Here is a 134,931-nt window from a genome sequence, read left to right on the forward strand (position 1 = left end):
ATCCATTGAATACATAAATCCACGAGGATCTGAATTTGAATTTTTTTGTTTAGATCCATAAGAATTTGGGTCTAACTAAATTTAATGAGTTTAGATCTGAATCAAAAGCATCCAATCCAAACCCTAGCCATTGACATGCTTACTTACCATCAAACCCTTCCCAAAAAGGATTACCTTAAACATAAGGCATACTACATTAGGTAAGTTCCTCCGGATGCCCTCCGAAAATATACATCTTTGACAGGGACCGCGACTTCTCATGCATTTGCTCGCTAAAGTTATATGGCGAGTGGCGACATATGGCTTCTTAGATCAACTGTGAAAAAGCACTACCCCTAGGGTAGATTTATCTTCACAAAATAATGAACAGTATGAATTAATCATTGCATCTATAAAGATTCAAGAATTATAGGTTTCCGTTCTGAAGTCACCCAGCCTGCACCAGAAAAAGTATGGGGAGTGGGGGTTAGAAAAAAGAAAAGAAGATTCCTGTAAGTTTTGCTGTGTAAGATCTAAAGGACTAATAATTTATGGCTGCTGTGACGTGGTCACATACAATGGAGCTGAAGATTTGGAGGATGCATTGATATGAAAGATCTACATGTACAACTGGAAAACTGAAAAGTTCAAAAACTTCTGCATTTTAAACAAAACCCTGATGAAAGATTGAGATTAAAGAATCATCAATATCAAAATTCAGTGGATCGGATCATTCATGTTACCAATCTGACAGATGATTTTCTAACACTGCAGTAAATAGAAATTCATGACATAGCTAAGGATTCCAGAAATAAGTGTTTGGACTAGAGAGATTTGAAATAAAAAAATTTACTTCACAAATTTCAATCACCTTTTTATCTCACGTACATCACATCACAAAAAATATTATAGTAATTATTTCAAATAAATCATCCAAATAAATTCCTATCCAAACATTAATTATTGCGCGTAAAGGTTTCTAATGCATTCTCAAAATGTTAATGCTAACCTTTTTTTTTTCTCAGAAAATGGGAAAAAAAAAGAGAAAGAAAATACTTGCACCACCTACTCATAATCTTCGATGTGACACACAATTTCTTTCTTAATCATTACCTAGTACGCAGAGGCTACCTCAAAACAAGTCATTACTCAAATCCAAATCGACCGACAACTTTCATGATATTATTGCATGTGATATGATGTGTCCAAACCTAGAGAGTATAAACATCACCAACGGAAGAAAGATACTTTGAAATAAAATATAGGATTTGATTAACGCTATAAAATTTATTAAAATATTAGTTTTTAATTAAAAAAATCATTATGGTAAAAAAGTGTTCGCATTGAAGGAGTATAATACATGTGAGTGTCTGTATAAGTATAATAAAACAACGTGTATCGAATAATATTCGTTTAGAAAAATCCTAAAATGTAACTAAAAGGGTACTACTAGAACTTTAGTTAATTAATTAATTAATTAACTAGTGATTAGTAGATGATCGTATGGTTTTATCACTTATTTTGCTCAAGGCGTCTGTCCCTTTAAAAGGGGCACGTGTGTAATATGAGCGAGGGGAAAGAACCTTCGGAATCTTTTTTGACCTTTTATCACTCGATACTCAGTAAGTACTTGATAACCTCACCCCAAGTCGCCTGGGACTCCTCTCACCGTCTCCAACTTGACTCCCATTAGTTCTTTCAGATCCAAATCCCAGAAACCTCTCTGGAGAACTCTTGAAATTGTTCATAGAAATCAATGCTATGTAGATAAATAGTAGGGAGTTTTAAGCACACATTGTTAGGATGTAAGGAGGATAGAACTGGTTCATAGATTTGGATTTGATGATTGTGGACAAGATGCTTGATTCAATGCCGAAAAGGGTTCCAAAAAGGGTCTGGCTTGGGTTCCAAATGTCAATGGGATTACTCGTGGGTGGAAATCACACCTCTTCCAGGTTTTGTACTCGCTAAGTATTTTATTTTTACATTTCTGTTGGCTTCAATTTCAATATTACTGATTTTGTGAACTGCAACTCCAAAATCACAACTTTAGCTGCACGCACTTTGATTCCTGATTGATTTATCTAGATCTGAGGTAGAAAACTCTGAAAGGCCTTGTCTTTGGGATAATTGGGACAAAAGAAAAGATGGATTTGACGGTCTTGAAATGGCAAATGCTACGTGGGACTTTAATGAAACGTATGTTTGTTAAGGCATTTGCGTTAGGGTCTGCTCTGCTTGTGCTTTCCATTATACAGATGACCCATGATGCTCGAAAAATGGAGCCAATTTTGCTGAACTTGGATGCATGCCCACTGAACTTTGGCTCTAGCGAGTATTACAATGTCAGCAAGTTTTCAAATCCCCTTTCGGTTCTTAGGTTTTCTCTTTATGGGGGTTTTAAGATGCTTAGCAAAGAGACTGAAAACTTGGCTAATAATGTTTTCAAGGAGCTTATGGGGAAGAATTTGCTGGATCCTAATTCGAAAACTTTGTGTGTTGGGGAGGGTTCTGCCTCTGCTGTATCAGCTCTGCGAGAGCTGGGTTTCCGACATGCTGTTGCTGTTGGTAGCCACCCATCTTTCTCACTTCTAAAACGGAGATTTGTTTGTGAGCTCGACTTTGCGGATAATTCCTTCGATTTTTTGTTCTCGAGAGCTCTTGATGGGGTATCTGTGCCAGCTCTTCTCGTGCTTGAGATTGAGCGTGTTTTACGTCCAGGTGGCATTGGTGCTATGCTTGTTGGTGCCCATGACTTCTACTCTGGAAGCCTGATTAGGTCTGCCACACCAGTTTCATTATATTTAAAGAGTTCTGAAATCATACATGTGTGTGGTGTTGGCTCAAATGCTCTAGTCATCTTTAAGAAAAGATTTGAAAATGCTGCTTTCTTTGAGCAATTTCAACTTCCAAATGAATGCCCTGCCATCACAAATAACAAACCATTTATGAAGTTCATTGAGCCCCTAACGGATGAAAAATCACTACATACCAAGAGGGAAGTTTCTTATCTGCCCAAGTTTTTGAATACTTCAACAAGGAACAGACTCATTTACATCAATGTTGGTGCAGACGAATCCACAAACCTGAGTATTTATGAGCTGTTTAAACCTTATAGTTCATTTGGTAAACGAGCATTCAGTGTATTTTTGATGGATCATAACACTTCTGTCCTGTCTTCTCACATCAAAACTCCTGGTATCACTTTTATTTACCATCCAGGCCTCGCAGGAGAAAATGCTGCTCCGGAACTGGACTCTGATGAGTACTTGAGTGCTCCAATGGATACAGAAGGGTTTGACTTTGCTCGCTGGTTTAAAGAAACAGTGGAAGATGATGATTTTGTGGTCCTTAGGATTAACACAAGAACACTGAAGTTGAACATTCTTGGTGAATTGTTCAAAACTGGAGTAATATGCCGCGTTGATGAACTTTTCCTCAAGTGCTCAGAGTCGCTAGACTGCAAAGGTGCCATTTGTGAAGACTGCATGAGTCTTTTCAGAAGTCTCAGAAATTCTGGTGTGTTTGTTCATCAGTGGTTGGGGGACTGAAGCTCATGAAACATTTGCTCATTTCCATATATCATTTCAAAGTTACTATGTAAAATAAATCGAGGAAAGTTTGTGGATTAGATTTCTGATCTACAACTCTTTCCTTTGAACTGTTATTTACTAGTGTTTCAAGTGTGAGATCTTATCCTCTAGGTTATGGAGGATCTTTAATTTATTGAATGTAAAATAAATTGAGGAGAGTGTGTGGGTTGATAATCAGCCACTCTCTTCCATGTCACTGTTTTGTATGTCTTTGGGAGTTTTCATGTATCAGTACTAGACTCCTTTATGTTATGAAGGGTATTTAATTTATCTTCGTCTGCCAACTGGTTAAGATATGGCAGAGTTGACTTTGAGGCGTGATTTTTTTGAATGGCTACCGGAACATGAATCCTGTGAGGATAACATAATGGTCTGCCTTATTATCGATAGCTGCGGAGTAATGTAAATACATAAATTTGCATTGGCTTTTAACGCCATCTGCGGGCTTGTGGTGGTAACGCGAGTTGCTGGAAGTGACTGTACTCAAGCCTAAGGCTTCATTTGGAGTAACGTGAGTTGATTTTCCTTTGTCTTTGTCTGTGAGTTTTTAGTAAGAAAGAAATGAAAGGAAATCGGACGATGAATCTTAGGCAAAATTTTTCCTCCCAAATTGGAGAGAAATTTGGAGGAGGCCTGTGAAATTTTTTTAAAATACCTATTTTATCCTTAAAAAGGTTTTGAACAAATATTTAATGACTTTATATCCAAAATTATTTCACTAATTTTCAAAACTCCCAAACAACATAACAATCCCTTCTATTCTCTTTTCTTCTCTCATAACTAAAGTTTTCCCTTCTTCTCTTTTCTATCCTAAACTCCCAAACTAAGCCTTAGTACTGCTATTTTCTGCATCTTTCTGCATGTTGTATTCCGGCTGTTTCATTGTTGTAAATTCCTACTGGATCTGGTTTGGCTAATTATCAAGGCCGTATCATTTGTAGAATGGTAGCATGTTTGCCAGGACAAAACATTTTATGGTATCAATATATATGGGGAGTTCCATAGTACCTTTGGGACGCGTACTAATGAGTATCAATTCACTGTTGAATGTTTGACAGCATTTAATTGACAAGAAATAACCCTGTGGGGCAGCAACACCTCTTAGATCTGCTCCAATGAGGCTCCTAAGTGGGGGAATCAGCAGCATTCAAACGTGTTCAACAGCATCTATAGCACTTATTGAATCAAGAAAAGAGTTTGTAATTACTACTATGCATCTTTGGCATGAACTTGCTTCCATCCTATGCAGGCAAATGGAACGGGTGAATCCTGCTGTCAAGAAAAATGAGGCTGCAATATATGACGCTGACTGACATCCTGGTGAACTGAAATTCATCTGCTCCTTGCGAACAAATTAAATTTCTCTCTTCTATCTGTGCAACTTCTTGAGCAAAGTGGCTACAGTTTCCTTCAATATCCGGTTGCTCTATCTTCCATCAGATCATTATAACTGGCCCTTCAGATATTACCGCTTTATTTTAGTCAAAAATTAAGATAGAAAGCCTTGGTACAGCAATTCATTATTAGCTCATCTAGTATATGTACATTTTGCATTTTCTGTTAGGAAACTCTCTGATGCGCCAAAGCGCAAAAAGAGAAATCCTCATTGCTTCCAATTTCGTGCCTTGGACTGCACGCAAAAGACCATCCATTATTATCTGCTGTTGAACAACCAACAAATGTTCTTGGATCTTGCCAAGTTCATGTATGGCCGAAGATGAGCGAAAAAAATGCATAGAAATCCAACATATACTCTTTGATGATCAACGTAGAAGACCGTCTTCATCCTCAGATGCAGGGCCCTCAAATTGATCTTCCTCACGTGATGAAAAAGTCAACGGCCCAAAAGGCCCAAAACTTATCAGCGGCAGTGGTTTTTTTTTTTTTTTTTTTTAGTTGATACGATAGACCTACAATTATTCTATGTTACGGAGAGGGGAGGACCTGAAGAGGTCAAGGAAAAATCGGAGGGGACTGAACTACTTACCGGCCCAGACGAGTGCACCAAGCACTCGTCTAATAGGGCACTTGTCTGGAAGCCACTTGAAGTGGCTTGCCACATTTTGTGGCCAATGGTGGGAGGCAGTGTTTGATCCCCTGACTTTCCACTCCACCAACTTTGGTGGTAGCGTGTCTCAAAACAACATAAATCTTTTGCTTCAACTTTTAGGTTATCTACGTGTATACCTGGGCTTAATCACGCTTTCCAATGCAAACATGACATGTCTTTAAAGTTTTGATGTGGAACTCAGTAACTTTATTACTGGCATTATTTTTTAAATGCACGATCAAAGGCGTCAAGTTTCTGCTGTATCGAACCGAGCTGCTCGTAATAAAAAAATTTGACTTGGACTCGGTTGATCGAGTTCGAGTCGAATTCAAATAGCTCGATAAGTTGAGCAAATCGTATTCGAGTATCCAAATGGAATGTTCAAAAGTTTGTCAAGTTTTATCTAGTTTTTTAAATTTTAATTCTCTAATATATTATTATTATGAAATTATCCTTATGCTTAAAAGAGTGGTTGAAGTTACGAAATATTTCAGGTCGTATGAAATTTTTTAAAGGGCAATAATGTCTTTTAGCTCAAAATTTGTAAAAAAAAAATGAAAATTTCTGACTTGAACTCGATAAGGCTCGCATTGACTCAAACCAATGCGAGTCGAGCACGAGTTCTGTGCGCAATCATCGAGTTCGAGTTCGTGTATGACGATACTCGATCTCGATTCAATTCGATTGCATCCCTAATCGGAATCCCGCTTTTTCAAATGGCATCCTTAGCTCCAAATACGGATTATAATACTCCTATCCATGACTTGTTTTTCCGTAAAATTTCGATAACGTGAGGGAACCAATCGTAAAGGCCTAATTGTGGATTTGTTTGACAAAACTGAAGAGAATAGGCGCTGTTGCGAATGACTACCGAGTGCATCTAACTGATCACGTTTTTAGTTTTCAGGTAGGTAGTCTTATGAAGGTGCTTCGATTCGTGCTTAGTTTTCGAGTAGATGTTAGTTAATTTTTTTTTCCGTCCATTGTCAGATCTAAATTTTAAGCTCAGATCAAATGAAAATATAAAAAAGAAAAAACTGGATTTTCAAAATTATGATACAAAAAATTACTCGAAATAACAAGAGGAGAACGGCTATAAATACTAGGATTAATCTATCCTACACTGACAGTGTATACACTATCAGCATTGGATGAATAACAACTAGATAAAATTTGAATTTGAAATTCAACTTTTACACACATATCTTGAATTAAATGGTGATAGTGTATACAGTGTTAGTATATATAAGATTTACTCTAAATATTATAGAAAGTCAAACCCCTTAAAGAGAAATAAATTCTCGAGTCAGGTTCAACTCCAGAAAATACTTAGGATTAATCTTATATACACTATCACCATTAGATATATGATACACGTGCAAAATTTGTTCATGTATTATCCATCCAACCATAATAGTGTATATAAAATTTACTCAAATACTTAATGGATGGCTATTTATCTTTCAATTGGGCTTCACTCATAAAAGTAACAAAAAAGTGTACCTAGATCATAAATAAACAACACAATGATGGAGTCAGCAGGTGCGAGTTATGGATTTCCAACAGCCTCTGAAAGAAAGATGAAAAGTAGCAGCGGTGGAAACACTCCTCCTCTTCCAGGAGGCTTTGTCCATAAAGGGTAAGATGACCCGGCTAAACACCAAAGATTTGCCATAACAAGTATATGCCATATGGGCCTATGGGGCCTCTGGGAGAGAGTACTAAAGTGTGGCGGAGTAAAAGTCAGATCCCACATGCAGTCCAAGAACAATTATTCAATAACGAACGAACAAAGCCCCTCCTATTCATTCATGAAAGGTTCTAGATCCAGTACACAAACAAAATCACTACTCAAAAGCCGTGCGAAAAGGACCATACCCCAACTCATCATGCATCCATAGTGTTCAAGAATTCTGTATCATCAGGTTATACATATTTATTTAAATATTTACCCCCACTTCAGAGTTGAAGGGAGAAAGGAAAGAAGAAGCAAAATCAAGTAACGAGAGAAGAAGCCCCCACGGGTTTAATCACATGGTAGCAGGGTTTAATCACATGGTAGCAGGGTTTAATCACATGGTAGCAGCGTTTCCTTGGGACCTTTAGGTCCCGGGTTCGAAACTGCGCTATGGGGACGCCTGTGCACTTATCGTGCATTGGTTGGGTTGGGGCGCCGGGCTCGGGCCGCAGGGGATTAGTCGGGCCCCGTAAGGATTGACTCGGACACTCCTGTGTCGACAAAAAAAAAAAAAAAGTAACGAGAGAAGAAGATAGCATACAAAGAAAAAGTTACAGTTTTATATTTTGGCACCGTAACGAATTTTTTATAGTATTAATAATTATGAATATATGTCACATGTGCATGATTTAACAGCAGTATATATATTTCTTGTATGATTGTTTTTTTTTTTTTTATGCATTGTTAGCGTTAAAATGTCAGGAGTCTCACATTCTTCTCCACGTTTATTCCAACTCATGGAAGAAACGAAAGAAGTTTTTAGAGATGAACTCGTTTATTATTCTCTTTCCTTCTAAAGCTCACAATTGAAAGGAATGTTTGGTTTTTTTTTTTTTTTTTTTTTGTTGGTTCCAAGCCACTATTGTCTTGACTTCCAGATTTTTACCATCCAACCAAAGGGTTGGTGCATAATGATTCAACCTCAAAATGTATGAATGTTATGATTGACTCTGCTAGCTAAGTGTTTCCTGGGATTGAAAAGTCAAAAGAGTTACACGTATACTCCCATTCTGAACTTGTCCGAAGCCAATCTTAGACTAAAATCCTCAGCAATTCCAGAGCTCAAGCATATAGAAACGGAACGGGACTAGTAATCAAAGCCAAATCCATCGATTCAGTGACCAATAATCAAGACTGACTACGACTGAGAAGGCTACTTGATTGACAAAAAAAATGACCATGTGAGTTTGTACTTTGTACTGCCAGGGCCAGCAGGTGAAGGGAGGATAATGGGGTACTGATTGCCACATCCCCAGTAAAAGCGTTGAATTGCAGTGAAGCAATAAAAAACATGAAAAAACAAAACTAAAAAAGAAAAACCTGCTAAAGAAAGTGTGGTGGGGGTTGGGTGACAGAGGTTTCATTGCTGCACAGGCTACTACTCCCCATGTAAATTTAAGTCCATGACTCTCACTCCATTATTTCTGCTTTGAGCCAGTGACAGTGTGCAACTCAGAGATATAACTTCACTGGTCTATAATGCGGACAAACATGACTGGTGCGCTGGAAATATGATTGGCAAATCTGAAAGTTTCCACACGCATAAGAAAAGAACCGGAAGGAGTCTTATATTGCAGCAAGCTGTGCGGCAAAAATCAACAAATACTTTAAATGAATAGAGCCAGTTTTAATTCATCCGAGGACAAGAACAAAGTACAAAAGATGCAGGCACAAGAGAAAGCTAACTCAGATCCCATCAATTCTGCATTATTTTGCCATTCTCCAGTTAACGATAGATAAATCCAAAAAAAAAAAAAAAGCAACTTTCTACTGTTCCAAGAATAAGGAAAAGATGAAAGACGGGATCTTAGATGAAACCCTTGAAAATAGAAGGCCACAGAATTATGAGCACCAGGAGGCACATTTAGTTACAGGAATGTTTACAAAATTGTAAAACTAGTCCCCCTCTCGAGATATGAGGTACGGAGATCCAGATGATAACAAATTTTTGGTCAATCAAAAAATGTCTGAAGAAACAACCTAAACCAAGGCCACATATCAGAGATCCATAGGTTTTGAGTAATCAATGGAGAAAATTCTCTCAACAACCCATGACAGCACAGTTGTAAACAAAGACCCCAGCATGCTCCTTCACACCAAGGACCTTCCAATCCAAAGTGCCATTCTTGGCCCCCGATGTTGGACTCCAAGAATTCAGCACAATTGCTTCACCTTCTGGGCCCCTTTGACCACCCACAACAAGAAGTTCTTTCCCACAGGCCTTGAAAGCTAGACCCCAACCGTTTGAAGAATCAGCCCTGACTGGGAGTCTTCCTAACACATCCCAAGAGTTCTTTTCCTTGTCATATTTCTTTACCATATTGGTTAGATACTCAACCGCATAAAGCTGGTTGTTAACAACTGCAACAAGAGGTGGTGCCTGGGCAGCTCTATTAACAGTTGGATACATGCCTTCTATTTCCTTCCACTTCCTAGTCTTAAGATCAAACTCCTCCCCACAAGTCAAGGAGTCAGTTGGACTAGTCATCCCACCAATCACGTAGAATTTTCCATCCATGAAAAAACCAGAGCAAAGCCGTCGTGGGCAGTGCATGTTTGGCAACATCTCCCACCTGCCGGTGGCAGAATTATAAAGCTCTGCAGATTTCAGTATGTTACCGTTCTTATCGCTCCCCCCTGCAACAATAGCGATCGAACCAAGACTACTAGATCCAAATAAACACCGAGGATGGTTCATCCCTTCACACTTCACCCAGTCACGATGAACCAAACTATACTTCCAAATAGCAAATTCAAACAACTCACGACCGAAAACCAGCAATTCACTCCCCACAGCTAATGACTCCTTATCGGCATAATTAAAACAGTCATCACAGGGAATTTTAGGCAACCTCATCCATCTGTTTTTAAAGGGATCGAATGCTTCCCATCCCCTTGGATCACATACCAAATACACCCAATGCTCCACAATGCCCAACTGCCTCCGCAGCTCATATAGGTCTCCACTTTTAATTAGCTTATTAAACCTCGCATTTAGGCAAGACAATGAGGAATAATCTGATCTGCATGCCCAAGCAAGACATGTCAATGCAACATCATCATGTAGACCAGGTAGAAAAGAATCATTTGATCCAAAGTTACCCTGATCATCATCACCTACTCCTGACCTCACTGCCACTTCTCCTCCTTTTAATCCCCCCACCAAACAATCAGAATTCAACTTATTCATCTTATATGAAGAAGTCAGCAATTTCTTCAACTTCTGTGTTTCTAAAACCATGATATCCTATCCCGGACAAATTAGAAAAGCAATGAAAAAGAAATCTTGAATCCGCAACTTTGTCAAACAGTCATATTTTTAACCACTTTTCTCTATCTTTCCATCCTGTCCATCAATTCAAGAAACTCAAAAACTGAAGACCCGTACGGAAAATCCACACCCCTTGTTGATATAACGCCTATATGCCAACTTTATCAGCTGAATAGTGAAATACCAAATCAGCTACTCCATTAATTGCTCGAATTTTCACCAGTTTTCACTTCCTTGAAATCGTATCCATCAATTAAACAACCTCAAAAACTGAACACCTCATATGAAAAGTCCGCACCCCCTCTTCAAGTAACACCTATATTTCAACTTTATTATACAAAAATACCAATCCCAAATAAACAAAAGCACCAATTTAAGCCAAAAAAATCCAATAAAAATTTAATCTTTAACCAACACTTCCACAATTTTCATTATTTTCTCAGATGTTTTCCTCAGAAAGATAACTTGCAACGACTTTGATGGCAAGTTACCAGACAAATAAATACCAGAAAGAGAAAAGTAAATAAATTTGGATTCGAACCGGGTTTCAGAGGAGATGTTCGGATCTCGCCGGAAAGTTGAAGCATCTACGCCGGAGAAAAGTCAGAGCCTGAGGAAGGAGATTTCACTGCCCAAGAAAAATCGTAATAAATGTTTTTCTGAGGTTGGAAAGGCCGGTAGTTGATTCCCGGTGAACATTTTACCAGAGACACTTTCTGGTGCGTGTCTATGTGTTAGAGAGGGATAGAAAAAGCGGAAGCGGTTATTTGACAGAGAGAGAGAGTGAGTGAGGGCAGGCGAGAAGTGGAGTTTAGTGAATGAGAGACCCAAAGAGAAAAGTATATCTCTCTTTGCGATGCTAGTCCCTGATTAATTAGATAGTTTTTTTTTCTGCCCGGAAATTCACATATTATTCTACATTTTTCCAGTTCAAGTTCCCCACTTTTGGTTGTACTTTGTCGAGTACATTTATTAGATTTTGTTCATCATTAATGAAGTTATTTGCTAGCTCTCTTTTATTTGAAGTGAAACAAGAATTCTAAAATCTAGCAAAGCATGGGGGGCTTTGACTATTTGCTTGTGAAATTTCTCATTATTGTTTGTTCTATCTCATCTGTACAATATATTAATTATTACTTGCTGCCGTGTCTTCTTCAACAAAACATATATATGACAGAACGAATTAGCAATTGATTTCAATTCAAAAATTAACGTATGGTTTATGGCTTTGTAACTAATTTTTAAGGGTAATCTAACTTTTTAGGTTATGGATTTACATATACCAATGGAAAATATGGAGGTTCTTATCATGTTAAAATGATGATTAGTGGACAGATCTCATATGCTTGGCTTTTGAAGCGGTTTTTTTCCCTTCAAAGTGGAAATATTTTTACAATGTTTGACCAATTCGAATTACTTAGTAAATAGATTAGAAGAAAGAAGAAGCAACATTTTTTAGCCTCACTTTCGGAAAAAATTAATAATAGATGAGGTGATCAGTAAACAAGTTTGACCCTTGTTGCCTTTTCTCACCATGTGATGTGGGTTGGACAAAGGCAAAGTGTCAAAGGCAAATCAATCTCTGAGAAGAGTAAACATGGGCTAAGCATATTGATGATTAGAATTAGAACTGGTCAAACACGGTGGCTAAGCATATACTTAGTTTTATATATATATATATATATATATATATATATAATATGATTAAAGCAATCATATTCATGCTACTCCAACTAATTTGCCAGTTAACATTTGTCAACATTTGTCTTCTACTAGTTGTTCACAGTTTTGATTACTCTGACAATTTCCAACTGATGAACATATTTGCCATCAGCAAGAGGTTTTGGCCCACAGAAGAAAACCCAAAAAAAAAAAAAGAAAAAATTATGAGGTTTTTGTTTAAAATTCCATTCCAATAATGAATTAATCTTTGGATGGCATGAGTTTGTAGTGCACTAACGTACAGGTCTTATGAGTAGCTTAGGTGTCTGTCATTGTAATAATTTTTGTATCAAAAAAATAAAAAATAAATGGTCAATTTGAATTCTTCCCTGAAAGAAATATATCCAATTCAAGCATTTAAATTATGTAATAATTTGCTTGAAAACAAATTTACGTACAATAATAATAATAATGTCAATCCATACGGCAAAGTGAATGGCAAAAAAAAAAAAAAAAAAAGAGAGAAAGAAAGAAATATACGTGGCTGGCTGATGTTGAGCGTCCTTATTAATTTCCTGGCTGGATCAAACAGTAGAAGTACAAGTCCTGCAGCAGCAATCAACTTCGGTTTGGCATCTACCTGTCTGCGTCTGGTTTTCCTTGCTTTTCAGGTCAGATTTTTTTTATTCACATTCACCAATTAAGATCTTGGCAAAAAGAAAAAAATAAAAACAATTACTGGATGGATATTTACGCTGTTACTATTTATTTTATCGTATAATTTAATAAATAAAAATTATAAAATTAAAATGATAGCGGAAATGTAATTAACAAAAATGAAAATACGAACTGCTTTCCCTTACGGAATAACGTGAAGAGTACTACTATGGTAAATCCACAAGACGGGCTACATAATGTGTTCATTAAGTTTTTTTTTAAAATAAAATAAAATAAAATAAAATCTCATAATCGATAAGTATATTGTAGGAATAGGTAAAACAATCAAAACTTGTTGATGGTTCAATGGGTTAAAATATTCGTAGATCCCCTTCCAATCAAAGTAATACAACACACGTACGTACAATTCCATTCATTGCTTTCACCTTTCTCCTTTGATGTTTTTATTCTCTTTTATGAATTACGAGAAAAGTGGCCCTTTGTACTTAGCCCAGAAAGCATCAAGAATTCGTTGCTACCTAATCACATCAAGAAAAAGAAAGAAAGAAAGAAAGAAAGAAAGAAAGAAAGAAAGAAAGAAAGAAAGAAAGAAAGAAAGAAACACAATCACCACTAAGAGATAATATAAAGTACTTGAAAGGAAGAAGAAAAAACTTTGGTTACTTGTCCCTGTCAGCACATGTTTATGCTCCAAAATAAAAACAGAAGTATAATGCAAGCTTCCATAATAGCTCAGGCTACCTTGTCAACTCATCAATAATAATATCAACTTATCCTCCATGTCCTCATAAGCCGTACTTGTTGGAATATAGTAATAGGCTTTTAACATGAAAAAAGATGGTTAATTTAGTAAGATTATTATTGACTTGAACAATGAATAAATGTCGACATTGCATTTTCTATCGTAATCATATTAGGAAAACAAATGATACGAGGGCTCAATTAATATTAATAGGTGGGAGCAATAGATAATCGCATCTGATGCAAAATTTAAGGGTAAAACAACAAGACTGATAAATTTCACCATCTATCTTAGAATTTTGATTGTGACCCAAAAAACCAAATGAGGTGATAATTTTTTTTTCTTTTTGGGTTTAGATATTGTAACCAACACTTGTTGGATGATTAGACTATTCAAATGAGGTGATGCCATTGCTTATGAAAGACATGCAGGCTGATAACGTCTCGAGTCAAAAATTCCTGTGGAAGATGAGAACAAAATCCTTGCGACAGCATATTAATGGCAAAGCTGGCTCGCCTCATGCTCCTGCTGCAACCGCAAAACACGCGGTTGATGAGAATGCCGTAATTGTTTGTTTCTTTATTTGTTTTGTTAGGCCTTCTGTCATTGGCGCAAGCACTCATTGTGTGCAAGCAAGATCCTTCCGGATGAGCCTGAGGTCCGATGTGATCGAGACTAGAGTTGCAAATGAATCGAGTCGGGTTCAGCTTTGGCCTAATCGAGTCGAGTCTTGACTTAGTTTTATTGAATTCGAACTCGAGTTCGAACTCGATGAACTGACAATTTTAAAGCTCGAGCTCGAAAAAATAAAATAATTATTTTTTTAAAAAATAAATAAAATAATATTTTTTCTTAATAAATAATAAAATATTAAGGACATATATGTAATTTTACTATTAAAATAAAAAATAAATATATATACTTGAGCTCGCGAGTTAACAAGATTAATATTTTGAACTCGAATTCGAACTTGAATTTGACTCGGCCAGCTCGAGCTCGATATTGATCGAGCTCAAGCCGAGTTTGACTACGCGAGCAGCTCGATTCATTTTAAGCACTAATCAAGACTCGTCTGCAACACAAGAAAAAACAGAGGTCGGGGTTTTGTGCTCCGAGTTCACTCCGATACTTAAATCAGTTGTTATTTAGATTAAAATGAGGCCAGTAAGGCTGGATAGCATTGCATGCCTACAAGTTGATGAGTGATCGGCATTGATATTGGCGGGACTAAGAGACCAAATGATGAGAGTCTTACCTCATAGAGTAGAATAGAGTAGGGCGGCAGTGTTAAGGAGTAGATCTGAATCATAGGGTGACAAATTGTCACATCAATCATATCATATACTAGCGTTAAGTCGAGATTTGTGTCACCTCGTATGTATGGAACTGGTCGAGATGAAATTGAAACTCATCTGAACTGGCCGAGTGTCCACACGTTACAAATATAATAATCTTCATGTAAAAGTGCAATTAGTGATGAGAGCTTGATCTAGTGATCGCAATTGTGATTTTAGATATTAAAAGCATTAAAATTTTTTTGAACACGATATAATTTCTATCATTAATAATGAAATTGTGATATTCTATTAAAAAAAATAATATCAAAGGTATTGAGTGAGTTGAAGTCTAGTGTGAGTTCTCATGTGAAATTTTTTTAAGCTTGTACTTTGACTGTATTGCTACCACTACTGTGAGTTCCTTATAATCGTTTATTAAAAATAACACAAAAAGAAAATGCAATTTGTCCTCCATCACTTGATGTTGATCCACTAATCAGTTTTATGCACGCTACATTACCTTTCATGCATTCGCAATTATTCTTGTTTTCATTTTGTATGGAAAGACTAAAATATCCACCATAAGTTCTGGCACCTTTGTTAACAAAATGGCTGATACAACGTTCAAAATAGTAGTTTCTTTTTTCCAGAGACAAAAATATAGTAGTTGTAAGGTGCAGGATCCATGCATAAAACTGTCAATTATAAAAAAAAAAAAAAATCTGGTTATGGAAATGATGGACAGCGTTGACAAAACTCACTAAATATTAGTAGTTGTTCTATCCAATATATATTTATAGTGCTAGCGAGGGTATACAATTAAGTACTTACCATACACAATTTAGCTGATTTCATTAAGAACCTTATAATAATTAGAAGACATTTATGTCCCTTTTTTTTGCCCGGTATAACGGAATAAATAAGGGGTCAATTGGACGCAATTAATTTAGGTTACAATTACGGGCAAAGGAGCGAAGTGGGTTTTACCTCAGAATCAATGAAGACAAGGCATGGAATGGAACAAACTTAAAAGAGGGATGGGACAGGTTCATGGCGGCTATAAAAAACTACATGTGGTGCTTTCGAAGTCCCGAGCCAAAATCTTTTACCAGCTGTTTGGTAAGGGAGAATCACCACTATGGAATGGGTTTCAAGCTCGACACGCCCATACATACATGATGATTGGTTGACATCTATCACTATGGAAGACCCAAAAGTGCTCAATGGCCATTCCAGACCAAGTTGGACACTTTTGGGTCCATTCCCGAATTTCTCAACATGAAAAAATTTAATGAAAACATGACAAAGCCCAGCTCTTGCTGATTTAAAAAAAACTCCCATCATTCTCTCTGTCTGCAACCCTCATTTATACCTCCTCTCCTCTCTCGTCTTCTCTTTTTCCCTTCCCATAAGCCACAGAAAGTGGCCCTCATTTACTGGGTTTTTGTCAATTTTGTTGTAAAATTATGAAATCAGAAGAAAAATTAGAGGAAGAGAAATGGAGGTTGGTAAGATTCCTATGCAGATACAGCTACTACTGGTCTACCAAGCATCAGTTTTTTGGCAAAGGGAACCCCCCATAAAACCATAACTATTGATGGGTCATAGACATTGCCATTGCTGAGTCTGAACCAAGCGGGTGGTTAGTACCATTAACTATTTTCCTAAAGTGGGAATACTTGTGCTTGCATGGCATTCACTTCTCTGTCAAACTTCCCCTACTATCAGACTTGACTTGCTAGCTTACTGGGCAGATGGTGCTTGAAAAGCAGCAGTTGAAGGCACTTGATGTGAATGAAAAGCAGCATTAGATGTGGGACGTTGAAACATCCACCGGTCACGTTGTAAACAGCAAGTCAACTCACTAAGACACTAAGCTCCTAATAGCATTTCTATTGTACTTGCATAGCTAATAATACGGCAGGAAGATTGGGAGCTGATGAACGCAAGGAATTATCAGAAAAGAAAAAGATGTTATAAACGTGATAGCTCTCTACAAAACAAAGCAAGTCTAAAAGAGACTCTCACTGCCTCTCATCTCTATACTGCGATGCCTCGCATACATAAAACTGCATTCATTCATTCAGTTTTCGCAAGTCACCTCCTTGACTGGAGAAAGGGACCAAAAACTCTACTGCTATACAAAAATGGAAAGCCTCATCAAGCGAGAAGATCCACTGCGCTCCCATTAGAGACTTCTTCTTTTGATCTGCTGCTCCTTTTGCACCAACATAAATACCGAGGAATAGGCCCTCCTTCACCAATCACCCATGCATGCTCAGAAACAGCCTCTAGTGTCATCCTCCGTTCGGGGTCTGCAGAGACAATTTCTATAAGAAAGAATACAAGGGCCAAGAATTTCGTGTACAGGCTGAGAATGAAGAGAGAGCACAAGAAGGGAATGGCAGTATGTGTGCGGAAATCAACTTCTGAGCATCATCAGCTAATCAAAGACGTGAGACAAACCTTTGCAGAGAAGCCCCTCAATTAAGTCCTTCAGCAGGGGATTCATTCCATCAGGGAGATACAAGGGGTTATTAACGATCTGCGAAAAGAGTACAAGTCCCCAATTACAAACAGCTACAGAAACCAGCAAACGAACAAGGCATAAAAAGAATAACAAGCATTCCTGTTCTTTACAGGACATTTATACATAAGTGAGGAGGCAGTGGGACTACTGAATACCTTATCATACGTGTCCTGAAGGGTGTCCCCAAGAAATGGATACCTTCCCAACACCATGCAATATAATGTAACCCCAACTGCCCACGTGTCAGCAGCTTTGCCATGATAGGTTGAACCTGATAATTATATATATATAAAAAAAAATGACGTGACTATATTGGGCAAAGTACTTCTGTAAATATACAGAAGTGAAGTCTCAGGTCTAGCATACTTTCAACATCAGTCATACAACTACCTAAACAGCACTCTGGTGCGGTAAAAACAGGAGTCCCAGGAGAGCGGCGAAGTTCATCGTTATCATCCTAAGAGTAAAAGCAGAATAAGAGAACATCACCTACCAAAATTAGGAGGCAAAGCTATAAAATAAAACAACAATCACAGTCATAAAAACAAACCCGTTACAAAGTGCACACCGAATTGCTCACCAGGAGATCCTCACAATCCAACAAAATGGAGGCTTATTTCTAACAAAGGAAAGGTAACGCGCATGTGCCATAACAAAAGAGGAAGACTATTTCTTGCTTTAGTGTTTGGTGATTTCTTGGTTGAACGAAAAATTCTTGATCTATTTAATCTTTCTTAAGTTCCTTACTAAAAGGAATCTTTCTTCTATCAAGTAAGGATCAACCTTAAGGTAACAATATCAGGAAAACAGCAGTGCATTACCTCAACAACCTGACTAACACTGAAATCACCAATCTTCACAGTCCCAGAAGCAGTGACCAAGAGATTATCAGGTTTAATATCACCATGCACTACATTCTGTGGAATTGGAATGAAATTAGTCCAAAACATTAGAACATTTTAATGTTGAGCAAACAAAATATAAAGACAGAAGCTTAGGTAAGCTGTGCATGAGTAAGACATCATAGGAGGAAAAAAATGGCCATTTTCTTCGGCAAAGTTATAGGCTCATAACTAGGTGAGATGATTTGGGAGAGCAATCAAGTTTAGAGGTTTCAATCTTACCAGAATCTTAGATGCAGGTAAGAATACCATAAACCATCCACAACCAGACAATACCTAAATGATCCAACTTGCAAGATTACGTAGGAGGTAATCTATAAGCCTAAGTAGCATCCGTCAGAGGGGAAGAACTTATATTGTCTTCTAAGCAATGCAATAAATGAAGCAGAACACAGGCTGTAAAACCAGGTAAAAGCCACAATAGGCAGGGGTAGTATCAGCACAAGCTAGGACACTACCGAGATAAAATTTTTTTGTGATTATATCTCTAACAGACCTCATTCATGCAGCTACAATGGCTAATAGAACGCAAAAATGAAAATCCTGTCCCTTACAATGCTTGGTAGCCAAAAAAAACTGAAAGACGAGCACCATCACTAAGAAGCTCTATTTCGGATGGCTTTGAGCTTAAATTACCACAGAAAAGATTAAGACCCACTTCAAGCACAATGGATTGGCAATGAAACATATTCACAAAGCACGTCAGAAAACAAATTATAAAAGATTCAGTTTTAGTGAAGAAGCCTTGGGTTAGCCCCCCAAAAAATAAAAAGTATTGCCACAAATCAGCAGTTGGGATTAGCAGTTGACCAAGTAATTTGTGCAACAGCAAGCATCACGGAAAAACTTTAACAAAAGAAAAAAAATTACTTCAACACAAGGGAAACATAACATTTTAGTGGATTGGACCAGTTAGCTTAGAGTAAAGAAAGTGTGCATATAAGATGAGTCAAAAATGGACAATCCTTCTCTTACATGTGCATGAAGATACATCAAACCACAAATTATATCTCGGAAATACTTCCGTGAGGTACTTTCTCCAAGACCACCAGGTGGGCCAGCACCTTCAAAGACCCATTTGCCTTCCACATACTCCAGAACTGAACAAGAAATAGATAGAAGTGGTCAACTAAACTACCCACACACTAAATGTTTGGAAATTCATAAAGGTAAAGCAAGATGAAGAGCAAGTGCTTTATTTCAGGAACATTGATCTGTTTTTTCTGTTTTCTTCCTTTTATTTCTTTTGTCCCTTTAAAAGGAGAGGCTTGGAGTGGCGTGGGGGGCAATATTGAAGAATACCCATGTAGAAGTGATCTGTGGTTGGGTCATCAATCACCTCAACAAGATTCACTATATTTGGATGGTTCAAGGTTTTCATTATCAAAACCTGCAAGGCATAAGAATTGAAAGCATTAATTCATAATCCCAATAATCCGAAAATAGTGAACTAATTGATATTCACTACTTCTTCAAGAAAGCAATATAAACATTAAAGCCACCAATGCACAATAAAAAGCAGACTCACAAATGCTCTATTCTATAGTTGACCGCAATTGCAAACTTCCACGTATGATACAAAACATAAGAAAGACTACCAACCTTCAGAAAGCTCATCATAATAGAATATAAATCAGAAATGCAATAGAAATCATCCAAACTTCTCACTGTGACACTACAAAGTTAACCACAGAATTCAATAAAAGTACCTCGCGAAGGACATCACTCATAGCAGTCTCAAAAGGTCCAACCCTCAGCTTTAACAAATGAGACTTGTGAAAAGCCTGTGTTCAAAAGGAAAGAAAATTACTTATCTCCAGTATACCAGCTAAATTGTACCCATTCACCATTCCATCATTCATTTGATGTTACCATAACATTCAACAGATACCTAAAAGGACCATGCCTACTTTCTCTGTCTACATGGTTTGACATGAAACCCAAATGAACTAATTAGGTTCTGATTCTGGCTAAAACAAATTTTCAACGTTCAACCAACAGTAGAAGGCTCATCATACGAAGAATCGTCAAATCAATAGGCCTATCAAACATACCAAAGGCCTTTTGACAAATTAATGAAGTAAATGATTGAAAAAAATAAGCTACAAATTTGGCATAACATGCCAGTTCATTCAGAACATATTGCAAGAAACTACAAAAAAGTCTCCAAATTGTCCGAACAGTTCAGAAAACACAGCAGCAGGCATTACCTTTATCGCGTAATATTTCCCATCAACACTGCTATGATAAAGAACCTGTGACATTTTGTTAGGCATAAGACCACAGAATCACTGATTAAATGCCTATGGGCATAGATGAGCAGTAGATATCAAGAAAAGTACGCTCACCACTTTGCCATAGCTTCCAGAACCAATCTTATATTCACGAACATATTCATTAATCATCTTGTTCCCATTTTCATCCTTAGAAGAACCAACCATAGGATCAATTTATACTCGTAATATAGCAAAGATGAGTGCTAAATGCATTGACATCCAAACCGTCATTTAGCTACTTACTTCAGACCGCACAAGTTTGTGGGTTTCCTTCACTGGAACTTCCCTGCAAATCAATGAATTTTGAAGTCTATAATTGAGAATCTCCTCAGATCGTCTGACCGGACTTTGCAAGTCACTATCATCCCCATTTCCAGTATCATCACCATTATCAAACTCACCATCCTCCACTTCCATCTCTTGATCCAACAAGGATTCCTCTGAAGTGTAATTCCCAAAAACTCTAGGTCGCACAACTTTTTTCGGCTTTTTAGCAAAAGAAAAACCAAAACAACCACAGCAACCCATTTCCGTTGCTTCTGCAAGAGGATCTCTCTTGATGAACATGGCTAAGTTATTTCCGCCCAATAATCTACAGCAAAACAAGTTTTCTGATCCAAACACCTGAAAAATGCCACATTGACAGATGAAGATCTTAACCTATCAATCAAGAACCACACAACCTATACCCACACACACAAATTACTGCTACTAATTATGAAAGAAAGGGAAGGTGTTGATATTAACCTTATCAGCAAGTGATGTAATCTGGGCTTTGAAAGGCCCAAAGGCAGACTGCTATAATAAAGGATGCCATTCAGAGAAATGATAGAAGCAATTGATCAAACTGATGCCATTCACATTCCACCCTGACATCTCAAACAGGAGATTGCAGCCCAAAATACTTCCTAAATCTCCTGTATTCAATAAAAAGTAACAAATTTTACTTTTTTGCTAGACATTAACAATGTTAGATAGATGCAAATCAACCACGACAAGTTCAAAGACAGCAACATACTATTAGATAATCCAATTCCAATTTCTCAATAATTGCAATCAGCAAGCAAAGCAAATTGTATTTTCCAAAAAGGTTTTTTATACTTTATTCTCCAGCAAAAGGACAAGTCCCATCTAGAGTCGCAGACGATGGTGTCAAATACAGATAAAAAAGTGCAGTTCGAGGGGGGGGGGGGGAATAAACCATATGAAGATCGAAATTTTACATACCGATTACCACAATGAATGAAGCATCTCAGCAAAACCCTCGCTCCGAATTGAAGAAACAACCCAGCCGTTTACAATCCCGGAAGTTGAATTGTAACTGCCCTCGCAATTCAACAAATAAGAATATATGCTCCTGGCCACCGACTCGAAACTAATTAAATTATTGTATGAGTGAATCAAATAAGGAAATGAAAAAGATTCGATTTTGATAAATTATTGAGAAATTGCAGTTGATTTTGGAAAACCCTAAGAAATAGGAGGTAGAGAGGAGATTTAGGAGGGAAGGAAGAGGGATGCACGGCGAGGATTTATCTAAGGCGAATTTCAAATCCCTTTGTCTTATATGGAAATAGGAGGCCAGGGAAGAGATCCGGACTTGGGAGCTTTGAAAGAATTGGAGTTGGTATTTGGGGGATGGAATGGGGAGGGAAAGTATTCAACTTTCCATTCACATAAATAAGCCTCGACTGAAAATTTGGTTGTTACGTGGCTGCTCCCCGGCGAGGTTTGGTATGAGTTTGGTTTTGGGTTTAGACTTTGGAGTTCGGAAAATGGAAGAGATTGGAATGAAAGTGAGGGAAAGCTGAAAAAAGAGTACCGTAAATAGAGAATCAGATTCTTGCATTTAGAGTCTGTGAAATGTTCATCAACTCACCGCTTTGCTTAAGAGCGCTAAGTACAAAATGTGTGGAATATAGGTAGGAGACCTTGTCAAAGATGCTGGCATTTGTCAAAGGCTGGTTTTAGATTCCTGATGCTTCATGTGGTTCCAAAACAGCTGGAGTACCTTTTTTACAAAGGCAAGTTTGGCCGAGAAGAGAGATTTAAGATCCTTCGTGACTATAGATTGAATGTTCAATAGCATTGCTTGTAGTATTGAAAATTTCAAACACGTGTCAATGCAGCCTTTCTAGCTAAGATGGAGGGTGAGAAGTAGGGATGGCAATGGGGGCGGGTGCCCGCGGGTGCCCGCCGCGCGGGGGGCTCACGGGGCGGGGGTTGGGGCGGGGGGGAATTTTTTCCCCCCCGCTTAGAAACGGGGCGGGGGTATACTCCCCCGCCCCATCCCCCGCCCCGCCACCCGCAAAAAAAAAATTATATATATATATATAAATGACTATATATTATATGTAAGTTAATTAGTTATAAACTTATGATAATGATATTATTAGTTAGATGTATTATATAATGTATATTAGTTTATGTAATATAATTGATATTATCAATTATATGAATAATTATACATGTTACTAATAGAATTTATTAATTAGTTATACTAAATTTACTAATACATTTATACTAAATTTCTAATTACACTTAATAGAATAACACTTTTTTCTCAAAAAAAAGCACAAACACAATGATGAATTAGTGATTGCATTTGTACTAAAAGTGAAAATTTGACTATTTTAGTTATATTTATTTCATCATATTGGATTGTATTCAAATAACTTCTGTTTGATTGTTTTTATGAGTTTCAATTGTAAAATTACAATGAATAATAATTTGGTGATGTGTTGATATTTTAGTACTTGATTATTTATTAAAATTTAATTATAATAAAATTATATAATAAAATTTTATTAACCCCGCGGGTGCCCCCGCGGGGGAAGCGGGGCAAGGCGGGGCGGGCGGGGCGGGGGGAGCGGGAGGCGGGGGACGGGGCGGGGGACGGGGGGAACTAATAGGCAATGGGGCGGGGGACGGGGGAGGGGTCCCCCGCCCCAACCCCGCCCCGTTGCCATCCCTAGTGAGACGCGAGAAATATGCTGGGAAAAAGAAAGTAGGGCTCTCGGAGGGATTCAGATTTCAGGGTCGAAAAGAGGAAAGTACTAGTTGTAGGGACCATAAAAAAAGGGTGAGAATATATTTTGTTCACTTCTATGTGGACAATATTGGTATTTTAACAAAATTTGCCATGGCATATAGAGCTACAAACGAATCGAACTACTGACTCAATCAAAATTTCACTTAAACTCGGCCAATATCAAGTCGACCAAATCAAGTTATTAAAATCGAGCTGAGTATAAAGAAACTCAATTCGTTAGTTCATGAGTCAACTAATATTGAAATCGAGCTGAGTACGAAGAAACTCAACTTATTAACTTGTGAGTCGGTTCAATTATATATGTGTGTGTTTTTTTTTTTTTTTTTTTGTTGACGGAGTGGGGTGTCAGGGTCAAGTCCGTAAAGGCGGCCCGACTAATCCCCACTTCGGCCCGGCCCAGCGCCCCAACACACATATATGTGTGTGTTTGTATAGTGATAAAATTGAGTTGAATTTGATAAAATTGAGACAGACTCTAACTCAATTAAACCAAAGATGGACTTGATTTGTTTACGGACCTTATCATTATAACCTGCCTTAATGTGTGGGGGGCTCATTGGTTCAAATCAATTTGGAGAGCTTAATGCAAATACTAGTAGTATTAGAAAGGTTAGGACAATGAACCACCAGCCCAATGCATTAAATTTTGGTGGGGTTCCCATCAATTTGTGATATTAAAATTACTCTGTTCAAAAAATTCAAACGGATGCATAATATATTCGTTTAATACTCGTCTGATCCGGTGATAGTTCAGTCCCTTCGAGTTACTCTAGGATCTCTTCATGTCCTTCCCCCAGTGGAGGATAATGGGTCCCCAAATCGTAGTCCCTCAGAACGTGTGGCGGTGAAAGTGCAGATTTCCACTGAAAAACAAGTGTACAATACATGCGGCACGCTAGCAGTTCCATGATTCCAAATGTCACTGATCGAATTCCATCGTCTCTTTTTAATCTACTTTGCCTACGCAAGTGAAGCATAGTTGGACACGCCTCTTTCAGCCCCTGCTTCTTTCTTCTTTTAATAAAATTTGTAGCCGCCCACTTCCGACTCCCCACGCTTGCAACTAGGCAAAACATGGTCGTGGGCGTTCTGGCTTTACAGGGATCTTTCAACGAACACATCTCGGGTAATTTTCCATCCCCCCGCCGTTACCAAATTTCCATGCTCTTTTTTATTCTTGATATCTGATGAAAAATGTGATGTGATGATATGGGGAAGCCCTGAGAAGACTGGGAGTGAAGGGAGTAGAGATAAGGAAACCAGAACAGCTGCAGGATGTCACCTCTCTCATCATTCCCGGCGGCGAGAGTACCACCATGGCCAAGTTAGCCGAGTACCACAACCTGGTCTCATCTCCTCTCGCCCCTTTTCTACCTTTCTTATTTCTGTTTCTTTTCTCTCTTTCCATATGCGCACACACGTATAGCTTTCCGTGTTTGCATGTAATATTTTGTATTTCTGCATACTAAATGTTTATGTTGGTTTGTTGTAGATTAGACCATTAAATGGAATTGAGTCACTCTTTTGATATTCCTATTGAGTTTGACAAAGCACTTCTGGTTTCTTTGGTGACTTGTGGCAGAAAATGAAGAGTCTTTATTACTTGTATAATGTGTCAATGAAATTTTTCTGCCCCTCTTTTCACGTGGGGTTAATGTTAGTTAGACTGTCTGATAATGAATGTGTATTTTTGGTTTGTTTTCTTTGGGTTCAGGTCTTCTGGGAGGAACCAAGTTTGAATATGTCTCATTTCATTTTAGCTTTATATTTTGTGAAATTCTTTAGTTAAAGGATTATCATAATTTCTAGTTAGCTATCGTCAGCATTACCATGGTTGTTGTTGCTGTCACTGCTTCTTTTTGCTGATGTCGGCATGCTTCTAAGAGGCTAGGAGCTTACTTCATGTTGTCATTGCAGTTTCCTGCTTTGCGCGAGTTTGTTCAAATGGGAAAGCCAGTTTGGGGGACGTGTGCTGGCCTAATCTTTTTGGCAAACAAAGCCACTGGTGATTATCACTTTCATTTTGTGAATTGAAATTCTATGCTTTTCATGGTTATGAGGACTGCAATTGGCAATCTAGTGTGAATTGTATCACAATACAATCATTGCAGGGCAAAAAACTGGTGGGCAGGAACTTGTTGGAGGTCTTGATTGTACAGTCCACAGGAACTTCTTTGGCAGTCAGGTACTCTCTACTATCTTGAATTACGTTATAACCCAAAAAGGATCTATGGACTAAACTGTTTCATAGTCTATCAATAGCTTCATCTTTTTGCTGAGGCAACACAATTCTTGGTTTGGGCCTTTATTGGTTATATGTTATCCCCATCTGCTGAGCAAATTTGCCTTCAGTTGAATACTGAAATGTTTTTGTCACATGCTTAGTGAACAACTATACACGAACTAGCCCAAAAAAAAAAAGAAAAAGCAAAAAAAAAAATGCTGATTCTTGAATCATCATAGTGGATCATCTTGTTCTATCCTGATTCTATCATATGAGTAGTTGCTGACTGCTTGAATCTGGTGCTCTTTTTTTGTACCCTAAATTCTGTAGATTCAAAGCTTTGAGGCTGAGCTTTCAATTCCGGAAATTGCAGCCAAAGAAGGTGGTCCCCCAATTTTTCGAGGTGTTTTTATTCGTGCTCCTGGAATTCTTGATGTGGGACCTGGAGTAGAAGTTCTGGCTGATATTCCTGTCCCGTTTGACAAAGCTTCTAGTTCGGACCTTGGCATTCAGAGCCCAGAGGTCTGTTTATGTTTCCTAATTTTGTTTGGGTTTTCTCACCAACATTCATGTGGAGAAAAAAATTCTATTATGCAGTATCTGATGTGTGTATGAGAAGCTGTAAACTTGGTTGGGTATTGGCCTCATTTTGGGTTTGGATGCTTAGCTCCTGTTTACTGCTTCACAATCTTTTTTTTTTTTAATAATTTTAATCGATGAATGCATTGATTCTTAAGAGCCACATTTTTAGTTACCTGTTTATAAGTACATTGATTGTATTTTGTTGCACCAGCTTCACAATTAGAAACAGTGCAATCTGAGTGTGTGACTTGTGGCAGTTCTTGCTGATACTTATACCAAACTTTTGCAGAAAACACTTAATTGATATAAGGGTGAAACTTGATTCAGTTGTCAGTCGTAGGTTTGCTATGTGCCTATATGCTAACACCACTAGGATGCTTCTTTCATAGTTTCATGTAGTCCTAATTTCATGGTGTTTTATGAAGGCTGGTAATGCATTTAAGCATACAATTTTCTGTTTAGCATCTTGTGACTTATATCGTCTCTATTCCTCTCTTTGTTTGAATTTTAGGTAATTACTAGCGTACTTCATAATTGTACCAATTAATAGCACTTTATCAGCTTGAGTGTTTCCATGAAGCATATGAACTTTGGCCCTATGACCTCTTCTTGCTCATCTGACCTTGCAGGAACTCTTTGATATTTTGAGAGACTTAGACACTAGCAATTGTTTAATCGATACAGTAACAAAATTTTACTCTGGTTTAAAAGACGTCAACAAGATACGCGTGTGTTACCCATTTTGTGTGTCTGTGTTTATATTAAGTTTCGGATAGTCATAGATGCATGTATGCTAGTCTTCTGCTCATGGGCAGACCTAGAGGTACTGGGAACAAGATCCAATAATGTACGTTTAATCTTACAAGACTAAAATGTTCTCAACGAAGTCCTTTTAGTTAAAAACTACCTCCACAAATTTGTAAAAATTCAAATGCTACAGTGTTATTTATACGACTGCGGGAACTTTACCCTTCTGCATTCCTATTTGGTTCTGCTTGAATATACTAATGTCATGGAACAATGCCACTCTGTGCTTCTATTTGCACTGCACCATTCTCCTCCTTGTGGCTGGTAAGATACCCAATGTTCTCTGTGTGGGGATGTGTGTTCTGGGGCTGGTTTACATTATAGGAATTCTTGAGCTGCTATCTTTGAGTTTGATACATGGTGGATAGCTAATGCATTTCTAAGTATTTTTTGTAAGATCCACAACATTATGCATGTTTAATTGGTCATTTAATGGTTGCCATACTTGTCTTTTCTTATTTCAGGAGAATACACATTCAGAAAAGAAAGTGATTGTTGCGGTGAGGCAGGGGAACTTGTTAGCAACTGCTTTTCACCCTGAACTGACTGCTGATGGTAGATGGTGAGTATCTTCTGTTAATGAAATAACTATTTGCCTAATGTAATGGGTATAGGTTCTGAAGGTGATCTTTACAGGCATGCATACTTCTTGAAGATGGCGGGTGAGATTGGAGAAGGGGCACTGTGCTGCCGCTCCACATATGTGGAGGATCCAAGCTTCTCTGAGCGAGATAAAAGTGATCTTCCAATCTTTCAATAGCAAAAGAAGTAAAAAGTGGTAGGACTTTTTCTAAAAGAGAGGAAAAGTCAAATAGTTTCTTTGTGACTCTTTGTTCTCTTCTTAATCTGTGTTTTCATTTGTGGTTGTCTTGAACTTTCTAAGTTAATTCAGATAGACTTTTCAATAGAACTTCCAAAGTTAATTCAGATAGAACTTCCAAAGAGGGCCCTTAGTCCATACAAACTCTTCGCCTTGACAAAGAGAACTGATTTCTTATGGCTGCACACAAGATCATGTACATAATTACTTGAATTTGTTTGTTAAGCAAACTTGCAAGTTTTGCTTATGCAATTAGAATTTCAATTGTTATGGTGCATGGTATGTCTGATAGTTAATTGGATGCTGTTGTGTTCTCTGGTTGACAAAATTTGATTGCCGGATATCCAAAGCTTGTAGTTTTAGTGACAATGTAGTGGTCTGAGTTTTCATTTCTCCGCTCTGTTGTATCACTCGAACTTGCATCAAGGAGAAAAGCATCTCATTAAGAGCTGAATTAGTTTCTGTTTGTTTGTTTTTAAGGGTTCCAATTGTGAAATAACAGTGGATTCTTCTATTGGCAATGTCCTGTGCATCTCATGGTCTTTCAAAACTCAATTTCTTGGCTGTATTTGTCATGTCATTAGGATTTTTTGCCTCAACATAGACTAATTTGGAATTAAGTTCAGGATAAAAAGAGCTCTTGCCATAGGATTCTTAACTTCTACTGCTCGTTCCCCTGGAATAAATACTAATTCAGGCGTCACACACGTATCAGGTGAATTGGTTATGAAGGTCAGTACCCATCATTTGAAATTGTAGGTTATGGTGAATGGGGACACTCGTTTCCAAATAGGCAGAGTTGCACCGTATTTGAGCATTTTAAGTGGTTTACCTCCTAAACTCATCGTATCTTGCTGCTAAATTACAAAAAGATTAGTGTGTCAAATATCACTAAGGGAAAAAAATGGGTTCCTTCATTGTCTGCCAAGGTTCGTTTTCTCTGAGTTGTTCTTTTGATCTGAGTTTTGGAGGAAAGAGCGGACAAAAGCATTTTAAAGCTATTAAGATGGCTAAGCAAAACAAGGACAGAGCTACCAGCTGCAGTAGTCAGGTTGTTTAGATCAGCTGTTTGTAACACTAATATGTCGCCTTAGTTTATCTAATTCTCCAAGCTGGATCTCAATTACAGTTGTGCTTATGGCTTGATCTTAGGACAAGAAAAATTATAAAGTGATCCAATATCTGGTAATGCTGAACCAAAAGAAGTGCAGAATAACATTATACTAGCAATAACCTGTTTGAGATTCGACTGATTTGCTGAAGAAACATTTTTGGAGATAGAAGCAATTTTAAAGTGTTTGGTAATTTTAATTCTATAAACTTAGAAGTAGAGCTTTTAGTCTCAAAAGCACTACTATTATTAGAAGTTCAAAATTGGTGCTTTTAAAGGTACTTTCACGTTAAAAAAATTACTTTCATGTTAAAATAAAATTAACTTTGATTATTTTATCATAGATTTTGAATCAAAATTTTATTTTCATTGTACACAAAAAGCACTTATGTAATTTTGCACCCAAATAACATATAGGCTCTGTTTGGATTCCTCAATTTTTGAAAAATAAGTTTTTCGTATATAATGTTACATTAATACACAAACAAAAACAACTCTAAAATATTCATACAATATATCAAAAACAACTCCAAATATCCAAAAAAAAAAAAAGCCCCCTCCCATCACTCTTCACCACCACCGGCACACCCACAACCCTCCCTCCTCCTCCTTTTCCTTCTCCTCTCTCTTCTCCTTCCTTCCTTTTCCCTTCCCTTTCCCACCCCCAATCCCCCCTCCCTTCCACTGACCACAACCTTCCTGGTCAAGACCAAATTTGATCGCAACCAGAAAGGTCACGGCCAAAAGCAGCGACTCATGGCTTCTGGTCGTGACCTTTCTGGTAGCGACCTAAAAGGTTGCGGCTAGAGTCGCAGCCACCACCTGCAAGTGGGAGAGGAGATTGGGGTTGGGGGAAAGGAGGGGAGGGGGGAGAAGGGGGAGGAAAGAGAGGGGAGGGGGAGGAAAGAGAGGGGAGGAGGAGGAGGGAAGGGATGGTGGTGGTGGGTGATGTAAAATTTAAAAAAAAATACCTCAAAAAAGTTGTAAATTATAAAAATAACCCAAAATATATTTTAAAAATATCTCTAAAAACAATTCAAAAAACATTTATAGTAAAAGTTTTTTATACACAGCTATAGTACAATTTTTGAAAAACACTCCAAAAAACAGTTAATTCAAATAGAGTCATAATTAAATACTAACTAAAAACTTTTTATTGAAAACACTATTGAGTAGTAAGCGACCCAATCTCAAATGAGACGAAAAGTATTGCCATATCTTACCAATGCAACAACAATAATTAAGGAACAGTGCAATAGTACAAAGTATACATTGTAAAGCAAGCCTTTCTTCTAGCTGTCTTATGTTTAAGATGATTTATTGTTGAAGATAACAAGAAATTAAACAACACTGTGTTTGGATTTGGATAGAGTATTAGTACTCAAAATATTATTTAGAATAATTATTGTAACATTTTTATTGATTTGATATATACAAAATAAAAAAGATGGTTAACATATGTCACCTGCAAAAAGCAAGCGACTGCAACACAGGAATCCCTAAAATTAAAGAGATAAATTATCATTTAGTTTGTATCTGGGTTGTACGTCTCATCGAGTAGGATTTTCTTTTGAAACACTACTTGTATCCAACATGTTAAATTGTTAATACTACAGCAAATTAAGGAAACGCGTTTCTTGATTCTGTTTTTCGAGGAAGGCCGGCCATGCACTTTTGCCGGATCTGGGGTTGAGGCATACGGGATATTAGTACAGCTGATCTAGGTTTGAGGCACGATGAATGTTCCGGGACAACATACAGGTTGCTGTACTTTTCTCTCATGAAGTTTTGCTTGCTTGCGATTTTCATAGACGTACTTGGCATAAATGGAACAATAGCTCATCCCAATAACTAATGCACGTCCCATCAGAACAGTATTTGATTGTTTTCGGGAGTCACTCGTATAGAAATCTTGCAAACCAAGTCAAAGAACTGCAAAGCTAAGTTGCTTGATCCATGGTACCTTCTGTTCTCCCCAGCTTTCTGTACGTGGGTTTGAATAGTCGTTAATTTCAATTATTCCCATGTTAGGTTCTGGCAGTACCATGAACTTTTACTTGAGAATTAGCAAAGTCATCCACGTACGCATACATTCTCTGTTGCCTTAAGAACGTAGTTGAAGTCAACGAATCTTGCTTCTGATTGACTCAAAGGACTCATAATTCTACCCCAGTTTCTGGAGTCGCTTTAATCAAACTCCCAAAACTGCAGTTCTACGAAAATCAAGTGGAAAGAGCTGTACCTCTAAGTTTTAGTTCTGAAGAAGCAAAACTATTGGCATATATTTAAGCAGAACTTAATGCCCTGCTGAGCAAACTGCAACTATAAATACACTTCCACTTCCACCCCCTGCAGTGCTATCACACACTACAAACACTTCAAACACATAGAAGTACGTATAGAAGTAAACGGACAGGCATAGGACTGCATGCTAGTAGAAAGTAAAGATGGGTGGTAGAAGATGGTTGTGGTGCATCCTAGTTGTTTCCCTCCTGCTATTCATCTCTTTAGAAGCTGCCATTGCTGAAGGCGAAGGTGGCAAAGGCAATAATGGAGGCGATCATGGCGATGGGGGCAAGGGCAGCAATGATCAGGGCCAAAACACCAATGATCAGGGCCAGAACAACAATGATCAAGGCGAGAACAATAATGGCCAGGGGCAGAACCACAACAACAATAATGGCAACAATAACGATCACAATGGCAAAAATGGTGGGGATGGCAATGATAACAGTGGAAAAAATGGTGGCCAGGGAAGTGATAACAGTGGAAGAGGTGGTGGCAGAAATGGTGACAAAAACAAGGGGCCACCACCTCCACCGTCATACCCGCCTCCATCTCTAACTCCGCCATCAAAATTGCCTCCATCCCAACCTCCGTCATTACCTCTACCTCCATCACAGACGCCTCCATCAATACCCCCACCATCCAATTCCCCTCCATCTCTTCCTCCCCCATCACAATCCCCTCCATCTACTTCTCCACCTTCAACAGGCGATTCCACTGACTACTATGAGGTGTCACCCACGGAAAGGACAGGACAAGAACGATTCTTCTGCACAGCAACGAGTGCATGCTTTTGGAAGATCCTCACTTGCCCATCTGAGTGCCCTTCTAGGAAGCCCAAGGACAATAAGAATAAAGGATGCTTCGTTGATTGCAGCAGCAAGTGCGAGGCCAGTTGCAAGTGTAAGTTAGCTGACTATCACAACTTTTTTACTATTTCTTCTCGATTTTCAAGCCTTCATTCATATCTCTATGGAGTGGCTTCAGTTGCAAATTTGAATGCGATGGCTAAATTTCTTCTTACTCTTTGGCAGGGAGAAAACCTCAATGTGATGGGTTTGGCTCTTTATGCTATGATCCTCGGTTTGTTGGGGGTGATGGTATGATGTTTTACTTCCATGGATCAAAAGGAAGCGATTTCACCATTGTCTCAGATGACGACCTCCAAATCAATGCTCACTTCATTGGAACTCGACCAGAGGGTAGGACCCGCGACTTCACTTGGGTTCAAGCTCTCTCAATAATGTTCGACACCCACACACTTGTCCTAGCTGCTAAGAGAGTCTCCAGATGGGATGACAAGGTTGATGCTCTGATTGCGAAGTGGGACAATGAGATGATTAACATCCCAACAGATGGAGAAGCTGAGTGGAAAATCAACACTGGAAATAGGGTTGTGGTTGTCGAAAGAACCGATGATCATAACACAGTCAGGGCCACAGTCTCGGGACTGGTGCAGGTGGATGTCAGGGTGACCCCAATTGGTGAACAAGAAAACAAGGTTCACAATTACCAGATACCATCTGATGATGCATTTGCTCATTTGGAGACACAATTCAAGTTCTTCAAGCTTTCTGATTCTGTGGAGGGAGTTCTTGGGAAGAGTTACCAGCCAGGATTTGTAGGCCCAGCCAAGATGGGAGTGGCCATGCCACTGATGGGTGGGGAGGATAAATACCAGACTCCATCACTTACTTCACCGCTATGCAAATTATGCAGGTTCCAGAGGCCCTCCATCTCCATGGTTACTGCAATCTGATAATCTAAAATTTTTATACTGTTAGTGCTTTGAAAAAATATGTCTAAAATTCTCTGATTATTTTTGTGACCAATAATTGATATCGTCACCGTTGTTGTCTAAGCAGCGGATCTTTTGTATTGGTTAATTTGGACTGGTTACGTTATGTGACTAGAAATGTGAATAAGGGCAGTAAAATTTTGCTGCCCATGTCTATCAATTCCTACTTTTGGTCCGCTGTCCTTATCTCGAGTATCACACTACATGGTTGCTTGTGCACGAACATCTCTTCAGAAGTATTAGATTTGGAAGTTTTCGATATCGGTTCCAAAATCGGAGCCGGCTCCATTTGGATTAGCTATTTTTGGGAGTATTTTTTGAAAAATTTTACTATAGTAAAGTTTTTAGAGTATATTTTGGAATATTTTTAGAATATATTTTGGGATGTTTAAGAGTAGTAGAGTTTTTAGAATATATTTTGGGATATTTTTTAAATATTAAAAAAAAATTAGACTACTTTTTAGAGTATTTTTAAAAATAATTTATAATTTTTAAAAAATAATTTTTAAAAAACTGATAAATCCAAACAGCGCTATTATATCGAAATGGGATATCGGTTCCGCTCCTAGGTAGGATTGCCATTTGAGTTTTTGGAAGTCATAAAAAATGTTGAGTTTCCATTCCAAGAAAATGTACCCTTGACTATTAGTTTACGTTGCTATTTGTGAATTGTGATCAATAATGTCATTCAATGTCATATCAGTACAACATTACCCAAAAAAAAAAAAAAAGGGTCATATCAGTACAAACTCTTGGTTTTAACTGAATTTGTTAGTTTAAAAAAGTCACATTTAGCATAAACGTTTGTATTCAATTAAATTTGGTTTTTTAAATTCACATTTAGTACAAAATATGAAATTTAAATGAATTTGATTTCTAGAAATTGACATTCTATAGAGACTCTTAATTTTAACGGAATGTGTTTTTCTAATAGTAACATTTAATACATATTTGTAATTTTACCTTTCATGACATTGAACCAGCAGAACGACAAAACACTAAGGTTCAAAATGGATTTGTTAATGGATTTTAATTATTATCCTACTTTTTCTTACATTTATACACTTTCCTTAATTAATCCTCTTCATTTATATACTTTTCTTAATTAATCTTATATAGATCACCCGTTAGATAAATTGTTTGACAAATGCTGGCAAATCCATAATTAACTAACTATATGTGTCAGAGAATAAACAAGGGAAACTTTCCACCTAATATTATCCAATCTCAAAGCTTACAAGATTTGGTATAACTAATAGTGGGAGCTGAGAATTGAAAAGTTAATAAAGAGGGCATGAACATGAAGTAGATTAATTATGCTTTTTTCTTTGGAAAATGTTATTTATCCTCCCCTTTTTGTTATTTGCACTCCCACCATCATTTTTATTATATAATCTTCATTTATTAAACTATATGATATAACAAATGATGGGAGTGCAAATAACATTTCCCGTTTCGTTTGATTTTTCTAACTGGACACTCGTTAATGTACCTAAATCCCACACAATATGCATATACTAATAATTAATACCCTCTCTTATATTTTTATACTTTTTCAAATTAATTTTACCTTTCCAAAAACTAATACCCGAAATACATCTTAACAAGTGCATGGACAGCTGACCCTTCTTTCATGCGAAAGTCTTGACATGGATATGCCAATCCCTGAGGTAGTATAATCTGTTGATTTGGAATATAATCGATCGTTAGCTATATAATGATGTTGTTCTCTCCTAAAAAATTTCTGCTTCATCCAATATTTTCTTGTACTAGTATTTTTCTATGGATTCTTCATCAGCCTATCAGATCACTCGAGTTAGTCATTCAACAAAAACGACAATTTCAAAAGATTTGCGCGAAATTGTGACGGAAGGAGATCAGGCTGCCTCCGATCACGCACCGTCAACGAGCAATTCATAATTCATTCTCCACTTACTACAACGATAATATACTGTCAAGTATTTCTGGTCATTGATTTATGAAGCCTTGGTTGCATTGCCTGAATTGATTTTTCTTTCTTCTATGTGACCTAAAAGCCTCTGGAAAAAGGGGAAAAAAAAAAAGGCAGACCGTTTGTGATCAAGGAGAGAAGTTGCAATACGGAATTGCAAGGCCCTTTTTCTTAAGCTACTTTATGCTAGAGATTCGCTTTATTTGCTGACCGTATACGAGTTATCCCGCTAACGCAGGGACAATGCTTTTGCTTTTGTCCCAAATAGCCAATGCTGTTAGGTGCAGGACCCTATCATGTACAAGAAGCTTCTACAGCTAAAGTCTTTGTAATGCCTAGACAAGGGTCACCAAATGTAGCAATTGAGACACCAATGTTGCATTTTCTTGACCCAACGCAAGCCTGGACGAACAAATATTGCCGAATCAGTGAAATGGCATATCTTCATCAGAAACATGTTAGCTGCATTCGATGAATAATCATGATTGATACTTGAGGAAAGATTTACCTTCTGTATGATGGATATAGCATTCTTGCTGCTGCATTTACCATGGCTAAAACTACCACACGTTCCCCCTGGAGTTCCAAAACTAGCAAACTTGATTGAAGAAATGACCTGATTAGCAGAAGGGCACTCCAGCAACATTGTTGGTCCTGCTTTTTTGGCTGCCTCTTGGTCTGAAGTCCATATGTCTATTGGAACTGGATGAGACTCTGAAACTCGTGAGCATAGACTTCCTATCTGTCTCGTTGCAAAAGATATCTGTGTTGGATCCCCTCCCATTTCCTCAAACAGCACCAGAACGTTTCCACTCGGTTTTAGCCAATCTCGAGGTACATGGTAGCTGCACTTAATGGATCAGAGAACATTCTAACCATACACAGGTATTAGAATAACTTAAGATACTTACAGAAGCTGGGATGGTTTTCCACAATCCTTGAGACATTTGTTAGAATTAAAAGATCCTCTATAGTTGCAAGAGCTTACACAACCTCCATTTGGAGCATTATTGGTTGGCCAATAACGGCCAATGCTTTGTCCATTCACCCATGCCTCACCCTTTCCCAAGCTGGAGAGGTCCAAAGCAAGAGGCTCATTGCCCCCAGCAGCATCAAAGTTTGTCTAGGCCAAAAACATGGATTTACAAGTTAAAGATGTAGTCTACTACAGCATTGGAGGGGGAAGGGACGGGGGCCGATTTCTTATTGTTGGTGTAGTTATAATTACATATATTCAGTGATTTCCATTGAATGTGAACCAAGTAATGAAGCTCTCTCGAGGAACATAGAATAATCATGTTTCTTTTCTTTTTAACTGAAAACATTAAGCATGTATAACTGTAGAAAATGCATGACTATCTCAAACTTATTTTACTTCAGTTTAGGAGAAATTATGTGTCAGGGGATATAACACAGCGAACCAGATTCTACTGGGAAAAAAAATGCTCTGTTTCAGAAATAATGCCTCATCATCTTATGGTGAAGACTTAAAATAAAAATTACTCTGTGAGCGAATCTTCATCTTCCTATTTATTAGCAGGTTTAGAATGGAAATGAGCACTTCATTGCTTACAAAGTGCCAATGATAGAACTTCTAATCTAATTAACTGAGTACCATGGCTTTTGAAGGCATTCCATTACTATTGTATAAGCCTGACAATAGATCCTTTTATGATCATAAAAACCTTCAAAGATACATTGAGATATGCAATATTTACCTTATACCATATCAATGGCTGGTTCTTAGGCAAAGCAGGCTGTGATACCCACAGTGAAGAGCCTCCGTTTGATAACCCTATCTCTTCCCCTTTCAAACCAATCTGCATTGAAGGACTTCAATATGAGACGTTGATCCTCAAAAGAAATTAGTTTACTTTGCGGAGAGCAATCACGTTGTGTTCAATAATCAACAGAAGGAAATCTTGTTTGTCCAACTTAAGTTGCGTAATTTGACAAGATAACAATCTAGAAGCACAGATATTGTTATTTCCTGTAAGAAGTTGAAAAGATAACTGCAATTCTCTTAAATTGAGTCGGAATCCCAAAGAGTAAACAAAAATAACCTGATAAGTCCACTGCTGTGAGGAGAGATCAGTGGTAGAGCCATTTGTTAAACCTTTTAACTGCACTGGGCCAGTAACCCCAGCTCCTTTTAGATCAAAGAATGCCCCATAGTTCTGAAAGTCATTAGAGGTTTGTGTCAGAAAAAAGTGTGCACGCTAATATGTTACTTCCCAAGCAGAGATGAATACAGAAAAGTTCAGTGACTACAGAAGAACCAAACTCTGCATAGCATGTAGTGCCAAGTAGCATTATCCTTGTTTCTAGATAAACTTTAACACATGGAGAAGAAAGTTGTACCTGAAGTCCCACTGTCAAACTCAAGAGATCAATTGTGTTTTTTCCTGTTACGAGGGAGATGGGGACTTCCAGTGCAACTTTAGCATTGCCACTGCTGCCTTTCACACTTCCTACAAGATAGTCAATCATCTTACGGTTAAATTCCGAGCACTATTGCTACTAATCTCACCATTGTGTTCAAGGACATAGAAATATGTTTTTACTGGCAATTTGAGTTGAAACCTGGTCCCCTTAGAACCCAAGTTACCAGGGAACAATAACAGGCTTACAAAGTGGTAATTGGTATAGTAATTCCAAACTGTGGTAGATTACCAATTTCAATGCTAATTTGATTAATCCAAAATTCTGATTACTTCTTTTGGCTGGAGTAAATGTCAAATAATATTTCTGAAACATTTTGGCAATGCTCTCCTTTTGGATCTAAGTTTCAACGCTTCAAATAAAATAAGTTGCTATACCCCAGAGTGGTCTACATTTCTACTAGGAAACTATTATTTCATATACATTAGTTCTGGATTCTAAAGATATCTACTCTGGTATACATGATGTATGCTACATAACATCCAGCATTACTATTCTGGTATACGTGCTGTTAATGCATCAATACAAATTTTCCACAACATATAGATTAGGAGTAAATGAAAATTTTTTCCAATAGCATCATGGAATTGACCTTCCACCAGAAGAAGCTATTGAGTGGTACAATCCACTTTGAGGGTGGGTTCTATAATGGAGTTTGAGAGGGTAGTTAAGAAAGAATGATCGAAAAGAAACATCAAGAAAGCAAAGATTTTTTCCTCATCTATTTGTTCTCTTTCTTGTACTGCATCACCTTGGTTTAAATTCTTAGGTGTCTTATATCGTCTATAATTATTTCAATCCGAATCTTCCAAAGATCATCAGAATCAATCAAGGGAGGATAGAGACAACGTCATGTAAGCCTTTTCATCCAGCTTGTGACTAATCCTTAATTTTAATGAAAACAGGCAGCTAGTAACTAGAAGCTTGTTCGTGGCAATTAGAATTCTAATCATCTCCATTTAACTAAGGAGGAGGATTGAGTAAAGCAGAAGGCTGACTGAAGCACAATGCAAAAACAAGAAAGCATTGCACAAAGATTTTTCTTCATTAATTTCCCATCACCTGCAAGCTTTTTGTTGATAAAAGCGTAAAGAGCATGCCCGAGTGATTGAACATGTAAAACTGTCTGGGACCCATCTTGAAAGAAAGGCTCATTTCCTTTAATCTCGATACTGCAGAAAATGGATCAAGAGATTCGTTGGTTATTACCAAAACGTTATAGAAGTCTACTAAAAGCAATTACAGATTTACTAAGTTACGGACCTTGCAGAATACCAGAGATAGTCACTTTTATCACCAGTGGTATTTATTTGCTCTGCTAAACCAAGCTTCATGAATGCATTCTGACTTGAGATACCCACAGGTTCATTAACCCAACTCCAACCTGAGAAAGATGCCACATCTTCTGAAGACTGACTAATAAATCTTGAAAGCGTCCTCATAGAATTAATCTGTCATGACAGGTGATGAAACGATGTTAAACAAACCCTGTAGTATGAAACCCATATTTAGTTGCCCCTGCACCCTTCCAAACAAGTGTAAGACAGGTAATAGTGCAATTCGTGGGCGAACCTTTGCAGTGTTGAAAACCACATTCTTGCAGTCTGGTAAGATGCTCACAGACCATGCAGGCAATTTATAGGAATTTCCATTGAAGTTGACAGTAGCATCAGATTGGGTACCCACATTGGCAAGAAAAGCAGAACATAGCCCTGATCCTGTTCTGTAAACACCGGCCTAAAGAAAGAAAACAGTTGTGGAAAGACCTCATCAGTGAAAAGGTAGAGATAACAGATTGTTGTTCAAAGATCTTGAACAATTCATACAAAAATTGCTCCGTTCAGATGGATACAAGCAGCTCTTTCAATTCAGCAGAAATGTTTTCACTGGTCCATAGACTTTATCCACTGTAATTGTTCAATATTCACCTCTAAATTTGGGCCAAGAGAAGTAATAGTTGGATCAGTTGCTATCATTGCCTCTTCACAAAGCTTTATGGCCTTATGTAAATCTTTCAAGTGCCCCCATTTTGGCTGTCTTATGAGACCTGCAAATAATAAGGATTTGATGTATTGATGCATAACTCCTAAGAGAAGCACAACTCTTCATCACCACTATGATCAATTAGGATATGGACATCAATAACCTAAAATCTCTCTTTGCCTCAAAAATATAATATTGGCTAAAAGGCATCCATGACTCTTAACAGCATGCATACATCATTTACAGTAGGCTGCTTCTTGCACAATGAGTAGCAGATGACTGATTGTCCATGCTTACATGGAGGATTGCCTCATTGAGGCATCTTTACCAAGATAATCTTACTGACGAGAAGAACTGTGAATTTTTAATTAATGCAAGAAGCATACCATATTCATCTATTGGAGCATCATAATCATAGCTTGTTGCAATAAATGGTCCACCACTGGTCCGGCCAAAGTTAGTTCCACCATGATACTGGAAATAGTCAACAAGATTATAACTTAATAACATCAGGCTGAAATCAATAAAGGGAATGAAATGGATTACTTCTCAAGTCACAATTAGTCATAATTACGTTAATCATATAATACCATATAATAGTTCTGGAAGGTTCCACCTCGCTGGAAAAATCTTGCCACAGCAAAAGCAACATCCTCTACAGGTCTGGTGGGCACAGCCCCTCCAAATGAAAGGAACCTGATGTACCGAACCACAAAAATTTTCCCAGAGACGAAAACGTCACATTATAATTAGTAATATGATATCAGCATGCAATTCAAGCAACAAATGCATGTCAAACGAAACAGATAATAAGTCATACCATCCAGTCCAATTCTCGGTCCACATTTTTGGTTTTTTGTCAGAATTTGGAGTAAATTGGTCACAGTAGAATCCATTGCACGTGTTAATCTGCATTTATATGGAGACCAAATACGAGTCACAATTTTCAGCCATGTACTCCATTAAAAGGGCTCATAAAATTTTTCAAATTTCTATCCTTTCAATTGAACCACCATAGGTAAGTGGAAGAATGGTCCTCACAATCGGATCAGGAGCATCCTTCTGTTGGCACATGTTCCAGGGTACCCCCGTATTCAGAGATGTTGCCATTCCTGCAGCCCAATCAACATAAGGTTTGGCACGGTTCCCATAGTATGGTTCAATATCTCCATTGCCATATTCATTCTCAATCTGAGAAATTGCATCATTTTCAGTCAAGTAAAAAAGGAAAAAAAAGTTTTTGCTGCTTAAAACTTGAAAGAAAAATCAACCTGAGAGAAGATTATTGGACCGCCTTCGGAAGCAAATAGAGATTCTTGTTTCATCAAGTCCACAATCTTGGTTGTAAATCGCTGCATTTCCACCTGAAACAGAGACAACGCTTAATAACAAAATTCAAAGCAGTGCAGTAAAATTGAAGTAATGAATAAGCAAGAGTGTGCACCTTAAATGGCTCATTATCGGTTCTGAACTCAATCCCAGGTATAAAATGCAACCAAAGTGGAAATCCTCTGTTCCAATTTCCCAAAACAGGATCGAAATTTTAATCCAAATAAATAGGAAAAAAAAAAAAACTTAAAGCATCTTTCTCTTGAATCCAAGTGAATATTCAAAGAAAAGGAAGAGAGAATCTTTAGTTACCCGTAATTCCACTCAGCACAGACATAAGGACCAATTCTCAGAACAACGTAGAGACCAGCTTGCTTCACCAATTTAATAAAGCTAACCAAATCTTTCCTTCCTTCGAAGTCATACTGCATGGAAAAAGGAAAAATTTTTCCCTTAAATGCTAGGACTCCTTTATTTTTCACTTTCCCGGAATGATATGCTAATTCCCGTCAAGATTAAGATATCTTTCCACATTCCAAGGCTTCATCATTTTTTATTGTCAAACTTAGTTTATGATGTTTCTTCCTACATAAGAGGAGGGGGGGAAAAAGAAAACTACAAACATAATATACACAAAAATCGTAGAAATGTAAAATATTTGTCTGCCATTGTTGTTTGCTCCTTTCCTCTCTCGGGCGTACTAACTCGCTCTAAGTAACCAAAAAAGGATAATAACTGAAGCAAAGCATAATTAGAAAGAAAGTAAAGAAGAACAGACCTGGCCTCGAACCGGTTCGTGCAAATTCCAAAAGACGTATGTTTCGATGGCATCCAAACCTCCATCTTTCGACTTCTGAATCAGGTCCGGCCACATCTGCGTTTACATATTTCCCATAAATTTCCAGAGACTTAACGTGAATGGTTTGCAAAAAGCATGTAAATGCGTGTTAATTGGCGGTACTAATATACACTATATATCTAGAACTGAACTCCGGGAGAGGAGAGTTGTACGGACTTGTGGAGTGCTGCGAGGATAATGAATGGCACCGGAAATCAAAACTTTCCGTTTGCCGTCGATCACTAAGGCGCGGTGATCGTACGTAACAGTGGCGGCGAACGACGTCGTAACGGCGGAAAGAAAGACAATCATGAACAGGAACAACACCATTGTTCCTCTCATTTTCTCTGCAATTTTAGCTGCTTCGTCCTGTTTTCTTTCTTTCTTTCTTTTTTGTTTAAAGAAACAAATGCTAGTAGTAGTTTTATTCGGAGAATATCAAATGCTAAGCAATGGTAGTTCTAATAAATGGGAATATTCTGGCGGGGTTAAATTTCAGCAGCAGAAGCAGACGGTTTTATTTGAAGAAGTAGGGAATCGGGAGGAAACAGAGGAGTGACGGAAGATAGCTATGACGAGGAGAGGAGGGCACGACACGCCATCGGTTGTCTTTTCTTTATTGTTTAGATGATTGAGCTGATTTGGATAACTGGGTTTTGCTTGTGGGTTGACGAATCACGTGAAGACGGCGTCGTCGTCTTCTTCTTCTTCTTCTTCTTCACAAAGCAGTATTGCTGCACTGTTATTGGCGCATTGTGTAACCGCAGGTGAAGGGTGAAATCAGCTAAGTGAAGCTTATTATTATTATACCGCGTTTTGCGTAGGTGGTGGAGGAGGAAGATGAAGCCATTTTTCGGTGATTTTATATAGTGGCAGAACAAACGAATGGATGAATGAATGATGATGAATGGTGGGCTCCAAGAAGGAGATGGCGACAGGTGTTTCTTCATCGAGTCCTGGAAACCACTATCTCAGGCCTACAAATGTTGGAAGTTCTGGACAACTGTAAATCTAAATGGTGCCAGCCTAAATGTGCTCCTCCCTTGCTGATCGATGGGACCAAGCTAGGGAGTAATTCTTAACCGAATAAAATTTTTATTTTCTTGTTTTCGTCCTTGAATGGTTTTGTTAATATGGTAATTGCTGATCATCTCGCCTTCCCCCAGGAAAAAAGGCAAACGTTAAACAAACAAATTGATTCTGTGGATATGATGTGTGTATGATTTAGGCTGGAGTTTGGGGTCACTTATTGAAAAATATTTTTTTAATAAAAGTATTTATTAAGTATTTGTGTGCTCTTAAGCTTACTGTTTTGAAACATATATAATTTAATAAGTACTTATTTTATTAGATAATGTGTGATTCGAAAATTTTAAATGTATTTATCACTTTATTTAGTTTATGATATAGAATAAATGATTAAATTTAACATTTTGATTTTTAAATTACAAAACCTACATTAAAAGCATCAAATTTAAATTTCTGTTAAAAGTGCTTTTAACATCAAAAGTTTCATTCCTAATTTTACAGAATGATATTTACCCAAAACCTTAGAAATACTTTTAACATCTAAAAGTGTTGTTTTACCAAAAGCACAGTAATAAACTAAACTAATGTGATTATGTAAACGTAACTTTAAAAAAAAAATTACAATCCAAACAGGGCTAATTAAAATAATGTTTGAATAGTGGATTATTTGTCTTTTTTATTTGCTTACATCATCAACACATTTAAAAATCACCTTTTTATCTCATATACATTATATCAAAAAAAATTATTCTAAATAATCTACTATCCAAACACAATAAAAATTTTAAAAAAAATTCTCAAAAACTTACGATCCACGTAACCAAACAGTGAGTTGCCTTTATCATCTCGTGACGTAATATTCTCCTTCACATTCTTTCTTTAATTTGTGCACAAATACAGTGTCCCCGGCTAACTCTTGCTACCTCATATTGCACATGGTCAAAAAAGGTGCGACCGAAAGTATAACACCGCTACGATTGTGTTGGTAATTACCTCTCTCGCATCACGGAATTATTTCGATCCCCTCCGAACATTTTTGGATTGCTGCACAAACGCAACAATCCATTTGCCCGCTTCTATTTTGTTGCCGACACAACACAAATTGTTCAGTTAATAAGAATTGGTTATTTTCTCACAAAAAAGTCGTGTGTTCAAATATCACTGTCATGTGAAAGCTGTATTAGTGGACAATTTATAAGTACCTCTACAAGCGACCTATGGTTCCAAAGACCTACCCTGACCTATGATAATAATCAGAATCGAACCCACCCAAATTTTTTTTAACAAAAAAAAAAAGCAATAATATTTATTGCTAAGAGCCAAACCACCTGTTTTTCGAATTCCTTTATTGGTATTTTTTTTTCATCTTTCATCACCAAGCAACAATATCATTGAGAAATTTAGTGAATAAGAGCAAGAATTCGCATCGAGAACCAAAAAAAAAAAAAGTACAAAACCAAGATAACACATTTACCTTACATTACTAATAAGTTCATTACTTTTCGATCCATATGGTGGTAACTATATTTAGAAGACATAGACATGCACATCTTGGACACAAATTCCTACTTGGTTAAAGGCAAGTCTGGATGGTAGCAGTGAAAAGTGATTTTAGGATCCTTGAATCTCTCAATAAGGAAAACTTTTATCTTGTGAAATTGTGAGAGAAAATACACAGTAAATGAATTTTAGGAGGCACTTGGTAAGTGGGTTTGAAGATAAAGAATAGATTTCAATATTATCTATACTCATGCATAAAGACTATGATTTCACTTATCCGTTATTTTTCATTACTAAAACTCGTTGCTGTAAATTTATCACAAACTCAATATATTTATCATACCTATACTAATAATAACTGTAAAATTTGAACCAAATGGCTCATTAATAATAACGAAGGTGCGATTTTGATGGTTGTACAGGATGGAAAAGCAACCACAACCCATCTAAATTTTTGCCGTTCTTTACCTTATTTATTTTAAGGTTTTGTCTGGATTGTCAAATTTGTTTTTTTCAAACATTTATTTAATTACATCATGAACACTCTTTTTTTAATTAACTTTTTATCTCATATATATTACTCCCTCCCTTTTTTTATAACTGATGTTTAAGGTTTTGCACACCAATTAAGAAAAGTTTTTCATTGCTTAAATCTATACACTACTTTCCTTTTGTACCCTCATTAATTGTCCAATTCACCCATGTTTTCTCTCACTAGAGTACTAAATGGTGCTGTTTTACTAGGCCAAAAGCAATGCAAACTAACTCCCACCAAACTAATTACTAGGAGTAGTAATTAAGAACCCTGTATTGGAAAAGAGAGATAAAAGGGTAAAATTGTGAAAAAATAATTAATACTGTATGGGGATAATAAAACGACAGATAAAAGTACACGAGAACAAATTTCTTAAACGTCAGTTATAAAAAATGGGAGGGAGTATATCATAAAAAATGCTGCAGTATTATAATTATCGGTAAAAGATGGGAGCCATCAAACTTTAAAAAAATAATACTGAAATTCAAGATTCAAGAGATGCACGTAAACATTAGAATAGCAAACGGATGTAAGAATAGAGTGTATTTTTTTGAGTGAAGCTATGACGACAATTGAAAATAGAGAATTTTTTTGGACATTTTCTGACGGGCCATGGGTAGGCTTTGTCTCTTTCGTTGGAAAACGTGGCGGTCGTTGCAGATAGCGAGATAGATTATTGAGACAGCCAAACCATGGAATCAAGTCGAGAACAATTCAAGACAGATTTAAGATCCAACCTCCAACCACTGCCTCAGATTGATTAAGCCAATAGTGGCAGCTCTCTCATGGTCTCTTGCTTCGCATTAGCGGACTTCTTTTTCTTTGTTGCCATTTTCTTTTTTCTTTCTTTTATGCAACATTCACGAATGAAAGTGTACCTTTAATCATCCTCATATCGATTAGCAAACAAATGCTGATTAACTTGAAACCTACCCATTTCTCTTTTCTTTTGTTTGTGAAGTTTCGAAACTTTTACAAATGTATTCTCTGAATAAACAAAGGAATACGTAACATTTTTCGTGATGTGATATATATGTGATAAAAAAATGATTAGAAATTATGCCTATAATACGAGCAGGATAATATTTGTAAATGTTTTTCAGAAATTATACCATCCATACCATTTATCGTGGAAAACAAAAAGTCCATTGATGTCTTCTTCCTCTAATCCTAAAGGGCAATTTAGAATTAGATGTTCTTCCATCTAATATTGAAAAATTGTTAGCAATAATACATCACCAACATTCTACTAACTACTTCTTTAACGGAGTTAATTCACCTTTCCAATTAGTTTAATATTTTCAAGAATCTCCTTGTATCCGCAAAATCATGTTGGTAAAAGTATAGGTTGCCCGGTTCCAAAAGTCCACAACCACTAGAAGAAGATAGCAACATGATTGACTGGACGGTGACTGCCTGACTGGGTTGGCAAGCACTCCAACTGTCGGTGCGTAAATGCAAGCGGCACTCAGCCTCACTCATTCCACCACCGTTACCTAATTACCAAGTGGCCAGTGCACGACAGAATTTGATGGGTCACATGAAATTGTTGGACCTCTTTTCCTTTTTGTCACAATAGTTTGACCGGCAATTGACAAACTGGTAAAACTGGCTATGATTGGTAAACGTACGAGTCCGATTTTGAAAAGACTAATCATCTTCGTCCAAGTTCATTGAAATCTTCAAGAAATCATATAGTAATGTTTCAGTATTTGTTACTTCTTCTTATACTCCCTCCGTCCCCGTTTCGTTAGCCTTGTTTTCCTTTTTCGTCTGTCCCAAATTATAATCCACTTTCCCATTAAGGAATGTAATAATCTTTCAAATTGTCTAAAATACTCTTATTAAATATCTTGTTATTAATACATTGTTATTAAATACTAACCCACTACATTGAATACATTGACCTTGTCCAATACATAGATAAATGAAAAGTCTATATTTGTTATTCTTTGAAATTTATTTATATCAGGAGGGAAACAAATAATGCCATCATTATTTACAAAATCATGAGTGAAAATTTGAAAAATCATCCATATTCTCACAATTTTTCTGATGAAACACCAACAAAAGAATATGATCTCATCTCAACGAGTCAAGAATGTGCACAAGTTGTCTTTGAAATGAAGAGGATTTTTTTGCCCAAGTTGAAATCGGTGATTTAAATCTTCTGGAAGATGATTTAAAAATCATCAATGAAAGTATTTTTTTGCAAAGTTGAGAAGACGTTTTCTGGCAAAATATTCAAATCGATGGCACTAATTATGGATGAATTATCCATTTTTAATTGCCTTTGCTTAAGCTTAATTAGTTGCCATATTTATAGAGTTCAGTGTAAAAATTGAAGATAATTTTGGTGGGAAGAACTTGAATCCACTATTGGCGGATGATTGAAAATGAAATGGAGTATTAGGCGCCTGAAATGGATTATGAAATGGAGTATTAGCGGCAACTGATATTTATTGGCACTATTGGCGGTAATTGAAACAATCAGGGTGCACTATTGGCGGTAACTGATATTTATTGGCACCATTAGCTGTAATTGATATTAATTGGTGAGGATAGTCGTTCTGGCTCAAATAGTCCTGGGTCTCACCCTGTGGTACTTCTGGAAGTGCAGCTTCGGTAATCCCCTTGCCGAAATGACTTCGACCCTGTTACCACCTCGGCCAAGATCTTCTGTCTTAGAGCCGAGGTGACATCCAAAGACCTGGCCACCGGAGAGGTGGGACGTGATCTCTGACACCTCTGACATTTGATAAAGCTGCTCTGACACATGCGCCGCCTGGCTCTGACAACTGTTCCGGCTGGCCTTTCCGCAGGAGCACATCAAATCAACTTGATGCACTGCCCATGTCATATCTTTAGGGACCGTGCCAGCAGTCCCTCTTTCCTGCCTATCCTCTATAAATACTCAATACTTCTACTGAGAGGGGGGATGATCTTTTTATGGTAAAGCAAGTTACTCATTCTCTCTACTATTAAACCATTTTTCTAATCCCTGACTTAAGCTTCGGAGTGGTACCGGGGGATTCAGTCCCTCTTGTAACCTAAACAGGTGACCAAGACCGCTTTGACCTTTTCAGCCGGAACACTTCTAGCTCTTGGTTCACTCCAGCCGGTCAGAAATCACCTCTTCGTGATTAGCATAATGGTATTTTAGGAAATTATTAATCTAAATTTATGTTTCCAATCAAATTAATTGCACTTTCTTAATCTGTGTGAAAAAAAAAATCAAGACTAACAAAACGGGACGGAGGGAGTACTAAATTCTTAGCTAAATTGACTCCCTAAGGATCATCAATCAATTGCTTGATCATGTTTGGACCAGGGTCATATTCAAAGTGTCGTGCAGTAATAGGCTGATTAGCATGATGCCGGGCATAGGACTATTATCAGTGCATCGTCATTGTCACATCTCGATTTATTTTGTATTGAGTAGGTGTTCTCTGAAGATTGAATAGGATGCTGACAATCAGGCCGCTCCACGAACTAAAACACACAAAGTCAGCAAACCAATAATACTAATAATAGGTTTATTTGCCAAAAATTCTTACTTTCGTAAGAAAATGTCAGAAAGAAAACTCATTCTCAGGGGGCTTGGGGGGTCTTTATCTCTTAGCAGCGGGGCACCCCTGTGGGGTTTTCTATCCCACATCGGTAATGGGGGGGTTGGGGTTTAGGTTTATAAGTCCCTCACAGGACTCCACAAGTTACCGGCTTTTGGAGTTACTGTGGGGAGTTAGGTTTATTTGCCAAAAATTCTTACTTTCGTAAGAAAATGTCAGAAAAAAAAAATAATACTAATAATATGCTTTTCATTCTCCTTCTTGAGAGAGCCCAGAAGCTTGTCTAAATCAGTACGTTGACACGAAATGGTGATGTGAGGTCCCCTTGTCATGACTGGTCCTAAATTGTGATGTTGAGCTTGGATGGGATTTGGATATACTGGTACGATTGTGTTGGAAATCACCTCTCTTATCTCACGAAATTATTTCCCTCCTAGCACAATTGCGATGATCCATTAGATTACTTGATCTAAAAATGTTGAGATATTTCGAATTGTTTGTTGACGCGGACAAAATCAGAGAAAACCTCTGAAAAGCTGTGTTTTTCGGTTCGCTCCTCCTATGTGGTCTGCCTTCTTTCATTCATGCGTTGTTTTTCAATTTCCTTTACTGGTATCTTAGATCATCTTTCATTACCGAGCAACTATATATCATTGAGGAAATTTAGTGAACAAGAGCAAGAATTCACATCGAGAACAAAAAAAAATACAAAACCAACATAACACATTTACCTTTTACATTCCTGATAAGTTTATTACCTTTCGATATATGTGGTGGTAACTAATTATGAGACTTGCACTTGCACATACCGGACACAAATTCCTACTCGGTTAAAGGCAGGACTGGAGGGTAGTAGTGAATATTATTAATATTGTTAGACAACTATATCCAGATACTGTTAATGTGAAGTCCTTTTCCGCCTTACTAATGTGAATAGTGGTTTATGATCCTTGAATCTTTCAACGAGGAAAACTTTTATCTTGTGAAATTGTGAGAGAAAATGCACTAAATGAATTTTAGGAAGCGTTTGATAAGTGGATTTGGAGGCAAAGAATATATTTCAGTTTAAGTGTGTTACTTCATTGGTCCTAACTCCTAACTTGTGATGTTGAGCTTGCTTGGATCTGAATTTCAAGGGGGAAAAAACCTCCCACGAGGTTCCTCTTAATATCATTTATCACCCCTAAAATTTTAAAATTTCACTTATCTCTGCTACTTTTATTATTCATGTAACAAAATTTTCAAAAATCCTAAACCACCCTTTTGATCATTTTGCTATATAAAATACTTCTAAACTAATTTGTTTACTTTAAGAAAAACAACCACCTAAAAAACAAATATCTAGTAGTACCACAATATCACAAAATTATAGTCCAGAAAATAAAAAATATTTGTAAAGAAATACACCAGTATCAATTCAACTCTATATGCTCGAAACAGAGTTCTTATGAACCTTATTTTTTTCTTCCCAACCTCTTCTCAACCCATGGCTCAATCCTTAAGTTGTACTAAATCATTATAAAAATCAACTAAAAATAAACAAAGAAATCATACGCCACTCTATCACAATCACAAAAAGAAAAAGATAAAAAAAATTTAGTTTACTACAATTTACAAATAAAAAATCACATAGTTATTCAAAAAATGAGTAAGAGAAGAAAGTGACTTTGATTTCTTTTTCTTTAATTTTTGGAGCTACAGATGTTTAAGGTGGTCAACCTGGGAGGCGGGATATACAGGCAATTAAAGTTTGGCAAGAGAAATTCACCAATGTTCCTTTGCACTTTTCAGGGTTTGTATTCATCAAAAAACGGATCAACCACAAGCAGATGAGTAGGTATTTGTCATTAAAGATGAAATATACTAATAGGCAAGGGAATTTTATGGCGAATTTCTGCAAATAATGCCTAAATAAGAAATCACGATAAATTTGGCGTTTTGGACAAATTAGGGCTCTTATAGGGGTTGCCGTAAATGAGAAAAGCGGCATTGAGGGAAATTGAATTTATTTTAGATTTTTCTAAAAGTGGCACAATAATTCAATGTGGAGACTGGCTTAGTCGCATCCAGTTTTGGATGCGGCTGAATTTGTGCTGTGTATGAAAATGCCGCATTGCAGCGACTGCTTAGCCATATCCATTTTTGGATGCTGCTTAGTTGCAGTACCATTGATCAATAGTTGATCAACAGTGTAGTGTCAAATAATTTTTTTAAAAAAATCCAGATGCCGCATACGATGTCAGGAGTAGCTACATCCATTAATAGATGCGGCGAAGGGCTATATGGGCTGTTGATCAATTATGATCAACGGCACATACACTCAATCAACACTTTATTTATTTATTTTAGTCATTGATTAATTCTGGATAAACAGCTGGATCGTGTTGATACAAACGATGCAACATGTGTTTGGCTATAAATCAACAACCGAATTTGTCAATTTGACTCGCACAATCCCATTTGTATCCTTCCACTAATCGTCTCTCCAATTTCTTCCTTCTATTACAGTGTAATTTTCTGTCAAAGAACTCCTACCCAGATTGGCTTCTCACCATTGTGCAGACGGTTCGTTCGCGTACATTGAAGATCGTTGGTGCGTGTTGGTTTCCTTTGTCAGTCATAAAACGCTGTTGGACTTTTGGGATCTGAATTTGATGGTGGGCGGCCAGAATCTCTGACGAACCAACAGGTATCTCAGACAAATTTTTATTGGTTGGTTTATTATTTTAATTAGTATTACTTTGTTTGTTAGTTGATTAAATTTGATTTAAAAGATTACTATTATATTTAATTAGTGTTAATTTATTACATTTGATTGGTATTTGAATTAGTTAATTAGTAATAGTTTATTAATTAATAGTGTTTTTAGTTTTAATTGTATTACATCTACATATTTGTTTGTTCAGTGCAAGCAAGTACTATTTAGTTTATTTGTTCAGTACAAGTACTATTTAGTAAATGTTATTGCATTTTTATGTTTAGGATTTACATGTATTTACGTCTTATTGTTGCTATTTAGTACAAGTAGTTACTAATAATTATATTTAATATCTTCCTATTTAGAATTGATTGATTCAACGTTAATATAGCGATATTACAAGAATTGTACATAGGAATTAGTAAAAGTAAAAATAAATAGTAATAGTAATAATAAAAATAATAGTAAAAGTAAATAGTAATAGTAATAGTAAATATTAACAGTAAAGAAAAGTAACGGTAGTAGTAATAGTAAAAGTAAAAGTAAATAGTATTTGAATTTGAGGCGCGTTGATGGGTGATTACGATTTGTAGCGTTCATGGGTGATTTGTAACTTTAAACAATGACAATGCTTTTTTACTTTGCTATATTAGACATTTATGGTTGATGCTACATTATTTATGGTACCTTAAATTATTCGTAAAAGCAAAAAACTTTCATAATTAGGATGCAACATCACAAATTTAAATTAATTTTTGTATTTGAATTTGGAATCTAAACCTCACTTTTACCCATTCATCGATGTTAGATCACCAATTAATAGCAAAAACAAAATAGCATGTTTTTAACGTAATTTTTGTTGTAAAGTATAATACATTCTAAGATCATTTTTGGGTTTAGCGTTGATAAATTAGAGTTTAGGGTTGATAAATTAGGGTTTAAGGTTTATGAATTAGGGTTTAGGGTTTATAAATTAGGGTTCCGAGTTTATGGTTGATAATTAGAGTTTAGGGTTTGGTTAAAAAATTTTTTAAAAAATGTTCATCGTCGTATCCAAATGGATGCGGCGATTTAAAAACTGCATGCGGCGAAGCACCTTCATAAAAAAAATTCCAGTCATTCCTTGTGGACCGGAAAAAGAAAAAGAAAATAATTATTTTCTCGCTCGCTGATTATTTGAAATGCAACGACCCTTATATTAGCACAACTCCCGAGACAACACTACTTCTCTGACTTTTTTCTCATATTAACATTATTTACGGAAATGTCTTTTCTTGCTTTACTAACAAAAGAAAGAAAATTGAGTTGTGAGATAGTAAAATTTTTCTAACAAATCTCCAATGGATACTTGAGAATATGCCTAGTTTACCATAAAGGTATACAAACATCCACTCCCATTTTTGCATAATTATTAAAGAGAGGTTTTTCAATTTAATTTTCCTTATCCTAAAAAGTTAGACGCGGGAGACACTCCATAGTTCGTAGGACGCATTACTTAGACGCCGGTTAAACAAACCCTGTATGACACATCTCTTCATGCTTTCCCCTTCTTTCTTATTTTCTAATTCTCCTTTGGTCCTTCCAAACTCAATAAATTGATTGAGCCAATATCTGGTAAGAATAATACGAGAGCCCATAACTTTTGTACGGATTTATCAGAAACATTGCAACAAGAACCCTCCTATAATCAACTTGGTAAGAATCTATCATCCAAGTATGAGATTCTGAAACTCATTTTAGAAGGATGGAGTTTTTGCATCTTGAACTACATTAATTTTGTCGAAGAATTTTGTCAAGTTTATTCAAAGTGATTTACCATATTCTTGCTTTCCTTTCTTCCAAGCTAAGTGCACATCTAATAGCCTCCATGATTTTTTATCAAGAAAGTCCAACAAGCGAAAGAACAATGGAAGAGGAAAAAAATGTGTATATTAGTTTAAGATACTCGTTTCTAACCATAAATTTAAGCCACATGATCTTCAATATTAGAACAAGGCTGTGAAGTATGCAAGATTGCAAGAACTTTTTTCTTCTTTTATTACCCAATGTTTTCCAAGGTGGATTACTGTATACTAATCAACAAAAAATATAGGTAATCGTCCTAAGAATAGTAGCTGCCAAAAGTTAGAAATTTCTCTCCTCTGTTGCTTCTTCTGCTTCGTGGCAAACCAGCTGCTGGAAGAAGTGTGATCTTTTTCTCTTTTTTTTTTTTTGGACAAATCCCGTTCATAGGATAGGGATGCCGGCCCTTTATTTTATTAATAAATTAAATCAAAATTACAAAAGGAAGAACCTGCAAAGAGCTAGTGAAAAAAAACAGGGAATTGGTGAATCGAGACACCAAAGAAATCTGCCTGGAACTGAAGAAGTGTTTTCTCCTTAACAGAAAAGTATTAACATACAAGCAGGCCCGATACTAAAAATAATGGGCCGTTGAGCAGTACTATGATGTGTCCGCGTCTCAGGAACCTGTTATGCCCCAAGATAAACAAACAAATAAACAGAATAAAATAAAGTAAACTAAAAAAGAAAGAAAAGGAGCAGTTCTAAGAGATCATAACTCAATACTTTGTTGAAAAGTAGAAAACGGAGATAAAGAGGTCCACCAACCACCGGCATTTGTCCAGTGACCACCATCAAAGCATTAAAATTTGGTGGGATGGAAGGTAATTGCCACGTTAAAAGTGGCTTTACCTAAAAAAATTCAGAAGAGTACGTAGTACAGCTGTTTGGTCTGGTGATGATTCAATCTCTTTTGAATTACTTCTAGGCCTTCTCAGGTTCACCTCCTCCCTCTTGTGTAGGATAAATTAGGTTATATAATAATTATCGTCTCTGAAAAAAAAAAGAAAAAGGTCCACCGTCATGTACTACTAGTTGGTTAGATGTTCGTTTCTGGGGAGTGAAGTTAAAAAAAAAAAATCAATTAAGGTTATAGGCTTGAAAACGAAATGCCCCCATTATTAGGGGTGAACAGAAAATCACTCCCTATATTCACAAAATATACAGAACACTCCATAAAGGCTAACACCGTTAGTTATACTAACGGTTTAACTAAAGCACTTTGTCATGTGGAGAAAAATTGTCCTCATAAAATATGGCACTCAAAAGTTTTCATTCTTATACGATCCTTTGTCAGTAAAAGAATAAGATTTGTCAACAAATAAATTATCTAATGCCATATTGATCTTTTTGTTGGTTGCATAAACGAAAAGTCAAATGGCCATTTGGAATTGCGGTAGCTTATTGAAAAATATTTTTTTAAAAAAAAATTTAATAAAAATATGTATTAAGTGCTTTTAAATGTATTATTTGAAGACGTAGTTCAATAAGTACTTATTGTATTGGATAATGTGTAATTTGAAAATTTTTAAAAGTGTTTATCTCTTTATTTGGTTTATAATATAGGATAAAATGACTAAATTTGATATTTTATTTTTTAAATTACAAAAACTACTCTAGAAGTACCAAATTTAAACTTTTGCTAAAAGTGTTTTTAACACCAAAAAACTCTACTGCTAATTTTATGGGATGATATTCACCAAATATTTTAAAAGTATTTTTGGCACATAAAAGTGCTTTTTTTTACCAAAAGTACTGCAACTCCAAACGAGACCAAAGTCGATGTTTGATTATTAGCTTTTAATAGGTAACGCGTATATTTAATGAATATGGGAGATAATTTACTATTCACCCGTAATTATAACGAGGTATTCTATATTTAGTGTGATTTTTAGATTGTTATAGATAGAGGTGGCAACTTTCGACAGAATCCGAAAATATAATTCGAACCTCACATGAAATTAGTAGGTCTGGATATACTTTTCATGATTTTGGGTCAAAATCAAATCAGACTCAAATAACCTACCAACCAAACAGATCCAAATCAAGTCGATCACAAGTTGACCTATGCGACCCATTTAATGTGTAATTTTATAATTTAATAAATAAAATAGGGGAACAAATAAATAAAAAAACTAATCTAGGCTGTCAATTAGTATTACAAGAATGCAATCATGAATTTTATGTGAAAACAATAGATTTTATTTGTGAAAACCTCACAGTTTTTGTTTTTGTTCATGATATTTTCGAAAAAAAAAACCAAAAAAGTACTACAAGCAACATATTCGAAATTTAGGATTGGACTGCAATTTTCTATATTTTTATGAAAACTTAATTATAGAAAATTCCGTCATACTACCAAGGTGAGAAACACAAAAAAAGAAAAAAGAAAGCTAAGCAAACAGCTTATTCAAATCAGGTTCAAGTAATTTGCGAAATTAATGGGTCGTGTTCGGTGAAGGAGCTTTTTTTTTTCTGACATTTTCTTACGAAAGTAAGAATTTTTGGCAAATAAACCTAACTCCCCACAATAACTCCAAAAGCTGGTGAAGGAGCTTGACTCATTTAATTGTGTAGGTCATGTTCGGATTGACTGACGTGTTATTCTGGACACTTGAATCACAACTTGACTTGTGACCTAATTGTCATCCCCAGTTATAGACACTTTTTATGTTACACATTTGACGAATTGATTATTGAATCGCTTATAATCCTTTGTCTGGAAATTACCTTTTGTTTTTGTTTGTTTCGTGTGTGTGTAGTGCAGCTATATAAATACAAAACTGACGGGACGGAGGATTTGAAGGGCCGTTGAATAGGTGTTCAGCAAAGCTAGTGCCTTGCTGCCGTGTGGCTTGTCTTTATGTATTGGTAATGTAAATCACAGTTCCAAAATTGTTTTAAGCACGGTAATCAACTTCTAGCACATTAATAGTGGGGTGGGAGGTTAGGGGTTCAAACCTTACCTCTCAATTGCGTCCCCGTCAGGTTCCCCCGACTCAATTGCGTCACTCTTTAGAGTCGATTCTCATAGAGTAGGTTCCCCCCTCTTAAAAGTGGGAGTAGGTTAGACTAGATTAGATGTGCCGTTACGGAAAAAAAGAAATAATCAACTTCCAGCAAATTAAAATGACCAAGTAGTTTTAGCTAATTTTTTGGCTTTGACAATCTGGGAAACAGCAATTGGGAACTGCGGTACTAGTTCATGAGTTTAAGGAAAACTCAAAAACAACAGAAAATCAGAGGGATAAACAAGGAATTCACCATTGGATTTCTTTCCATTTGTTTAATCCATTCTTATGAAATTTTCAGTTGGCATCTAGTAACTAGTAAGTAGTAAGGAGGCCATTTGGTCCATTTCTCATTAGGCGTCTTTCAAAATTTTTTAATTTACCTCAAACCTCTAGAGCGTTTAATGATGGGATTCTAGTTTGTAAAGCTATTAGAAACTCTAATAGCAAGGGATTGGGAATCACAGAAATGAATGAACCTCTTATTTATTGCTTGGGTTAAGTTTATTGGAATGCAAATTTTTGAATCATTTCTAAAAAATTGGACTTATCCCATTCCCGAGCAATTTGGGAGGTTTTGGACAAAACCCTCTACTTATTCCCTCAGACAACATTTATGACGGACCTACACTCTCTTTCTCTCCATCACATGCCGCATCTTCTGTTCTTCTTCTTCGTTAGATTTCCTATCTCTTCTTCTTCATCATATAGTCTTCATCTGTAATCCAAAATGTTTTGAAAAAAAAAGATTTAAAGTAGATCTAAATGGATTAATAGTGGGCAAATATCTTCAGTGGGCAAATTGTTCAACAAGATTTCCACCAGAAAGATCTCTAAGAAAAATTGAAGAAAACCCACAACCCAAATCCAAGGGGTTTGTGATTTTCGTTTCAGGGGTCTTGTTCAGTGCAAGAAGGATGATTTGCTGTGAATTAATTGTGGATTTGAGTACGAATTGTTCTTTGTATATTAAGAATCTGCTCAGTATATTAAGAACCTCAACCTAAAGATCTTCGCTTCAGGGGTCTTGTTCAGTGCAGGAAAAATGACTTGCTGTGAATTAATTGTGAGATTTTAGTACGAATTGTTCTTTGTATATTAAGAACCTGCTCAGTATAGCATTTGAACATAGTTGCGGTTGGCATATTAATAAAGCTTTATAGTTGATCATTTCATGCAAGATTTGATTTTTTGTGAAATCTTTTTCGTTCTGGTGTTGGGTGGGATGGAAGAAGTAGGGAGTCAAAAGTTGATGGTGATAGAGACAACGATATTTTAACCCTTCATTCTAAAGTCATAAAGGGTTGGTGTTTTATTGGAGAACAGGTTTATTTTTATTTTATCCGATAAATAAATTTGTTTATGAAAAAATGAGTACTCTGTTCTTATAATGGAGGAAAGCCATAAAGAACTGGTGTTTTATTGGAAAACGGGTTTATTTTTATTTTATCCTATAATTTATTTGTTTATGAAAAAATGGGTACTCTGTTCTTATAATGGAGGAAAGTCATAAAAAACTGATCTTTTATGAGAAAATATGACTTTTGTGAAAGTGACCGTGATTTGGTTTATGAAATTATCCAAAAAAAAAATTTAGAATGAATTTGTTTGTTTTGAAAGTTGTATAACGGTCGTTAAACTTCAAATATCCCTTCCTTAAACTTCAAAATCTACAAAGTCTCATATTTTTGTTAAATATAAAACCTACTAGTTTCTGCAATTATCCCTTTGTTTTATAAGAATTGTTATATCAGGGGTAAATTTGGAATTTAATTGCATTTAATTCCAAAACACTCATCAAACCAAGCATCAGGAATTGGAATGATGCTAATTCCAATGTGTGAACCAAACTAGATATTGGCATGAAAAATTTAATTCCAAAATCAGAGTCTATGATTCCATTTCCATTTCCGATTCCAATCTGTGAAACAAGCACCCCTAAAATGACTTCTTTATAGCTCTATATACATGGATCTCTTTTCATATAAATTATTGCAAAAAAGTAATCAAATATCTTACTAATGAAATAAGATAAAAGAAATACAGCACTCATTGTAAAAAAAAATATTGAGTAATAACGATATCTTAATGAGTCACAAACAAATGCATGCAACTTACTCTGCAAAATCGAAGGTAACAAATCTTTAGGTTAAGTATGTATGCGTTGAATAGGGAAAGTGCTTCAGATTTTCGATCTTTCACCCTATTACCACGAGATTTGTCCTTTGTATTTGTGCTTATAGCAAAATCTTTTATCTGACACTTGAACATGATTTCAATGCATTATTATTAGTTATTGCATTTTATCAGCTAATCTATGATTCAAACAATATTAAACAAAATTGTTTCTGGCATTTTATCCAAAAAATAAAGGAATTCTTGCTACTCGGAAAATTACCGGTAGAGAATTACCACATGTTATCGGATTATTAGAAAATTAAATGTGTCGTGATCGATATTCTCTATTAACTTTTTCCCCTTCTAAGGATACTTGAAAATTTTCACCAATTAGGATTTTCTTAACATATTATAGATTCATGTACAAACAATAAGTCATAAATGCTATCATCAGAAAATTAAACACTAGAAGTAGAAATATAATTAAGGAGAACTAAAGATATAAGTCAAGGGTTTACTATGGTAAGTTATGAAAACAAATGATTCTAATTCTAAATCTCATTAATGAAACCAAAAAGGATTGTTAAAAGAAAGTTAACTAATGAATGAAAGCAATATACTACTACACATTAAACTCTGCCCTTTCTGGGCGGGTCCCCTATTGTCCTATTTGAACCCCGCCCAAACTCCCCAACCATCCATCCGCCCCGCCCACACTGGCCTTTTTATTTGTTCGATTTTGATACATTCAGGCCTTCTCCGAAGTGGGTTCAACTCAATTCGAACCCGTAGCTTGTGTACCATAACAAGTTTTCCCAACAATGGTGGGGAAGAGAAGTATTTCTAATGGAACTCGGAGCAAAAAATTGTCTAAACCCGAAAACCCATCTGCCCCAAAAAGGAAGAACAGAGATGAGGAGGAGGAGAAGGAGGAGCAAGAGGTTTTGATTTTGGAGTCGTCGAGCTCCAAGCCAGAACGGGGGAAAAAAGTTGTTACGAAGAAAGCGAAAAAAGGAGCAAAAGAGGACAGCGACGACGAGGATATTCGCTTATTGTTTGAAGAGAAGGTCGCTTCCCAGATTGCTGTAAAGGAATGGGGGAAAATTGGGAAAAGTGGGTTGATGAAAAATAAGAAAAGTGGTGGCGCTGGTAGTAGTAGTACTCCGAAGGAAGTTGAGAAGAAGAAAAGTAAAGGAAAAAAGAAAGCTGTGGCGGAAGAGGAGGAGAGGGAGCAGGAGAGTAGTGGGAAGAAAGAGATGAAGAATTCGAAGAAGAAGAAGAATATGGTCGCGGTGGAAGAGGGAGATGATGAAAACGAGCGGGAAGAAGGGCCCCAGTGCAAATTTCCCATGAACAGGATACAAAAAATAATGAAGGATCACGATGCCAGTGCCAGGTTGGCTCAGGAGGCTATATTCTTGGCAAATAAAGCTTCGGTAAAGATTCTGTAAAATTCCCTTATTTTGATTTTGATTGTTTTTAGTATGTGTTTCTTTATCTGTTTATTAGTAAATTTAGTTTTTAACTTTAGGAATTCAACATTGCATAGCACTAATAGCTAGTCTGTTGAATTGATATAATATGGATTCTTTGACTTGCTGATTACAAAGTATGTTACTATCTCAAACTGTTGTACTTTAGTTTATTGTTTTGGGGTTTTTGTTTTCCATTTTTGTTGAGTATTTCTTCGGGATTAATTAGTGATCCTGGTAATTGCATGCTATTCTATTTAGGTACGTTTGAGTGGTGGCATGTGGGATTTGATAACACACATATAGTCTATGATCTCGTATTATTCAGTATTAGTTCAATGTGACGCACTGAAATCTGGTAGTGTGGTGTAAGGGCACCAATTGTTTTTTTTTTTTTTTTAAACACAATTTCAGTAACGTTGTGTTGATACTCAAAAGTTTCCTGATGCATGGTTCAAGAGTAGTTGGTTGCAAACTAGTTTAAGATGGCTTCTAAGAGATTGTTTTGTAGGTGCATTTGAACAAAATAGTGATGCTACTAAAATTCGTATTAGTCTTTTTCGAAAAAACGAATAGGTCATGATGATTGAGGTGGACATATTGGATTCTAAATGGTGTTTGATGAGTAAAAGTTTCTCAAAATCACCAAATTTGTAGACGCTTGGTTTTTAACAAGTAGCTTTCTGTTCAGGTATTGGTTATATTTTGGTAATGACTAGCATAACCTATGTTGATTATATAGATGGAAGACTTTTTGCACAGACAAATTGATATGCTAGACTTGAACAACTCAAAATTTGATTCAAATATCAGTTAATGGGGCAGTGGAGTCTTGGTTATTAGTGTTTGATGTTAATGGTTAGGAGAACCTGTGACTGAAGTATGGGAAGTGCTATTTTCTATTGCTAAGTTAGAGGAAAAGTGCTGTACATTGGAAAGGGAAGATATCTATATGGGGAAAGATATCACACTATGAATAAAATTTAAGAAAGGTAATTCTGTCACATTTGCTGAATAACTTTTTGGCAAGATGATTTTTCCTAAGCCCAGATGATGTATTCTGCCTGCGTTTGATCACCTGCATTGAGGGGATATTCATAAAAAAGCAACTGTACAGTCATTGCCCATAACTATAATCTGCCTTATGAAAAATGAGGAGATGCTCGCTGCTCCCCCCCCCCACCCCCCCAGGGGCCCCACCCTGCCCAAAACAATGAACAAAATCTTTTAACTGGTAGGGTCGATTCTTATATGTCATTTACCAACTGCTACAATTTTGGTTGTAGGATATGCAATCCTTATAGAAAATGACCTCCCTTCTTGTTCATGGAGACATTTAGTGCTCGGAAGATGAAATTATCTTGTTGCTCTTATGATAGCAAGAGAAAAGACAGCTGTCTATCAGATTCCTCAATACTTTGTCAAATTCACATGTTCCTTTTTGAGATATTTTCAGAACTACAGAACGTTCCTTTGCTTTTTGTCCATTTCCATCAGCTTTTGAACTATACAAACAGCATATATCATTGGTTGTTACATATGTTGGGTATGGTAGTAGCTTCATCCCACATTTTATACTGCTTAAGCTTAGCCTCTATCTAGACTTCAGAATGGTTAAAACCTTGTGCACTGGGTCCTTTCCACTTGCTGTGATATTATGTTGCAGAATTGCGATTGAATTTTCTGATAAAAGATGCTTCTGTAAACCTCATCTGAAATACTACCTTATGCTACATTTGCTTTGGAGCCTATGCCACATTATATGATATTTGGATCTTTACTTTGGAGAATTACACCTTATGGAACATTTATGTTGCCGTTGTGCTATTAATATGTAAAATGTATTGTACATGTATTGTCTGGTCAAGTCTCGTTATTTACGTTAGATTGCTGCTGCAGGAGAAATTTCTCGAATTGTACTGCAGGGAAGCATATGCTTGTGCTTTCCTTGATCACAAGAAACAAGTTTCTTATGACCACCTAGGTAAGCTCTCGTTGCATTCGAAGGTCACATGTAATCGTGCATGCTATCATATTTAGTTATTTCTTTGCAGTTGTAGTCAAAATTTTGTTATAATGGTTTAACGTTTTGGAGTAGTCGATTTATAGCAGCATATTGAATCATTCAGACTGCTTTACCGTGAAAATGGTTTCTTTACATCGGACTGGATGCTAAATTCTCTTACCCTAAATGGAAGATTTAGGTTTTGTATCATCCTTTACAGCACTTGGTTTTTAAACACTTAAATACTCGTAAACATATGGCTAGCTATTGAAGTTGGTAATTAGACACAAACTTGCGGCTAGTAAATTTATTAGGCCTTTCCAAATCTGTTGTATTCTAACGTAGAGCTCCTTTCTGTTGTCTCAGCTTCTGTAGTTTCAAAAAGGAAGAGATTTGACTTCCTCTCAGGTATCTGCTACTGTTTCCTTAATGAAAATTGTTCTAGCATCCTATAGTAGCATGTAGTTTATTCAGGTTTACGTTCATAGTTCATAATTGGTGTTATGCCTTTAGATATCATTCCTCAAAGGGTGAAAGCCGAGGATGCTTTGGCTGAAGTGTCTGACAAATGAGCTGGCAAGAAATTGGAAATTTTTGTGCAAGCTAATTGGAAAAGTTTTCAGTAACCAAGAGTTTTCGCGGAAGAAGTTTTAAGCTTGTTCGAGCTTAAACATGCTTCCTTTAACATTCAGAGCAATTTTCAATTTGCTCTTTTTTCTTTTTTTTTTTCTGTATACATGCTAAGTTTTATCGTATAGGATTTTGTTTTACGCTTGTACTTGTATGCCCTAAAATTTTTCATATTTGGTTGATACAAGTGTAGTTAGTTTAACTGATGCATTTGTGGATTGCGACCTAGTTCATGGGGGAAGAATTAAGATTTCAGCTTCCACCATTGGCAGCGGAAAGCAAAGAAATGGTTTTGGCATTTTTCTACTTACTTGTCAAAGGCAAATTGGCTACTAGTAGGGTTTTGAAATCCCTCACCGACCTGTTGACAGTGCACATTTGTAGTCTAGATGAGCCTGTTTTTCTCCAACTCCCTCTGTATAACTTTAGTTGGATACCATTCCTGTTAGCTAGGATTGTGCGTGTGGGTTGTTGTTGTTGTTGTTGTTGTTTTGTTTTTGTATGGGGTGGGGTGGGGTGGGGAAGTGTGGGGACGTTTAGGCGTTTTCCCTGGTTCAGAGCCAAAATGGTAGTAGTATTTCAAGATTATGCGTAGGCTGCCTAAGGTCCATTGATGAAAAAATGGGGAAAAACAGATAAAGAAAGGGGAAATGTTATTTGCATCATTTGTTATGTTATATAGTTTAATAAATGCAAAATTATATAATAAAAATGATAATGGGAGTGCAAATAACAAAAAAAAGAAGTATATGGTGTTTCTCTATATGGCGAATAAATAACATTTTCAAAAGAAAAACAAATCTTAAATTATATGGTGTTTCTCTCATACTCATGCTGATGCAAGATTTGAAATATGCCAAAAGAACAATTAACTAGTTTTTTTTCCCATTTTGTTTTTATCTATATTTGGAGAAAACCCTTAAATAGTGTGTTTGGATAAGCATTATTTGTAAATATATATATATATATATATATATATTTGTTGTGATTGGATAGGCATTATTTGTTAAAAAAAAATATTAGTACTTCGTTGCATCACAAACATGCTTTTCAATTTTTTTTTATTTTTTGATAATTTTTTATGTTATATACATCACATCATAAAAAATGTCATAATAAATATTTCAAACAATATTTAAAATAATCTCCTTGCCAAACACTTAAGCATAAATCTTAATAAGTTATGATGCCACCATGAAGGGTGATGCCATTAAACCAGGCCTCGGATTTCTTGTCCTTCATTAATTAAATTTGCATAATTTGGTGATTATAAATAATGAGAAGGGAGTCTATTTCCTTACTTTTTTAAAAAAAAAAAACTTTTTGTTATTAGATCATATTTGGCTCTTGAGTCACATGATAAGACAAAAATGCCCATCACTTTGATTATATATATATATATAATATAAGGGTTACTCGATGCCGTGACCTTAGATAAAATATGGGGTAAATTAGTCATTGCATGTAAAATAAAATTTCCATGCAAATTAAGGGGCGAGGTATGACATGAAATTTTTTTACTGGACCTACCTCTTCTTTTGTTTATTTTTTGCGTACTTATCTTGTGTCCTAGGACATGTAATAAAATAAACCAATATTTAATAATAATAATAATAATCATCAGCCGATGATTATTTCTTAGGTTGTGACTAAATAACCTTTATCTCTTTTTTTTTTTTTGTGTTTTGAAAATTCAATGTGGTGCTATAGTATCAGAACATTAAAAAAAGCAATATCAATTTCCTCCCATTAATCTTGACCGATTACCCATGGGAGATTGTAAGTTAAGTGCGTCCAAATTATAGGTCAAGAATTCAAATCCCTACATTTGTAGGCAACCCTACAGAATGAGCGGTAGTATCGGACCAGCGGCATGAACGGTTGTAGGAACTTCTAAGAGTTGGGTTAAGAGTGGCAACCGTAGTACCCGATTCTGGTTAAGAGGGGGTCACCCCCTTAAGGCATCTTGGCCCCACCCGTAGTCTAAGTTCGCGGAGAAGTAGTGTGTAAAAGCCCTTTCCATTAATGTGGAACTAAAGCCCTAATACCCATGCCTTATTTCACACAATTTTTCGTGGTTGACATTTGGCATTGGCTATTTCATACTATAATTTTCTAATTAGATTAGAAGTGCTTTTATTTTTTTTTTACCTTATACATCTTTTTCTAATTGCGATATTTTATTAGAGGTTGATATTTTATATTGCCTATTCTATAAAATTTTCTATTCATTAGAGGTCGACATTTGATATTGCCTATTCTATACAATTCTCTAATTACGAAACTTTTTTTCTCTTTATACAAGTTTTCTCTCTCCCTCCCTCTATAGAATTTTTGTGAGAGTTTTCTCCCTATTGGAGTTTCCTTGTAAAAGTTTTTTTTTTTATATACAATTGCCTATTCTATACAATTCTCTAATCACGAAGTTTTTTTTTTCTTTATACAAGTTTTCTCTCTCTCTCTCTCTCTCTCTAGATAATATAAATTTCAAGTAATGATTGTCATTAATATAAATTTCATTTAAGTGTAATGAAATAATCTTTTCTATTTACAAAGAAAAAAAAATCTAGGCTAAGGGATTAAATATTTATTTGAGGAGGTAGTTAAAAGTTAATGTGGCATCTATAGGCCCTCCAGCTGATTGGGCCTCTATAGAGGCTCGTGCCATGAAAGAACGACAGCAGCGACAAAGGATCCATCCAGCTCTAGCCCGCAAAACCCAGGAGCTCCTGAAGAACCTTCCAACCCAAGAGCATCTCGTTGGCCGAAGAGGCAGAAAACAGCAAATGGTGTGCAGGTATCATCCAGAGAACAGGCCTGGATTATTCTCCAGTGGAGTCTGAATCTTCTTCGCTGCCTTCAGCTCTAGACGCCGTTTCAGGCTTGAAGTTAATGTCTCTCCTACAGGCAAGTAGATTGTCTCTCTAGATTATGTAAAAAAAAAATTTGATGGTTGTGAATTTCTCAGTTATATATCATATCCAGGCATGTGTTTGGGTTTTTGCAGAACATGAATCTGCTTACCTTTGAGATGATGTCTCGAAGGAATAATCTTCAGATTTTGAAAGACTTGGAACGTGATGACCAGCAGGGTGGTAACGATGAGGAGCCCGCTGGTGCTAATACTAGTACTACAAGGGCTTCAGAAGCAGAAGGTGAAGCTAAGTCCTCAAAGAATGATGCAGAAGGTGAAGCTAAGTCCTCAAAGAATGATCCACGCTATGCTGCAGCTGCTTTTGGCGCTGATGAATTTATGAATAATCCCTCTTTACATGATTGCCAACTCTTGCAGCCTTGATATATCACTTTTTCTTAGTCATGGAAGAGGTGCATTTCCGGGTTTAATTTTTGTAATTCTGGACTTGAAGATATTTTTATTTTGGACCCTTATCATGAAATGGTACTGAACTAGCTAGTATTTAAGACAACATGCTTTCTTATTTTCAAGTTGTAGGGTTACTTAATTGATTTAGCTTCGATTATATGTATTATGACTAGCAAATATGTTCTTTGCTAAATATTCTTTATGGAATTGTAAATAGAGCTAGAATTCGTAATTTTACCCTTAAAGGCAAATGAATGTCTTATACAGTGGCTAATTTGGTTAGTGATGCGACTAATCCATGTCAAAATGAAGATTAAATAAAGTAACAGTGTAATAAGTACTAGGTATGCACGAGGCAGAATAAGGTACAAATGTACCATTACTTTTTCTTCCCAATTTAGCAGACATTCTTAATGAGGATTTGTATGGTTCTGAGTTAGTATTTCCACCATTTGTCCTTAAAGATTATGCCATTTGCTGTTGGCAAAATTTTATATTAGTCTACGGTCTACCCTGGTTCGAATTCTATCTTCTCTTTGTTTTAACTTTCGATCTGTTTAACGGGTGTCCTATGGGCATTCGTTGAAAAGTATTTCAGATGTTAAATTTTTAGAAATGTAAAATTAATTAGAGAAAACATATAATTGCAAGAGAATTAATAGGAAAAGTGTATAAATGTAAGAAAAAGTAATAATTGTTAATGTGTATATATACATGGTAGATTGGTTAGAACGTAGTAACGTTAACCTCGTTAGAAAAGCATTTTAACTTTTTGGTTACACGAACAACATTCAGAGCTTTAACCTTTGAAAGTAACTTGGATACATATTGTAGTTTGTATAGTTAATTAATTGCTATAATAACAATTACTCCTTCAAATGGCTGTTCAGTCAGCTCAATCTTTTGAATTTGCTCTAGCAAGTCAAAGCATTTTCGTCTTGTTTGGAGCAACTTCCATCATTCTATGGTGGATGCATGAAAGCTGATTTGATCAAAAGGTGGAACTTATCTTTCTTTCTCCTCTTTGCTTAGAAAGCTTTAGATCAATTCGGTTGCGATGTATCAACTATCAACTACTTCACTAATTTTCAACCACACCTTACCAGGTCGTCGGCTACGCAAACGTCTTGATTTCTCTGTTCTTCCCGATAGTTGAGAACATTGGACCTCAACCAAATCTTGAAAGGTATTATTAGATTGCTCAATTCCAATGCCCGAGCTAAACCCACACCAGGGGCAGAAGTACTACCCCATTGGACTCCAATCAGCATACACCGTGTAAAAATTTGATTTTTGCTCCGTTTGGGAATACAGTACATTTACAAAAAAAAAAAGGGCATTTTTAAGCACTAAAATTACTTTTAAGATATTTGTTAATTAATTTTTCGTAATTTAAGGAACCCAGTTTTTGATAACTTAAAAGTACTTTTGTTAAAGGTACTTGTGTCAGAAGTGTTTTTTTACAAGCCGCCGCAATCTTAAACAGGGCTTTTGTACGTATGTCACGGTGCCTCCATAATAAACTTACCCCATTTTCCAAAAGGAGATGCAAAAGGAAAAACTTGCCTCATTTTCCAAAGAAAACATTCTGCCCGAATCAATGGAATTTGAGAATCGAGATGGGTTACTGTGAGTATAAGAGGCAAGAAGCAATTTAATATTTGATGCTATAATTAGTTATGGATTAATCAAATTGAACACAGACTAGGCCATGTCTGCTGGAGTACCACAACATAAGTGGCTGGTTTATCAGTAGGGTATATCAAATGAATTATTTTAAAAGCAATAGTCAATGATTAGTGATCATTAAGGTATGTATTTTATTGTTAACAATTAAAACGGTAGAACATTGTTTTCTGCTTCTCGCTTTTGGTAAAAAGGGGCAGAAGTCAAGAGAGGATAGCAGCTAGGGTGCTGGAATACATCCTATGTAGTTAAGTTAATACTCCTACGTTAACAACCTGGCTATTGCTTTGAAGATCTACATGCGGACATAAACGCAAGTTCCATATATATATATATAAGTTTCCATTGTAGTTGATTTGTCTACAAGCTTGGCAAACTTAACCAAGCAAAAGTATGCTTTCCAATTCGATGATGACCCCAAATGGAAACAACACAATTGAAATTGGCAACTTCTATCCTAAGTTTGAATTGAGGCCAGCGAAAGAAATCTCATATATGCGTAATACGTACAAGTGGAAGTGAAGCAATCACAGAAAAACTTTCTGCCATACACCCCACTTGAGAGTTGAGTTGAGATCCTCCTGTTTTTCCTTGAATTCTAAGCAAACTATAATGGACTAAGCAGTGATTCCAACCTCATGTTCATTCCAATTCGAAATGAATAGTCTTCAAAACTAGGCTTCTTCCATTAGCTTCTCTAACTAAAGTTGCTACGCCTCACCAACATTCATATTCATATGATGCAAACTGTTTTTCTAACTAATAAACAACAATGCACCAACTCACCAAACACGACTGTTTACTTTTCCTTTTTTACATATAAAAGCCTCCATTCCTCTCGACGAGACCAGCATAGTTCTACAAGAAAAACCAAACCTGTTTTCTTTGTTTCCCAAGTGGCATAGGCCAATAGGGCAGGGCACCGTCTCACCACACAAAATTTGCAAACAAAACTTCATAACAATGAGGAATCAAATTTCATCAGCTCTTGTATTCATAGCAGTTGTTCTCTTCCAATGCACGGACATCCTAGCTCAACCGGCTGCCGCCCCAGCACCAGCTGGTCCAACCAACATCACCAAAATCCTCGAAAAGGCCGGTCAATTCACTACATTAATCCGGCTTATGAGAATCACCCAAATCAGCGATCAGATCAATGGCCAACTCAACGATACAAATAATGGACTGACCATTTTTGCTCCAGCCGATAACGCCTTCTCAAGTCTTAAATCCGGCACCCTCAACTCCTTAACCGATCAACAGAAAGTCCAGCTTATCCAATTTCACATTATACCCTCATTTATCTCGGCGACACAGTTCCAAACTATTAGCAATCCAGTAAGGACTCAAGCCGGAGACAGCTCGGCCCGATTCCCATTAAACGTGACCACCTCCGGCAACCAAGTGAACGTGTCGACTGGGGTTGATGATGCCACGGTGGCCAACACAATCTATACGGACAACCAACTTGCTGTTTATCAAGTGGATAAAGTGCTTCTGCCCTTGAGCTTATTTGGTGCTCCGGCACCGGCATTGGCCCCAGCTCCGACATCTGGAGAGGATAAGAAGAAGAAGTCAGCGGCTGATACTCCCACGTCAGGCGATGATACGCCGTCGTCCGATGCAAGTGGGCTTCGCGTGCATGGCATGGCCGTTTGTTTTGGAGCTGCGATTTTCGCTACAGTTTGGTTGTGACGAGTTAAAAGTGGACGGTGGTGATTGAATCAGGTGGGGAGTGCTGATGTGGGGTCCGTGTTTTAAGGCATTCCATGATTTTGCTGAGTCCTATTCGACGGTCGAGATTGAAAAAAAAAAAAGAAAGAAAAAAGAAACTTGATGTGTCTTTTTAATAATTGCATTGAATATGGTCGCATTTGCTATTTGGAGTTCTGAACTTAACGTAGCACATTAAATCATTCAATTTTTGGATTATGTTTAGGGTCTTTCACACTTTTTGTTCCTTTTCTTTTTTCACTTTTTTTTTTTTCATTTTCTTCCAGCTTGTGTATCTTGAGACTATGTACCATGCATTATACAGCAAAAATTTGTGTTTTTATTCCTTTATTCCAGTTAAATTCATCGGATATGTTATCATAAAATACCAAAGTTGGTCCTGTTCTTAAATTTACTTGGGGCTTCTACTTAATTCAAAATTTTAACTGCTCGCTGTTTGCATAATCAAAATCGGCCGTAAAACTAGGAGTATTAAAAGTAAATATATGAATTCAGTTCATAATAAATAATTAAGTGATGGTACGGGGGCAATAGTGCTTTGTCTCATTGTGGATAGGCGATTATGAGGTGTAGATGTGGTTTTTGGTCTATACCAAAAAATCAAAATCACCGGGATAATCTACTATCCAAATACACTCTGAGTTTTTTATGACGGTGGATTCGTGGCAAAGTTGAGATAAGACATTTGATGTGATTATACACTCCTAATACACTATAATGGGGAGGAAATTAAAGAAACCCTCTCATTTGGTAAGAAATTGTAATCGCTTTTAAAAGAGATACTAAAAGCAAGTTTATTCAATTCTCCTTATTTACCAAACAAAAAATGTAACAATAAATACTAATCATTAGGGATATGGGATAACCTCATTAGGCCTCAGGTCGTGTGGTCGATTCTGACTCTCCTACCGTCTCGTGTATCCTTAGGGGGCGCGGTGCACGGGCACAGAAAAATTAGTTTGACAAAAGGTGGGACATTCCCAGTATTGACAAAAAAAAAAAAAGAAAAAAGAATACTAATCAATAGTGAAAGAAAGAAAAAGGAGGGGGCAGGCTTTCCTTGAGACGCGAGTGTAGGATGCAGACCCAATAATACTCTGGATCCACATACGGAAAATGCATGCTCATGGCCCACCAATACTGTGGGCCCATATACTGAGACTCGTAATAATGGCCCACCATATGGGATGCTTCGCTTCTAACTCCCGTGACCCCCTTCTTTTTTTCTCTCTCTCTTTTTCGTTTTTGATGGAATTGTTTTTTCCAGTATTCCGTGTGTGCATTTCTAGGGATTAAAGAAAGGGCTCTGGGGAACCAACAGAGCCATAATTATTGAAGTCTAGGGAAATTCTGGATGAATGCTTATACTTTGTACTACATGTTGGAATCCAAGTAAATCCCGTCTATCCCGTCCATTTTGCCACCTCTAATTTGGATGCAAACTTGAAGGAGAGGGGAGGGGGGGGAATGCATTTCAGACAGTTGGGCCCAAAAATATTAAGCATCCAAAGGAAATTAAAGGCCCGTGATGATTTTTGGAAAAATAATAAACTGGTGCATGGGTGGCTTGGCTAGGCTAGGCTGCACTTTATTATTATTATTATTTTTTTATATAAAAAAAAAGTCATTTTCTTCTATTTGTTTCAACATCTATATAATTTTTTGTTCGTGTTTGAGATAGGAAAGAGTAATGAGACTAGTTTCGAGTGCTCGGATAAACTAAAAACAAATGTACTTGTCTTAAACAAGTTGGCTATCAAAAGGGATTTAAAATCCCTCTTTGATAAGCAGGTAAGGAGTTTAAATCTCACACCTGAGATACAACACCCTGCGGTTAAAAATTCCGAAAAATTAAATGTACCAAAACACTCTTTTGATTCTCATACAATCTAGTTGAGTTCCCCTTCCCCCGTGGAATGGGATAGCATATCCAAAAAGTCCCCCTCTCATGTAGAATAGGATGATAAAGATGTTGCTAATTTACAAAAAGTTGGACTAAAAACATTTATTGACTAATACAAGCTAACCTTTGCATCTCGGTTGCACAATCATGATCTCATCCTTTTCATTGCTGTTTGAAGGAGAAGCCTTTTGAAAAATGAGAAAGGAATTCAAACTAATCGAGTTTATGTTCAATTTGTTCTACCAGTGCATCCAAAATGTTAAAAACAATAATCTGAATACACGCACAAAGATTAATTTAGCTATAACATACTAAATCTTCAAATTTGTTCTTGAATTTGTAAAGTCTACATGACGCAAAAAAAAGTATGCTTTGGCGAATTTACAAATTAGAGATAAAATGTTGGGAACATGAAAAAAATGGTGGCGATGTTGATTTTCTCTCTAAAATATTGTAAAAAATTGTCACTAGAGCCGGCCGGCCCTTGAAAGTTTGATTTCTTTCTTTATTATCTCTTTCAAATAAAACTTTTAACATATGTTTTTATGCAGAATTGACCTATTCAGAATATTTTATTTTTCCAAATTCGTCCTGAATTTCGGACTGATAATATAACTTCTTGTGCCAACTTGATCCCTCTGAATCTTGAAGGTCGATAATGACGCAGATAATTTAGGGCTAGAAGAAGAATCAATAGTTCAACACTCGACATCTCAACAGTATAGATGCCATATTCAATTTGGAGGATCAATCTGAAAACCAAAATTACACCATAAACGAAAATTTAAAAACACAATTATGGTGGCCTTTGGTCGAAAAACTTGCATTTGAAATTTCCAAAGCATCATAGTCACATGTTAGCAAAGACTATATAACATTTAGGATACACCAAATTTCAACATTAGAGGTTTGAATTTTCAATTTCCGATGTTTCCCCTCTACTTAATTGATTGATACAAAATAAATAAATAAATAAATAAATAAATGAATAGAGCAAGGGACCGCTAACCGTGATGGATTGATCTTTCGTAGAAGGGACCCCTTGGCCCCGGCTAATATCAGTCATAGCTGGCGGGAATGATCAACAAATCATGCCTTTCTTCTCTTGTATTTCATGGTTAATATTTCTTCATCTTCTTCTTCTTTTTGTTTTGTTTTGTTTACTCTACTAGTAAGTGCTGTATGTTATGATCGGAAATTCAGAATTTTCAAGCTCTGTGGTTTCGAATTTCTACGTCTTTTTTTCTCAGTTTCCTATCACTTTGAAATTCTTCACTATAGCCATATAGTACAAATTACAAGAAATGGTGGTGTGTTTGGTTCTCCTTGGTCATCCATCCATAAACGGGGTGCGATGGTCATCGAATTTGTACAAGATGTTGAATTAAAGGTTGCCCTTGAGATGAACTTCACTTCGAGTTTTCCTTCGCTTGTCTTTTCTCTAATTGAAAAAAATTACTGCGAGCAGAAATCAAGATCGAATATGCCGCAGCTAAAAACATATCAAAACTACCCCCCAAGAGTTGAATACATGATTCAAAAAGCAAAACAAGCCTTCAACAACATATTACGCCAGAAAACGCACCAAATAAATGAACCAATCTAAAGAAAACAATTTCACCCCGCCTGTATCAGCATCCGGGATCCTGCTGAAGGCTTAAGCTGTCTATGTTTTTACAAGTAGATAGGGCTTGAGAGGGGGTCGCAGCGGTCAACTGGCCGGTTCATGCACGATTCTTTTCTTTTCTTTACGTCGCTATAGCGGCAGAATGCTGAGATTTCTTCAAGAAATTAACAGGGACTGATGACGCTTAACAACCGGTCCATGCACGAATCTTTATACGTCGCTATATATAGCGGCAGTATGCTAAGATTGCATAAGAAATTGGAGTTAAGAAATTAACGGGACTGACGCCTACCTAACAAACGGCTTGAACGAACATCTATCTCCTTTTATGGTACTCTCTATCTATACCTTGTTTAACATTAGCACATACCTTAAACCAACTTACCATAAACTTCCAAAATGCTTCTATATACGGCTGCTAGACACGTCTCAAGATTTTCTCAGCTCATTGCACTATCAATTGGGTTTAAACCCTCCTTTATATAGTCTTCAGGGGATTACTTTATTCTAACTTGGCGTTTTATAAATATGAAAGATTTGAAAGATTACCTGCTAATTTTGTTGAAAGGGAGATTTGGACTAAAATAATTGAAGCCGTTTCAAGCCATGTATATATATATACGTGTGTGTGTGTTGGGCTGAAGCTAGAGCTAGAGAGCATCGGAAAGAGATTGGAACAAAAGATGGGGACATTATTGTTTGCATGCAGCCAAGGGTAAAGACAAGTAGTGTGTGTCGACATGTTGTGTTGAGACAGAAGCAGAAAATGCTGACACGTTTTCTGTGTGTGGTGAGTTTCATTTGAATCCTAAATTGGAATCAAGATCTCATCTGCTGTAACTCCTAGGTTAATATATGCAAACAGATTTATCTCTGAGGAAAAAAAATATAAGCAAACAGATTTATCTCTGAGGATTACATGCCTTGCATTAATACCGTCATTTTGGCTGTCAAGATTCCGTTCTCGTTCACCCAAAAAAAAGAAACAAAAAGAAAATGTAATTGATGCGAAGTCCTCTTCGTTGTAATTTGTATTTCCATGATTTTACTGTTCAAGCGCGAATGCAAAATTGTAACAAACAAATGAATCAACGAATCTTTAATTAGTTCTTGATTTGAGAGACAACGGTGATTGATGTCTTCTTTCTACGTATATTGTGCGGTTCAATTCTCTTTTTCCCTCGTATAATCTAAATCACAAGCATTTCAACTAGTGTGCGACCTCAAAAAATAACCAAACAAAAGAAGAAACGGAAAAGGAAAAGTATCTCGTCTCTTTTAAAGAAAATAGAATTGTTACAAGATCGAATTAACCAGGATTATGCCACCCAAGTTCCACATAGGAGAAAGCTAGAGTTCAATTGAAACAATTTGATGAATTCTCAATAAGCACCAATTAGCAGCCAACCAAAAGTTAACCAGAGAGAGAGAGAGAGATCCGTGACAGAAAGGTACGACATATGCGGCCTAGCCCGTAGTTTCCTATCCTAAAAAGGTCATCACCTAGTCACTTCTCTAATAATTCCACAATTGATTTGGGGCAAAAGTCGAAAAGAGAGGGACTAACCAAAAAGTCAAAAACTAAACTTGAGAGAGTGCAAGAAAAACGAAAGCAAACTACAAAAAAGAGTTTAAGAAAGTGGGACGGTTACCATATTGTTGGCAAACCCTCATTATCACAAGAACTTTCAGTAAAATACACACATTTTCTTCTCTCAGCCAATGGTCCATCACCACAATCCATGATCCAACCAAGAAATACAAATTCAAACTCCAATACATTGCCCTAGTTTAGGCTGTTTGTAGGAGTGACCCAAAAAGGACTTTTTCACGGACTCACCAAAAGTGGTCCAATATAAAGCTCCCCCTTCGTAGGGTAGAAGTAGTAGAGAAATTGTCTCTGTGGATGCAGTCATCTAACCCATGGCCTGCCTTTTGATTGCCAAGTCTCTATTTTGTCAAGTCCCTTCCCATAGTCAGTGGCCCCCTCCCTCCCCTCCTAATCCTCCTCTCCTTCTCTGACAATTCACAAGATCCCCTCTTCTCTCTCTTTCTTTCCTTTTCGAATTATGGAATGGTCCTTTTCCCGTTCAGCATCGAAGGAAATTTTTGAACCTCATTGGTTTCCAAAATCCATGGCTGAACTCATTGATGAAGCAAACTTGACTAATTCATTTTGTTGCAAAAAGGGCCTGCTTTCATTCCCTCCTACTCCAAGAAAATCTCTAGTTAATCCGCCTTCAGCTTCATTTCCACTTGATTTACTTTGGCTGCCCCCTCTATCAGTACTGCCAGGCATTATTGTTGGAGGGGCCGATGGATGTCTCAAATTGCCAACTAAATTATTGCTTGAGCTCATGTTTCCTAGAAGCAATCCATCTCCTTGATTTGTAGTTATAGTCGATTGGGATGTCGAAGTCATTAGCCCATTCAAGTTTTCCGCTTGGCCGAAATTCTGCAGCTCATTTCTGCTTTGGTTCAAAGAATTGAAATTCGAAAGACTAGACAAAGATGAGCTCATGAGGCCAAAGCCTGTTCCAAAGATAGCTGAATTGCTTCTTGTTGATCCCATTTGAGCTGCTTTTTGCAACAGTGCAGTTGCTGACATGTGAGCCGGTGCTGTTTCATGCTGGCTACTATTTTGGCCATTGTTGTAGTACAGTGAACTAATGTGGTCTGACAAATTTCCTCTGTTCTCCTCTTCCTCCTTTAGTACTCGGGGCAGACCGGATGACGAAGCATTCCCACCGCTATTGAACCATTGATTCTGTGAAGACAACCCCAGCATATTCGTCGGAGTCATTTGGACCAGTTCAGGCAGGCTTGTTGAGCTTGACGCCAAGAAAGCATTAGAATTACCTGGATGATTTCCAATAGGATTATTGAGCTGAGTATTTGCATTATCCAACCACAATGGCAGCCTAGGTTTCTGACCATTCAGATTAAGCTGGCCCGTGGCAGGGTCTAGTCCAGCAATACTACTAGAAAATTGTGGATTTCCGGCTGGTTGAAGACTGCTTAGACCCCCATTAAACAATTCATTTCTGAAATTAAGATTCGCGGATGGAATTGGAGCAAACCTTGCACTTTCTTCAGCCAATGCATCACAGAAAGCTCGATGGGTGATAAAGCTGTCTTTTCTGTTAAACATAACCGAATTCGAACTCAAGAACTTGACTAGATATTACTAATATGCGTACTCAGGCGATAATAAAAGCTCAACGCCGTTGACCATGAATCAATAAATTCCTTAACCAAACAAATCATGTATAGAACATAGATACTACGTACGCTACACATGATTCGCATTAAATTGAACTTCTATGATGGAATTTTCAGTTAAAAGGGTTTAGCATGCATACCTGGAGAAGAGTGTTCCGCAGTCGCATTTATACTCTCTAGTCCCGCAAATCTTACCATGAGCTTTCCAATCCGATTGGACCGCATATTTCTTGGAACATTTTTCGCACTTCCATTTCTTCTCGCCATGTTTTCTGCTGAAATGTTTCTTGATGCCGGTGAGGTCTCCCAGAGCTCTGGACGGGTCATGGTGAACACAAGTCTTCTCCGGACAGATATACACTTTCTTCTTGACTTCTTTGTTGGTTCTTTGCTTCAGCTTCCAAGGAAGATTGTGACCTCTCCTGTGCAGCTGCAAATTCTGGTCTCTCTGAAAACCCTTGTTACATATTTCGCATAAGAACCGATTTGTAGCCATCAAAGACTTTGGTGAGAGTGCTACCACTTCTGCATCTGGATCTGCTAAAAAATCCACAGTTTTTTATTCAATAACACAAGAACAAATATGTACTTACAGATAAAAAGGAAAAAAATTCATAAGGCTATGGAAATAAGCCAGCTTGCCTGGAGTTCCCGGAAGATTTCTCTTCCTTTTAGCAGCGTTTGAATTAGGGTTAGGGTTGGAATTGTTAGGATTAGGGTTTGGAAGATTTGGATTAGGATCTTGAATGAACCCTCTTAGTGAAGAAGCAAGCCCTTCATCAGACATCATCTTGAAGTAGAAAAGAGAGAGAGCAAGCTATATAGCAAGAAGAGTTAAGAGGAGCAGCAGCTGAGCTGATGATGTAGCTAAAAGAACAAACTCAGAAGGTGCCGTGGCAAATATATATGCACTACAAAACCAACTGGCTGCTCTCGCCTGCCTACACAGAAAAAACAAAAGGATTTGCTGAAAATAGCTAAATCAAAACTTTCCCTGAAAACAAAGAAAAACCCACATAACATACAAAACCCAGTTGCATATCAGTACAATTATCCACCTCTTCAGTCTTCACTGCTACTAATACTTGCACAGATCTTCTTCGCCTTTGTTTGAACCTTAGCAGAAAAAACCATATAACCATGAACAACAGCCAGCTAAAAGAAGGAATATTTTCTCACTCTATCTTTCTCTTTCATTTCTTATCTTACACGGCTTCTCTCAAGAGAGAGTCGGTCAGCCATAGACTCAGAGTGGACCACTCTCCCTCTCTCTCTCTCTCTCTCTCTCTCTCCCCCTCATGCAAACACATATCGACATCTTGGTCTCCACAGTTAAAAAAAATAAAAAATTTCGATACTAATAATAATTCACTTGAATTAGTTTTAGTATATTGTCAAATAGTATGAGCTATAGTATATATTTTGTGATACTTTTCATGGCTTAGACTAAGATCGAATTCGTCCTACTTCTATTGGACTATATGACTGACTAGCACTAGCATAGAAAAGAATTATGGATACATGGCAAGGTAAAAGAGTACTATTTGACCGAACAAAAAAAACGGTAAAAGAGTACTAGCTAGTGGTAAAAGGGAGTAAAAAGATAAGAGTAGTAGAATCAAACATTAGATCTTCAAAAAGTTTGATAGGGAAAAGTGCAACGCCTTTACAGCCATTCATCAGGTAATAATGATTATGCCATAATTGAATTTGGACCCTGGTTGTGAACATTTTGAGCGAGAGTTTTTTTTAAAAAAAAAAAAAAAAAAAGAAGAGAGAGAGAGAGAGAGAGTGTGTGTGTGTGTGAGACCGTGGCACTGTGTGACTGTGTGAAATGATGGATAGACGTGAGTGAGTGAGACTGGTACGAGAGTATAGTATTCATACGGTGCCGTCCCGTGAAGCTCCTGACTAGGAATTGGATTCAGTGGAAGATTAGGTGGGCTGGACCGGACCCACAATGTTGTCATCGCATATACTGAGGGAGATATATCATTACCATTATAGAAGTACTACCTAGTCTTGGTACCTGTAATTATTTTTGTGATACTAACTGGTTTCCACTATTTCAATTACATCCTTATTAATTGATGATAAAAGTTTTACAGTAGTGTGCTCTTATAATTTATGATAATTTAAATTCATTGTAGAAAATAATGGTTGATGACAAGATGAAATGTTAATTGATGATTAAGTTCACTATATATGTTATATCTTATCATATTGATTTATAAATGAAACAATTTATTTATGAAACATTGAATAAATAGATGAATTATGTAAGTTGTATACATCCAATTTTGCATCTTGAACCCAATATATCTCAATTTGATTTTAGTATCATGCATGAGGCTTAGTTAGTTAGAAGAAGTATAATCAAAATTTGGTTTTATTTTTTGTGATAGTAAACCTACCATCCTTTCCAATAATTCGAACATTTTACTACATTTCAAACAGTTAGAGTCGTTTCCTTTCTAAAGTACTTCACTACATTAGAACATTTTGTGCTTATTATTGTCTAAAGTACTTTCCTTTCTAATAATTAGAGTCGTTGAATTCTAATACTGTAATAGTTAACAATAGTGGTGGGTTACAAAAAATGAAGCATTGAATCTCAATTATGATGGTAATTAAAATAATAAGCACTTCTATCTAAAACTATCCCTTTCCATTTTACTCCCAATTTATTTGTTAATGAAAAATTCTCAATTATCCACAAATATTCCAATTCTAAGATTATCAAATATATTAATATAGATACGAGAAAAAAAGATGATCTTAAGAACAAAAGTTATCGTTGCAAAACAGTAGCGAAAGCCAACTAGCCAGCAATTTGATGGCATCTACAAGAGTGAAAGAAAAAGAAAAAGAGGAAAGGTTAGATAAATATGTTAAATTACCTAATATATTGACATAGTATGTGATTAGATGATTACCGAATATATAAAATTGGATACAAATAAATGATATTAGTAGACCCATATGATATTATTGCTATAGTGTGACCACGGTTATTCATAATATCTAAAAAAAAAAAAAATTATATTTTAAAATAATACAATAATATGCAAAGCACGTGAAGTATTACTAGTACTATTAATGTGTATGTCATGCACTGCATTCACAATTACTTGCAATAACAATTACTGGATACTATGTACATGTTAATTCTATCAAAGTAAACATCTATTTGAGGATGCATATCAGTGCATCAAACAGAAATTTTTTTTTGATTGCATCATAAATATGTTTTTTTAGTTTTTAAATTATCATTTTTATTTCACATACATCATATTACAAAAAGTGCTAGAATATTTATTTCAAAAAATCCCTTGTCCAAACATACTCACAAAAATTTCTCCAATTTTGGTTCGAATATAAAATTGAGTCGCACTATTTGATATCCAAAAGATACCAAATAAAAAGTGAATCGGGTGCTATTTTTTCTGTAAATTTTTTTCCTTAAATTTTTGCTAAAATGTTTCGATCCTCGCGGTGAATGATAACTTTAACGGTTTTAATTTTTCTGTGCTTATTTGGTGCGTGCACTCATAGAAAACCTATAAAATGTTAGCATCTCACATTTAAATTGTGATGTTCAGTATTAACTGCCTCTTGCAATTGCTGCTCATCTACGCATATCCAGAGTAGAGGAGAAATACGGAGTGCAAAGATAATTAAAGTTTGACCATAATACTTAAATTGTCTAATTTTTGAAACATAGTACTTCTTTTCATGGAAATTTTAATTTTAACCTTTAGAAAAGTATCAAATTAATGTCTAATTTAATTAGCATGGTGCAACCTCTGCATTAAACATCCTTTAGAGACAAAGGGTATAAGGGGCATCACCATGACTGATTCCAGTGTAATCGTCTACGACCCTCCCCAAGATCAAAAAAAAAAAAAAAGAAGGGTATAAGAGGGCCTAGACGATTTCAGCTTGGACGATTGCAAGATTGCTTGCATGTTACCAAATTTAAAATCACTAATGATTGAGATTAGTTGGTATGCTGATTGATTAAGCATATCATATATGATTGAGAAGTATGGCGTATTGTTTTAGGTTACTATACAATTGGTCCGTGGACAGAAGACACAGTTGCATGTTTTGCAGGGTAACTATTTCTTCGAATTGAGATGCCTCCTAGTCCCTCCCGTATATATACTACTATTTAGAGAGAGAGAGAGGGTGTACTTGTATCGTATGTGTGTGTGTGAGAGAGAGAGAGAGAGAAAGAGAAGGATATGAAGTGGATAACAGTAGCAGCATAATAGTGTAATAGCAGCTGTAGTACGAAGACAAGAGATGACTGGTTGCGCTTTGATATGTCGACCAGTCCACGAGACGAGACACCCACGAACAACATACATACCAACACGCTTTTCTAAAAATTCGCTTTTCTTCTCTCAAAGTCTCAAACAGATCATGAGACGATGAGATCTTGATTCTTGAAACCAAAAATTACTCTTCGCACCCGCAAAGAGAGAGAGGGGGAGATGGTGGGCTAAATAAATTCTGATGCCTAATTGAAGAGTTAAAATTATATTGCTGCTAATATATATATATATGTAAATGAAAAAGAAAGTTCAGAAAGAATCTCTTCCGGTTTCTGAACTGTTCGATTCAGACTTCAGACACCGCCCGATCTATGCAGATGATTGATCTCTCCCTGGTCCCTCTTCCCTCTCTCGGCTGGGGGTCCCCCTCCTTCTCTTTCCTCTTGCTAATGCGTGAAATTGATAGATACTCATTCATTTATTACCTGGCCAGTAGTAGTACTGCAACATATGATACGATCACTTTTTTCTGTTCCTCTACGATGTATTGCTTGCTGGCTGGGTAAATTTTTCGAAATGGTTATTGTCTTTTTTCACTTTCCTTTTTCCTCCAAAAATAAAAATAAAAAATGAAAAAATCTGCCTTCTTTTGTTTTACAGAATTTAATTAGTCAGTAGTATCTAACCAACCAATTTGTCCACGCTGCGATACATAAATTTTCTTCCTTTTTTTGGTCCAAAAGAAGGGATTTCAAGACTTATAAGATCAGAGAAGGCGAAAGAAAATTGTTGAAAGTGAAATCAAGTACTTCACAGTTAGTTATCTGATTAATTTAATCAATCGCCGCATCAGTTAAATTGGGTCTTGCAGATTACAGTTGTTTTAACCATTCTTCAAGATATATACCAAATGCCACAAGATATATATATCTCATCATTTTCCCCCCCTCATTAATGGTTGAAAGCTGCATTGGAGGAGTACGAAAGCACTGTACTTACTGAGGGGAGAAATGATGCATTGGCCAGGGCGGGTTGACGAGTGCCTGAGCGTCACAAAAAGAAGGTCACGAGCCAAAACGTACGTTTGGTGGAACTGCCAAAAAGGAACAGGAATCCAGTAATTAGATTTCTCTAACAACAAGAGATTTTATGATTGAGGGGAAACTTCATCAGCTTTGCGGAAGCTGGCTCTCATCTGCCATCACTTTTGGGCAGATGACTACAATACAGGGAAACTTCTCAAGAACAGAAAAAAACAAGGGAAAAAGAATATTCTTATCTGCTGATGTTGTAGATAAAGAGTGTGATAGCAATAATAAACACGGTAGAGAGCCAGTGTGGCGCCATGGCATTATCTGGTTACTCGATCCAGAAAACAGTCCATAAATTGCTCAAAACTATAAGATGTGTGCATTCTTGGATAGTTCTACACTTCTAGAACGCTTTTTCTTTTCTTGGACAAGCTTTATCTCGTGAAATTAGAGCGCAGATAAAGGTTATTTGGATTGCACCAAATTAACAATTTCTTTTTTCAAATTTTCTTTTGCTGTTTACATGTTTTTGTTGCCAAATTTGGTAATGGACGCGGAACAGTCATCAATGGTTTTCCGAATTATTTGCATCTTCGTCATAATATGGTTAATGCTCAAAGTTCTATGTTTGAAGGAAGAGGATATATAACTTATGCTTGAGAGATATCACACAAATTTTTCGGGGACATTTACCTTGTATATCTCCAACAATTAGTAAATTCACTGCATGGTTTCGGTGAGGGCCGGCTTTATGCAAAGAAATTTCATCAAACAAGATGAATATAATTTCTAGCAATAAGCATAACTGTTTCACGAGACCATTAGTCTTGAATCAGGCAATAACAATTACTAAACAAAATATTCTTGGTTATTACCGTTTCCCATGCATGCAAGTTTGGAGAGTATTCCCACGTAAGCCTTTTTTTTTTTTTTTTTTTTTATAAAAAAAGCAAGTAAGCTTTGATTAAGCTTGATTAAGGTAGGGGTTCAAGATTACCTCAAAGGTCATGAATATAATAAATGGTTTGGCTAACGAATGTCTAATAATGACCAATTGTTAAGAGGTTTTTTAGGTGATAATTTTTTTTATAAAAAAAGTACAATTAATTCAAAAAGTGTTTAAATATAGGAGATGCATAAACGGTAAATGCACGTATTAAAACGATAAGTTGAATAATTTTTCTAATGGATGCCTATTATGCAGTGCAATCGTTAATATATCTAACATTCACTTAATCTATCATGCATATATACATAATAACAATTATTATCTTTCATTGCATTTATACAATTTCTCTATTTAATTTTACTTATCCTCCCTTATATTTATTTACTTTCTTTCAAAAAATATGACGCTTGAAATATATCTTAAGTTAAAATTTATTTCTATAATAAAATACGATTACGTGAATGAGCAAGAGACAACAAATGGTTATAGATTAATGTAGAGTAGTTATTGCATTTGACACATGAAACTATATATATAACCAGCAGATGCCTCCATCAATTCATTCACTTGCATCAATAAAATATAAGGAGGATGGTATAAAAGCTCAACCACTTTTGGCATGAAGCAGTCGGATTATACTCTTTTGAACAACCATTGGGATGCTTTCTTAATTCCCTCGATCTCTGAAGAATGCAAAGTGTTGAAGACACCAAACCCCACATCAAACTCACCTACTCAAATATCAACTGCCTAGTCCAGAATGTTTCTTGACGCCAAGCCTGAATTTTATGGGGGAGAGTAATTTATGTGTTTATTCCTCTTCTCTTTCTAACTAGAGAATTGGAAAATTTGCGGAAAACACGGGAATTATTTTAGAATTCTTGTTTGCCATAGTTTTCTTTCTTTCTTTTTTTTTTTTTTTTAAGGTTTGAATTGTTTGGTAGATTTAACAAATGAAATCAGAAGATCTTCACATGCAACTTCCCATGTTTACTCATGCACCAGCTTATGGTACCCTATGGGAGATGGGTTTCTTTACGATAGGAAGGAACGAGGATATTCGGCTTCTTACGGGAAAATCAGCGGAAGGGAACTTTAAACAATTTTTGACTAATTCAAAGGAATAAGCCATGTCAGAACCTATTTTTTAAATTCCATTAGAAATTTTTTAAGAGTAGATATTAAAATTTCCTTGGAAATGAAAGTAGGGCATGGCGAGATGGAATATTTTCAAACTTCAAGGGGCTGATAACAGAATTTTATAATTAAAATTTTTGCGCAAATCTTTGTGGGGCTCTAAGGAATTTCATAATATTGAGACGGTAGTCACCCACCCCCCCAAAAAAAAAAAACACAAAAAACCTCCTCCAAACAAAACACGCCCTCTCATATATAACTTTTTTCTGCTATTTGAAAAAAACAATTTTTTTTTGGTAAGATGCTATTTGAATTGATTCAAGGAGTCCGAATTACTTTTGGGAAGCAAGAAAACCTTCTCCTCCTATCATCAAGTTCAGGATTCGAATCTTGAATCTTGTGCCTTACAATTTAGGGTGGAAAGACTGTGGAGCGACGTGGTGGGAGGATAAAAAATTTTTTAAAAAAAAGGAAGCAAGAAAACTTTTTTTTTTTCTCATAATTGAAGGGGCCATTCCAAACCCTACAAGTTAGTACAAGAGAGAGGGAGCAAGAATAAGTTGGTTTTGAATAATAATAATGCAAACGTAAAACCTGATGCATGCATATGGTATATGAATTGACTGGAGGCCCCTGATGGGTTTTACATTTCATGCAGTTTGTGGTGGGCTTTTCCAAGGACATTTCTTCAGCGTAGGGCGGGCTGCCCATTCACCGTGGTTAAACCAGCAGCAGGTTCTGAATACACGCTTTTACTTTTACTTTTACTTTTAGAGAGGAGAAGCGCTCACATTTGCCCCGAATTGACGGACTGGTACTAGTAAATACTTGCGTATTTTTCCCCTGAAAACAAAAAGCGTGGTTCAAAAACAACATCGTTCGGAATTGGAGAAAAATGTATTTACAACTTTCTCAGAGGACTGCAATTCAGGATGTAGACCCTTCATCTTTTTTTCTTTTTTTTTTTTAAATGATTGCTGCTGCTGTGAGTGCTGTCCTCATAGTTTCGAAAAACAGTTGAGAAAGAAATTGCGGATAGGAAAGTCCTGAAAGGATGTTTTGTGGGTGGGGATGGATATTTCCTTCTTCAAACGAAGCCCAATTATGAAATACAGATGAACAGAGAAGACAAAGGTCCAGGTCTTTGTATTGGACAGTTCCAGCCATTGGAATGAAGTCCAACCCATGCATGAGATGCCGTCGAATATGCAAGGTAAAAACATCTGCAATTTCGTAATTTTAGAAATGGCATTCGATTAAGGGCAGTATTTTTCATCTTTTTCTTTTCTATTTGGCAGAAAAATCTGTAGCATATAATTGCAAGAAGCAACAATTCACAGTCAATCTTTCATGCCTCATAAACTCAATTTAAATCCGAATAACTTGAATGGTGAATTTATTGGAAACCACAATCATTTTAATTTATTTGAGACTTCCGAGCTTGGGACATTAGTAAAGAAACCCCTCAGAAACGGGGAGAACAAACAATTTTAGGGTGTACATACCCTTAGAAAGTCAAATTAATCATTAAAATTGCCCTATTGCTTTCATTATGCTTATGCATTTTCTTTCAGCTTGAACCAGTCTTATTTGCATCTTTGCAAAAAAAAAAATAAAAAGACAAAAGGGGAACTGTTTCTGTAGGTTATTTTATGAAAGCTTAGTTTATTGACAAGAATAACATTACAAACATATTTAGAAATTTTGAACGGGCAAATCAATTGTACCCATATTGATGGATCAAACCTGTCAAACAAAAGAACAAGTCCAAAATTTCCCATAAAAATAATAAAAATAGTAACAATTAAAACAATTGTGCGACCAAGGACCGGTCATTGGCGTGTTCTTTTTTTTTTTAATTTTTTTATGTAGTGATATCCCAACTTTTCGGCATACGAAGGTCGATGACGTGATTTGCTAATAACTATCAGGTTACGAAATCAGGTGGACTACTGTCATTGTGGAGTTCAAAATCAGCAAATACCACGTAGCAATGTATGCAGTACAAACAACGTTACAATAGAATGACAGAACACTAGAGAGCATGTGAATATCCTTCGGAAATTGTTTGCAACAGCAACCCTTTTGGCGATTATAAAACCTTAGTGGCATCTAAAATTCCCAACCGCCATTTGCATTTTGCAGTTTGCACCAAGATGTTATCAATTTGAGTTTTTTTCTTTAATTCTTTTAAAATCATTTCGGGTAATTTTCATATCAATATATACGTATTTTTATGTACGGAAAAACTTAGAATTTGCCACTTGTAGATCATTCTCTTTTGTGTTTCTTTTGGGGAGGGCATATAATATTATATCGTATTTGGCATCTTCTATTATTGAAGCATTCTGTTGTTTGTAGTATAAGATAGGCTGACTTCTATACCCCATTTGGGCAATGAAATTCATATACGTAGTATAATTCAATTAGGTGCTTTAAATTAATAATGATGATCAAGATGCAAAAATTACAATTAACCCAACATTATTATTGCTTTTCAAATCAAAATCCTCTTCAAATCTAATAAACTACGACCTCATAAGAAAGAGACAAAGGAAACTGGCCCTTAGGCATTGGTAGATATTATTGATTATGTGATTGTTAAGTGGATTTAAGGCGGTTTGTAGAATCTGTTTATGATCTTTATGATTGTCCTTTGGGAAAGTCCATCAATTGACGGGTTTTGGCTTTTGACTGCTACTTACAGTTAGCTGTAAGTTTCCTCCTGCAGGATAAAAGTGCCCTTCCCCAGCTTCCCCCTTGACTGTTTAATTGTCCCGAATCCGACAAGCAGTCACAGTTGATGCTCCCCGAAGTGCGGTCAAAACCCAAGCTCATGTCGCCGGAGAAAATTACTGCCCCATTTTTAAATACTTACTGAACAAGGCAGCTATCACTGCAACCAACTCTCCTTATCATTTACTCTTTATTTTGCCATCACACCATTTTTTGTTTTGGGTAAGATCCAACAGGAGTATTAATATAACTAAGGTTATCATTATATTACTAAGGATGCATTTGATAAAAATGAAATCTAAAATCTGAAATCTGAGTCTGTTACACTGCTAAATTGTTAAAACACTGATACATTTAACTGTACATCATATTAAGTGATAAATGAATAACTTATCACTTATTTTTTAGAACAAATTTTGTTTAGAAAATTCAGTATCACTAATTAAGATGCTCTATTTTGGCTATCAAACGTGTTTGAACATATTAAGATTTGAACATATTAATCATGCTCTGGTATTCTCTAGATTCAATTTTATCCAATAGGATCTTTCTCATTTGATGACTTCTGTTCTGTGTGGTTGTCTCTTGGCATATTCTAGAACCTAGAGTGAATTTCTCAACTGAAATTGGATTTTTCTAATGGGTAATTGATGAGTACTTGTAAGGTCATTTAAATTTAAATTATATTTAATGCACTCGTCAACATTTATTGCTTATTTTATTCTGTAGATACTTTTTAAAATTAATTTCACTTAATAAAAAAATTAACAGTAAACATCTTTAATTATTAGGAGTAAGAAATTTCCATAGGCACCTATTAGCAAGACCATTGATTTATTAGCTAACAGTCCATCGAGGCTTATTGGCGGATAAGTTATTCAACATGGGTCAACATGACAATGGAATTTATTAGAGACATAGTAGATACGGTTTTTTATCCATATAGCGAAATCATATCCTCCCTTGGATATGTAATCTCTTTCACCACAAAAGAAAAAGAAAATGTCATAATTAGAGCGATTATAACAAGGTTCAATATTGGATTTTTCAAGTCTTGAATAGAAAACAAATCCTATCATGGATAAAATCGGTTGTACTTTACGATGAAGATTGATTACCAGGCCAACAATGTCACTATAACCCCTTATGGATAATTCCTTCTTGACTTGAAGTATCATTTACAGGCTGATTCCAGGTTAATACTGTCGGTCCGGGATTGGTTAGATTGTCATACTCGAAATTTTTAGATAATGATTTTTTTTTTTTTAAAAAGTAATTGATCAAAACATTTGGGTCCGGATATAGTTCCTATGCCGATCTATAGCGTGTAATATGGCAACTGGAACAACGTTTGCATGGCAATAAATAATGAATGAAATCGTGTGCGACAAATATGGATTCATATAGTTCTGACAAAAAATGAAAAAATGGATTGATATAGTGTTTGGACTTGTCCTTGATCTCTCACCAAGATATTGGACAAGAAAACAGGGAAAAATATCGCAACGGATCTTCTGTCCCACTCTCTGTCTCACTTTTTATTATATTGCTTTTTCTCCTACATAAATATCATGTTTTAATTCTTTTTTGTTTCCTTAAGATTCAATAACTATTAATTAAGTAAAAAATAAATACAACAACTTCAAAAAAGTAATATATAATAGAAAATTAAAAAATACAGCAGAAAATTCATAAAAAATCTCATTTTTTATGCATTTTGATTTTTTTGAGTTTGTTAAATTTTGTGTATTACTCAATTAATAGTTATTGGATCTTAAGGAAACAAAAAAGAATTAAAACATGATGTTTATGAAGGAGAAATAGCAATATAATAAAAAGTGGGACAGTGAGTGGCACATGATGTGGGATAAAAGATCCGTTGCGGAAAAATATAGTCAATTTTACAAGCTTCTTTTTTTTCAGTAGGGAAGGGGTGGTGGGATTTAAAAAATGGAAAGAGATTAGAATCTAGGAATTCTAATTTTCAGGATCGCAAATTTAGCCACAAGCTTTTTTCTCTATCTGTTTTACTTGTTGGTTGAACAATATTTTAATTTTAATGTGCTTGTCTTAAAGACTTAGGAAATTTAATCTTATAAGCCTATTCCGAAGGAAAATTCCTATGATTAGTAAATGATGAATTATTGGTTATGAAAAATTCATAATTTGTGCCATTTTCTTGAGTTCTCGATGAGTCAATGTTGAGGCTAGATTATACATTAGGTTTTCAGCTTTTTCTTTTTTCTCTTTTTCCCCTCTTGTTTTTGCTAACCATGTATTCCCCTTACAAGAACTTCACAACCCCCAGGTGAATTTTTTTTGGAGGGGGGGGGGGGGGGGTACTTTAGCAAATGGTTACGGAGGTATAAAATCTATTCTTGTAAATTTTAATTTACGATCTATTGTTTAACAGCATATAATCTTTCCTCTGCGTGCATGAATGACTGGAGGGAGCTGGGAGAGAGCTCTACAGAGTCTCTCGTGTCTGCTCTTCCAACACCTGTTCTTTCCTGATCCAAAGGCCATGCAATATGTGGAATTTTATTGGGAAAATTTAGACTATTATGAAAATACCGATGCTCCCACACACCCCCCCCCCCTCCCCAAAAAAAAAACCAAAACAAAAATTCTCCTCTGATAAATAAGAAAAGGGAATATCAAGATTGATTGAACATCTCCCTGCATTATTTGTAAGGCATATTTGACTGAAATGCTCCACATAGTCATGATTAGCTACGACATGACGATGATTGTTTAGTACAAAAGCCATGCTGGATCTTGTCAAACATTGTACTTTCTTTATGAAAACTTCAAGAATTTATTAGTTGGCTATAGAACTTACAGAAAATTATTCAATTCGCATAAGAATTGTTCATAGGGCTCACTGCTTCTGTTCAACCGTAAAAGTATGTTCTTTAAATTCGTCCTCCTGATTCCAATCTATATAAAAAAAATTGACCACAAAATCGAAACAAAACTTCTTTGTTGCGTTCTAGCTACATTTACATTCATGTATATATATACACACACACACACAATATCAATGTCCTTAATCAAAAGATAAACGTTATATAACCATTTCGAGACCACGTTCCTTAATTCCCTTAATAGTGCTCTGATTACATTTCACGCGAAAATTTATTTAGATCGAATGGCATTTTAGCCAGTCTTGGTGAATTCTATATTTTCTTTTTTGGTGTTGACACAATTAATAGCCTTCTGAATTAAGTACAAGCTGAGAAATTTGATCCCTCTAGCTACTTGCCAAACAAAAGGAAGCTGTGGTGGCCAAACATGCTTAAAACCGAATTAGTTGCAAAGAAAATTTCCAATTATTGAATAAAAAAAAATATATGAGGGGCCCAAACTCTATGACGACATAATATTCACATTGAAAGTCCACAGTAATTTACCATCCAAACACGATTAAGATGTAAGTTTTATTACTTGATCATGAAACTTAAACTGTTTATTAAAATAGATTAAAAAAGAAGAGTTTTTAGGGAGAGTGCAACTTCTGGTATATTCCATATCAAATTCTGGCATAATGTGCTCAAAAAGAAGAAAGAAAAAAAAAAAAGAGACTCCCGTACTACATATATATTTTAGCATTGATATACGAGTCAATATTATTTTAATTTTATATTTCAATTTGAGTTCACATGAAATAAATTGTAATACCTGAGCCTACTTATCCTTACGAGGAAAAATTTTCTTATCCTTACGAGGAAAAATTTTGTATAAGCCGACCGTTGCATGTGAAATGTCATAAGTGCGCTTTATAAACAATAGGATTAAATGCCAAAAAGCCTATTGTGATTTGCTAAATATTCAATTTAACTTTTCATAGCTCGAAAAATAAAATTCTAGCCCTCATGGTAAATAATCTCAATAAATTTTTTATTATTAACTCTCTATGGTTTAAGAACCTACATTCTAAACCCTCATAGTAAAAACATCAACGAGTCCTTTGACAATTTTGAAAACCTACATTCTAACCCATCATGGTAAACAATCTCAATAAGTCATTTAACAACTATATTTACAACTCTCTATGATTCCAAACCAACATTCTAACTTCTAGTCATTAACAATTTCAATGAGTTCATTAATGACTACATGCTTCCAGGAAGGTAAATGGGTACAGTAGGAATGTTTAAATGGATTAGGAGAAAGCTAATCCAACGAATTCAATTTAATTAAAGTGATTTTGTATAGTAGTATCAGTGACATTTAATTCAATTTCTCGGTAACGCTTGGGATTTTAAAGATTAGAGATAATGTCTAAAAATTAGGGATTGAAAATCCTTAAAATATGGAGAACTAGAGACAAGGAGATAGAATAATGATAAATAGAGAAAAACCAATACCTAAAAGTAGTCTCTAATTTTCAGAATCACAAGGTTTGTTTCAACCTTATTTTCGTAAAACAAAATAAAAATTAGCATGTTCACACGTTGCTGCGCATGAAGCATGATCCCAATAACAAATGCAGAGAAACAAAAGCTGGTTGTATTGGTCCGACTTGTATATATTCCTCCAAATCTTGGATGCTCCTGTATATCCCTCTCGTCGCTTCCTGTTTAAAAAGGAACGTCCCCATCTGCATGAACTTATGTACTACGCGTTATAAAGCTTAGAATTGTTGCCACAACATAGATAGAAAGTTTCTCCAGGGGATATATATATACACACACACACACATGTACACTTCACCACTCTTTGTACTTTGTAGCCAGCCTGCTGATCACCAGGCGAATAGGATCCAGGGACTTGTTCCAATGGAGACACAACCCATTTCTAGCTTCCAGTTTCCTCCTGGAGTCAGATTCTATCCTTCTGACGAAGAGCTCATCGTTTATTATCTCCACAACAAAGTGAATTCTCGTCCACTGCCAGCTGCTGTTGTAGGTGAAATCGAGCTTTATAGCTATAATCCTTGGGACTTGCCAAGTTTGTTCTCCAACTTATCTACTTGTTATGTATTTGTAAAATTTATGTCCATGTAGTAGTTTTATTGAGTGATCGTGACTCACTTTTATATTTGGAATGAACAGAGAAGGCATTGTTTGGAGAGGAAGAATGGTACTTCTTCAGCCCGAGGGACCGGAAGTACCCAAATGGTGCACGGCCTAACAGGACGGCAGCTTCAGGATATTGGAAGGCTACCGGAACTGACAAACCTATTCTCAGTTGCTCTGGAGCAAGAATAGGAGTCAAGAAAGCTCTTGTCTTCTACATCGGAAAACCTCCGAACGGAGTCAAGACGGACTGGATCATGATCGAGTACCGACTTCCTGACACCCATAAAAGGCCATCAAGGTCTAAAGGGTCCATGAGGGTAAGTAATTGGCTAAATACATTGATCTGCTCATTCATATTGCCTATTGTTAATGCATGAGAACTAGACGATAACTGTGTTCTCCATATCATGATTCATGAAAAAGGCTACAATTATTGTAGAAGCAACGCCAAGAGCCAGAAAACTATAGGGTTTGTTTACTATTTTAGTTTTGTAAAAGTATAGCCTTCTCCCTTTTAAGCCCTGAAACGCGGTTGGACACAATAGTTTATGTTTCGACTTTAAACAACTTTTGATACATACAAGAGGATCATTTTCATCAATGAAATCAACTGTGGCTAAATTTTGGCCCATCTCTTATGCAGTTGGATGACTGGGTCCTATGCCGGATTAGACAAAAAGGCAACATGTCAAAGAATTCATGGGAAGTTCCTCATAGTCCCATCAAGGTGACGGAGGACACCCCAAACCTCAAGGAACTCCACTCAGCATACGCAGCAAAAAACGCCTTAGATATCTGCTCGAGCTATTTCCTATCAAAAGATTGTCACCTGTTGGCAAAACTGCTTGCTACTCAAGATTTGCCTCGTATTGAGACAAATACAAGAGCAACCTCTTGCAGCAGCAACATTTCCCAGAACTGCAAGACAGTATATGAACATGGAACAATCAAGGAGAATCAAGTGACAAATTCTTTCTTTCCAAGTTCTTTGAATCAGCAGGGAAAACCTATTGAAGAAATTGGATATGGGAACATCCCTCCATCCGAGAAAGCCATGACTAATCTGAACAAGAATGAGTTTTTCCTAGCTGGTAATGTGAATGGTGCAAGCTTCTATAATCAACAACAATCTCATGGAGATATGTTCAAGCTCAATTTATCTAGTGCTATGATGACTTTACAGGAGCTTGATGTGTCTGCATTTGCGGCAAAATTGCTGCCGTAAATGGCAAGCTTCCTCTGAAGTTCATTCTTCAACCGAATTCGCCAAAACTCTCAGCACATAGATGATACTGTAGTCAGTATGATGCTTGAAGCATCAGTCTTTGTGTACCGATGGATGGTGTTAATGCCATTACCCCTTTTCTAGTATTTGTGAACTTAATAAATAATGTGTGCTTTTATTATTTTTTTTTCTGTTTGCTAGCCTATAGTTTGCTTGCCTATGGCGTCTTTCATTTCCATTTTTAAGTTGTATATTATGTTGCAAACTTTGACATTTACGTTGTAGACTCGACTCAGTTATTCAGCACAGTACATTCAAATGCAACTAATTGCCGAGCCTGCTAACTCTTTTTCCTTCGCTCAGCTTTGCCAATGTAATTTCAACCTGAAAGCCAAGTTGATCTATACATGGGCACGACTATTGGTAGCTCTGAATATGAAATGGAAGAACAATGTAGAAAGTAAATAATTCAGGAGTTTACTGATGTGGAGGGACGCAGCGCTTCCTATCAGCTATATATGTGACCCTAAAGTACATTACTTCATGTTCTCAATATATCACAAGAGGGAGAGGGAGAGAGGTAGCAAAACATACGGGTGAAAAGTTTTCATATCGTAAAGAGAAAAACAGAGAGCTAGATGCAGTGAATGAAAGTACTTTAGTTGCCTTGATTACAAATTTAATAGACAGACCTGATCAAAGTAACAAGAAGCTGTATCCCCAAGTCAGACATATTGAAGCTCAATGAAGATTCATGCACCAACTCTCCCAACATTGTAAGAGGAAGCAAATTCTGCTCAAGGGTTTTGACCAGTGATTTACAGTAGTTTGATAATCATCACAGATTTTAATCCCCGATTTTTAATCATCAAATTTACTATATTTTCACACAAAAGTAACAGCCAGTACTAACATCTAACTGGTAGATAATGCCCCTTCAAGCTGTAAAGTAAACCATCATGATTCACTGAAGTTGGTACGAGAAATGCGTCAGAGATGGTCGAAATCCAGCAAAGCGACTGCAAGTACCAGACTGGAAGATCATCAGAGAGATGAGAACATTTTGACTACTTAGTATACTGCAAAAGATAAAAACAGCATTTTGTCATGATGATACCATGAATTTTAAAAGTAAGATTTTTTTTTTTCCATTGAATTTGTCAGCTTCCATTGAGATTTCAGGTGGATTGCAATAGCAATTCATGCAGAAAAAACAAAATGTGTTGATGTAGTTGTTGGTATTCTACATGTATAAAATCATAGTAATTAATAGCTAAAGACAGTATACAGTAATTTTCTTTCACTTCACAGCAACTAACAGAAGAAAGTGATGTTAATGGGGAGAGCAGTGAGTGGTTAATAAGGGACGAGATAAGTTAGCATTATTTAGAAGTACCCTTCATGCGATGGGCACTAACAGCTCATAGCCTCCATGCGATGAGACAGAACCAACATAACACATGGGAAACATAGCACGTTCACGATAAGGTTGAGTAACTCACTTGTACAAGTTGGCAGCAATTCCGAGAAGAATGCATAAAAGAATGATGTCGGTACGCATGTTTTGACCGGACCTAATCTGGAACAATTTCGGGAGAATAGTCAATACAAAATCCATAAATGCAAAAGCATGCTCTAAATAATTAATTCGTTACACGGGTCGCGACTAGTTTTTGAAAAACTGAAAGATCCAAACATAGTTACACGTGTGGTTCAGTTCAACGTTCGTGTTTTTGAGCTCAGATGTTGCCGTGTCCACCTGTAAATACCAAAGAATACATCCCATGAAAATCTTCAAAATCATTGTAACAGCAATTTCATGAAAAAAACAAAAAAACCAAGTACCCGTTTTTCAAACCTTAGTATCAATTTCATCAATTAGGGGAACTTGCCTATCAAGCTCCTGAAACAAAACAAAAAAAAAAAAAATTGGTATCATGAATGAGATTTTTTTTTTGGTTGCCTGCCACGGTATTCAGGGCTTTGTCCTGACTAATCCGTTGGTCGACCCGGATCGCACACCTAGCTGTGGTGGGTGAATGAGATTAATAAATTCCCAGCAGCATCTCAAGCATAAACACATGGATAAATGCTAACCTCATTCATATCTTGAGCCAGATTTTTCAGTGTATCCAGACCTTCCTTCTGACTCGGACAATTTGAGTGGGACTAAAACATTAAGTTCCTTCAACAATTTCAGTACTTCTCTATGATTTCAACTTTCTACCTCACACACACACACACAGAGGTACATTATAGCCAACCTTAGAATAATTTCTGTTCATGGCCATTAAAATAATTCCAACATCAGAATTCTCTCAAATTATAATTAGTACAAGATGGATTATTCACAAAGCACAAAAAATAAAAATGAAACAGAAGGCAAAAAACTGAAACATCGCATTTTTTAGTTGCAGTTTTTGCAATTGCAAACCAATTAAGAACAACTAACAAAATAATCTTAAATCATGAAATATGAAACATAATTTTAGAAAACATGAAAAAAAGGGAATCCACCTTCTTCTGGGCGAGTTTCTGCAACTTAGGAACCTCTTCCATTAATCTGGCCTTTACGCGCCGAACCTCAGCATTTATAGCCACCACCTTTGCCCTGCTTGTCTCCATTGCAGCCATCTCCGATTTCTACAAATTTAGAGCAAAAAAAGAAATTGAAACATCAGACCCAATGATGTGAATGTGAATTATCACCGTTGAATCGAAAGATGATGGACCTGGAGAGCAGCTTCTGTTTGGGACTACCACATTCCATATAAGGGACGTAAATACTACTGTGTTGAAGAATGTTTGGGCTACAGAACCCACATGTACAAGGTAAGAAACTCAATTTGAAACTGAAAGTAGTCAAACTAATTAATTAGCTTGTGCCTCGCAAAATACAGGCTCAGAATGCTAATTTAGTCCCACAACAACACTTGAAACAAAAGATTAAATACTGTAGTCCCAATACGAAATTTCAAATGAGATTATTTTGAGTTCTAATGGGCACAGTCTCTTGGGATCTCCAACATTTAAACTGAGTACCCTTTAAAGGATCATGTGATTGCAAACTAAGATATAAGCAACCTTTGACAGACAAACATCCAGCCCTACAAAGTTTCTTATTCTAGCAGGAAATTAGTGACAAGATTTACTGAACAATCTATAGAATAGAGCAATGCATAGGCTTGGCATCAAAGTTCAGATAGAACGGGAAGCTAACCTTCCTGGTTTTTCCAAAGTGCAGCAGCAGAGCTGTTGAGAGGGCTTTCATTATTGGGTTCTGCATGTTTATGACAAGTGGAAAAAAGATTACTAGAATCTACAAGTAAAAGCAAAGGAAAAATGAAAAAAAGAAGAACGACTAAGAAATTCCTTACCTCCTAAAAGACTCTGGATTGACAGAAGAATAGTTCTGCAATCATAAGCCGAAGACCACTTGTCCCGCAAACAGATGAAAGATGAAAAAAAAATTGACATTGACTTCAGAAGAGGTATTGTGCTTACACGATTGTCCTAAAAATATGTGTGCGATATTATAAATGCATAACAAGAAGGATTAGGGACTTTATTGATTCATTCTGCTGTCTTCCAAACCTGTTCCAACTATAAGAGAACTGGTGGAAGAAAATCCAAACAGAAATAGGAAGCATAAAACAGGAATCTTATACTTTTTCATAATTCTATTTCTGGTATCTCAGTTAATCATGAAAGTGCCTTGTAAGGTCTGTAAAAAAAATGGCTTTTACAACAAGGACTAATCTTGACAAAGAATCGAACGGATAATACTTATGACTACACAATCCGAATTCTAACATCTAGTTTGTAAGTTTAGGTTAGAAAAGAAATGATGGGAAATGTTAAGTTATAAAAGAAAAGAAAAGAAGATAAAAGATTTTAATATTATTTGAGAGTTATGGTTGAAAAAAAAGAATGATTTTGGATATATATATATTTATATAATAAAAATTTGTTCAAGACACATTTGAACGCACAAAATTAGCATTTAGAAAAATTTTATTTGGCATTCTTAACTTTTCCTGTGCCTTCCGCCCAAATACTTTGACAACCATTGCAATAGGACTGTAGAAGCTCATCCGTCAAAATCATACACTTTACATCCTTTCTGCTCATCAAAGACTCCTAGGCATTGGAGAAAATGTCATTCCCGTCACTTTCCTTTTTTTTCTCGTCAAATCACAACTCCTAAACTAAGCTAGTACCAAAATCAATGAGAGCCACAATGGAACCCACTCAACTTTCACATCACGAATTCACGATCACAAATGAAGCAAAGTCAATCAGCCCTCCTAGTTCAAAATAACTAGCCAGATCTACTTCAACTTCCTTGATATTTGAGCTGTTGGCCACCAAAGACTTTAAGTGCCATCATCAAATACTTTTAAATTTTGATGAAGTGGATGGTTAAATATTCAAATCTTGCCTTCTATTGCTTTCTTAGTTTACTTGATTTTTTCAAAATTCATATGGATGTATTGTGCATTTGTCTGAGTCGATAGTGGTTCAATCCTTCACGATTCTTCAATTGGTCCAGTTGGGTCTCCTATTTTATGACTAGAATACGAGTAGAAGTAGGAGTAGAGTAGATATTGCTGTTTGACAAAAAAAATAAAAAAAATATTTGAGAAGTAGAGGTTAATTTAAAAGAGGCCGACTCTCACCTCTCCGAGGGATTTATTATTGTGACTATCATGACTATATAAAAGGTACCACGAGTCTTGGTACTTTATAATGTAAGTGTGAGTGATTTTAGTTTTTGCTATTTCAATTATACTCTTATTAATTGATGATTGAGATTTTGTATTATATCCCTTTTAATTTTTTGTGATGATTAAAACTCATTATATCATATCTATTGATTTAGAATAAATAATAGTTGATAACAATAAACATTATAGACTAAGCAGGAATTGGTTTTGGTTTTCTATTTGTCCAAAGTACCCATCTCCCTATAAAAAGTACCATAAGTATTTTGGAGTGCAACTATAAGTGATCTTAGTTTTTATTATTCTAATTATGCTTTTATTAATTGATGATTGAAGTTTCATATCATACTCTTTTTAATTTTTTATGATGATTAAAATTCATTATATCATATCTTTTGATTTAGAAGAAAATAACAGTTAATGACAATAAGCATTAAGACTAACTAGGTATTGGTCTTAGTTGTCTATTTGTCCAAAATACTCTTCTCCCTAATAATTAGATTTATTGCATTTTACTAATAGCAATAATTGTCATAGTTAGGAAAAAATTGTCCTTTACAAAATTTGAATTATGAACACAATAAACAAAATATAACACTCCAACCTAATGTTTCTCTTTGCATTCTATTTTCACTAAAAATTCATGATTAGTCACAGGCTAATTAATTTTCAAATCTTCAAAAATATTGCTATTAATACCAAAACAAGGTGCTTTCAGGATAACAGATTCTTTGTTCGTTTGTGCTTTATGTCAGATCCTGCATAAAAAATAAAAAATAAAAGAAAATAAAAGAAAAAACTCAATTATCTCATTCAATGAAATTTCAATTCTCCAAAATAACAGTTAGATAGAAAAAATTTATATGTTGTGGATCATTTGTACTCCATTGTTAATAGAAATAACACACAAAATAATATAAAGAGTTTAACTTCTAAGAATGTACATCTATTCATTTTTCAAAAAAAGATGCATGTAACTTTATCGAGGAATTTCATCAAGATATTGAAAAATTCAACTTATGTAACATGAAAAATAATAATGGTAGAACATGCACCAAATATTTATGCAAACAAGTATTTTCTATTTTATTTTATTTTATTCTTTTACCCTACCACCCCTGACCACATCTTTTTCATCTCTAAGTATAAAATTCGAACCTTGAATTTGATATCGAAGAGAATTCTAAGAGCCTTTCCCTAAACACTGGACCGACTCTAGTGGTTAGCAAACAAATAATTTTTACTTAGCATGCAAATTTAGGTCATCCAACTTCAAAAGAAAAATAAAATATTGTTCATATATCTAATTAAAAATAAAAAAATTTCAGCAGTATTATCATAATTTGTTCGTCATGAAAAAAAAAAGAAAGGACAAAAGAAAAAACTAGAAATATTGATATTATACACGCAATTCAAAATATTGATACTTTTGTCAAATCCTATTTGGTCAAATCTTTTTTTTTCGTCATGAAAAAAAAAAAGAAAGGACAAAAGAAAAAACTAGAAATATTGATATTATACACGCAATTCAAAATATTGATACTTTTGTCAAATCATTTCATATTTGGTCAAATCTTTTTTTTTCATGTTAATTTTTTGTCTCTTTTAATTAATTGTCCTCAAAACCATTATTTAAAAGGGATAATTTCACAAACCTCTCCTGAGGTTTCTAACAATTATAGAGAGCTCCTCTCAAGTTTTAAAAATTACATATACCTCCCATACTTTTACTGTTTAGTAATAATATAGGTTCAACAAGCTAGATTTTCTCTAAAAAAAATCCTAAGTCGCCCTTTTGTACCAAACTAAGAAAGAAAAACATTCAATCATTTTCTTCCACACTTTACACAAATCAACGGGTCTAATTCCTAACAACCATCCAAATATAATTTCTAAAATCAAGTAGTCGTTCAAAAGATCCCAAATTGTATATACAGTATCAATACTTGCTACGCTACAAAAAAAGAAAAAACACACACAAACCCCCTTGGCAACCAATTTTATACCCCCAAATTAAACATTAATGGTCAAATACCTTTTCAATACAAGTTAATCTAATCTAGAATCACCATTACAATTCTCCTATGGCCTTAAAAATATTAATATTTCAAAATTAGAGAATAAATTATACCTCCACAATAAATTCATAATAAAAATTTTCTAATCCAATAAAAGAAATCCTTATGTAATTATTGACATTTTATAAAAGTTTTTCTTAACAACAAACAAAACATAACAAATTTTACATCTTTAGTTCTTCTCCCTATTTCAATCATCAATTTCATTATTTATTTTTCTATCACTGCGAGTCTCTTCTTTTTCTTCTAATTTGACACATAATCTACTCCCTCTGTAGATTTTGTAATTTCAATTTGCTAATATCCACAAAACTGAAGATAATAAAAAGAGGTTAGATTAACTAGAAATAGACAAGCAAAAAAAGACAAGAGACAAAAAAATAGATTTTTTTAGATTTAAAAAATTTATTGCCTTAAATTTAAAATTGTCTAGCAAATGGAGGGCATTATAGGTATTTTACTATGTCAAAAGAGATAAGTGTAATTTCTTAAACCTGAGGGAAGTGGAGTTAAATTGTCAGAGACCTCAAGGGAGGTTTCTAAAATTATCCCTATTTAAAATTGAAAGTGATTTAAAATTATCCCTATTTAAAATTGAATGTATCCTCATTTGTAAAAACTTCTCTGGAGAATTTATATGAATTTGTAGATATAACATTTTGTAATCCTTTTTTCTTTTAAAATAATGCTTTTAATGACAATTAGTTAAATAAGATGAAAAATTAAATGAAAAAGAAAATAAAAATATGCAAACATTAAATTTGTTAAAATTTTCTCAAATAAATTTTAATGTATAAGAAAATTATATTTCTTGACATTATAATCACGTGAAATGCACGTGACATGACTACTATCTTTTTTTTTTTTTTTTGTTTATCGTCACTTTATCTATATTATCGAACTGAACCTATAGAGGACCGATGGGGAGGGAACCATATATATGACTGCTATCTATATATGTGTATCCATCACCCCTCTTTGTGCTTTGCAGCCAGCCCACTGAACACCAGGCAAATAGAATCCGGGAACTTGTTTCAATGGAGACACAACCCATTTCTAGCTTCCAGTTTCCTCCTGGCGTCAGATTCCATCCTTCTGACGAAGAGCTCATCGTTTATTATCTCCACAACAAAGTGAATTCTCGTCCACTGCCAGCTGCTGTTGTAGGCGAAATCGAGCTTTACAGCTATAATCCTTGGGACTTGCCAAGTTTGTTCTCCAACTTATCTACTTAGATATTTATTTGTACAAACTATTTCCTATTCAGTAGTTTTATTGAGGGATCATGACTTATTTTTCATATTTGGAATGAACAGAGAAGGCGTTGTTTGGAGAGGAAGAATGGTACTTCTTCAGCCCAAGGGACCGGAAGTACCCAAATGGTGCACAGCCTAACAGGACGGCAGCTTCAGGATATTGGAGGGCTACTGGAACTGACAAGCCTATTCTCAGTTCATCTGGAGCAAGAATAGGAATCAAGAAATCTCTTGTCTTCTACATCGGAAAACCTCTGAACGGAGTCAAGACGGACTGGATCATGATCGAGTACCGACTTCCTGACACCCATAAAAGGCCATCAAGGTCTAAAGGGTCCATGAGGGTAAGTAATTGGCTAAATACATTGATCTGCTCATTCATATTGCCTATTGTTAATGCATGAGAACTAGACGATAACTGTGCTGTGTTCTCCATATCATGATTCATGAAAAAGGCTACAATTATTGTAGAAGCAACGCCAAGAGCCAGAAAACGATAGGGTTTGTTTACGATTTTAGTTTTCTAGAAGTATAGTCTTCTCTCTTTTAAGCCCTGAAACGCGGTTGGATGCAATAGTTTTTATTTCGATTTTAAACGACTTTGGATATATACAAGAGGATCATTTTCATCAATCAAATCAACTGTGGCTAAATTTTGGCCCATCTCTTGCAGTTGGATGACTGGGTCCTATGCCGGATTAGGCAAAAAGGCACCATGTCAAAGAATTCATGGGAAGTTCCTCAAAGTCCGAACACGGTGATGGAGGACACCCCAAACCTGAAGGAACTCCCTCCAGCATACCCAGCAAATAACGCCTCAGATATCTGCTCCACCTATTTCCTATCAAAAGATTGTCACCTGTTGGCAAAACTGCTTGCTACTCAAGATTTGCCTCCCATTGAGACAAACACAAGAGCAACCTCTCACGGCGGCAACAAATCCCAGAACTGCGAGACAGTATATGAACATGGAATAATCAAGGAGAATCAAGTGGCAAATTCTTTCTTTCCAAGTTCCTTGAACCAGCAGGGAAAACCTATTGAAGAGATTGGATATGGGAGCATCCCTCCATCCGAGAAAGCAATGACAAATCTGCACGAGTTTTTCCTAGCTGGTAATATGGATTGTACAAGCTTCTATAATTAACATCAATCTCTTGAAGTGTCTGCATTTGCGGCAAAATTTCTGCAGTAACAGGCAAGCTTCCTCTGAATTTCACTCTTCAACTGAATGCGCCAAAACTCACAGCGCATAGATGATACAGTAGCCAGTACGATGCTTGAAGCATCGGTCTTTGTGTACCGATGGATGGCAGTTAATGCTATTACCCCTTTACTTGTATTTGGGAACTCAATAAATAATGTGTACTTTTATTTATTTTTTTTAATGTTTGCTAGCCTATAGTTTGCTTGCTTATTGCGTCTTTCATTTCCATTTTTAAGTTATATACTATGTTGCAAACGTTGACATTTACGTCATAGACTCTGATTCAGTTATTCACTCAGCTTTGCCAATGGAATCTCAATTGAGAAAGAATTTCGTTGTCCAACTTTTGTTAGGTTGACCTGAAAGCTAAGTTGATCTATACATGGGCACGACTATTGGTAGCTCTGAATATGAAATGGAAGAACAATGTAGAAAGTAAAATAATTTAGGAGTTTACTGATGTGGAGGGACGCAGCTCTTCCTATCAGCTATATATATATATATGTGTGACCCTAAAGTGCATTACTTCATCTTCTCAATATATCACGAGAGGGAGAGAGGTAGCAAAACATACGGGTGAAATTTTTTCATAACTTGAGAGAAAAACAGAGAGCTAGATGCAGTGAATGAAAGTACATTAGTTGCCTTGATTATAAATGTAATAGACGAATCTGATCATAGTAACAAGAAGCTGTATCCCCAAGTCAGATATATTGAAGCTCAATGAAGATTCATGCACCAACTCTCCCAACATCGTAAGAGCAAGCAAATTCTGCTCAAGGCTTTTGACCAGCTATTCACAGTATTTTGATAATCATCGCAGATTTTAATCCCCGATTTACTATATTTTCACACAAAAGTAACATCTAACAGGAAACACGACAGTCTAAATAGATAATGCCCCTTCAATGGGTAATGGTAAACCAATTCACTGAAGTTGGTATGAGAAATTCGTCTGAGATGGTCGAAGTGCAGCAAAGCGACTGCAAGTACCAGACCGGAAGATCATCAGGGAGATGAGAACGTGTCGACTAGTTAGTCAGTATACTGCAAAGGATAAAAACAGCATGTTGTCATGATGATACCATGAATTTTAGAAGTAAGATTTTTTTTTTCCATTGTATTTGTCAGCTTCTATTGAGATTTCAGGTGGATTGCAATAGCAATTCATGCAGAAAAAAAAAAATATGTTGATGTAGCTGTTGGTAAAAAATCATAGTAATTAATAGCGACACAAGCGCCAATCGATATTCTCAAGACAGTATACCGTAATTTTCTTTTACTTCACAGCAACTAAGATGAAAGAAAGTGGTGTTCATGAGGAGAGCAGTGAGCGGTTAATAAGGGACGATAACCATGGAGTCCATCAGCATAATTTAGAAATACCTTCAAGGGCACTAACAGGTCATAGCCTCCATGCGATGAGACAGAAAAAGCATAACACATGGGAAACAAATCAAATCATCTTTTTCTTCACGATAAGAAGGTTGAGTAACTCACTTGTACAAGTAGGCAGCGATTCCGAGAAGAATACATAAAAGAATGATGTCGATACACATGTTTTGACTGGACCTAATCTGGAACAATTTCAGGAAAACAGTCTATTTAAAATCCATAAATGCAAAAGCATGCTCTAAATAATAATTCTTGAGGGGAAAAACCTCAGTTATTTTGTGCTTGAGTTTAACGTTTGTGTTTTTGAGCTCAGATGTTGCTTTGTCCACCTGTAAATATATACCAAAGAATACATCCCATGAAAATCTTCAAAATCATTGTGACAGCAATTTCATGAAAAAAAAAAAAAAAAAAAAAACACCGAGTACAAGTTTTTCAAACCTTAGTGTCAATTTCATCAATTAAGGGAACTTGCCTATCCAGCTCCTGAAACCAAAAAAAAAAAGTATCATGAATGAGATAAATAAAAGTGATCAATTTCCAGCGGCATAAACACATGGACAAATGCTAACCTCATTCATATCTTGAGCCAGATTTTTCAGTGTATCCAGACCTTCTGAGATAACGTCTAAACCTTGATCCTAAGACAATTTGAGCAAGACTACGTTAGAATGAGAATTACAGTTGTGTCTGTGAAGCTGTTGACGGAAAAGCCATAGTAAAGGGTAACAACAAAGAACTGAAGAGGATTAAATGAGTTACAAGCCTGTTTTAGTTTGCGCATTTCATACTCTTCCCTAAATTGGCTTGATTCTTCAGATTGTTGAAAGAAATCATCACCGAAGTGCCCATCTGGTTTCCAGATATCAATAAAGCACAATAGAACCATCAAAAAAGAAGCCATCGACATCAGAATTATTATTAAAGGATCCCTGTTAAATGGATTATAACCTGAGTCAAATTTAATATTTCTTTTAGACGCTGAAGCACCCCAACCTCCTGTTTGTTTTGCAGCACTGGAAGTTCCATCTGGTATGGCACGGATCCTCTCCGGTAATGCTAGAACCAGATCGTAACGAATCTCTAGTTCTTCCTTTGTGATCCCCTTGACCTGTTCACATTAAGATTGATTAAATTGTTCAGTGCTAATGAACCCGGTGGATTAATCCAAGATTTAGAGGGTCAAAACCAGAGAACAATTTCAAGGAAGGCTAATTAAAACTTTAAGTTCCTTCAACAATTTCAGCACTTCTCTATGATTTCAACTTTCCACCTCACAATTAGATTGATAACACACACAGGCACATTATATTCAACCATATAATAATTTCTGTCCACGGCCATTAAAATAATCTCAACATCAGAATTCTCTCAAATTATAACAAGTACACAAAAAATAAAAATGAAACAAAAGGCAAAAAACACAAACCAATTAAGAACAACTGACAAAATAATCTTAAATCATGAAATACGAAACATGATTTTAGAAAATATGAAACAAAGGGAATCCACCTTCTTCTGGGCGAGTTTCTGCAATTTAGGAACCTCTTCCATTAATCTGGCCTTTACGCGCCGAACCTCAGCATTCATAGCCACCACCTTTGCCCTGCTTGTCTCCATTGCAGCCATCTCCGACTTCTACAAATTTAGAGCAAAAAAAGAAATTGAAACATCAGACCCAATGATATAAATGTGAATTATCATCGTTGAATGGAAAGATGATGGACCTGGAGAGCAGCTTCGATTTGGGACTCGAAGGAAGCAAAGAGGCGAGCAAAGGCATCCTCAGAGGAGGTCTTGAGGGAACGCTGCTTTTCAACGTCGTATTTCTCGTATTTCTTGCATATGTCGTCGAGTCTGAACACAATATCTATCACGCTCATCTTTTATTGTTCAATTGTTTCTTTTGTCACCTAAAAAGAAAACAAAAATCCAATGACTTGTTCTTGGAAACAAATGAAACTATGGAGAAAGAGAATCAGAAAATGAATAATGTGGTTGTTGAGGCAAATTTCTTCCTCTCTTTCTGGGTCTGATTGGTCGCCATGCTCTCTCTTTTGTCTGGTTAAGGTTAGGAAGACGAACGGTTGGCCGTTAAACTCGGTTTCAGAGTGGCGGCAAAATTCAAAACAAAATAATAAGAAAGGAAAAAAAATTGCGCTGACAAAATAGAAAGCGACGGAGTGTGCCGGATTACCGATTGGAACCAAGGAAGCCCACCGCAATAAACAACGGCTGCATTGGAGACTCAACTCATTAGCAGCGGTGGAGCGGTTCAGTCACAAATTAATTCTTCCGAGGAAGTTCCGCGATGAAGATAGATGATATAGTAGCGGGCATGAATTATAAGCATTTTATCAGCTGCTTAATTGATCAAATTCAAGCGTGGTTTTCAGCTTTCTTTCTTTTTTTTTTGGGTGCATCTTCTAGCATTCAAGATTTTAAGCATGAGGAGAAAATTCGGTTAATTATTAAATAACGGTAATTTGCAACTTGGAAATGGGAAGGTTCTTCTTTGAAGAACAAGTTTTCAGTTACGGTGAGTTTACGAAATATATATAGACTCAACAGAAACCACACAGCATGAAAAGTTATAAACTATAATGAGTTTATAAACAATAGAAATGTTAAAAGTTCCAACAGATACCATTCTAACTAGAAAAAACACCCAATGTTCAAATAGTCATATATATATATATATATCTGAGCAGAATTGTGCTCCAATTACATTTAGCTCCTCCCAGTGACACTCTTTCTACATTGTGTAGAGACTCCTTGCATCGCCAGCTGAGAAAATCGCATACTAGAGGATTGCAATGAAGCTTCCAGACGATGAAGTTTTAAACATTAACACGATGGAAAATTCAGCTCTCTAATACTTCTCCGCTTAAATAATAATATTTGCGTACCATCTTTCTGTAATCTGCAAAACAAGTTTCGACATATAACATGTTTTTCTCAGAAGACAGTGTTACCATCAAATTGTCTGAAGAAGACTTCCCTTTTCATCATTGCAGTCCAGGGAAGCAAGTTATGAAGGTCATGCTGTTCTATCTCAGGTCGAATGTTAACAATATTTGTTTGATTTGGAACAGAAAAGAAGATGAAAATCCAAATTTCATTCTGAAAACTTAAAAGATGGGGTCAGAGCATGTCGATTTGCTTTTTAGCTTGTGCAAACTTGACGATATCAAAGCACCAAAGTCAGGAGCTACGTTTTCTGTTTTGAGAAGTGAATAATTTAAGAGTAAAATTTATATACAGTGAGTGACAGTGTATGCGCTATCACCGTTGGATTCATGACATATGTGCAAAAATTGAATACGCTGACAGTGTATACACTGTTAGTGTAGGAGAGATTAATCCATAATTTAATAGTAAATCTTCAAATGAGATTATTTTGAGATCTAATGGGCACAGTCTCTTGGGATCTCCAACATTTAAACTGAATACCCTTATAAAGAATCATGTGATTGCCAACAAAGATATAAGCAACCTTTAACAGTCAAACATCCAGCCATACAAAGTTTCTTATTCTAGCAGGAAAATGGTGACAGGATTTGCTGAAAGAATAGAGCAATGCATAGGCTTGGCATCAAAGTTCAGATAGAACAGGATGCTAACCTTCCTGGCTTTTCCAAAGTGCAGCAGCAGAGCTGTTGAGAGGGCTTTCATTATTGGGTTCTGCATGTTTTTGACAATTAAGTGGAAAAAAGATTACTAGAATCTACTAGTAAAAGAAAAGGAAAAATGATAAAAAGAAGAACAATTAAGAAATTCCATACCTCCTAAAAGACTCTGGATTGACAGAAGAATAGTTCTGCAATCATAAGCCGAAGACCACTTGTCCTGCAAACAGATGAAAAAAAATTAACATTGACTTCAGAACAGGTATTGTGCTTACACAATTGTCCTAAAAATATGTGTGCGATAATATAAATGCATAACAAGAAGGATTAGGGACTTTATTGATTCATTCTGCTGTCTTCCAAACCTTTTCCAACTATAAAGAAACTGTGGGAAAAAATCCAAACTGAAATAGGAAGCATAAAACAGGAATCATATACTTTTTTCTATTTCCACTGTCTCAGTTAATCATGAAAATGCCCTGTAAGGTCTGCAAAAAAAAAAAGCTTTTACAACAAGGACTCATCTTGTCAAAGAATCAAACGGATAATACTCATGACTACACAATCCGAATTCTAACGGTACCAAATCAACGAGAGCCACAGTGGGACCCACTCAACTTTCACATCATGATCATATCGAAGCAAATTCAATCAGCCCTCCTAGTTCAAAATTACTAACCAGAACTACTTCAAGCCCCTTGAATATTTGAGAAGTCGAAGTTAATTTAAAAGAGGCCAACTCTCATTTCTTGCATCTCTAGGTTTCAAGACCTCCATATCGATAACATTCAGCGCTTTCTTATCCATACTTTTGGGATCATGAAGGCATTTATTCAGTACAAAAAAACTATTATAGATGAGGGATACCTGTAAAATGTCTAAACAAATATTCCCATATTGGTCAACATTTGGATGGAAGCACATTGTCTCAAATTTTACTTGTGGAGGCTTGAAAGGGTAATCGAGGGGAAAGCGTAAAGAGAGCTTGTAGGATAGACCCTCATACATAGTTCCTTTACCACCCTCAATGGTGCCAATCCAAGTAAAAATGCTCTCCCCTTCCGGAAAAGCAGACACTCCAAGATCTCCTCCACTCATCTGAAAATGCATGAAAAAAGGAAACTATCAGTAGTAGAACACATTAGAGCAACAAAAGTTTCACTCTTGACCTCGTCATCCAGTATCTAGGAGTAATAAAACTTAATTATAGTACTAAAACCCATAGCCTGCACTGTAGTCTGCATTGCTTATTAGAAGATGTTGTTGATCGATCTTTAAAGGAATCTTTTCTTAGATTGAAAAAAAAAAAAATGGACAACAAAACAAAAAACAAGACGAGGAATGAAAATGTCAAGGAGCTTATGCGGTGTTTAAACTTGAACAAAAGAAGTTCATACCAGACTCCAGCCACATTATCCATTCCCCCCCACCACCCCCCCTCCCCACAATAAAAGTTTTGGAGCCTGCACCAATGCTAAAGGGCTTGTGCATTGGTTCAGAAAGTGTTCCTTTCATATTACACAAGGAAGTGTTGTAAAAAAAAAGCATAACTATTTTAAACCGAATACAAGGTTTTCAGTAGCTTAGTCCTAATTAGCCCAAACTTACGCTTGATCACCTAGCTGAGAAACAGAAAACTAAGAACAACCCTGCGACAAAAATGTCATTTTAGCATAGAAAAATGGAATCAATTGTTCAGCTTGAAAAGGGAAACATTTTTCCACTCTACGCTCATCAAGACAATTACGAAACGGCAATTTCGAATAGAAATTCTCTGTTATGCGCCTCTGAGTTTTGCTCAGTGTTTAAAGTATAAAACTTTATTCGAATCTACAACCGACCTAAATCACGGAAGTGAAACGCATGTACTCCAGGATTGCTACACATCCCTATAATTAATGATATCAAATAAGAAAAGATTAAAGGACTACAAGATCAGCCAAATATAGTCCATAAAATCAAGTCATAGCACAAATTCAAATGCTTACAAAAAGAAGAAGAAGAAGAAGAGATAACGAGAGAAAGAGGGTGGGCGGGGAGGTACCATGAGGGCCATCAACTCTTTCTGCAACCTGAAAACAAAAAGAAAAGAAAAATCATAGAGAAAAACAAAACAGAAAGGAAAAGGGGAAAAGCTTAAAAAAGCTTAGATCTTGAATTCTTGATGAATAATATTGAAGAAATTAAGATAAATAGAAATGCAAAAGTTTGCATGGGAAAAGGAAATGAAAGAAGATAAGGACCTTTGGGTAACGGAATTGGTGTCGACAGGGTGAGGAGAAGACTTGACTTGCTTAGACAGAGCCGGAGACGATTGTTCGTGAGGGTGATCTTCCGGCGACAAGTTACCATCTCCGACGTCGTTTCGGACCTCCATATTCCAAAACAACCGATTACTCTTTTCTGTTCTGGATGGATATTGGGGTATGGCCCCACAGGCCACAACTCCTACTGCTTCTTCTCCTTCTTCCTCCTATTAAATTTGGTTTTTCAGTTTTCTTCCGATGAACTGGAGTAACAAATGATGGTGCTATATAGTCTATCAAGAATTGGGAATCCTGAGGTGGATTGGATTGTTAGATCAATTTGGACTCTGGAATCTTTCTATCTCTCTACCTATTTTTTCCACTGACTTTCATGTGCTTCTCCAATACCATTTTAGTACCAATATGATACTAATTGCTCAAATGATGCATAAAGTACGGGCAACAGACAGCACAGAGACAGAAATATGCTGATGTGAAAGAAAGAAAGAAAGGAATCTTTCTATGTTTTCCATTGTTGTTGTTATTATTCTTGTGAATACTACCCAACATTCATTGATCACACTGGGTCTCAATTGATTTTTCTTGCTGAATGTTTGTTTTTCCTTTTACAAGACTCAAACAAATTCGAGAACCTGTTTCATGGGTATCAAACACTTTACCATTTGATCCAACAGCCACTGGTGATGAGGATTATTATTGGTAGTGGTACTACTTTCATGATTGTTCATGGCAATTTTTTACTAACATATATGGAAAAATGAAAGTACCTGTACATTTTTTTTAGTCGTGAATGTCATAAATATTAAGGGTGACAGAAAATAAGGGATGGAAAAAATAATTTTCTCTACAAGTAACAAAATTAAAAGTTTAACAAAAAGATTCATTTTTTTCCTTTTTCTTTTTTAACTTTTCATTCATAACCAAATTAGGGTCCAAACGATTGTCAAAAAAAATCATTTGGATCAGTTTTACTCCAAATTCACACTTTGCAATCTCATTTGTTTAATATGTAACTCATTTTTAACAATTTGTAAACATAGAATAAGAATAAAATTTTATAGAACTCACGTACATCATTAAAATCAATGCATAAATTATGATCAAATCATGGCCGTCAAATCAACCTTTCGATACCACTGCTACTTTGCCCCAAACGTCCTTCCCGAAGAGGCGATAAAATGATGGATGCATCATTGGCAGTTGGGCAGCCAGTAAGGTACACTTTTTCCAGTTTCCATGGCCCCGTGCATGTCACATCTTGTGCACACGACTATTCCAAACCGTGCTATGGGGTCTAGAATCATTTTAGCAAAAGAAGAAAAAAAAAAAAAGAAATTCTAAAGTTTGAGACGCCAGTATTTAATCCGGTGTGTGTGTTTCTTAACTAAGGTATGAGACGCCAGTATTTAATACTACTGCTATTTTCATTAAGAAAGCAATGATATAGCATATACCATCATATCATATGTAGTATTTATTTTATTTTCAAGATTATGAGTGCTAATTAATTAATGTGCAAGCTATTGTTGCGGATATTAATAATTAAGAAATTATTACCAATATAAATAGGCTTCAATAGCATTAGTAGTAGGATTTGCCAAGGTTGACAGTGGAACCCTACGTGGCCCCAAATCCAACCGGAGGTCAGGGCATCAATGCAGTGCTGCACTTTCTCCTCCTCATTTGATACAACTTACACTCTCTTTCCCAACAATCCAACTCATCACTCCTCCCCTTGTTTTTCATATTCTGCTTCTGTTTGTTTGTGAAAAAAAAAAAAAGAAATATTCTAGGCTTCGTCTGAATTGATAAATTTAATAAAGAATTTGAAATTCACCCAAATCACATTAGTTATTTGAATTGTTTAAAAAGCATCTGCCTTTGTAATTCATCAATTATCAAAATACATTTTAAATACTGGAATAATTATTAATTTACAAATTCAAATACTTTCTAAATAATCTAAACAACTACAGAGATTTGAGAGCATTTCAAATCCTTCGTCAAATTTCTCAATTCAATCGCAGCCAAGTAATTGTTTATTCTTTGGAAGCAAAAAGCGGTGACAATTGGACTCTAAGAACCCAAATGACCCATTCTTCCATGAAATTGTCGTTTGGCTAGCTAGTGTATATCATTTATCTACCACGAGTTCTCCCTCGATGGCGGAAGAAGCTTTGATCGGAGAGCCATGAGACCAACCTTTTTTTTTTTTTTTTAAATAACTTTTGGGTGGTATCTGAGAATAACAGGTAACCTATATCTTGAATTCATCACTGAATAGCCACATCGTGAAGAAAGGTTTGCCTTTTCTGGAACTCGTTTGCATGAATTGAGAGCCCAATTATCAAGTGTTGGATAACATTTTAAAGTTGTCATTCAGGACCCGCCTTGATCAGGTCGGCTTGCCCTTAAAGACGAAGGGCAGAACAACTTTGGACTTCTAAAAGTTTAGGAAAGCAATATCACAAACAGGCCCAATTATCCCATGAAACTAAGCGGGCCCATTATTTGCTTCATCTCCTTGGCAAACATGTTTTAACAGCAAAGCTAAGATGCCAAAAGAACTAACCCAAGATCCTTATTCATGATAGAACTATCATTAGCAGAAAAAGTTGAGACTTGAATGCAGTTGCACTGATTCCATGTCAAAAGAACATGTAATAAGTATTAGTTGGTGAGTGTGTGAATGCGAATTGATGCAAAATGTATTAGTTTAACACATAAATCTAAACTCTGCCTCCCAAACTGATTTAGAGCACATAATCTAAAGGACTGCTTCCAAAACTGAACCAGCAAGTAGTGACCTAGACAGGAAAAGGTTGAATTACGCCAATCACGAAGCGAAGCAAAGATAGAAGAGAAGGGATGATGATAAAGTAGTGTGATTATTGTTTGCTTTTTAATGGTAGATGCTATTGCTGGTCTAGCAAGCACTTACTTCCCAAAACCACACAAGCCAAGGCTAATACATAAAGCTCCAACCTCAACAAATATCAAGAGAAATCACAGACTCCCAGAGAAGCAGATGATATGAAGCCAAAAAGTTCCCTTAGAGCAAGAAATTGTGTGATTTATCTCATCTTCAATCATTAAATATGATATTTCTAGCTTCAAGGGGCAGGGCATGTACTGCCACAAGCACATAGAGTCGCTCATTTTGGTGAAACGCCATCTTAAACCCACCCAGTTATCTATGCAAAGATCACGCAAAAACAGTTTGACGAAAGCAAGCATAAACTAGCCGATTGAAACTCATGAAGGAAACTTTTACTAAGCATTTAACTTTAGGACAACAACACTTTAACATGCAAGACACAAAAGTGAATTGCCCAAGTGTCAAAAGTGGGGTACATGTACCATTGCCTAAGATCCATTTTCATGTATTGGGAAGCAGCAAGACAGTATAAATAACATGATGCAGGAAGATGTTAATGTTTTACGGATGGTTTAATCTTGAGGACCAATAAAGGTTCCCAGTACCCAGGAATAATGCTGAACCAAACACTTGTAGGAACATGATTGCATACCAGTTGTCCTGAGACGCTGCTTATAACCATAAGCACATTTCACCAATACCACTATAACCCAAAAGCCACAAATTCTTGGACACAATTGACAAATGGACCCATAATGTACTAAAATTTGACAAAAACACACATGTACTCTGCCAATTCGACAATTAAGTTTAAGAATGTTTTCAACTTCTATAACCTAATACCATTTCTCAGTAACATTCTCATAAGGGCATTGATTAGGGAGGTAGAGTAGTACAATCCAGCCTAGAAACAAAATCGTCCTCATTTGTCACCTTAACCCATGCAGTTTCAATAGATATAGCCATCAAAATGTATAGGAAATGTGGTGATAGAAAACTCTACAAATTAACTGGTTTGAATGTATGATCCTACTCCAATGTTCTAACTGATCCAGAAGCATGGGAACAACGTAAAAATAAACAGAAAAGAAGAAGGAAAATTGTAGTTTTTGTTCTTTTCCAATAAATTGTACTGGAACAGAGTGGAGCACTCAGAGTTGAAGCTTGACATATTACCTCTGAGCCAACTTTGGTCTCTACAACACGAGCATAGAACTAATATAACTAGAAATATCTTCAGGTAATAATAAATGCCATCGCAATCGCGATATGATCAGTCATTTTCAGAATTCCTCAGCATTTAGAACAGACGAAATTGATAACATTAAGCCTATTATCTTCAGGCAATAGCAAACCGATGTCCTAAACTCCTCCAATTATCTAAACATTAGGCATATTCATCCTCAATTTCACTACGCAGTTTATATCAACACTAATACCATTCACATTCAAACATAACATTTTTCTTCTAAAAATCGAAGAAAAATTTTGTCACCATATCCCATAACTCATTAAAGCAGATAAATTCCTCTTCAATCCAGTCTCCAAATTAGAAAAAGAAAAAAGAAAAAAGGAACGGAGTAATTAAAACTCGAAAGAACTAAAATGGGAACTTTACAGGAGCCACGCCAGACATTGTCTTTAAACTAAGGATCGCTGAAAAGGCTCCGAAATAACAGGATCCCAGACTAAAACCCGAATCCATTAAATTTCAGGCTCCGGGAGCCGATCGGTAGCGGTAGAGCTTGCCGAAGACGTGGAGAGCGGTGACGAAGCCAATGAAGCAAAGGCTCATGACAAGGACGACCGTGGGCGAGATCTTTAGCCCAGGGGCGTCATCAGTGTAGAATCTCAGCATGTTACTACTGGAGCCACCGCCAACGTTGCCGGAGGCACCAGCGTTAGAGGATCCACCGCCGAGTCTGCGGCGGCGCTGGACAGCAGTGGCTGCAGCAGAGCCACGGGGCGCCACCATACCAGGACGCGAGGTGGGGCCGGAGGCGGCTTGAGACTGTGAGGTGCCTCGTGCCATTTTTTTGTTTGATCAGTTCGAGAATTTCGGATTGTTCTCGAAAGAGAGAGACAGAGCTGAGAAAGTGGCAGGTTAGTGAGGAAGGAGGAGCAAATTTAGTATGGAAATTGAGATGATGAGCGTAATTATTAATCTGGGGAACTAATGAAGTGGCGGATGGATAAATGAATGTTGGTTTTGTTTAATGGGGAGGGCTTGACCTTGGGCTTTGGGATATGGCCATATGGGATATGCATGAGTCCATGGGGCCACATTTTTTTTTAAAATTTTAAAATTTTATTTTATAATGCTGAAATCATCCATAGGGCATTTTATTTCATTTTATTATTTTTATAGTTTAGTCTGATATGGAATTCAAATTAACCTTGTATTAGGGTATGAAATTTTAGAACGCCTCTCCTCAATAATGAAATTTACAAGTTAATTGAGTACTGTTTAAATTCAACGCTTCTTCTAAAAAAGGGGTAACGAGAAAGTTGAAGAGCACTCTTTATTGAATTCAAGGAGTACACAACAGGACTTTGCTATTCAGCAAATTTGCTGCCCACTCTGCCTCTTCTAATCAATAGTTGCAGGCTTCTCTTTATTGGCCCTGAATTTGATCGAAACCATGCAAAGCTCGACGGCGCCTCTTGGTCTCAGCCAAAATGGGCTATGACTACTGAGACAAGAATCACCCCCAAACAGAACCAAGCATAGCACTGCCTCCCTAACTTTGCCAGCATCTTCTGCATACTTTCCATCTCTCCATCTTTCTTCCTTCCCCTTATTCCTGTCTAGAATCTGCTTAATAAAACATTTGTTCTTCCTTTTATATACACAGGAAGGAAGAAAACTAGGGGCTGCAATAAATAAAGCTACGTATAAACAAGAGAGATGACGATGGGCGGCAATGGATGCGACGCTGCACTGAAATCAGCGGGATGGGTGTAACGCTTGTCTCGTTTTGTTGTCAGGTCCCTGCCAGGTGCTAATTCTGCTTGGCGTCTTACGTCCGAGAAATTTTGCTTTGTAACCTGTAAATAGAGTCCAAACTTTAGCGGGCTCCTTCGCGCTCTAGCAGGCTTACCTTCTTTCTTAGTTGCTGAAAACAAATGGGTTTCGGCTGATTTCTTCAGTTCAGGCCCAGTACAGCTGACCGAGACTCGAAGGGCTACACTCTAAGGGTCCGTTTTTGTTCACGGACTGGATGAAATAGGATGACTCATCCTCGTATTATTAATCATAGGTTGAGTCATCCCCGAATAAATAATTCAAGTTATTTAGTATTTGATTGATTTTGATTTGGACAGAATATGTTGGTAAATAATCCTATCTTGTGTTTGGTTGGAGATTGGATGGGGTGGGATTTACTATTTTAACGACCAAAGCACCCTTTAATTTATAGATTCTTTTTAATAAAATAATTTAATATTTTATAAAATATTAATAAAATAATTTTATAAAAATGCTAATATTATAAATTTTATTAAAATAGAGTAGTTTGAAACTTTAGAATTATAAATTAAATCAAGAGTTTTGATCTATAAAAATTTGTATTCACTCAAACTTAGCCCATTCGAGCCCTTAAAAATACATTTTGACTAAGTTTTTGATAAAAAATTTGAAATCCAATTAAATAATGGGTTGAGTTTTGGCTAAATTAAGGTTAAATCAATTAAAACCTAACACATTTAAGAGCTTTAAATGAGTTGAATTTAGTCCAAGGGCAATACAGTCCTTCTATTATGATATTAGTATGGCATATTAGTCAAAAATTTTAAATTAATTAATAGGGGTAAGTCAAATTTTTTAAAATAATGAATGGGGGCAAATTAGTCAAATTTTTTTAATATAATTAGTAGGGGCTAATTAGTCCATTTATTATCATATTATTACGTGAGAGTATGGTTATATAATAGTCAATATGAATTTGAATCATTCATAAGGACAAATTAGTCCAAATATTGCTACATTGGTAGTAAGGGCAAATTAGTCAAAAAATTTTAAAATTAATTAGTAGGGGCAAATTTATCCATTTATATTGTATTATCATGTAGGAGTAGGGTTATACAATTATAAGAATATAAATTTGTATTCTTGTAAGGATAAATTAGTTTAAAATTTTATTATCTTATCTGTTAGTCATCCCGGAATGACTAATACTATCTCCCCCATGGGATTATTTTTTTCCATGAATAGGGGATTAATTCGGTTAGGTAGGATGTGTCATCCTATATATACAATGTAACCAAACATAGGATGATACGTGATGACTAATCCAATCTTATGTCATCCCATGAACCAAATGGACCCTAAATTGTATTCACGTTTTCCTTGTATTTTGCTCGTGCTTTAGTGTGGTTTATTTTTAGAAGCATAAATAATTTAAATAAAAAATAATAATGATCCTACATGTTTATTCATAATAATTTTTAAGAATTGGTATTTTAAATGCTTAACTTTCATTCTAATTTTTAAAAACTTCTTTACGTACTTTTATCTATAGGGTAATGTTAATCTCACTCTTACCATTTGTTTAATCATATAGTCTAATAAACAAAATTATATAATAAAAATGATAGCAGGAGTCCAATAAACAAAAAGGAGAGTGCAATTAACGTTTTCCTTTATTAATAATATAATAGTATTTATCAAATATTATAACGCAGGTCAAAAAGTCAATAGATATTCTTTTATATAATTAAAACATTTATAATGACCATAAATCTAGCTACATATTCATATTTAATTAAGTACAAAAGATCCAACAATTTAATTTTTAAATCAACAAATATTTAATTTCCACAAATATTGGTAAATTTATTGGTATGACAATTAATTTTTTTTATGATAAGTTAATCTTTTTTTCATATGGCTGTTTGGGTAAAGCACTAAAGAAAAAAGATTACAACTAAAGTGGTAAAGATTAGTTTAAAGACGTACCTTGATTGTTTTGCTTTTAAACTAGTACGATTTTTAGTTAATAGTAATTTATTTTCATACAAAATATAATCCAAATTACAATGCCTAACTTTGTCTCGTCATTCCTGTCATTTTTCCAATACCAATTGGACCTGGAAGGAGAAAATTTGAAGAAATCTTGAAGTGGACCAAATAAAGTGTGGGGACACATAGATGGTACAAAACGTTTTGAAACCAGAATTTCGACTGTACTAATCAAAGGATGAAAATTTCTTGACTTTCCCCCCTCAACACCTTCTGGAAGTTGGAACCACCAGCCAATTTTGAAAAGCTAGATTGGAAGAGAAAAAACATCTGCCCCTAGTATTCTGTTAGCGATGACAGGGAATCAGCAATGACGTTCCCTTCCCGCTGGAAAACATCAGGAAAGAACAAAAGGTTTGATCTTTGGGCTTTACTTGCTGACAGCATCTGCGAGGACGCCAATTTAGACAAATTTCAGTACTTTTTACTGCAACAGCACTAAACACTAATAATGCCTTGATTCTCAAAGCCTATATGTAGGTTTGTTTGGACAGTAGATTATTTGGCCAAATATATTTACTGACATCATCATTACAATTTTTAATACAACTTTTTATCTTCCCAATTACCTTTTTATCTCACATACATCACATCACAAAAAGTGCTACAGTAATTATTCCAAATAATATTTCAAATAATACCCTATCCAAACAAACCCAGATGTTCCCTATCCAATCACTTTCAGATAATACCCTATTTTTTCATAAATCAATTTATTTATCGGATAAAATAATACCCTATCCAAACAAACCCATTTTTTCATTGATATCCTAAAATAATACCCTATCCAAACAAACCCTATCCAAATTTGTAAATGTGTTTTAACTGTTATCCATTGATATCCTAAAGTATCATTTTTCCATCAAATATCAGCTCTTTAACACCCATTTTTTCATAAACCAATTTATTTATCGGATAAAATAAAAATAAACCCGTATTTTAATAAAACACCAGCTATTTCTTGGAAATAGCTATTTATTGGATAACGGGTATATTTTTATTTTATCCGATAAATAAATTTGTTTATGGAAAAATGGGTGTTAAAGAGCTGATATTTGATGGAAAAATGATACTTTAAGATATCAATGGATAACAGTTAAAACACATTTACAAATTTGGTATTTTAAATAATAAAAATTGGTTCCGTTTGAATTAGATGTTTTTGGGGGTGTAAGGATCGAGGTGTAAGGATCGAAGACAACCTTTTTTCTAGGCGACCACACAATGGAGCAATTGATGAGAAAGCACAAGTGCTTGTAAGTAGAAGAGACAAACAATGTACAGATCACAAATGTAACAATAAGTAAATAAAAAGGAAAGAATTGCAAATTAATTAACTACCCAACTCCTCTTGAGCTTGTAGATTAATTCAAACAAACTACTTCAAGTTGATGAAATACAATCACTATTGTGTACAAAGGAAGGTTCACCTCCTCCTTACCCCGAACTTCACTCGGTCAAGTCAGGACGTTTTACTATCTCTCAGGACAACCCTCACAGAGCTACACTCATGAAATATTCACTCACAAATGAAAAACTTACAATGAACCTCACACCACTAAAACTACAAATCTTCCTTGAAGAGTATTTTCTCACTAAAATCACTCTAAATCTTTTGTATCTTCAGTGTGCAAAAGTTGTTTGAAGTATCTGACTAACCACTATTTATATAGGACCAAGAAAGTGCCTGATTAGTGCTTCCAACGGATAGAAAGTAGCTGAAAAGTCAACTAGTCGTTGGAGTGTCGGACGTCCGATAACCCTGTTTTATGCATCCGACAGCAGGCAGTGAGTTTAAGAGATTTTCTTCAATTCTTTCGGACGTCCGGTGCAAGCTATTTGTGCGTCCGACAGCAAACAAAGAGATTTGAGAAATTATCTTGTTTCTATCGGACGTCCGGTAGAGACATATTCAGCGTCCGACAGTTTTGTCGACTTCGAAGGATCCTATCGGACGTCCGAAGCATGTGTCCGAAGTTGTGCAATGATTATCGGACATCCGGTACTGTCTTCTTGAGCGTCAGACAGGTTCAACATACTCTGTCTTTTTCAAATGTGCTTAATCTTTGAACCTGATTTGTTTCATTACTGAAAAAGCCTTTGAGAAGATGTTAGCAACATCCATTTGTTTTGTAATTATCAAAAGTTAGGGACCAAGGTCAACATTCTCCCCCTTTTTGATGATGACAAAATAATGGATGGAAGAAAAAAAAATTGAACATATAAGCATAAACTCCCCCTCACACAATGCATTTAAACTTATGAATTCAGAATAACTCCCCCTTACACATAGCATCCATATCTCCCCCTTTTTGTTATCATAAGGTGAGAGTAAAAATCTCATACCGTAATCCAGCAACAATAACTGGGAATCCAACATTCCAAACAAAAACAGAGAAATGATACCAGAAATCAGCAATCACCAACATACCAACATATCACAGAGAGTTAACAAATCAAATCATCATTAGATCAGAATTATTCTTTTTTCTCCCTTTTTGACATCATATAAATTCAGTAATATTCAAAAACATCAAGAAAAAAACTCAGTTCTAAGCATCAGAAACTTCAAAAAAGAATTACAGAAAAGTCATCTATCTTACCAATATCTCCTACTTGTTAGAGTTAGCATCATGTCTAACTATCCACATGCATTTCATGCCTTTTTTATATTTTTTCTCACATAACAATCACTTTTCATGTGACCTTTTTGACAACAGAAATTACACATAATCAAGGAGTTATTTACATGAACAGGTTTAATAAATCTTACTTGTCTTATCTTATAAATAGCAAATTCGTTGGAATTAGAATTCAACCTATTCTTTTGAAAACAGATTTGTTTCTTGTGTTTAAGCAACTCATTTAGACCATCCATTCTTCTTTTCAAATCACCTTGTTCCTTTTTGAACAATTCACAAAACTTTGTTTTTCTATCAAGTTCAAAGTGTAAAGCAGTCTCACTCTTTTTGAAGTAATCATTTTCAGTTTTGAACTTTTTATTTTGTTGAAAAAGATTTGTATTATCTCGAAGCAAAAAACTAATTTTCTGTTTTAACTCCTTGTTTCTTGCATAGGATTCTTTCAAACTATCATGCAATTTTATAATGAAAGATTCAATATCATCATCAGTTTCATCATCACTTTCAAATTGAGAGTTAAAAGTTGTTACCTCATCATCTCCAATGGCCATAAAATCCAATTGAGCAGATTGTTCTTCCTTTTCAATTTCACCATCGGAGTTGCACACATTCCATGTAAATTGAAAGTTGTTGAATCTTGGCTTTCGTTCACCGTTTCTCTTATTCATTAGACACTCACTCATGTAGTGTCTAAATTGGTCACATTCATAGCATTTGTCACCTTACTTTTTGTTGGGCTCATATCTTCCTTTGTTTCTTGCATTGTTGAATTGATTAGAATCTGAATTGTTAGGTCCTCCTCTTCTAAATCTCCTTTTGTTGATAATCCTCTTGAAACTTCTAGTGATGAGAGCTAGATCACTATCATCAGCTTCCGCATCTTCTTCATCTAGGGAGGTAGAATCATCTTCATCTTGAGATGCCATTAGAGCAATGCTCCTTCTTACTTTCACATTCTCTTCCTCTTACACTTTGGACTTAAGTTTCAGCTCATAAGAGGTTAGAGAATTAATAAGAGATTCAATGGACAAGAAATTCAGATCTCTTGTCTCTTCAATAGCAGTCACTTTATTTTCCCAATCATTAAACAGAGCATTCAAGATTTTTCTGTTTTTCTCTCCTAAGGTATATTCCTTTTCTAGAACCTCTAAATCTTTAATAAGATCATTGAATCTACAATACATATTTAGTAACTAAGATAGATTTCTTTTGCTCTCTAACATTCTCACTACCTTCATGAAATTCTTTCAATTTGTCCCAAATATCTTTAGCTGACATGCAACCCTTGACTCTAATAGATTCATTTGAGTCTAAAGTACAATATAACACATTCATGGCTTTTGCATTTAAGGTGAGATGAGCTCTATCCGCAACAGTCAGTTCACTTCTTATTTTTTGTCTAGATCTCTGAGTATTTTCATCTATAAGAGAGGCATCATATGGACCTTCACTAATAATAACCACAATTCAATATCAATTGATTGCAAAAAGATAATCATTATTTCTTTCCAACTCACATAATTTGACCCATTAAACATAGGTGGTCTAATGACAGAATGTCCTTCAAAAAATATGGCATTATTGGTTGTCATTTTTACTTCAAAACCGATTGAGCTTAATCTCTAGGAGACCAAGCTCTGATACCAATTGTAAGGATCGAAGACAACATTTTTTCTAGGCGACCACACAATGGAGCAATTGATGAGAAAGTACAAGTGCTTGTGAGTAGAAGAGATAAACAATGTACAGATCACAAATGTAACAATAAGTAAATAAAAAGGAAAGAATTGCAAACCAATTAACTACCCAACTCCTCTTGAACTTGTAGATTAATTCAAACAAGCTACTTCAAGTTGATGAAATACAATCACTCTTGCGTACAAAGGAAGGTTCACCTCCTCCTTGCCCCGAACTCCACTCGGTCAAGCCAGGACGTTTTACTATCCCTCAGGACAACCCTTATAGAGCTACACTCATGAAGTATTCACTTACAAATGAAAAACTTACAATGAATCTCACACCACTAAGACTACAAATCTTCTTTGAAGAGTATTTTCTCACTAAAATCACTCTAGATCTTTTGTATTTTCAGTGTGCAAAAGTTGTTTGAAATATCTGACCAACCACTATTTATATAGGACCAAGAAAGTTCCTCATTAGTGCTTCCAACGGATAGAAAGTAACTGAAGAGTCAACTTGCCGTTGGAGTGTTGGACGTCCGATAGCCTGTTTTATGCGTCCGAAGCAGGCAGTGAGTTTAAGAGATTTTTTTCAATTCTTTCGGACGTCCGGTACAAGCTTTTTGTGCGTCCGACAGCAAACAAAGAGATTTGAGAAATTATCTTGTTTCTATCGGACGTCCGGTAAAGACATATTCAGCGTCCGATAGTTTTATCGACTTCAAAGGATCCTATCGGACGTCCGAAGCATGCGTCCGAAGTTGTGCAATGATTATCGGACGTCCGATACTGTCTTCTTGAGCGTCCGACAGGTTCAGCATACTCTGTCTTTTTCAAATGTGCTTAATCTTTGAACCTGATTTGTTTCATTACTGAAAAAGCCTTTGAGGAGATGTTAGCAACATCCATTTGTTTTGTAATCATCAAAAGTTAGGGACCAAGGTCAACAGGGGGTGTTTTTAAAAAACAGCACTGTAGCATTTTGAATGTGAAATACAAGTACTGTATATATCTGCTATTCCTTTCCCTTTTAGACCAATACTTTTGTGCTTTCTGATAAAAAAATTTCATTTGTTTTTTGTGAAAATGCAAAAAAAAAAAATTTAATTATGTATAAATCGAAAAAATTACTAATTTAATTATTGGCACTTTGCTCATACGTTGGAGGACTGATAAGAAAGTCGTAAAGAGCTGGTATTTTTATTAATGAAACTTTTCCCGTAAAGGGTCTGATCTTTATGGCTTTCTTTCATTATATAATCAAAGTACCATACTTTTTTGTATTTATCACGAATTCATATATTGTGACTGTGAATTAAAAATTTTTCGAGATCGTATTTTCGTTAATTAGTCTTTTTTTTCGCACTATCGTTAGTTTGAATGAAAAATTTTGTTGCACGGTGTTTGGGAGCAACTTCTAAATAATCCTAAATATTTTTATAATTGTTTAATATATTTATGTCATGGGTATATATTGTTGGTATGTTATTATTAATTTTATTAGAAAATTATAGTTTCACAATTTTTTAAATGTAATAAAGCAGTAGGGAAACAATGCACAGTGAACGGAGGAATTGGAAGGGAAAAAAGGTTGCATCCGTATACGTCTTGTTTGGTTTATCTCCACAGGTGTTACCACTGCAACATAACGGTCCATGAATTTCTCATTTTACAAATACACGTATCATGCTCTGAGGGACTGCTTACGGTAGGAATGGTCAAAGGCTTCCTACCATAAAGGTTTCCGACTAAAGTAAGGTTGAGTAAGGCCAGCATCATTCGTCCATTGCTTAGAAGTTGAGAGCAGAGACTGAATGTCATACATCAATCAGTCGTCTATGTACAAATGATCCTAGTGCTTCCCATATTACAAATTGTGACATCTCCATCAGGCTGATTGTGCATATAATCATTATATATCGCAACGACTTGGAGAAATCAAAAGCTGGCAAATACTGAAAATTCAGCGTAATGCTTCCAATCAAAATTCAGTTCAACGTTCTTTCTAGAGATACTGCGTACGTTAACAATAGTCTACTCCAAGAACTTGCATTTCGCACTGCCAATAATAAGACTTTGATTTTTCAGATCGAAAGTTGGATTCGGGATTTCTTCAGTTTCTCATTGTATTATTATTATGTATACAAAACAAGTTGCCTTAAATCTGCAACGAAAATTTTTGCTTTACAAAGCAGATAAACAAATGATAGTAAAAACAAATCTCAAAATCCTCTCAATTGCTGATAGACGTATGTTATGGGCCGGCGTGGCGTCAATCGTTATGTCCGTTTCGCTGATCTTTTGCTATTGCCAGCGTTTATCCTCGACAGCGACTTGCAATTTGCCAAGAACCCGGCTTCCTCCAATTTATATACAAATGAAAAGAAGCCTCTGGACCTCACTGCCCTCGTGTATCAATCAATCTATTTACTAGCATTCCTTTGAATAAATGAAAATTCGCTTGATTTTCCACTATTTGAATGACGAGTATTGATTTCGTGTTCAGGCAGAGGAGCCACTTGTGATGACAAGTTAGGCGCTTGAACATCAGTACCGTCGTGGTCCAAGAATCCAAGTTCAATATTGTGCTGGTGTTGGGAAGAAGAAACATGATCAATACTTCCCTGGTGGAATTGGCTGGGAGAAGGTGACTCGGGCTCCGATTGTTCAATGTCGAAGTTTGATTTTCTTGGAGATGTTTGGAGGCTGTCGAGTTCGCTCTTGTAGCGGCGGAGGAGATGGACAGGGGATAGGTGGTGGGATGGTGTGGCTGCTCTGCTTGAGATTGGGGATGCAAGCCCTGAATGCTTGCTTTCTTTGATGTGTTTCTTTGCTGTGTGATGCCAGTTTTTCAAGGCTGTGGCCACTCTTTCGTTGAATATTGTTGGTTTCATTGTGGAACCCATCTGTCCACACCACGCAAAAATCAGTCAACTTGAACTTTCAATCTCATGAAGAAAAAAAAAAGTTGAACGTATTAAATGCTTTGATGGTTATGGTCTTAATCAACATTCAATTCTGGCAAATTCTTAAGCAAGGAAAGATATTTGTGGGCACCGTGCACTATACTAAAAGTCAGAGAATGAGCACCAATAGTGCAAAATTTGGTACTTTAAAAAGAAAAGAAATCCATATCCTCTGATAGCGAGTGCTCACAATTTACTATTCAATATTATCGGATTCAATGCTATATGTGGTGGAATCTTCAATTCTTATTAAATATTTGTGAGATGAGTTTGAAAAGAAGTAGATTTTGGACAAACTCTTTGAAAACTGCTTGCTTACCTGCGTTACAAGGGCATATAGAGGAAGGGTGACATAGCTGCAAAGAATCTGTATGAGAACCCTGTTGAAAGCACGTCATCCAATAGGTCAGCCATAGTTAACATAATATTGTGTCAAAGATCATGGGATGGTAGACAATACGATGCTGCTTACCCCATCGATATTCTGATTATAATATCCTCCAAGTGCTCGTGGAAACAAGATCTCAACCCAAATTCATACTGCAGAAAAATTGATTGAATGATCAGACTTTGTAAATGCAGGTTCTTTTTTTTTCAAATTTATTTATACGTTATATGGATAGGTTATTGGAAATGATAAAAGGCGACTCATTGCGTACCCAAGTCCAGGCAAAGAAGGCCAATTGAAATGCATTCTGCATCCATAGATAGACAACAAAAAGATTTTCACGCGTGAGTGAGTGTAAAAGTAAGGCAGATTTATCCATGTTTCTATCTTCTTGGCAAAAATAGATAAGTAAATTAGATACCTGGAAGAGGACGAAGTTGATGAGGTAAAGAATGAGTCGTGGACGATTGAACCAGAAGAGGTCGTCTCCAAGCTGAACCACTGGCACGCCTTTCACAACTTCACCTCTTTCTTGAATGCTTAGGCCCATTTTGGTTATAATCACTTGTAGCTTGGTCCCAACCAACAAGATTATCTGTAGTTATAAATCCCATAGAGACTTTGTTACTTGTTAATTCAACATTTCGCCTCACCCGCTTATTAACCATTTAACTTGGACGCGGGTTGGATTCTATGGTAAGGTAAGAAAAGGGGAATTGTAAGTAGGAGATTCTGAATTCAAAACGATTCACTAAAAAAATACGCGCGTGCGCACACACACAAAAAGAGACTTAAAATACATGATAGTTATAATATGATATATCAATATGAAAAGGATCATCAATTATTTAAGGAAAACTACTCACCACCAGTGGGACAAATGGCAGCCACAGATATGAATACCAGCCTATCCAATTAATCGGACATGAAAAAAAAAAAAGAAATTAGTCAAATGGATGGAAATAGAAGATGCGGATACAATTAAGATTATTGTTGACATAGAGGCAGAAGCCTCATCGTTATTTGATAGCTGTAAGTGCCAACAAGGAGATGATTGAAGAATGATTTAGCAATTTGCCAAATTTATACTATACATTCACTCACCATGAGTATTGAAGAGGAGGAAGATCACCCCGGATAACCAGATCGGAGGGCTGAAAATAGTTGAAAGGATAAAAATGAATAAGTTAGGCAAATGTACATCTAATTCTGTGGTCTATCCTCAATAGACATTGTGAATCCAAGAAAATTGAATAACTTCTGAAAACAAAATATATTAGGGAGATAAAAGATAAAAAATCCGTATTACCAACCTGATACCAACAACCGCTTTGAAATCCTCTTCCAGTGATCTATTGATGTACTTCTGGAAGTCAAAATTTGCGTGGCTTTGAGGCGCCAAATGTGCCTGAAATTTAACATAAATATATGGGTCATACTTAACCATTAAACCTCTTACTAGAATTAAAAAAACAAAAGGAAGAAGATTTTTTTTTTTATGCTCTAAATTAAATGAATGCTGGATCATCATTTCTTGCTCTGAAGAAAGTCAGAAGTTGACTTTAAGCGATCGCTTGCAGATTGATTGAGTGGCTTGGCTTGCATCTTTCTTTTTTTTTTTTTAAAGTTTTATACAGGTGAAAAAAAAAGAAGTGAAATAAAATGGTACAAGTGAAGTTACCATGATAAATCCATGCCTTAGGGTCAAGTAATCAACTTTGGGCACCGACCTGACAAATTGCCTGAAGAAGCAGACCTGAAACCATACCCAAAACAAAGGTCAAATGTCTATATTTGCCACTCAAAATGAGTATTTGAGTGAAAATTTTTCAATGCCATAGAGATTGATATCATTAACGAAGGGAATGGGACAGGACGAATCGGTGTTCTCGTAGTCAATTAATTTGTCCCAATAAAAAAACGGAAGAAAAAGAATGGAAAAGGAAGAAAAGGTCAAACACAGTAGAACTTCTGACCCGCCAACTAATTTAACATCTTATAGGTGTGGGGCCGTAGGCTGCAAGGTGATATTCCTCAGGGATATATCTACTAATTCAAGAAAATTACTGGGCATATATGAAAAAGTAGAAACCATCTTTAGTTATCCTCGGGACGGTACAATCCTTTTTTTTTTTTTTTTTTTAACTCTCTTTTTGAGATGAAACAGTGATTTCAGAAAAGAAACAAGAAGGAGATAATTGATTTTCTAATTTTCTGTTGAAGCATTAACTATTAACCTATCCCTTGAGGTTCTTCTAGGCATTTATGCGTGTTTTTCTTTCTTAGGCTCGTAAACATTTCAAACTTTCTGACGAAGAAAAATGTAAAATAATCACCGAAATCTGGAGAATGAGCAACTTTTAAAAACATTCGTCGTCTGTTATCATCCTTCTATGGCCATATATATATGTACCTATGTATATATATATATATATATACACGTATGTATATATGTATGTATGTATGAAAGTGCACGTGCATTGCCACAGACAAAATCTTAATCGTGAGATTTTGCAGCCAATCTAGGAAGTAATCAGTCTGAGACTTACAATCCAAAGTAGAAAGGGGGTCCTGCTCCAGAAGCTCAAGTGCCTTCTTCCAAAAGAGGTTTCTCTGGCAAATCTGAATCTCTCAGGATCTGCATGCGCACAAACAACGTTACAATTGAGATATGGAACGACAAATGTATTATTTATCCCACGACAAAGGCAAAGCGTGTTGTATATGCTCATGCAGGTACGAGTCTCACTGCTGAATAGCATTAGGTTACATGCATTTAAGATGTTGGAATTTTTGGTTGGTACACTACTGTTATTATTTTTATTATTATTTTGGTTGATTGCTTGTGCTAGGAAGATAAAAGAGTTAGTACAACATAGTAGTCATACCGTGTGAGAACTGGTATTCAGCAGTCTTTGTTTCCTTCTCCCATGCCTTCCAGCTGCTCATCTGATGATACCATCACAGAAGTATTTAACCATCAAGAAACCATGATTATATGATTTTATGGAAAGAAAAGAAAAGAAAAGGTTGACGAAAAACAAGATAGGCTACCTTGGCTCTCCCCAAGGCATAGGTCAAGATACAGTAGAGGACATGAAAAACGGCCAAGACGAAGATGAAAATATGCAGCTGATGTATACCATCTGTTGACACAAACGATACTTTCCCCTGCAAAATAACCATATTGTCCAATACGCCAGTCAACCATTTTCCTCATTCCATGCACAATTTCAATAAGTCCAAATCATGGATTAATTATAGGGCAAATTATACTTTATTTCCTGTGATTTAGTAGTATTTTTTTATATAACCTCTCTATGGTTTCAAAAGCTATACATAACCCGCTCATGGTTTGGATTAAAGTGTTAAAAGTGATGAAATTTGCAATCCATAATGAAATTAACTAAAATATCAAAAATACTCCTATATAAAGTTGAAAATTATTTATTAACCATAGAGGAGTTATGTATATATATATATTGAAAATCAGAGAGGGATTATATGGTAAAACACTAAATTATAAAGAGGTTATATGATAAAATATAAAATCATACGAGAATAGAGTGTCATGCATATTATATTTATATATTTTGATCATTTCAGCTATTTTAATTTTTAAACAAAGATAATATCGATATTTTTATAAGTTTCATTACGAATGATCATTTCCGTCACTTTGACACTTCATTATATTTCTTCTACACGTTATATTTCACATTTTTCCAGGTACCTATCATCAGATGGTACCATCACAATTCGAAACTTGTCGGAGAAATCGAAGCGGGAAGAAAGAAGCCTAGAAGACCTAGTCGTGTACCTTGGCTTCACATTTATCGGCCCCTCCCGAAGCCAGAATACGCCGAGCCCCGTCATCTGATAGAAGTCGTCTCCGTCCGTCTTCTCCATGACTTTTACCAGAATACTTGTCCAAATTTGCTTCTTGCCTCTTATTGCACGGATGCCATGTAGCTCCAGCTTCTTTGGATATACATATTTTGGTTATTGGACCTTGTCCTACCGTAAGGAGCAAGGAAATGAATCCCAACAACATAAGCTCTGAGGAGTAAACATTTAAAAAAAAAAACATGATAAACAAAGTTAGATAAAAGAACCCTTAAAATAGGAACAATAAACGAGGTAAAACCCTTGCGATTTTTCTTACCTGATTTGATCTTTTCCAGAGCTTCATAAAGGGATCTTTTATGCTTTGACTTTAACCACTGTAAAACATTGGTCCCCCAGAAGTTATGAGTAAAATTTAGCCTCGGAAAGCTGCAACAGAATTAAGTATTTATTACCATTTTTTTTCCGACTGATTTTTATGGCTTACCTTGCCAATTAGATGGAGAATATGCTCAATCAAAATTGAAATCGCAACCAAAACAAAACACACGACGGCGACAGCCCACGTCGGCGTTTGCTCCAAGGATCTTCCTCCATCTCCTCCAGCCATATTTTATCGTCTTTCGTCTTACAATTCTATCAAACTTTAGTAAATTTAACAACCCTTTTCAAAGATTTGCTCTAGTACTGAATCTACTGATGAAAGTAAAAGAAAGATGAATGAATTCTGGGGAGCTGAGTATCAATATTGGATGTTGATAACTCCTTAGACGGCTAAAAGGGGTGCTGATGCTGATGCTGATGTTGGACAAGAGAGAGAGAGAGAGTAATTATGTGGGAATCACAACTTGGTAGGAATCAAATGGTGGTGGAGACTCATATGCATATATAGCCGGGTTATGGTCCACTTTTTCCAATTAAGCTGAGGAGGGAAACGTAGAAGAGAGCAGTACATGATGACTTTGACTTATAGACGCGTAGCTATAAAAGAAGACTGATGACCGGGGAATGGGATGGGTTTAAACTTTAAACTTCAAAGAAAGCCAAAACAAAACGGAATTAGATAAAAAGAATCGGAGAAAAGTAAAAAAAGGAATGAAGTCGCCATATTAGCAAGAACGTGAGAGAAACACAAGAAAGAGATTCTTGACTTAATCAACATATCAAGCTACTAGTGAGCTTTTATTTTATTTTATTTTATTTTGGGGGGGGGTGAAACTATAAAGAAGGCACAACTAATAAACTACACATATTTCTTTGACTAGATCACTGAAAAAAAAAGAAGAGAAAATTAGAATTTGAGGCTCCTTGTTAACGTAAAACTCTTAAAAAGGTTAAGTCAATCCCCCAAGTCAACTCTCTATGACTGACTTCCTTAATATTCTGGTTATTTGATCATTTTTGGCCGTTGGATTCATCAGATCACCAATTAAGTGGCTAGTGATTGATTTAGTCAAAATCATGTAGTTGTACTGTAGTAGATTTGCTTTTTAGAACCGGAGTAGGTGGGAATAAGAAAAGAGCAATTGTCCTAATTATGGATTTTTTATATGAGTAATCATTGATGCAGGAAATTTATTGGTTGGCCTCTAGATCAATTTATTATTGCATGTGCCAACAAAAAAAGAAAGAAAGAAAGAAATGCGATTAGATTCTGCTTTAATCTTGTACACAATTGAGTAAACTAATGATCATGTCTGTACTATTGATGTATACATGCGCATATATGGACATATTTGTCTAAGAATTTGACTCGTAAAATGAATTAAGAACCAAATCCAAATAATTATAGCTAGGATTCGCATGCAAGTTTCTTTTCTTAAATTCTTGAGTTTGAATTATGGATTTGCAACGTAAAATCTAGAGAGTAAGTCTTATATACACTAACAGTATATACACTATCACCATTGGATATGTGATACATATATAAATTTTAAATTTTAAATTTAAATTCGAATTATGTGTCATGCATTCAACGGTAAAAATGTATATAATATCAGTGTGTAGAAGATTAATTCAAACGTAAAATGCCCAAAATGTGGTTGACCCGGTCGGTTAGAAGTGTCAACTACCGTGAGGCAGTTTAGGGAGATAAAACAAGATGCAAGAGGACAAAGAACGAAAAGCCAAAGGAGAAAATATTTACTAGAAGGGTTTCACCTAATTTCTGTGGAAGAGAATTCATCTAGTTTGTGGATAATTTGGCCCACACTATTATATATCATCTATCATCTTTTTATCTTATTGCCACCTGAATTGAATTTCCTGGAGATATACAATAATATATTTCTGGAATTGGAAGTTCTGGCTTTGATGGGCTGGATCTTTAGCTATAAGAAAATCAGCCAAAAGCAAAATGTTTTTGAGGACAACGAAAGAGGCGGAAATCGACCCGACAAAGTCAATCTTTCAATCTTCCTTTTCCTTTAGACAAATCATCCTTTGATTACAAAATATAGTAACATAAACATAGTTTTTAATTTTCTATTTACGTTTTTGTTTTCAAAGCAAATGTATTAATATATTATGGCCATTCAGTTTTATATCTTGCGTTTGTGGTTGCAGAAAACACCCTAGTTGACCGACCATTAGATAAGCCAAAATCCTATCCATAAAAGGGGTAAAAAAAAATTATTAAGCCAAAAAGAAATGCAAAGATAGCTGACTGCATAGTGCCTTGTATTGTGGCAATTTGCATTCAACGCAGTTGTCAAGCTTATTCACATGGCAATTTGCATGAGTAGCCAATGGAATCCAATCAGTTTTTTCACTCGACTGCCCTAATATTTTTTTTTTTATTTTGAACGAAATCACGAGTTCCAATAGTTAATTTATTAATAACTTAATTGGCCAAGCAAATATTTCATTCTTTTTCCTTCTGCCCACTTTCATTGTAGGACAAGAATTGAGGTATTACGTACACTCACCCCCTTTTAAGATCTTTGCGTCGTTACGAAATCCAATGAATTCAATCTATCTATTTAGTCGTACGTGGATTCTAGAGTTTGTTTTGATACCATTTGTGACGCTCATCTACTGATGAGTAACTCCAATAATTTTTGAGCGACACTATGAGTTCAAGATAATTAATCCAACTAATTCTTAACCAAATAGACTCAAGCATATGTTTCATTCCTTTTCCTAGCCCACTTCTGTTGCGGGACAAGAATTGGGGTCTCACATTAGGTGTGTCAAACGTATGGAACATAGGCCTTGTTTCGCATACAAGTTTTTTGTTAAGTTTGCCTGCTACAAGTTTTTTAAAAACTTTAACTACAGTAACCTCAAAAAACTTATCAAAGTTTTTAAACTATACACTTTAAAATATTTTTAAAAAAAAACACACTTCAAATTTTTTTTTAAAAAACTTCTACAGTAAAGTTTTAGACAAATACCCAAAAAACTCACTTGCTAAACGGAGCCATAGTGTTTGAGTTTCAAAGGCACGAAAAAATTATGTAGAACTACTTGATTCAAGAATTATTTTTCTTGTTAAATTATTTCTGGTTTTACTCTTTCATAGACCAATAATAATGAATTAATGAAACCTTTAACAACTCAAAACATATAAATTCCAGTATATTCTTTCTTTCTTTTTTCTTTTTAATGTAAAAAAGCTTATAAGTAAGATGAAACAGAACTGAACATATATACACGTACTAGAGTTTTTTTTCCCCAAATTTTGTTAGCTAGCTCTCGTCCCAATATCTGAATGACACAATCAGTAAAATACTATCACTCACTAAATTAGTGTCATGAATATGAGACAATTTCTCATAGTTCACAAAATGATATATAAGAGCGTTTGTTAAGTTTCAAGAAATTGATGATTTCACTTTAGGATGAATTCTTGCACCCCAAAGATAAAGGTCATAGTTATAATTCACGCTTAATTCATGCTTAATTTTATATTATTAGTTAAAATACCAACTTAATCTACTATATGTTATTATTATTATTTTTTTGCTCTTGCCTGATGTTTTACAACTTTCGTTGAAACAGAGAAAAAACTTGTCAGTAAGCATGGATATAAGAATTACAACACCCTTCTAACCAGAAAAATGAGAATCTTTAAAATAAAATGTTGGCTTGATTAATTGAGTATTGATGCTGCAATCAAAGGATTTCCACATTAGTATGTAAATAATTGAAGCATGAAATTCAAGCAAATCAAACTAGTTAGTACATTTAATTCAGTTCTAGCATCAACATAGAGCCAGCGGTTTTTACTTGCATTTTAGGATGTTTAATCTGTCCAAACGAAGCTTGTAAAAATGGGTAGATAAATATTTCAATAGAGTTGTAAGTATCAAATTAAAAAGTAGAAAAACTCACTTGGGAAACTAGAATCTGTCTTTCAAGTCTTTACGTAATTTCTTTATCAAAAACCTTGAAGAAAGTTTAATCAGGCTAAGCTCCATTCCTGATGTTTTACAGGTGGGCAGCATTAATTTTACAGTGTGAATGTAATGACGATCCAGACTGCCAAACCAATTTCCATTTTCATTGATTATTTTTCTGAGTTCTCAATATTTACTTTTGCTGATGCATATTGCGATGTAGAAAGACTGCAACTTCAACCATTGACATACTCTCCATCTTCGGTGAGGTCCCGAGGCAAGTAGAAACGTTCCCATACGATAGTACTCCTGCAATTCTGCTATTTTTATTACAGTTAGAGAATTTAGAAGCAAGATGAATTACTTTATATATATTCATCATCTACATTCTACCCATCAAATTATTCGAATTTTTTTTTTCTACAAGTGCGTATCATAGTCTACAGAAAACTGGAGATAAAGACGCCGCTTCATCCCTAAAACCTAATTTAGCTGATAGAAAAATTAGTTATATGCATGAGATCTCTAATTCGGCCTTCAAAACCGCCCTTTTTTCTCTTGCAGGGTTTGGAAACTACCCTTAGATTAAAAAAAAAATCCCAATGTTTTGAAAGTCAAAGCTAAAATTTTGACAATAGTTCTTCGCCATCTTCTGGTTGTGTTATTTGCTCTATTAGGTGCAATTTTATAAAGTGTAACTTTCAATGACCAATTAATATAGGTTGAAGTCTCAACGCATGAATATTATTAGTTGATGATGGAAGTATCGCAGTGTTGTTTTGACAAAATTTTTGGGCTGACTATTTTTTCCTAGAGAAGAAAATGTACTAACGATTAATACCAGCATCATTTTGCAGTGAGTTTTCAGCAGCCAATGATGTATTTGACAAACGCAAATCACTGGACTATTAGAGTAGTGGTGGTGTCTGCGTGCAAAAGCAACTCATATTTTTGTTGATGGCATATAATCCCAAGGAAAATAGTCAAAAAGACTACTAGAAGGTCGTATAATTGATTCTGGTCTGCATTTGCTTTGGCATTTCCACTTCTGAATCTGAAAACTCAATAATTTGTTGTTCCTTCTTTCCGTGTACTATTCTACTAATAACCGGTTCCCGGATACTAAACTGGTTTTTTTTTTTTCCTTTTAAACCTACCCAGAAAGGGAAAAAAATGTTTTTTCTCCCTCTACATTTTGTCAGGTACTGCTACTGTATATGTTTTTTCTTTTAATCGTCTGAAAAATTTGTCTAAAGTCTTATTTACAGTCACCTATTACCTCTTACTATTGTTGTTGAATTAAAACAAACAAACAAAAGAAGGCTTTTCAAGAACTTAAATTAATTAATCGAGTTATGGAGACTCTAGAGCAACAAATGACTGGTGCACTAATTCCTAAATTAAGTTCACGGAAAAGTACTCAATATAATTATGTTTTGTACCTTTTCATCCGGTCATTGCATATGTTTAAATTTTTAGTGTATAAATACACGATAATGTTGTATTTAATATATATCAAATATTTTATTCATGTACGTCACTTTTACTCTGAATACAATAATGTAATATAATTATATATCAAATAATGTAAAAAGTACAATAATCGTACCTAACCAGATCCTTTCCCAAGGTTGGGACACAATCATATTTGGGTTGCTCAAGTTTATAAAACAGTTTTAGCCCTCAAGTTACCATACTAATTAGCAAAAATAGTGCTTTCGTACTTTAGAACTGTAATGCTTGAAGGAAGCATGTGCTCATGATATTTCTATGCCAGCCAATTGAAATGGACGGTATCTTTTTCATCTAAATCTTATTCATATAACGCAAGTAGATTGATACTAAATTCCGACGATCACAAGCCATAAATTTTACTTTGCAGCTGGAATCAACCAATGTGAACAAAATGTGCATCTTCTGGTTCAGAAAGTTAATGTAAGTTTTGTCTCTAGATATAGCAGTGCCTGTTTTACTGAAATAAAATCGAAGATGGTGAATTGAAAGACGGCTTTATTTGAATTCAAGCCGTCAGAAGCAGACTTGACCTGCAAGGCAACAATTAACTCTTACGTGCATGTTCCGGTAGTTCATTATCTTCGACTTTGGGCAGTTGCAAATACAAATTTCCTCCTGCCAAAGGGGAACTTTTACTACTGCATGCAGCTTTTTTCTTCTTCTTTTTTTTTTAAATTTTTTCCGGGCGGGAGGAGGGGTTGTTTCAGACTTTGAAATCAGCAATCCAGCATATTAAAAACCAGCGACATAGTCAAAAGACAAGCTTTCTACGGAATTGGCAATTCGCAATTGTTTGCTAGCATCGTTTTTCTTGTTAGTAGAAAATTGTACTCGTTTAATTGATGGTATGTTGCCTCTATAATGTTGATGATCTAAACAGATCGATTATGAC

General features: G+C 35.9%; 15 protein-coding genes across 21 annotated transcripts; 7 read left to right on the plus strand and 8 right to left on the minus strand.

The window, feature by feature from the left end:
- Positions 1-1,577: 1,577 nt before the first annotated feature.
- Positions 1,578-3,844, plus strand: LOC113777744. 2 transcript variants are annotated; one of them, XM_027322936.1, is made up of 2 exons: positions 1,578-1,934; positions 2,238-3,844. In XM_027322936.1, exon 2 carries the CDS (start codon positions 2,238-2,240, stop codon positions 3,528-3,530), a length of 1,293 nt encoding a protein of 430 aa, XP_027178737.1. In that variant the 5' UTR covers positions 1,578-1,934; the 3' UTR covers positions 3,531-3,844. The 2 variants fall into 2 exon arrangements, with proteins under 2 accessions (XP_027178737.1, XP_027178745.1); XM_027322944.1 differs by having other exon boundaries at positions 2,360-3,844.
- A 5,192-nt stretch (positions 3,845-9,036) lies between these two features.
- On the minus strand, positions 9,037-11,425 carry LOC113780439 (F-box/kelch-repeat protein At5g60570). Its single transcript, XM_027326242.1, has 2 exons — positions 11,173-11,425; positions 9,037-10,947 (listed from the first exon to the last, which is right to left on the minus strand). Exon 2 carries the CDS (start codon positions 10,599-10,601, stop codon positions 9,402-9,404), a length of 1,200 nt encoding a protein of 399 aa, XP_027182043.1. The 5' UTR covers positions 10,602-10,947; positions 11,173-11,425; the 3' UTR covers positions 9,037-9,401.
- A 5,502-nt stretch (positions 11,426-16,927) lies between these two features.
- On the minus strand, positions 16,928-22,683 carry LOC113778463 (serine/threonine-protein kinase GRIK2). 3 transcript variants are annotated; one of them, XM_027323891.1, is made up of 14 exons: positions 22,578-22,683; positions 21,926-22,055; positions 21,446-21,615; positions 20,942-21,322; positions 20,771-20,845; positions 20,633-20,677; positions 20,132-20,206; positions 19,725-19,812; positions 19,398-19,522; positions 18,342-18,437; positions 17,887-17,977; positions 17,676-17,791; positions 17,457-17,535; positions 16,928-17,305 (listed from the first exon to the last, which is right to left on the minus strand). In XM_027323891.1, exons 4-14 carry the CDS (start codon positions 21,263-21,265, stop codon positions 17,151-17,153), a joined length of 1,269 nt encoding a protein of 422 aa, XP_027179692.1. In that variant the 5' UTR covers positions 21,266-21,322; positions 21,446-21,615; positions 21,926-22,055; positions 22,578-22,683; the 3' UTR covers positions 16,928-17,150. The 3 variants fall into 3 exon arrangements, with proteins under 3 accessions (XP_027179692.1, XP_027179699.1, XP_027179684.1); XM_027323898.1 differs by lacking the exon at positions 22,578-22,683 and having other exon boundaries at positions 17,911-17,977; positions 21,926-22,569; XM_027323883.1 differs by lacking the exon at positions 22,578-22,683 and having other exon boundaries at positions 21,926-22,569.
- Positions 22,684-24,683: 2,000 nt separating this feature from the next.
- Positions 24,684-28,465, plus strand: LOC113783442 (probable pyridoxal 5'-phosphate synthase subunit PDX2). The gene is made up of 7 exons (XM_027329583.1): positions 24,684-24,876; positions 24,969-25,096; positions 25,668-25,755; positions 25,862-25,935; positions 26,305-26,496; positions 27,828-27,925; positions 28,000-28,465. Exons 1-7 carry the CDS (start codon positions 24,825-24,827, stop codon positions 28,121-28,123), a joined length of 756 nt encoding a protein of 251 aa, XP_027185384.1. The 5' UTR covers positions 24,684-24,824; the 3' UTR covers positions 28,124-28,465.
- Positions 28,466-31,741: 3,276 nt separating this feature from the next.
- On the plus strand, positions 31,742-33,339 carry LOC113773256. The gene is made up of 2 exons (XM_027317863.1): positions 31,742-32,483; positions 32,615-33,339. The coding sequence occupies exons 1-2, from the start codon at positions 31,742-31,744 to the stop codon at positions 33,337-33,339; spliced, it is 1,467 nt and encodes a 488-aa protein (XP_027173664.1).
- A 2,131-nt stretch (positions 33,340-35,470) lies between these two features.
- Positions 35,471-42,754, minus strand: LOC113749966 (beta-galactosidase 8). The gene is made up of 19 exons (XM_027293863.1): positions 42,099-42,754; positions 41,862-41,957; positions 41,396-41,508; positions 41,199-41,265; positions 41,026-41,118; positions 40,796-40,945; positions 40,575-40,663; positions 40,345-40,450; positions 40,141-40,228; positions 39,700-39,818; positions 39,344-39,508; positions 39,035-39,222; positions 38,834-38,943; positions 37,691-37,800; positions 37,393-37,506; positions 37,048-37,149; positions 36,241-36,452; positions 35,838-36,174; positions 35,471-35,731 (listed from the first exon to the last, which is right to left on the minus strand). Exons 1-19 carry the CDS (start codon positions 42,261-42,263, stop codon positions 35,624-35,626), a joined length of 2,532 nt encoding a protein of 843 aa, XP_027149664.1. The 5' UTR covers positions 42,264-42,754; the 3' UTR covers positions 35,471-35,623.
- Positions 42,755-58,935: 16,181 nt separating this feature from the next.
- On the plus strand, positions 58,936-62,501 carry LOC113780487 (ABC transporter F family member 4). The gene is made up of 4 exons (XM_027326288.1): positions 58,936-59,659; positions 61,595-61,679; positions 62,067-62,108; positions 62,214-62,501. The coding sequence occupies exons 1-4, from the start codon at positions 59,045-59,047 to the stop codon at positions 62,270-62,272; spliced, it is 801 nt and encodes a 266-aa protein (XP_027182089.1). The 5' UTR covers positions 58,936-59,044; the 3' UTR covers positions 62,273-62,501.
- Positions 62,502-68,204: 5,703 nt separating this feature from the next.
- On the plus strand, positions 68,205-69,397 carry LOC113764311 (fasciclin-like arabinogalactan protein 12). The gene has a single exon (XM_027308310.1). The coding sequence runs from the start codon at positions 68,305-68,307 to the stop codon at positions 69,034-69,036; it is 732 nt and encodes a 243-aa protein (XP_027164111.1). The 5' UTR covers positions 68,205-68,304; the 3' UTR covers positions 69,037-69,397.
- A 4,569-nt stretch (positions 69,398-73,966) lies between these two features.
- LOC113763998 (zinc finger protein BALDIBIS-like) lies at positions 73,967-77,002 on the minus strand. Of its 4 annotated transcripts, none has more exons than XM_027308040.1 (4): positions 76,886-77,002; positions 76,470-76,764; positions 75,968-76,367; positions 73,967-75,745 (listed from the first exon to the last, which is right to left on the minus strand). In XM_027308040.1, the coding sequence occupies exons 2-4, from the start codon at positions 76,615-76,617 to the stop codon at positions 74,722-74,724; spliced, it is 1,572 nt and encodes a 523-aa protein (XP_027163841.1). In that variant the 5' UTR covers positions 76,618-76,764; positions 76,886-77,002; the 3' UTR covers positions 73,967-74,721. The 4 variants fall into 4 exon arrangements, with proteins under 4 accessions (XP_027163841.1, XP_027163823.1, XP_027163846.1 ...); XM_027308022.1 differs by having other exon boundaries at positions 76,470-76,768; XM_027308045.1 differs by having other exon boundaries at positions 75,968-76,364; positions 76,470-76,768; positions 76,886-77,001.
- Positions 77,003-90,741: 13,739 nt separating this feature from the next.
- On the plus strand, positions 90,742-92,209 carry LOC113773265 (NAC domain-containing protein 2-like). Its single transcript, XM_027317875.1, has 3 exons — positions 90,742-90,913; positions 91,018-91,301; positions 91,628-92,209. Exons 1-3 carry the CDS (start codon positions 90,742-90,744, stop codon positions 92,207-92,209), a joined length of 1,038 nt encoding a protein of 345 aa, XP_027173676.1.
- Positions 92,210-100,048: 7,839 nt separating this feature from the next.
- Positions 100,049-101,414, plus strand: LOC113773273 (NAC transcription factor 29-like). Its single transcript, XM_027317887.1, has 3 exons — positions 100,049-100,220; positions 100,328-100,611; positions 100,941-101,414. Exons 1-3 carry the CDS (start codon positions 100,049-100,051, stop codon positions 101,412-101,414), a joined length of 930 nt encoding a protein of 309 aa, XP_027173688.1.
- Positions 101,415-102,439: 1,025 nt separating this feature from the next.
- On the minus strand, positions 102,440-104,752 carry LOC113765145 (syntaxin-71-like). Its single transcript, XM_027309226.1, has 9 exons — positions 104,597-104,752; positions 104,382-104,507; positions 103,821-103,980; positions 103,636-103,721; positions 103,442-103,510; positions 103,311-103,355; positions 103,136-103,198; positions 102,975-103,051; positions 102,440-102,521 (listed from the first exon to the last, which is right to left on the minus strand). Exons 1-9 carry the CDS (start codon positions 104,750-104,752, stop codon positions 102,506-102,508), a joined length of 798 nt encoding a protein of 265 aa, XP_027165027.1. The 3' UTR covers positions 102,440-102,505.
- Positions 104,753-105,510: 758 nt separating this feature from the next.
- LOC113760248 (probable ubiquitin-conjugating enzyme E2 C) lies at positions 105,511-109,297 on the minus strand. Its single transcript, XM_027302836.1, has 6 exons — positions 108,742-109,297; positions 108,543-108,570; positions 107,366-107,596; positions 106,655-106,718; positions 106,494-106,553; positions 105,511-105,792 (listed from the first exon to the last, which is right to left on the minus strand). The coding sequence occupies exons 1-6, from the start codon at positions 108,873-108,875 to the stop codon at positions 105,734-105,736; spliced, it is 576 nt and encodes a 191-aa protein (XP_027158637.1). The 5' UTR covers positions 108,876-109,297; the 3' UTR covers positions 105,511-105,733.
- Positions 109,298-113,039: 3,742 nt separating this feature from the next.
- LOC113775598 (protein transport protein Sec61 subunit beta) lies at positions 113,040-113,820 on the minus strand. The gene has a single exon (XM_027320555.1). It carries the CDS (start codon positions 113,673-113,675, stop codon positions 113,355-113,357), a length of 321 nt encoding a protein of 106 aa, XP_027176356.1. The 5' UTR covers positions 113,676-113,820; the 3' UTR covers positions 113,040-113,354.
- A 9,272-nt stretch (positions 113,821-123,092) lies between these two features.
- On the minus strand, positions 123,093-129,010 carry LOC113778734 (MLO-like protein 6). The gene is made up of 15 exons (XM_027324226.1): positions 128,672-129,010; positions 128,504-128,561; positions 128,159-128,397; positions 127,393-127,509; positions 127,227-127,287; positions 126,888-126,976; positions 126,020-126,094; positions 125,652-125,746; positions 125,443-125,492; positions 125,205-125,245; positions 124,760-124,933; positions 124,610-124,645; positions 124,423-124,490; positions 124,270-124,330; positions 123,093-123,890 (listed from the first exon to the last, which is right to left on the minus strand). The coding sequence occupies exons 1-15, from the start codon at positions 128,792-128,794 to the stop codon at positions 123,408-123,410; spliced, it is 1,770 nt and encodes a 589-aa protein (XP_027180027.1). The 5' UTR covers positions 128,795-129,010; the 3' UTR covers positions 123,093-123,407.
- Positions 129,011-134,931: the final 5,921 nt, after the last annotated feature.

This window comes from Coffea eugenioides, chromosome 1, assembly GCF_003713205.1.
Source record: "Coffea eugenioides isolate CCC68of chromosome 1, Ceug_1.0, whole genome shotgun sequence".
In the NCBI taxonomy this organism is placed as follows: Eukaryota; Viridiplantae; Streptophyta; class Magnoliopsida; order Gentianales; family Rubiaceae; genus Coffea; species Coffea eugenioides.

Bases quoted from the DNA above. Each gene is read 5' to 3' on its own strand.
- LOC113777744 (XM_027322936.1), top strand. From the start codon at position 2,238: ATGACCCATGATGCTCGAAAAATGGAGCCAATTTTGCTGAACTTGGAT.
- LOC113780439 (XM_027326242.1), bottom strand. From the start codon at position 10,601: ATGGTTTTAGAAACACAGAAGTTGAAGAAATTGCTGACTTCTTCATAT.
- LOC113778463 (XM_027323891.1), bottom strand. From the start codon at position 21,265: ATGTTCATCAAGAGAGATCCTCTTGCAGAAGCAACGGAAATGGGTTGC. The intron at 19,813-20,131 runs GTACTTTTATTG...TATGCCTTGCAG, and splicing joins TGAGTGATGTCCTTCGCGAG to GTTTTGATAATGAAAACCTT. The intron at 17,306-17,456 runs GTTTGTCTCACG...TTGTCTCTGCAG, and splicing joins TGAGGGGCTTCTCTGCAAAG to ACCCCGAACGGAGGATGACA.
- LOC113783442 (XM_027329583.1), top strand. From the start codon at position 24,825: ATGGTCGTGGGCGTTCTGGCTTTACAGGGATCTTTCAACGAACACATC. The intron at 25,756-25,861 runs GTGATTATCACT...CAATCATTGCAG, and splicing joins TTTGGCAAACAAAGCCACTG to GGCAAAAAACTGGTGGGCAG. The intron at 27,926-27,999 runs GTGAGTATCTTC...TGATCTTTACAG, and splicing joins CTGACTGCTGATGGTAGATG to GCATGCATACTTCTTGAAGA.
- LOC113773256 (XM_027317863.1), top strand. From the start codon at position 31,742: ATGGGTGGTAGAAGATGGTTGTGGTGCATCCTAGTTGTTTCCCTCCTG. The intron at 32,484-32,614 runs GTAAGTTAGCTG...ACTCTTTGGCAG, and splicing joins GTGCGAGGCCAGTTGCAAGT to GGAGAAAACCTCAATGTGAT.
- LOC113749966 (XM_027293863.1), bottom strand. From the start codon at position 42,263: ATGAGAGGAACAATGGTGTTGTTCCTGTTCATGATTGTCTTTCTTTCC. The intron at 41,266-41,395 runs GTAACTAAAGAT...AAATTGGAACAG, and splicing joins TGTGCTGAGTGGAATTACGG to AGGATTTCCACTTTGGTTGC. The intron at 40,664-40,795 runs GTGAGGACCATT...ATATAAATGCAG, and splicing joins AGGATGCTCCTGATCCGATT to ATTAACACGTGCAATGGATT.
- LOC113780487 (XM_027326288.1), top strand. From the start codon at position 59,045: ATGGTGGGGAAGAGAAGTATTTCTAATGGAACTCGGAGCAAAAAATTG. The intron at 59,660-61,594 runs GTAAAGATTCTG...TTGCTGCTGCAG, and splicing joins TCTTGGCAAATAAAGCTTCG to GAGAAATTTCTCGAATTGTA. The intron at 61,680-62,066 runs GTAAGCTCTCGT...CTGTTGTCTCAG, and splicing joins AGTTTCTTATGACCACCTAG to CTTCTGTAGTTTCAAAAAGG.
- LOC113764311 (XM_027308310.1), top strand. From the start codon at position 68,305: ATGAGGAATCAAATTTCATCAGCTCTTGTATTCATAGCAGTTGTTCTC.
- LOC113763998 (XM_027308040.1), bottom strand. From the start codon at position 76,617: ATGATGTCTGATGAAGGGCTTGCTTCTTCACTAAGAGGGTTCATTCAA. The intron at 76,368-76,469 runs GCAAGCTGGCTT...TGGATTTTTTAG, and splicing joins AAATCTTCCGGGAACTCCAG to CAGATCCAGATGCAGAAGTG. The intron at 75,746-75,967 runs GTATGCATGCTA...TATGTTTAACAG, and splicing joins TGCGGAACACTCTTCTCCAG to AAAAGACAGCTTTATCACCC.
- LOC113773265 (XM_027317875.1), top strand. From the start codon at position 90,742: ATGGAGACACAACCCATTTCTAGCTTCCAGTTTCCTCCTGGAGTCAGA. The intron at 90,914-91,017 runs GTTTGTTCTCCA...TGGAATGAACAG, and splicing joins TAATCCTTGGGACTTGCCAA to AGAAGGCATTGTTTGGAGAG. The intron at 91,302-91,627 runs GTAAGTAATTGG...TCTCTTATGCAG, and splicing joins GGTCTAAAGGGTCCATGAGG to TTGGATGACTGGGTCCTATG.
- LOC113773273 (XM_027317887.1), top strand. From the start codon at position 100,049: ATGGAGACACAACCCATTTCTAGCTTCCAGTTTCCTCCTGGCGTCAGA. The intron at 100,221-100,327 runs GTTTGTTCTCCA...TGGAATGAACAG, and splicing joins TAATCCTTGGGACTTGCCAA to AGAAGGCGTTGTTTGGAGAG. The intron at 100,612-100,940 runs GTAAGTAATTGG...CATCTCTTGCAG, and splicing joins GGTCTAAAGGGTCCATGAGG to TTGGATGACTGGGTCCTATG.
- LOC113765145 (XM_027309226.1), bottom strand. From the start codon at position 104,752: ATGAGCGTGATAGATATTGTGTTCAGACTCGACGACATATGCAAGAAA. The intron at 103,511-103,635 runs GCTTGTAACTCA...AAATTGTCTTAG, and splicing joins AAATGCGCAAACTAAAACAG to GATCAAGGTTTAGACGTTAT. The intron at 103,199-103,310 runs GTTTGAAAAACT...ATATATTTACAG, and splicing joins TTGATGAAATTGACACTAAG to GTGGACAAAGCAACATCTGA.
- LOC113760248 (XM_027302836.1), bottom strand. From the start codon at position 108,875: ATGGAGGTCCGAAACGACGTCGGAGATGGTAACTTGTCGCCGGAAGAT. The intron at 108,571-108,741 runs GTCCTTATCTTC...TTTTGTTTTCAG, and splicing joins ACCAATTCCGTTACCCAAAG to GTTGCAGAAAGAGTTGATGG. The intron at 106,554-106,654 runs GTATGGAATTTC...AAAAACATGCAG, and splicing joins AATCCAGAGTCTTTTAGGAG to AACCCAATAATGAAAGCCCT.
- LOC113775598 (XM_027320555.1), bottom strand. From the start codon at position 113,675: ATGGCACGAGGCACCTCACAGTCTCAAGCCGCCTCCGGCCCCACCTCG.
- LOC113778734 (XM_027324226.1), bottom strand. From the start codon at position 128,794: ATGGCTGGAGGAGATGGAGGAAGATCCTTGGAGCAAACGCCGACGTGG. The intron at 126,095-126,887 runs GTAAGTCTCAGA...GTATGGTTTCAG, and splicing joins CCCCCTTTCTACTTTGGATT to GTCTGCTTCTTCAGGCAATT. The intron at 123,891-124,269 runs GTAAGCAAGCAG...TGGTGTGGACAG, and splicing joins TATATGCCCTTGTAACGCAG to ATGGGTTCCACAATGAAACC.